The sequence below is a fragment of the Heterodontus francisci genome, chromosome 4 (genome assembly GCF_036365525.1).
Source record: "Heterodontus francisci isolate sHetFra1 chromosome 4, sHetFra1.hap1, whole genome shotgun sequence".
Lineage (NCBI taxonomy): Eukaryota > Metazoa > Chordata > Chondrichthyes > Heterodontiformes > Heterodontidae > Heterodontus > Heterodontus francisci.
The window spans coordinates 178556868-178680403 of NC_090374.1; the positions used below are offsets into that span (position 1 = coordinate 178556868).

The 123536-nt window shown below is 42.7% G+C and overlaps 1 protein-coding gene across 1 annotated transcript; it reads left to right on the forward strand.

The window, feature by feature from the left end:
* Positions 1-821: 821 nt before the first annotated feature.
* On the forward strand, positions 822-119420 carry hsdl2 (hydroxysteroid dehydrogenase like 2). Its single transcript, XM_068030662.1, has 11 exons — positions 822-929; positions 22750-22913; positions 49264-49362; positions 55910-56024; positions 93531-93634; positions 94202-94300; positions 101680-101874; positions 106375-106446; positions 114794-114940; positions 115754-115882; positions 118752-119420. Exons 1-11 carry the CDS (start codon positions 913-915, stop codon positions 118862-118864), a joined length of 1254 nt encoding a protein of 417 aa, XP_067886763.1. The 5' UTR covers positions 822-912; the 3' UTR covers positions 118865-119420.
* Positions 119421-123536: the final 4116 nt, after the last annotated feature.

Consider the following 123536-nt stretch of genomic DNA (forward strand, 5'->3'; position numbering starts at 1 on the left):
TAAGACCAAGGCCCCTGGCTGTCCTCTCGGGTAGAAGTAGAAGTGAGAGATCTCATGGCACTTCACAAACACCATGGGAGTTCGCCTGGTGACCTGGCCAGCATTAATCCCTCAACCACCACCATAAAAAAAAAACCCAGATTACCTGATCATTTAACTCATTGCTGTTTCTAGGACCTTGCTGTGTGCAAATTCACTGCTGTATTTCCCAACATTACAACAGGTTCTTCATTGGCTGTAAAATGATTTGGAATGCCCTGAAAAGCACTACATAAATTGCAGTTCTTAAATTTCTTAAAAATTCCAGGAAGGGTAGTGAATTCTCAAAATTTCCAGGAAGGGTAGTGAAGTCTTATAACTTCCAGGAAGGATAATGAAGGTGAAAATCCTGGGATCGTTTGAAGAAAGCATTGGACGTTGAAATGAGAGGAGCTTCCAAGTTCTGACTGTGGAAGAATTCAAACAAATCCCAACTGACTTTCTCGTAGAGGAGTGCTTGAGTTCTCGCGTGGTGACCTGACCATACGGAACTGTAGCGAAGCCTGTTGATTGACGTCCGATCTAACCAATCAGACGGTCCCAAAATGTAGAAACATTCGAAATGAACGTTAGCTTGGAATTTTCGCGGTGGTGCAGCAACGCCAGAAAAAAATCCTGATTTAATGCAATAAATTTATAAAATATAACAGCGACATTTATAAACTTTTCATATTTTTGACACAAAAAATCTAACGTGTTAGGTTGAGTGCTGTTGAGCAATATTTGGAAAGAAGTGGAGCAAAGGGCACAATCAAGGAGGGGGTGGGTTTCATTGATTAGTCATTGTGACTTCCTCCCCCACTAAAACCGACGGCCACCAGCTGGTAACCGGGCTCTATTTCTGAACCTTGCCACTCCGGTGCTTTCCTGAAGATGTTGCAAAACTCGGGGTAAGCAGATTCTTAAGCAAACGTATATATTTTATCTAAAAACAAGAGATAAACAAACAAGGTATAATAATTGTACCGAAGTTTGTTGATCGCTTTTTATGAAATATTTACGGTTTATGCACATTCTTGTCCTGAAAGTTAACAATCTTTCTTCTTCCCTTTCTGCTTAAAATTAAACAAAATACCCGAATGGCATGTAGCCAAGTTACAAGTAGTGATTTTTAAAGAAATGTAGTAACGCCTGGGACAAAAAAAATTACAGTTCCAAGGCGACAATGTCATTATATAGTTAGCCGTTAAAAATAATGAGACCTCTGATAGTTTATTACAAAGAGCGTTGTCTGACTAGGTGGGGTTGGTAATACCACAATTAATTTCCTTTGTAGGAATGCAAGAAAAAAAAGTATAATTGTGTATTCATGATTGGAGCGATTGCTGTATCAAGGGTCATTGGAAAGAGCTGAAATGGGAATGTGAACACATTTTTTAATGTATACCTATATTAAAGGCTTTGAAGAGTTACTTTTTGGGCCTTCCGATCTACAAAGTCCTCTCTTTTGAATGCGGTACTAATATAACGTAAGCAAACTATTTAACTTGGTCTGAATGGTCAGAAGTACAGAACCCAAGAGCAAAATGCAACATTAATAAGCTTTGAGTGCAAGTTTACACAATGTTGCTTTTGCCCCTGGTAGAGCAATCGATGTGTGTATCAGACTTACATACCAACATATGAATTTGGAGGAGTAGGCCACTCGGCCCCACACTCCTGCTCCGCAGTTCAACAAGATCATGGCTGACCTGATTGTAACTTCAATTCCACATTCCCACCTACCTCCAATAACCTTTTACTTCCATGCTTATCAAGAATCTATCTACCTCTGCCTTAAAAATATTCAGACTCTGCTACCACCACCTTTTTAAGGAAGAGAATTCCAAAGACTCACGACGCTCTGAAAGAAAAAATTTCTCCTCATCTCTGTCTTAAATGGGTGACCCTTTATTTTTAAATAGCAACCCCTCATTCTATCTTCTCCCACATGAGGAAACATCCTTTCCACTAATGGTGCACACTTCAGACAAGGGAATTAGCACTAAACTAGATTGCTCATTTCCATCTCTCATTAGCTGCTTTTAAAAAAAAGTTAAAGCTTTCAGGCTATTAAAATCAATATGATTGATGGAAGAAAATCCAGTTGTGAGAAATCTAATGCACAAGTCAAGTGATTGGGTGGGAAGCAAGTAGTGAATGATTTAAGGGAGTGAGAGACTCAGAGCCAAAAGAAACCAGTTCAATCCTTGTTGATACAACTTCCCTCACTTAAGTGTCTAACGCATAAACAAGCACCCCAATTAATCATGCATTTTTTGGTGTGGACACCAGAATATATCAACTGCATCCCTGACCATGATAATATCAGGACACCTGTTAACCAATAAAATTAAATCAGATTCAAAACTGAATAAAACCAATGCTAACATAAAATTTATAGCACAGTAACAGGCCATTTGGCCCAACTGGTCTGTGCTGGCACTTTACGCTCAACAAAAGCCTTCTCCCACTACTTCATCTCACCCTATCTACAGAGGTGTCTCAAGGTTCCTACACAGAAATAGATAGTCAACAGTGATGTTTTATCAATGTTCTCCATTAGGGATATCCTGATTAAACTAAGTCACAGATGAGCATTGCATTGGTAATGATATCCAGTACTTGGTGACTGCCCAGATATATGCGTGTTAATCCACAGCATTGCCCTTATTTTGTGTATGTATTACACATATAATTTACGCAAAGTAATTAGAAATATACATGCTAAACTGGAAAGTTAGCAACATTTCCATCACGTCTTCCATTTTTAAATTACTTGGAGAGGCTACAGCACTGCTCAGTACTCCAAAACGACTTATGTTGTGGTGCGATTATCAATAGGTTGAAATCTAGGAGACGTCCAGACCAGAAATAATCATCATAAAATTGGTTCAGGTGAAGTAAGACCTTTAGCCATTTAATCTCATACTTTCCAGGACACAGGGAGGATCTCCCTGCTCTTGAAAAAGTGCCACTCGGTTCAACATCCTAAAGGTCATTATTCACCAAGGAGAAGGACTTGGTGGATGATGAGCCGAGGGAAGGGAGTGTAGATAGTCTCAGTCATCTCATTATCAAAAAGGAGGAGGTGTTGGGTGTCTTGCAAAGCATTAAGGTAGATAAGTCCCCGGGGCCTGATGGGATCTACCCCAGAATACTGAGGGAGGCAAGGGAAGAAATTGCTGGGGCCTTGACAGAAATCTTTGTATCCTCATTGGCTACAGGTGAGGTCCCAGAGAACTGGAGAATAGCCAATGTTGTTCCTTTGTTTAAGAAGGGTAGCAAGGATAATCCAGGAAATTATAGGCCGGTGAGCCTTACATCAGTGGTAGGGAAATTATTAGAGGATTCTTCGGGACAGGATTTACTCCCATTTGGAAAAAACGGACTTATTAGTGAGAGGCAGCATGGTTTTGTGAACAGGAGGTCGTGTCTCACTAATTTGATTGAGTTTTTTGAGGAAGTGACAAAGATGATTGATGAAGGAAGGGCAGTGGATGTTATCTATATGGACTTCAGTAAAGCCTTTGACAAGGTCCCTCATGGCAGACTGGTACAAAAGGTGAAGTCACATGGGATCAGAGGGGAGCTGGCAAGATGGATACAGAACTGGCTCGGTCATAGACAGAGGGTAGCAGTGGAAGGGTGCTTTTCTGAATGGAGGGATGTGATTAGTGGTGTTCCGCAGGGATCAGTGCTGGGACCTCTGCTGTTTGTAGTATATATAAATGATTTGGAGGAAAATGTAGCTGGTCTGATTAGTAAGTTTGTGGACGACACAAAGGTTGGTGGAGTTGCAGACAGTGATGAGGATTGTCAGAGGATGCAGCAGGATATAGATCGGTTGGAGACTTGGGCGGAGAAATGGCAGATGGCGTTTAATCCGGACAAATGTGAGGTAATGCATTTTTAAAGGTCTAATGCAGGTGGGAAGTATACAGTAAATGGCAGAACCCTTAGGAGTATTGACAGGCAGAGAGATCTGGGCGTACCGGTCCACAGGTCACTGAAAGTGGCAACGCAGGTGGATAAGGTAGTCAAGAAGGCATACGGCATGCTTGCCTTCATCGGTCGGGGCATAGAATATAAAAATAGGCAAGTCATGCTGCAGCTGTAAAGAACTTTAGGTAGGCCACACTTAGAATATTGCATGCAATTCTGGTCGCCACACTACCAGAAGGACGTGGAGGCTTTGGAGAGGGTACAGAAGAGGTTTACCAGGATGTTGCCTGGTCTGGAGGGCATTAGCTATGAGGAGAGGTTGGATAAACTGGGATTGTTTTCACTGGAATGACGGAGGTGGAGGGGCCACATGATAGAGGTTTACAAAGTTATAAGCGGCATGGACAGAGTGGATAGTCAGAAGCTTTTTCCCAGGGTGGAAGAGTCAGTTACTAGGGGACATAGGTTTAAGGTGAGAGGGGCAAAGTTTAGAGGGGATGTGCGCGGCAAATTCTTTACACAGAGGGTGGTGAGTGCCTGGAACTTGTTGCCGGGGGAGGTGGTGGAAGCAGGTACCATAGAGATGTTTAAGAGGCATCTTGACAAATACATGAATAGGATGGGAATAGAGGGATACGGACCCCGGAAGTGCAGAACGTTTTAGTTTAGGCAGGCATCAAGATCGGCGCAGGCTTGGAGGGCCGAATGGCCTGTTCCTGTGCTGTACTGTTCTTCGTTCTTTGTTCTTTGACAGCACCCCCGACAGCACAATGCTACCTCAATACTGCACAGAGGTGGCAAGCTCGATTATGTGCTCAAGTCTCTGGAGTGAGACTTGATTTTAAGTTTCTGACTGCCAAGGCTGACACCTAAAAGTTCCCTCTTCATTCTCTCTTTGCAATCCCTTTCCTAACAAGCTGTTTATCACAATATTTTGTGGATGATTTTTTCCTTCCTCCTTTTCAAGCCTATACGTATCTCTCTCGCTGCCTTCAAAAGTCTTTCATTCTACCTTTAGGTGACCTTATTTCCTGTTCAATGTCCACTTGATGACCTTGAAAAGCATTTGGACATGTTCCACAATGAGATACATACACAAAATCAAATACTGAGAGCCAACAGCAAGGGACGGGACGGGGGGGTGGTGAAGAGAAACAGCAGGATGGCAGGAAATCACAGCCGAGCCCAATCCTGTATTCACTTGGCATCCACACATTTCCAGCAAGGATCAATGGCTCTAAGCAAAGTCGAGGGGGCAAATGGAGCACCAATCTATCTGAGATCAGTTAAATCACCAAACATCCCCCTCTCTGCCCCAAGATAAAACCTGGGGCCTACATTGTTTGTATAGCTCAACTACTCAATGCTGTAACCAGCTAAGATTTCAGGGTTTTTTTTTCCTGAGAGCTTATCAGCATAGAATTAGCTACTTGTAATGCAAATTATAGTGTAACAAGATAGGATTATTTAATGACCTCATAGTGAAGGTGCCCTTAGGCAGCAGCGATCATAATATGACTGAATTTTACATTCAGTTTGAGGGAGAGAATAGTGGGTCTGACTAGTATTTTAAACTTAAGTAAGGGCAGTTATGAGGGCATGAAAGCAGAGTGAGCAAAAGTGAATTGGCATAGTAGGTTAAAGGGATAGGTCAACAGAGATGCAGTGGCAGACATTTAAGGGGATATTTCAGAATACACAAGATCCATTCCAACAAGAAAGAAAAATTCCAAGGGGAGGACCCATTTAGTGGTTCACTAAAAAAGTTAAAGATAGTATCAAACTTAAAGAAAAAGCATATAATTGCACAAAGATGGGTGGCAGGTCAGAAGATTGGACAGAATATAAAAAGCTGCAAAGAACGAATAAAAGATTAATAAGGAGGAAAAACTTGAGTACGAGAGAAAGCTGGAGAGGAAAATAAAAACAGATAGTCAGTTTCTATCGATATTTTAAAAAGTGAAGTGTTAACAAAGTGGGCGTTGGTTCTATAGAAAGTGAGCCAAGACAGGAGATGACCCCACTCACTTTTGGATTGTCACCATGACAAAAGTTATGGGTTCTCTTGGAAAGATTGATGAGGGTAAAATTAGAGTACGAAAGAAAGCTAGTTAGAAATATAAAAACAGTAAGCGCTTCTATAGATATTTAAAAAGGAAAAGTTAACAAAGTGAGCATTGGTCCTATAGAAAGTGAGTCTGGGGAATTAATAAGGGAAAATAAGGAGATGGTAGATGAATTGAACAGGTATTTTGCATCAGCCTTCACCATAAAGGATACAAATAATATTCCAGAAATAGCAGTAAATCAGGAAACAGAAGGGAGGGAGGAACTCAAAATTACAATCACCAGGAAAGTGGTACTGAGCAAGTTGTTAGATCTATGGGCTGACAAATCCCTGGGTCCTGATGGACTTCATCCTAGGGTGTTAACAGAAGTGGCTAGTAAGATAGTTAATGCGTTGGTTTTAATTTTCCAAATTTCCCTAGATTCGGGGAAGGTTCTATTAAATTGGAAAATAGCGAATATAACTCCTTTATCCAAAAAGGAAGGGAGACAGAAAGCAGGAAACTACAGGCCAGTTAGCTTAACATCTGTCATAGGGAAAATGTTGGAAACAAAGGCATTATAGCAGGGCGCTTAGAAAAATGAAAGATAATCAGGCAGAGTCAACATGGAAATCTTTGAAGAAGTAACATGTGCTGTGGATAAAGGGGAACCAGTGGATGTATTGTATTTAGATTTCCAGAAGGCATCAGATAAGGTGCCACAGCAAAGATTATTGCAGAAAATAAAAGCTTATGGTATAGGGGTAACATTTTGGCATTGATAGAAGATTGGCTGGCTAACAGGAAACGGAGAGTAGGCAAAATGGGTCATTTTCTGGTTGGCAAGATGTAATGAGGTGTGCCGCAGAGATCAGTGCTGGGGCCTGAACTTTTTACAATTTATGTAAATGACTTTGGATGAAGGGACCAAAGGTGTGGTTGCTAGTTTTGCTGATGGCGCAAAGAAAAGTAGGATAGTAACTTCTGAAGAGGACATAAGGAGGATACAAAGGGATATAGATAGGTTAAGTGAGTGGGAAAAGATCTGGAAAATGGTAAATTGTCCATTTTGGCAGGAAGAATAAAAAAGCATATTATCTCAATGGTGAGAGATTGCAGAACTTTGAGATGCAGAGGGATCTGGTGTCCTAGTGCATGAATTGTAAAAGATTAGTGTGTAGGTACAAGTAATTAAGAAAGCTAATAGAATGTTATCATTTATTGCGAGGGGAATTGAGTACAAAAGTAGGGAGGTTATGCTTCAGTTATACAGGTCATGGGTGAGACCACATCTGGAGTACTGTGTACAGCATTGGTCTCCTTATTTAAAAAAGGATATAAATGCATTGGAAGCAGTTCAGAGAAGGTTTACTAGACTAATACCTGGAATAGGCAGGTTGCCTTATGAGGAAAGATTGGACAGACTAAGCTTGTATCTGCTGGAATTTAGAAAAGAAGAGGCGACTTGATTAAAGCATATGAGATCGTGAGGGGTCTTGTGCTATGGCCCATAACTTCAGTTGTACCAAGTCACAATTTTATTGTTGATCTCCTCTTGGCTGCAAAAAGAATAGTGCATTTTGTTTTCGCATTAACAAGTGTGTGAGGATTGATTAAATTCATACAGTATGTCTAAGAGCTACGAAGCATCGTCTGCAACCATTTACAATACTGACGTTCCAGATTTGAACAGTACTGGAGATCACAGTGAAGACAGTTATATTCAGTGTGATATGGCAACTTTTTTTATTTAAGGCTTACGAGTCAGTATGGTGGTTATTTAAATCATGCTGTTGACATTGTTCAAAATGGAAAGGAATAAGCAATGGTAAGTGAAAGAATTGGGAAATAGTTTTTTTTTCAGAATTAAAGTGCTTGTTGTGACATATTTTCTTTGGAACAGATTCTCAGCATTAGCATGATGACAAGGCAAATGTCTGGGTAATGGGGGTTTTGTATGCCACCATTTTCTGATAGGTCTGCTGATACTTCTGGGAGGCATGTTTCCAAATAAAGCTGTGTGTAAAAAAAAAAAAAGATTTTCAAAAGAACACATTAATAGATCTCCCATAGCATTGCTGAGGATGAGTTAGAGGTTTAGCCTATTGGAAAGGGTTCTGGGCTATGACAAAGGGAAAGATGCTAGGGTTGGGCAGAGATGCGCACAGAAAATGCAATGATTTGATTCTTGGGAAGTACCTAGTGTTCCTTACTGCAGGTTGATAAAGAAATACATCTGTTCCCCTCGTGTACCACAGTTACATAATGATCCCTGTACATTTAGTTGCATGACTAGACAATCCTTTAAATATTGTTACTGTGTTCAAATTTAGCTTGAGTTCACACTTTATCTTGTTTTGACTTGATGCAAATTTACAGTCATTTTAATAATGCTTTCCTGGCTCCTGGTGCTGTCATTCGTCAGGTATTTTCCATCCCTTAAGAACGGTGAAAAGTGCAGAGCTTATACATGGCAAGACCTGGCATGCTCTGTGAAACATAGAAAATAGGAGCAAGAGTAGGCCATTCGGCCCGTCGGGCCTGCTCTGCCATTCAAAAAAGATCATGGCTGATCACCTAATTCAGTACCCTGTTCCTGCTTTCTCTCCATATCCCTTGATACCTTTGGCATGAAGAAATATATCTATCTCCTTAAATATATTTAATGACTTGGCCTCCACTGCCTTCTGTAGTAGAGAAGTCCACAGGTTCACCACCCTCTGAGTTAAGAAATTTTTCCTCATCTCGGTTCTGAATGACATACCCTGTATCCTCAGACTGTGACCCCTGGTTCTGGACTCCCCAGCTATCAGGAACAGCCTCGCTGCATCTAGCCTGTCTAGTCCTGTTAGAATTTTCTAGGTTTCTATGAGATCCCCTCTCATTCATCTAAACTCTAGTGAATATAGGCCTAGTCGACCCAATCTCTCCTCATACGCCAATCATGCCATCGCAGGAATCAGCCTAGTAAATCTTCTTTGCCCTCCCTCCGAGGCAAGAATATCCTTCCTCAGATAAGGAGACCAAAATTGCACACAATACTCCAGATGTGGTCTCAGCAAGGCCCTGTATAACTGCAGTAAGACATCCTTGCTCCTGTACTCAAATCTTCTTGCAATGAAGGCCAACATACCATTCGCCTTCCTAACTGCTTGTTGCACCTGAATGCTTGCTTTCAGCGACTGTTGTATAAGGACACTCAGGTCTCGTTGCACCTCCCCCTTTCCCAATCTGTCACCATTCACATAATCTGCCCTTCTGTTTTTACAACCAAAGTGGATAACCTCACATTTATCCACGTTATACTGCATCTGCATGCCCATGATTGGCATTGATCATTTTTACAATGGCAAAAAAAAGACCTGCTCATAGCTGATCCTCTCTCTGCAGAATGTAGTGATGATCATGCAACACCAAAGGGGAGGTAACTGTAAACTACATTGTGTGAGCTGTAGTGCTCAATTGTTTACAGTGACTGACTTGTGTATTCTGGAGTTGCAGCCTGCTATCCAGTTGAGGCTTTTTACTCAACTGATGGAATGATTGAGCCGTTTTATAAAGATTGCAGCATTATACCATATGATGAATGGTATGTTGTTCTGCTTCGTTGAAGGCCTCAAAAATCTAATTGCTTTTAAGTAAACACTGGATGGAGTCATTCAGAGTTCATTTATATTTGGTCATTTGGTGGGGTTGGGAGAACACCCAGTCCCCATTATAACAATAATTAAATTTATACAGATTAATATTTAATCTGAAAGATAATGTATAAATTAGCAGAAGACTTTATCAACACTTGGAAAAGGTTTCTCATTTTTTGAATGGCATAGTTTTCATGTCAGCAGTGGTAAGGTGAGGACAAGTTTGAGATAAAAAGCTATTGGGGATCTGTTGAATGTGCATATATGGCTGGATGTCCCCATAACTCTGTCAGAGAGTGACTTCCAGCATAGAAAGAGGCCATCCGGCCCATGAAGTCCATGCTGGCTGTCTGTAATCCAGTCAGTCCCATTCCACTGCTCTATCCCCGTACCCCTTCAAGTTTATTTTTCTCAAATGCTGTTCCAATTTCCTTTTGAAATCATTGATCAACTCCACTTCCACCACCCTCGCAGGCAGTGAGCTCCAGGTCATTACCAGTTGCTGTGTTTAAAAAAAAAAAACAAGTTCTTCCTCACATTCCCCTCCATATCTTTTGCCCAAAACCTTCAGTCTCTTTCCCTTAATCCTTGTACCATCAGCTGAGGGGAACAGTTTTTCTTAGTCTGCCTTAGAACCTGTCATAGTTCATGAATAAATCACAGGAATTTGTTTAAAAACAATTAAGATTTCCATTGAACCAGAGTCAGGTTATTTATGGGAAAACAGACTGGATTAACTTTGTAATTGTGCAGTTAAGGTGACTTATAAAAACATTGCTAGCCTGAATATCGAGCACCAACTTGACCACTATTTGACCATTGTTTTTCGGTTCCCACTCCAAACTCTGTTCCCTAGCTACAGACTCCATTCTTCTCCCGGGCAGCAGTCTGAGATTAAGCCAGTCTGTTCGCAACCTTGGTGTCACATTTGACCCCAAGATGAGCTTCTAACCTCATATTCGTGCCATCATTCGTGCCTATTTCTTCTTGCGTATCATTGCTCAACTTTGCCCCTGTCTCTGCTCATCTGTTGCTGAAACCCTCATTTGTGCCGCCTTTACCTCTGGACTTGACTATTCCAATGCACTGCTGGCTGGTCTCCCACATTCTACCCTCCATAAACTTTAGGTTACACAGAACTCTGCTGCCTTTGTCTTAACTCGCACAAAGTCCTGTTTCCCCTATCACCCCTGTGGTCGCTGACATACATTGGCTCCTGGTCAAGCAACGCCTTGGATTTTAAAATTCTTATCCTTGTTTTCAAATCTCTTTGTGGCCTTTCCCTTCCCTATCTCTAATTTCCTCCAGCCCCACAATCCTCCGAAATAGCTGCGGTCCTCTAATTCTGGGCTCTTGTGCATCCCTGATTTTAATTGCTTTATCTTTGGTGGCCTCGCTTTCAGTTGCCTAGGCCTCAAACTCTGAAATACCCTCTCTACATCCCTCTGCCTCTCCACTTCACTTTCTTCCTTTAAGACAGTCCTTAAAACCTACCTGTTTGACCAAGCTTTTGGTTGTTGAACCTAATATCTACTTTTGTGGCTTGGTGTCGTACTTTGTTTTATATTGCTCCTGTGAAGCACCTTGGGATGTTTTATTACATTACAGGTACTATATAAATATAAGTTGTTGTTGAAGGAGAACAGGGGAGTTTCTCCTGGTGTCCTAGCCCACATTGACCCCTCCACCAGCACCACTAAAACCATGTAATTGGTCATCTACCTACAAATGAGCTGCAGCTTTTCTCGGCATCACAAATTCAAGAGTACGTCATTGGCTGCAGTGTGCTTTGGGCCATCCTCAGACTGTGAAGGGTGCTACATAAATGTAAATTCTTTCTTTCCATCTTTATTTTTGCAGTATGGTATGGATGATATCACCTAGCCTGGTGTTGTCTTAGGGGATGTATATTTTAGGAAGTCATTCTGCAGTTTGATGCGATGGTGCACTGAGGAGGAATGCATTGGTACATTCAGATGGATAAATGACTAATTTAAAAAAAAATATCAACCAGCCTTCCTCTTCGGATTGTTGGAATGTTCTCTTTTCTTTTCATTCCCATTTCCTGAGAGACTAAGCACCTTGGCCCCAGGGCTCTGCACATGTCCATCTGTGGCCAAGTCAAGATGCAAGAGACTGCGTGGGGGTTCTGTGTCCTTGATTCATCCTAAAAACTAGTGTGTGTATGTGGGAATTCGACAAGATTTCTCTGCTTGCACTCTAACGTATTGTAATTTTAAGTTGAGGTCTTGAGCAATGTCACTGGGATTTTTTCTGTGTGTATCATCCAAGTCAGGATCTGTCCCTGTTCACAATCAGAAATTCTCTTGAGATTGCTTTTTGAGCTGTGAAAGTGTTAGGTATAACTTTTACTGGTGTAGTGTTGGAAATGCCAGTGTAAGTAAAATGAAATGTTCCAGTCATACGTGAGAGAATTTCTGCCATGATTGGTACTGATAAAAGTAATTTCATTTTGAGGTCAAAATATTGTTTTTTGGTCTGTCCTTTTCCCCCTCCACCTCTCTTGAAGGGATCGACAACTTCTTGGAGTATGCTTCCACAGGTACCCACATTAAAATGTTGTTATTCACATGTGTGAGCTTTCTGCTTGACCAAAGAACCTGATTCTGTCCTCTCCTGATGACCCCCAGTTATTCTTGCAGTAGGGGACGATGCATAGTGATTAGGCATTCAAGTCCTGCCTAAACCAGAAGTAGAAACCCCAACACTGAGATCAGCCAGAAAGAACAACTTGTATTTCTACAGCACCTTTCACAACCTCAGGATCTCCCAAAGGGCTTTTCAGCCAATGAAGTTCTTCTGAAGTGCAGTCACTGTTGTAAGGAGATGCAGAAGCCAATTTGTGCACGGCAAGCTCCCACAAACAGCAGTGTGATATTGAGCAGATAATCTGTTTCTAGTGATATTGATTTAGGGCTAAATGTTGGTCAGGACGCAAGGAGAACTCCCCTGGCCATCATCGAAAAAGTGCTAGGAGATCTTTTACATCCACCTGAGAGGGCAGATGGGGGCTTCAGTTTAACGTTTCATCCGACGAACCGCATCTCCAACAGTGCAGCACTCCTTCAGTGCTACACTGGAGTGTCAGCCTGGATTCTTGTGCTCAAGCCTCTCATGGCACTTCTGATTGCAAGGCGAATGAGCTACTGAATGAACCGCAGCTAACACGTCTCTTTCTGTATTTTATAGCCAGCACGATACAGACCGGGGATGCATCTGTTCCGCTACTTCGAATCGCAGAATGGTTTCAGCACAGAAGGAGGCCATTTTGCCCATTGTGTCTGTGCCGGCTCTCTGCAGGAGCAACTTTCCTAGTCCCAGTCCTGTGCCTTTTCCTTGTAGCCCTGCAATCATTTTCTCTTCAGATAATTATTCGGTTCTATTTTGAAGGCCTTGATAGAATCAGCCTCCACTACACTCCCAGGCAGTGCATTCCAGATCCTAACCACTCGCTGTGTTTATAAAAAAAAAAAAAGTTTTTCCTTGCGTCGCTGTTGCTTCTGCCAATCATCTTATATTGGTATCCTCTGGTTCTGGATCTTTTGGCCAGTGGGAACAATTTCTCCCTACTTACTCTGCCAAACCCCTCATGATTTTGAACACCTCTATCAAATCTCCTCTTAATCTGCTCTTCTCTAAGGAGAACAGACCCAGCTCTTTCAATCTATCCACGTAACTAAAGTTCCTCATCCCTGGAACCATTCTCGTGAATCTTTTCTCCATGCTGTTGAATGCCTTCTCCTCCTTCCTAAAGTGTCCAGAACTGGACTCATAACTCCAGTTTTTGGATAAATTCACTGGGTCATTGGGGGCTGCTCAAATAAGATTTGCTTGAGATATAAGTTAATTATTTAGTTATTAATTATTAAGTCTGACAATTTAACATTTCAAATATTTTCAGCACTTAGTTGATTTTCATTCTATATGTTATGATCTGAATGTGAATTTTTGCTGTTTTTTTTTTAAAAAAGGGCATCATATTGAAGTTTCAATCAAGTGATGGTTAGTAATTGTGAGAAGCCTTGGCATGCGATAATGTAGAATTTTGTCTGCTGTGCTTGCGGTGTTCTATGGAATATCACTATTTCATCAACAATAACTTGCATTTATATAGCACCTTTAACGTAGTAAAATGCCCAAAGGCTCTTGTTACGGCCACGTGGTATATGTGGGTTGTTTCCAATGTTCAACTCCCCACCTGACAGCAGCGAGTGTGTTTTGTTTGAGTTTAACCCCTTGGTGTTTTATTTTTCAAATAAATGGACAGTGACATGTTTTCTTGTCGTTTTCAAAACAGAAAATCAAAAATGTATTGATCAATATGCCTTATCCTGAAATTGTCACAACAGCAGCCATTTGCATTTGCTCTCACAAACACACAAGAAGAGAACAGATAGAGAAGGAAAAAGAGGAAAGTGATTTTTAGTGGGGGAGGTCACAATAAACCTATTGAAGTCTCTTGGAAATCGAGTTCGTGTTGAGTGCAGGCCTGAGATGATTGTAGATTTCTCTCTCAATTGAAAGTTCAGTTGAAGATGTTGGATCACTTCTAGTTCACTGCTGTCTAATGTAGATGTAGGATTCTATAACAGGGCATGTGCCTCCTGGCTTGCTGGAAAACAAGCTGCTAGATGTTGCTTCTCTTCTCTCTTTTCTCAGGGATCTCTATCTAGGCTGTCTTTTTTTTTAAAGGTAAAGCAGTGTTACTTCTCCCCTCCTGGTAGGAGATGCTCTAGTCTCTTTGCCATGGTGATCACACAATGGCCCAGGACGTGGCCACTTCATACTGTCTTTGTTTCAGAAGAAGACATACAATTCTGGATTGTTTTAGAATGGGTACGATTGACACCTCTTAGCTTTGAAAATGTTTCCTGTGTCCCTGTCAGATAGTTTGAATCCACAAAGGCCAATTTGGACCATTGTTCACCTTTTAAAATAAAGGTTTTTTAAAAAATAACCCTTCAAATTTAGGCCATAATTTGTATCATTGCACTGCTTGTGTGTGTAGCACTCTTCCACAGCGTTACATTTGTCACCAAATCACAAAAGCAGGTGGCCAAAAGCTGGATCAATGAGGTAGGCTTTAAGGAGCATCTTAAAGGAGGAGAAGAGGTCAAGAGGTTCAGGGAAGGAATTCCAGAACTAATTGGGGATGTGCAAGAGTCCAGATTTGGAGCAGCACAGCAATCTCGAAGGGTTGTTGAGCTGGAGGAGGTTACAGAGGTGACATGAATCCGAAATATTGCATTGAAAAAAACTCCAATGGTAGCAATTGACCACCAGCAACAGTGGGTCCATTCCTCTTGGAGCACTTTTATTAACATATCTGGATAAAGCACACGTCATGACGAATGACATTACTCGCAGATAAAATAATACTGATTCTGAATATTGCTGTGTTAGTGATTCAACCTAAATTACTTAGGAGTACATTGGTTTTTAACTGAGATTTCTGTGTTAAACTGCAGAGTTGTAAATGAGCTGTACAGTACCAATACTAAATATATTTCCACAACTAAGATTATTGGTACGGGATTCAAAACAGAGACTGCCAAGACAGGAGATGACCCCACTCACTTTTGGATTGTCACCATGACGAACGTTATGGGTTCTCTTGGAAAGATTGATGAGGGTAAAATTAGAGTACGAAAGAAAGCTAGTTAGAAATATAAAAACAGTAAGCGCTTCTATAGATATTTAAAAAGGAAAAGTTAACAAAGTGAGCGTTGGTCCTATAGAAAGTGAGTCTGGGGAATTAATAAGGGAAACTAAGGAGATGGCAGATGAATTGAATAAATATTTTGCATCGGTTTTCACTCAAGAGGATGCAAGTAACATTCCAGAAATAGCTGTAAATCAGGAAATGGAAGGGAGGGAGGAACTCAAGAAAATTGCAATCACTAGGGAAGTGGTATTGAAAACATTGTTGGAGCTGCGGGCTGACAAGTCCCCAGGTCCTGATGGACTTGATCCTAGGGTCCTAAAAAAAGTGGCTCGTGAGATAGTATATGCGTTGGTTTCAATTTTCCAAAATTCCCTAGATTCGGGAAATGTTCCTTTAAATTGGAAAATAGCCAGTGTAACTCCTTTATTCAAAAAGGGAGGGAGACAGAAAGCAGGAAACTACAGGCCAGTTAGATTTTTTTGATTAAGATTTAGAGATACAGCACTGAAACAGGCCCTTCGGCCCACCGAGTCTGTGCCGACCATTAACCACCCATTTATACTAATCCTACACTAATCCCATATTCCTACCATATTCTCACCTGTCCCTATAATTCCCCTACCACCTACCTATACTAGGGGCAATTTATAATGTCCAATTTACCTATCAACCTGCAAGTCTTTTGGCTGTGGGAGGAAACCGGAGCACCCGGAGGAAACCCACGCAGACACAGGGAGAACTTGCAAACTCCACACAGGCAGTACCCAGAATTGAACCCGGGTCGCTGGAGCTGTGAGGCTGCGGTGCTAACCACTGTGCCGCCCTTAACATCTGTCTTAGGGAAAATTTTAGAAGCTATTATTCAAGACATTAGAGCAGGGTACTTAAAAAAAAAAAAAAAATTCAAAGTAATTAGGCAGAGGCAACATGGTTTTGTGAAAGGGAAATCATGTTTGACCAATTTATTGGAGTTCTTTGAAGAAGTAACACGTGCTGTGGATAAAGGAGAACTGGTGGATCTACTGGACTTAGATTTCCAGAAGATATTTGATAAGGTGCCACATCAAAGGCTATTGCTGAAAATAAAAGCTCATGGTGTAGGGGATAACATATTGGCATGGATAGAAGATTGGCTAGCTAACAGGAAACAGTGTAGATATAAATTGGTCATTTTCTGGTTGGCAAGATGGAACGAGGGATGTGCCACAGGGATCAGTGCTGGGCCTCAACTTGTTACAATTTATGTAAATGACTTTGGATGAAGGGAACAAAGGTGTGGTTGCTAAATTTGCTGTTGAGACAAAGATAGGTAGGAAAGTGACTTGTGAAGAGGACATGAGGCTACAAGGATATAGATAGGTCAAGTGAGTGGGCAAAGATCAAGCAAATGGAATATAATGTGGGAAAATGTGAAATTGTCCATTTTAGCAGGAAGAATAAAAAAGAAACATATTATCTAAATGGTGAGAGATTGCAGAGCTCTGAGTTGCAGAGGGATCTGGGTGTCCTCGTGCATGAAAGGTTAGTATGCAGGTTCAGCAAGTAATTAGGAAAGCAAATAGAATGTTATCATTTCTTGCTAGGGGAATTGAATACAAAAGTAGGGAGGATATGCTTCAGTTATTCAGGGCATTGGTGAGACCACATCTGGAGTACTGTGTACAGTATTGGTCTCCTTATTTAAAAAAGGATATAAATGCATTAGAAGCAGTTCAGAGAAGGTTGACTAGACTAATACCTGGAATAGGTGGGTTGTCTTATGAGCAAAGGTTAGGCTTATATCCGCTGAAATTTAAAAGAGAAAGCGACTTGATTGAAACGTATAAGATCCTGAGGGTCTGGACAGGGGGATGTGGAAAAGATGTTTCCTCATGTGGGAGAAGATAAAACAAGGGGTCACTATTTAAAGATAAGGGGTCGCCCATTTAAGACCAAGATGAGGAGAAACTTTTTCTTGAGGGTTATGTGTCTTTGGAACGCTCTTCTCCAAAAGGCGGTGGAAGCAGAGCCTTTAAATATTTTTAAGGCAGAGATAGATTCTTGATAAACAAAGGGGTGAAAGGTTATCGGGGATAGGTGGGAATGTGGAGTCGAGGTTACAATCAAATCAGCCATGATCTTGTTGAATGGCGGAATGGCGGAGTGGGCTCGAGGGGCCGAGTGACCTGCTCCTGCTCCTAATTCGTATGTTGGTATGAAACATTTCTCTTTTTATTATGTAATATAAAACACAGACAGGGCGACAGCACAGAACACACAAATGTATACATAGAGGGTTGGTTGAAGTTACAACAGCTTGCCTTTATATAGCACCTCTAATGTAATAGAACATCCCAAGGTGCTTCACAAGGGCAACTATAAAACAAAATATAGTACTGAGCAGCATAAGGAAATATTGGGGCAGATGCGCAAAATCATGGTCAAAGAGGTAGGTTTTAAGGACCATTTTAAAGGAGGAAAGCGAGGTGGAAAGGTGTAGGGAGGGAATTCTAGAGCTTAGGGCCGAGGCAGCAGAAGGCATGGCTACCAATGGTGGAGTGATTAAAATTACACGCAAAGAGCTGCTGTAGAGACTTTACAGTGTGTGGGAGTGCAATGGGAATATGTTGATGTTGGAATGTGTTCACTAATCAAGGGTCAGGTTTGGGTAATTTGATAGGGCAATGACCTCTGAGTCAGAAGCTCATGGTTCCAAGCACCAACCCAGAGATCTGAGCACATTATCTCGGCTGACACTCCAGTGCAAAGAGGATGCTTTATTCTCTGACGAGACTTAAACCTAGTATGCTGTTTCAGATGCATGTAAAAGATTCCACATAACTATTAGAAGAGCACGGGAGTTCTCCCGTTGTCTTGATCAACACTATCCTTCAACCAACATCACTTTTTAAAAAAATCAGTCATTCTGCTAATTGTGTGTGGGACCTTGCTGTATGTTAATTATCTGCCAAGTTTCCCAAGTTAAATGACTGCACTTCAAAAATAGCTCAGTGGTTATGAGGCACTTCGGGACATCCTGAGGTCTTGAAAGGTGCTCTGAAAAAGCAAGTTCTGTTTTTAGTTCTTCAAATCAGCCATGCTGCTTGTTGGTCAATGGCCAATTGCACAGTCTTGGTCTAGAGTGAAGTATCAGTGTTCTTTGCCTTGATCTAGGGCAGTGATGGTTGGAAAATAATGCAGATTTTATCTTCACTGATTTATTATTTCAAGGCCACCTCCATTTCATTCACTAATTCCTCCTTTGTAGCTACGCAGCAGTAACACATCAGCGATCTGACAGTAGCGGTGTTAGATCTTGAACGTTGGCAGCAGGTGCTGATCTATATTGCAAACCAAACTAGCATGGCCCCTTGCATTGTCACTGACAGTCATAAATGTACTACAGCTTGCAAAATGAGGTAGAGCTGTGTAGTTATTTGGCGAGACTTGCGAGATACTTAATTTTATGCTTGTTTGCTGTGCAGTGGGTCGCAAGCATGTGAAGTTTAACGCTCTGGTATCTGGAGCTGGTAAAGCTGACGTAACTTCTGCTGGCGTCGCCTTAACCTACCTGGATAGCTGGTTTACTAGCTAATTGCAAATCCGTGGAGCAAAAACTGTAGCCATGATTTGTTTGTTGCCTATCATAGCCCTCCATACAACTGTATTTCAATTCTAACTTATTTCCTTTCTGTATGTTTGCAACCTTGAAAGACAATTGCAGACAAGGCAGTTCATTTCATACTACACCTGAAGTATTTAAAATGTTAAATTTTGAAAGCTCACCTCCAAGGTTGGTGAGGATTTGAATTGAGAACTTTTTCAGACTATTGTATTACATTTGCACCCTAACAGCACTCTTCATTGGTTTTCTTGGTGTCATATTTAATATTGCACTCTTTATTTATCTACTCCGCTTGCAATGCCAGTGCAGTGCTGGCAGGTGAGTACAGTACAAAGTACAATCCTTGCTTCTGTACTAAGCATGGAGGCCATGTAGAGTCATAGAGTTTTACAGCACAGAAACAGGCCCTTCGGCCCATCATGTCTGTGCCAGCCATCAAGCACCTATCTATTCTAATCCCATTTTCCAGCTCTTGGCCTGTAGCCTTGTATGCTATGGCATTTCAATTGAACATCTAAATACTTCTTAAATGTTGTGAGGGTTCCTGCCTCCACCACTCCTTCAGGTAGTGTGTTCCAGATTCAAGATCGAGACTAAATTAAAATCTAGCATGCCGCATGTAAATTTTAGTTGAAGGAAAGACATAATTTTTAACTGTGAGTTAAAACCCAGAGTTTTAACCCTGTCTCCCAACTTTGAGACAGCCCTGACTTTCATATGTTGCCTTAGACTTTGGTCTAATTTGGCATTCCTGATTCTTGAAGGCAGTGTTCTCATGATTTGTTGGGCTCTAGTCTGCACACAGCTGTTTAATCCATTATCATGTGTTAACACTTTTGCATATCAGTGTTAAGCTTTGCAAAGGGTCAACCTTTTTGCTTGGTTAGGAGTTAAAATTTTGAAGCTCCAGATAAACTGTATGCATTATCAGACTGCTGGAGCTTGGCCCTCAATCTTGTCATGGCGCACTTCAACTACAGTGCTTATGGAAAGACAGACTTGCATTCATTTAGCGCAGTCACAGCAGTGCCTCACAAACTGCTATGAGATAATGACCAGATAGTGATATTGATTGAAGGATAAGTATTGACCAAGACCCTGGGGTGAATTCCTTTTGCTCTTCTTCAAATAGTCTTATGAGTTCTTATACATCCATTTTAGAGACAGATGGGAATTCAGTTTGACATCTGAAAGACGACAACTTGGACAGTGCAGCAGTCCCTCAGTACCACAGTGGGAGTGTCAGCCTCGATTTTCCAAAATCCTAAAGTGGGACTTAGACACAACCTTCTGACTCAGAGGCAAGAGTGCTACACACTGAGCCACGCTTGGCAGTTGTGTGGGCCTGCCCCACTTGAATGTCAAACTAGCCTATCCATGGCTGTTCTGAAAACAAATCTAATTTTTACAATTTGCATGATGTAGTGACCTTTTTCTATATTTTAAGCTGACATTATTGCTGTAGGAATAGCCAATATTGTGATACCACCACCAAAAACAGCCAATTTTTCTTACTCAATTTAAAATATTGCTGTTGCATGTGGCTTTATAAGGGGATTTTAATGTGTTAAGGTTAAAATTTCTATTATTGTTGGATCATTGTCATCACTTAACAATATATATTGCATACACTACCGTTCCGCTGTTAGATATCCTCTGTACCAGAGGATGAAGGGCAACTATCTTCCGAAACCAACAGCTCAGAGACAGGCGTGTAGCTACAAACCATTTCTCAAATTTACCACTGTTTAAAATTCTCATCTTTTTGTTTTTAAGTCTCTTCATGGCCTCACCCATCCCTATTTCTGAATGCCCGACAAACCTCCGAAATCTTTGTGATCCTGCAATTCTTGCCTTTTGGACATCCCCGATTTTCATCACTGCACCATGCCTTCAGCTGCCAAGGCCCAAAGCTCTAGAATTCCCTCCCTAAACCTCTCCGCCACTCTGCCTCTCTCTCCTCTTTTAATCCCTCCTTAAAATGTACGTCTTTGGCCAAGTTTTTGGTCACCTTATGTGGCTTGGTGTCAGGTTTTGTCTGATAACATTCCTGAGCAGCCCCTTGGGGCATGTTACTACATTCAAGGCTCTATATAAATGCAAGTTGTTAAAGGTGGTACATAAATGAAATTGTTAATTATACACTGGTCCGTGAAATATCAAGAAAAAGAGAGAAAATATGTTTTTGAAATCTTAAAATAACAATCCCTCCATGTCCTTGTAGGATTTCAATCCCATTGGTCTGGTCTGTGCGTGCAGTCTCTCCAGTCCAGCTTGGATCCTGGTGCAGAGACTCAATTCTTCAATATAATTGCACGATGTTTCGTTCGAGGCTTTATGTTTATCGTTTGAAAGTTAGTTTTCCCCCCCCCCCCCCCACCGTCCCCCTCCTTTATTTTGGAGGCTAAAATGTTCAAGCTCTGAATGCACTGCTCCTCTAATCAAGCTGCTGGAGCATGACTCCCAACTCCTGTTAATGTCTGTCATTGAACCAGATTGAAATGTGGTATTGAGCTTTTTTGCAGCTGTAAAGATGCAAATTTTGAATTTTGCCAAATTCTGTGAATGCCACAGAGATATGACCAGCTCGTTTCACAAATATGTAAAATGTAATGTTTTCAGTGGAAACTTCACTTGTAACTTATTCTCTTCTCTCATCCAATTAAGAAAAGAAAATCCCATTTTAGTCTTAAGAGCTGAGGAGAGTAAGTGCCCTCTCTTATAAAGGATACCCAACAGGGTGACTATAGTGTATCAAAAGTGCATTGCTGACTGTTGGCTAACATTACCACCATGATAGAACTTTGGGTAAACCATGCTGATGCCATGCGGCGGACAGTCGGAAGAATTCCACGGAAACTCACCCCTCTCTGTTGGAAATAGTAACCCTGTGGTGAGCAGAGAGCTAGTTAACCCAGAGTATGGTCGCTGTCCTCTGATAGCTAAGCTGTGAAGAAAGATTATGGAAAAGTGGGCTTTTTCTCTTTAGAAAAGGGGAGACTTTTGAAAAGAGCTATTTAAAACTCTAAGATGCTGTTATGTGGGCACTTGGTAGAGGAAGAGTTTTGAACGTTGTGCGTTCACCTCTGGGACATGGATTTGAATGCGACCCAGGATGGCGGGATGAATGTGCATTTAAGGGGAAGCTAGATAAACACACGAGGGAGAAAAGAATATAAGGAGATTCTGATAGGGTGAGATGAAGTAGGGTGGGAAGAAGCTCGTATGGAGCATAAATACTGGCATAGACCAGTTGGACCAACTGGCCTGTTCCTGATTTGTAAATTCTATCATTTTTTTTGACAGACTTTTGGTTCAAAAAAACAAGCCAATATATTGTGGAAGTAACTTGGAATTCAGACAGAACCATTTCATGCGAAGGATGACAGATACAAAATAAACTGACAGGAAAGATCATTGAAGAAAATGTCCTAAATGGGTTTAAATGTGTTTCTGAAAACCAGAATGGCAGAAGAGGTGATCTAGAAGTTAAATAAAAAGTTTGGGCCAGATGGCACATTATTCTCCCGAGCTCGCTAAGTTCCCAGGTTCATTTCTGAGGCTGCGCCAGGTTACCTGATCTCAGCTGCACAGTAATAGAAGGTGACATATTTGCCTTTATTGTCTCATGGCTCGTGTCTGAAAGATGGGCACTTAGGCAAGGCATTGGAGGGTGTGCTGTGCCCATCAATTTTACTGTAGCAAGGAGGAGGTGGTTTCAAAAAAAAGTATGCAGTCTCTTTAGTTTTATTTCAAAAGTTGAACAAAACAAGTTCTAATGGATTTCTTTCCTTGTATCCCCTTTAGGAAACTAGCAGGGCGTACTCTCTTCATTACAGGTGCCAGTCGTGGCATTGGCAAAGCGATCGCCTTGAAGGCCGCCAAGGATGGTGCTAATATTGTCATTGCTGCTAAAACTGCACAGGCACACCCTAAGTTACCAGGCACAATATACACTGCAGCAGAGGAGAGTAAGTAAATTGGTTACTTGGATTTATTGAAATAGAATATAGACGCAAGGAGATCATGCAATTTCAAAGCCTGAGAAAGGGCACTGAGGAAGTTTACCAGGATGTTGTCATAGATGAGGGACTTGAGTTATAAGGAGAGGTTGGAAAAGTTGGAGTAGTTCTCTCTGGAAGATAGAAAATCAATAGTGACCTAATAGATATTTTCAAGTTGAGGGGTTTTGATAAGGTAGATAGAGAAAAATTATTCTTTTGGGCGAATGGCTCAATACCCAGAGGTCTTAAATTCAAAATTATTGGGAAAAATTCTGGAGGGGCGATGAGAATTTCTTTTCGCTGTTGGGATATGGAACTTTCGACCTGAAAAGGTGGTGGTTGCTAATTCCATAAACAATTTTAAAGGGAGTTGGGCACGTGCTTCAGGATGAAGAACTTACAGGGTTATGGACAAAAAGCAGGATGTTGGACGAAGCAAAACAGCTCTTTGAAAGAGTCAGCAGAGGCATAGTGGGCCAAATAGTCTCCTACTGTAAGTTTCCCTGATCCTATAAGATGCCGTTAAATTGCCAGCTGGTTGGTTGGTTGTATATCCAGCATCATTTCAGTGTGGGAGTACGTTGGTGCTGAGGTTAAATGGCCTTGCACCCAAAATACGTAGGAATGGGCCCAGGTTTGAGCACCATTCTGCTTCGTCCTAAAATGTGGCTGTGCTGAATGGAGGCTACTGCATCTTCTGCTAAAAGGGAAGGGTCATGCTGGTGCACTCCATTGCAGATCAATTAAAGCAGTTGTTGAAGCGAAATTTCTTGATGATAAAAAGGTGTCAAAATAAACCTGCACGGCAGATTTGCTATGCAATGATTGTGGGATATTCAACAACAGCAACTTGCATTTATATAGTGCTTTGAACTAAAAAAGGTCCCATGATGTTTCACAGGAGTGTCATCAAACACAATTTGACACTGAGCCGCATGTAGGCCAAGCAACAGAAGCTTGGTCAAAAAGGTAGGTTTTAAGGAGCATCATAAAGGAGGAGAGAGAGAGATCGAGAGGCGGAGAGAATTGGTGTGGGGATTCCAGAGCCTATACCTGAAAACGCAGCTGCCAGTGATGCAATGATTAAAATCTGGGATAAGGAAGATGCCAGAATTGATGGAGTGCCAAGAATTCGAAGGGTTAAAAGAAGCACTTGATTTTTAGTGCCTTTCACGACCACCAGATGTCCCAAAGCACTTTACGCTCAATGAAGTACTTTTGAAGTGTAGTCACTGTTGTAATGTGTGAAACGCAGCACCAATTTGCACACAGCAAGCTCCCTCAAACATCAGTAAATGACCAGATAATCTGTTTTTGTGATGTTGATTGATGGATTGGCCAAGGCACCAGGGAGAGCTCCCCTGCTCTTTTTCAAATTAGTGCCATGAGATCTTTTGTGTCTGCTTCAGAGAGCAGACGGGGCCTTGGTTTAATGTTTCATCCAAAAGATGGTATCTTCAACAGAGCAGCACTCCCTCAGTACTATCAGCCTTGATTTTTCTGCTCAAGTCCTGGAATGGGACTTGAACCCACAACCTTCTGCCTCAGAGGCGAGAATGCTACCCATTGAGCCACGGCTGACCCTAAATTGTAGGGCTGGTGGAGGTTACGTAGATAAGGAGTTGTAAGTCCATGGAGGAATTTGAAAACCAGAATGAGAATTTAAAAATAAAGTGTTTGCCAGGCGAGGCAGAGTTTTGGCTGAGCTCCAATTTACAGAGGCCTGCCTGGAGACCATTAGAATAGCTGAGTCTGGAGGTAGCAAAGGCATGGATTAGGGTTTTAGCGGCAGGTAAACTGAGACAGGGGCCTGTATGGAACTGTGATCTGAACACTGCATTTTATAATACCTGCCGGACAAAGTTACAACAGGATTTCTTCCAGACCAGGAGTGTTTTGTCAGGAGATTGTGAAACACTCTCTTCAGTGGCTGACGTTTTGCAAAGGGTCAGTTTCTCTGATTGCAAGCACTGGTGAAGACAAAACAGCTACACTGAGAGCTCAAGTATCTTGGCGTATGCTTGATTCAGCAATGCTGTGTTTTCGCAACTCTATGCCTTTTCCATGGATTTCTATTCTGCAGAGTGATTGAAGGTGAAAAATCCTTTGTGATTATTTTAGGAGGTGAGCCCTGATAATACCTGGGTTGTGTGTGAAGGTGAGCTAGCATTCTTGGAAGCACGGATAGCGAATTGGTAGCCACTTACCACATGCTATTGTCAAGTCTCTTTTTTTCCCACTTACCTTCGTATGGGCAGTTTAGAGCACATCACTGTGGTCTGTGAATAAGCTAGTTTCCCACCCCTTTGACTGAATTACCCCATGTGCTGGTTGGGCACATTGAATGAAAAAATGTTTGTCTGTTGTTGCAGTTAATTGCTGAGAATAGTGCATCATAATTTAACCTCGGAGTCACACAGTGAAATAAAACCCAATTGTTCATATGCTTGAATAATTTGAAAACTAAATCCTGCCATCTGTCAATGTCCTACACATGTGCTGCAGGCAAAATAAAACTTCCTGAACACTGCATAGGCATGAATTGTGTCTAACACAGGTCCAAGTTTTTTGTCTTTGTGGGTCTCTTGGGCATATTTCAAGAAATCAGAAAGAAAATTGAAATACATGTTTCCCCTTAATTTATGTTCCTCTCAGCCCATGGAGAAGCATCCAATCTCTCGTGTGCCCTCCCCTCACACTTCTTGCATGATGTACTGAGGTCCAGACCTCTGCATGGAGCCATGTCTCAACACTCTAGGACTTTGCATTGGTGCTCTAAAAGACAGTGTGGAGACTTTAAAAGAGATGTTTTTGATATTCCATAAATGCATTTCAGGGAAGATAGATAAGTTCATGTAGGAGAACGGAAGAGAAGGATATTACAGGGTGAGAGGAGGCATCCATAAACAGCAAAGATCGGTTGGGCTGAACAGCCAGTTTCTGGGCCTTTTATTCTAATAATAATTAGCAAATTTTAAAAATAGCTTTCTCAGGATGTGTTGCTTGCAAGACCAGCATTTTATTCTCCTTCCCTAAGCATCTTTGAGGAGACTTCGATGTGGTGAGTCACCTTCTTGAACCACTGCAGTCCATGTTGTCAAGGTACTCCCATGGTGCTGTTAGATAGGGAGTCCAGGATTTTGACCCACTCACAATGAAGACATGATGAAGTGATATTGGGAGAGAGATTTGGAGGCAAACTTGGAATTGATGATCCTGTACACATGCTGCTTTTGTCCTTCTAGGCAGTAGAGGTCATGGGTTTAATGCCATTCGTGGTGCAGTATGGCACACATTAGCTTCTGCACTAATTTCTTCATTCTTTTCACAGTTGTAGAAAATATAGAGAGACTTCTTCCACAGGCATCTTTTTCTGATAGTTATCCGCTCTCGAAATGCCACTGAGTCTTTCAGCTAAAACAGTTAGATTAAAAAATGAAGTGCAGAGTCTTTGTTTAGGATTCACATTTCTTCAGTAAAGCTTGTGTGTTGCAATGTGTGGTGATTATCCATGTTATTTTTTTACTGAAAAGTACGAAGGCTGCTGCATTGATTGGTAGAAACACGTTTGCTGTTTGCTCCCCATTGTTTTTCGCAAGACAGTTTACCATTTCCAGGTAGAGATTGGTTATTACAATCCAATCTTAAGCACCTTGTGATAACAAGTCATAAAGTGGCAATAAGAGAGACCTTGTGTTCTGGGGTGCAGTGATTTGGGAGGGGCAGATTTGGCTCTAAATGTTTGGGTTCCTCCAATGGCTGCGACAGTAAATGATGTGGTATGTGGCCATAGACATCATGCAGGTTTATTCCCTGGTCTGTGCTTGGTTTCTCATCATAGTTGATGCAGGGGCGCTAAAATTAGCCTCAGTATCTTCTGATTAAGGGGAAAATTGCTGAGGACTCTTCACTCCTCATTACTGTCCATTGGCTTCTGTTTGGAAAGAGTGGAAGTGTGGGTGAGAATGCCTTTTGATTTTACACTCCCGCCTTACCCCACCCCAATTGAATAACATGCCGGACTCACCATCTAGGGTTGCAAATGAAGGACGGACGCTTGGGTGAGGAACTGGAGGACGGTTGTCCCTTACTTAATTATTATTTCATCATGACTCGGAGTCCTCGGGAAAGGAAGGGAGTATTTTGCAGGCGGGGTTGTGGAGGCTGAGAGGAGAGATTTAGTAGTTTGGAAGTGCAAAACAACAATTGCGTGGGTGTCTTTGTGCAAAGGTTTGGGGTTTAACAATGTTTCTGTAACAGCCTTTTTGCGACAAAACGATTTGGGTGAAAGGTTTATTAATTTTGGTGTAAACTGGAGGATAAAGGAATGCCGTCAACTGCAATGTTTCTCACACAATTGCAAATTGCTCTCTCAAAGTGGTTCTGTAAAACTGGTTCACTGTACGACCTTGGCATTCTGATTCTGTTACTGTTTTGTGAAGGAGGCTAGTCAGCAGCTGTGTGATCTCTGAGTGAAGGACTGTTTTTGTATTTGTTTGGAGGGTAATGTGCATTCCACTCATTTTCCTGCATATTTTTATGGGGGAGAGAGGGGGAAAGGAAGAAATGAAGTAATGAGTTAAAGCAGCTAAAAAACATTTTACTAGATCACATCGAGACATTTATTACAACACTGATTTGTAAGGAATATGAGCTAAACAGACGCATGAGCAACATCGTGATAAACATGAACTCATCCTGACCAATGTTGGTTATACGATATCTGTAAACTAGTGTTTCTCCTTGATCCCATTCCTTAATATTTGAATTTAGAAAAGAATGAATCTAGAAATACGGTTATATCCATTGATGTTTTTTTTTCTGCGAAATTTCCTTTCCTTTTTTTGCTGCTGCTCCTCTCTTGAAAGTCTTCACTTCTGCGAGGACATGATTCCATGGCCGCTGGGTGCCTCACTCAAGTGTTTGAGATCAGATATGGAGTCTTGACAATTGTGGGGATGCATCAAACCAAATCAATTCCCAGATTCAACCACCTCTTTAAGCAGATTCAGTCCTATTGCAGGGTCAATAAATCACTCACAACAAGGGAATTCTGACTTCTCCACTGTCCGAGACAGATCCAGGAACAGTGAGATAATCCAAAGCCCCAAAAAGGGTTCATTAACATAAGACAGTCACTAATTAATGCAAAAAGGAATTCAGAGCAAACCTCTTTACTTAGAAAGTGGTGAGAATGTAGAGCCTGCTACTGAGGTAAATAGCATTTAAGAGAAAGCTAGATAAGCACATGAGGGAGAAAGGAATACAAGGATATTCTGAGAGTGTTAGATGAAGTAGGGTGGGATGAGACTCGTGTGGAGCATAAACCTATTTAGTCAAATGCCCTGTTTCCGTGCTGTAAATTCTTTGTAATTCCAATCTTACCTGATGTATCTGATAAATATGTGTCGCTGTGTCTTTGGTCAGTCTTGCCTATTCTTGCTGGACTTGGGTAAATGGGGCCCAAGGAGAGAGTGTGCACTCCATATCTGGCAGATAAGATCAGGATAGCCCAGTAGTTTTGCCTTGGAGCCTTTATACAAACGAGTTTCTTTGTTTAGCAGATATCTGGTTGATGTGTGAAGCACAAGATTATATTTAGTAGTGTTAATGTAGTATAAAAAAAAGTTGACACCTAAACATCAAGCTGCCTGAGAATTCAATCAACCTTTTATTCTTGCCCTTTCATCGGCAACAGAGTATCTTCATTGCACTCCAATAAGCAGCTGCTGTGTTACTTGGAATGAATTGCTTGGCAGTAAGTTTTAAGGCAGCCATTCTACCATTTAGTTCCATTGACGTCTGTACATCATTCGATCCTTAATTGACAGACGTAATATCCTCAGACTGTATGACATGGCCTTTATCATTTTTACCTCCTTTTGAAAATCATTCCTGTGTTGTGCCTTTTTAATTTTTTGTTTTTCCTCCTTGGATGTAAATCAAAGTGAAGGATGACAGCAATGGAAAATTGCTCACTTAATGTTCCCACTGGCAGGCTGAAGTGTTCCCTGTGTTCCTGTATCCTGATCAGAATCTTCCAGCCGATCCCAATTTCTTTTTTCTTTCTGTCCCTTAGTTTCCTTTTTTATTTTTGTCTTCATAAAGTATTCATTTTAAGTCTTAACATTACATTAGTCAAAACCCCATATTCTGGTTGAGTTGGCGAGGTTTCTTTTTTTCAAAACTCATTCTGCTTTTCTGGCTCTGGAGTGGGGATTCCAGAATGTGGCCTCAGCATGATGTAGAATTGGGACGGTATTGTGTGTCAGCATAGCGTGGATAAATAGAACAGATGGATGATGACTGCAGCAACAATTTATATAGTGCCTCGAATATCCCAAAAAACATTCCAAGGTGCTTCACACAGGTGTAACCAGGCAAAAATGGATGCTGAGATAAAGCAGGTGATATTAGAAGGGGATGACTGAAGGCTTGGTCAAAGAGGTGGGTTTTAAGGAGGTTCGTAGAAGAGGTGGAAGAGTTGGGGAGAGAATTCTTGAATATGGGGCCTAGACTTGCATTTATATAGCACCTTTCACAAGATAGGGTAGATAGGATGTAACTAGGTGTGTAGATGAGGGTAAAGCAGTTGATGTGGTCTTCATGGGCTTCAGTAAGGCTTTTGATAAGGTCCTGCTTGGGAGATTGGTCAAGAAGGTAAGAGCCCATGGGATCCAGGGCAATTTGGCAAATTGGATACAAAATTGGCTTAGTGGCAGGAGGCTGAGGGTTGTTTTTGCGATTGGAAGCCTATGACCAGTGGTGTACTGCAGGAATCGGTGCTGGGACCCTTGCTGTTTGTAGTGTACATTAATGACTTAGACGTGAAAATAGGAGGTACGATCAGTAAGTTTGCAGATGACACGGAAATTGGTGGTGTTGTAAATAATGAGGAGGAAAGCCTTAGATTACAGGACGATAGAGATGGGCTGGTAGACTGTGGCAGATGGAATTTAATCCTGAGAAGTGTGAGGTGATGCATTCTGGGAGGACTAACAAGGCAAGGGAATATACAATGGCTGGTAGGACCCTAGGAAGTACTGGGAGTTTGAGGGACCTTGGTTTACTTGTACATAGATCACTGAAGGCAGCAGGGCAGATAGGTAAGGTGGTTAGGAAGGAATATGGGATACTTGCCTTTATTAGCCGAGGCATAGAATATAAGAGTAGGGAGGTTATGATGTAGCTGTATAAAACGCTGGTTAGACCACAGCTGGAGTACTGTGTACAGTTCTGATCACGACACTAATAGGAAGGATGTAATTGCACTGGAGAGGGTGCAGAGGAGATTCACCAGGATGTTGCTGGAGCATTTCAGCTATGAAGAGAGACTGGATAGGCTAGGATTGTTTTCCTTAGAGCAGAGAAGTCTGAGGGGGACCTGATTGAGGTATGCAAAATTATGAGGGGCATAGATAGGGTGTAGAGGAAGAAACTTTTTCCTTTAGCAGAGGTGTCAATAACCAGGGGGCATAGATTTAAGGTAGGAGGTTTAGAGGGGAGTTGAGGAAAAAAATTTTCACCCAGAAGGGGTTGGAATCTGGAACACAAAGCCTGAAGGGGTGGTAGAGGCAGGAACCCTCACAATATTTAATAAGTATTTAGATGAGCACTTGAAATGCCATATCATACAAGGCTAAGGGCCAAGTGCTGGAAAATGGGATTAGAATAGATAGGTGCTTGATGGCCGGCACGGACACGATGGGCCGAAAGGCCTTTTTCTGTACTGTATAACTCTGACTTTGTGACAGCCACCGGATGCCTCAAAGTGTTTTACAGCCAGTGGAGGACTTTTGAAGTGTAGCCACTGTTGTAATGTAGGAAATGCGACTGTCAATTTGCACACAGCAAGCTCCCACAGACAGCAGTGTATTAAACTGCATTTATGATGTCGATTGAGGGACAAATATTGGCTAGGACACCGGGGAGAACTCCTCTGCTCTTTTGAAATAGTGCTATGGGATCTTTTACATCGCCTTAGGAAGCAGACAGGGTCTTGGTTTAACATTTAATTTGAAAGATGGTACCTCTGACAGTGCAGCACTCCCTCAGTACTACACTGGAGTTTTAGCCTAGATTTTGTGCTCAAGTCTCTGGAATGGAATTTGAGCCCACAAACCTGTGATTCAGAGGCGAATCATATAGAAATCTTTAAGAATTATCTTAGTATCAGTTAGATAGTTAAACATTTTTACATGCTGGTTAAATCCTCCACCCGTAAATGGCAAGTTGCAGAAGTATTTGTTTCAGGCTAATCTGTGCAATCTAAATTAATGTCTTCATGTTTGTTTATTGAAGATTATGAATGTCTCACCTCGGAGGCAACATGAAATATTTATTGATATGGTCGGCACAGACTTGGTGGGCCGAAGGGCCTGTTCCAGTGCTGTATCTCTAAACTAAACTAAACTTCAGTTTTTGCTTTCTTTTTGGCCGATTTTGACAAGTTAAGACATGATGCTCTGTTTCTTTGCTGCTGAACTTGAAAATGTCTTTTTTTTTTAGTTGGGATGGGATGTCAGTCTTACTCCCAGTCTACGAGTTCCTGAAGTTTAGGGAATGCAAATGGTCTTGTGTACTATTTGAAGAAGAGCTGGGTGTTCTTATGTTCAGTCAGCATTTCTCCCTCACTTAATGCAACCAAAACTGATGTGCTTGCCATTCACCTCATTGCTATTTGTGGGATCTTGCTTTGTACAGAATGGTTGCTACATGCACCGACATAACAGTTACTCCATTTTGTAAGTAATTTATTGTATCTGAAGCATTGTGGGGCATTTCTGAAATGATTGAAGTGCTTTATAAATGCTAGTCCCTTTTTCTTTCTTGTGCATAACTTATGTGTTGGACTCTGAGTTCATGGTCCAAGAGTAGCTTCCTATTCACCAAATGCTTTGCAAAACTCATGAACTGGGATATTCCAGTCTGTCAGTTAAAAGTACATCTCCTGTAAAACAGCTTGTTACATGTAGAAAACAAGGATGACACTACTTGCGTCACTGGCTCTGATCATCATCTTGCAACCATTTTATATGCACTTTTTTTCCATCTAATACAACCAGTGTGTTGTCTCCTTGTGTGTTTAATGCAGCTTAAACAGCATTGTTTGATGCAGTGTCAAGAATTCAAAGCATTGATGTGTACAGCTGTATTGAAGTTACATACACATGTTTCAAGCTAACTATGAAACCACATGTAAAGTACCTCCCAAACCCACGACCTCCACCACCTAGAAGGACAAGGGCAGCAGGGCGTGGGAACACAATTGTCTGAGTTCCCCACCAAGCTGTATGCCATTCTGACTTGGAAATGTAACACTGTTCCTTCATCGTTGCTGGATCAAAGTCCTGTAACTCCCTTCCTCACAGCACTGAGAGAATACCATCACCACATGGACTGCAGTGGTTCAAGAAGAAGGGCCACCACCAAATTTTTGAGGGCAGCTTAGGCTGGGCAATAAATGCTGGCCTTACCAGCGTCGCCCATTTCCCAAGAAGGAATCTTTAAATAGAAATGTATGAAGATGTTCTCACATCAAAAGAGCAAGTCTACCAGATTGAAATTTGTATGGAGTAAAATGCTTTTCCAGTTTTCGATTGGGATATGCTTATCAATGAATGGATAATTATTAACGTTGTCTGTTCAGACAGCCGTTTGCATCCTTAAGGCGCACAGTTTTGCCACTAGAGTTTATTTGAGCATACATACCTGCAAATCTTTCTACCTGCAATGTGCACTTGGCTGCTAATTAATGTAGTTAGGATTGCCTGGCAAATGATTTGCTGAAGTATCCTTGCCTCAGTACCATGGCTTGGGCATCAACTGTTGGGTCAGTGACCTCATCAAATTCAGCAGTTAAATTATTTGAGTAATTCGAAAGTAAGAAATTGCATTTATAGAGAACCTTATAGGATGTCCCAAAGCTGATTACAGCTAATCAGTACTTCTGAAGTGTAGGCACTGTTGTAACGTTGGAAATGCGGCAGCCAATTTGCACACAGCAAGCTCTCACGCACAGTAATGTGATCATGACAGATCTGTTTGAGACATTGGTTGAGGGATAAATATTGGCCAGAACACAAGCTTCTGGCAAATAATTGCCAAGTGCTATCATTGCTATCTTCTGCTCACAGAAGACTTGAAATCATACCATTGAACCTATTGTTTTGGTGATAATATTGATGGGGTGTTTGGTCAGGGTGGTGAATAGCTTGACAACATTGTTGAATCCTTCTACATTCTGATATTGCTGAGGAAAATCTTCCTCGCCTCCAACAAGCTGTTCACAAAGCACGTGTGTTCCTTCGGATGCCAAGCACCAATGAAGTACAGCACCAGGTGTGAGGTTGCTGTTAAATGCTTCAATAATACTGCATCTTTCTGCATATCTCTCTTCCACCAAAAATGTCAAATGCACAATTGCATGGATTTCTGAGGACTAAATTTTATACCCCATCAAAAAATGCATCAGCAACAAGGCACAGAACCTGTAATTCATCATTAATATCCTCCCCAAAACAATTTGAAAATCTTTATAATTGACTTTTTATCCTTGGGTGTTTCATTTTTTGGCTTGTCTTTCCTGTTTTTCTGATGATTTTTTAAAATTTATTGTCTTTCTGTCCTTTTTGTTACATTTGGTATAAATATTTGCTACATTGCTGTAAGTTCAAGATACTCATGCCTCCCTCTCTCTGGTCAGTTCTTTCACCTTCCCCCTCCCCAGGAAGAGACTTTGTGTGTTGGAAGGGAAACTGGGCAAGCTAACCTTCAACGCTGATATAACTCTTTCACATGAGGAAGTGGAGAGAGAGAGAAAGAGACTGCAAAAAAAAACTTTAACAAACACTGGAAACACACATGTTTGGCAAGTCATTCTGCTGAAAACGCATGTCAGCGATGTTGTTTTATTTTACTTAGCCTCCTGCTGTGAACTGAGTGAGGAATTAGAGAAGCAGTCAGAAGACTGAGATGCCAGGAATTCTTTTTCGATAACTGTCAGGAGTCTGGTAAAATTGGCTGGATTTTTAAAATTCTCGTCCTTCTATTCAAGTCCTTCCATGGCCTAGCCACTCCCCATGTCTGTAACCCCCACAGCCCTCTTGAGATATCTGTGCTGCTCCAATCCTGACCACCTACACATCTGATAGTCATCTCTGCACCATTGGCAGCCATGCTTTCCGCTGCCTAGACCCTAAGCTCCAGAATTTCCTCCCTAAATCTCTCCACCTCTCAACTCCTCTCTCCCTCCTTGAAATATGTTTTTTAAAAGCTCCTTCTTTGACCAAGCTTCCTGTTCTCATATGTGGTTCAGTGTTAAATTTTGTTTAATAATTGCTCCTGTGAAGCACCTTTACTACTGTTTTACTACTTCAATGGCACTATATAAATACAAGTTGTTATTGACTCCTCCAACCCCGACAACCCTCCAAGATATCTCCACTGCTCGATTTCTGGCCTCTTGTATATCTCTCATATTAATTGCTCCACTATTAGTACCTTCAGCTACCTGGGCCCTAACTCTGGAATTCACTCCCTAAACCTTTCCACCCCTCTTCATCTTTCTCCTTCTTTAAGACAGTCCTTAAATCCTTCCTCTTTGACCGAGCTTTTGGTCATCTGCCCTAATATCTCCTATGTGGCTCCTTATCATATTTTACTCTGTAACACTCCTGTGAAGCGCCTTGGAATGTTTTTTTATTACATTAAAGGTGTTATTTACATGCAAGTTGTTATTGGAAGTCCCCATGGAGCTGGAAAGATTGGGTTTGGAATCAAAATTAAATGATGGAAAATCAGATTGGGACAGTTGCTGTGGAAATGGGAAAAATTCATAATGGTCTAGATTGGGGAACTCATTCAGGCCTTGGGAAATGGAAGGAAGATTTCTGTTATCACTGATCTCAAAGTGGTATGTTTCCAGTTCCATGGGGTGCAGGAGCAGAGGGATCTGGGGTTTTATGTGTATAAATCATTGAAGGTGGCAGGGCAGGTTGAGAAAAAGGTTAATGAACCATACAGGATCCTGGGCTGTATAAGTAAGGGCATAACAGTACTAAAGAAAGGAAGTTATGAAAAACTTGTATAAAATACTGGTTCTACCTCAATTGCAGTCTTGTGTCCAGTTCTGGGCACCACACTTTAGGAAGGATGTAAAAGCATTAGAGAGGGTGCAGAAAAGATTTATGAGAATGGCTCCAGAGATGAGGGACTGCAGTTATATGGATGGACTGGAGAAGCTGGGTGTCTTCTCCTTGGAGAAGATAAGATTAAAAGAATATTTGATAGAGGTTTTCAAAATCATGCAGGGTCTGGACAGAGTAGATAGGGAGAAACAGTTCCCATTGGCGGAAGGATCGAGAATCAGAGGACACCGATTTTTTAAGGTGCTTAACAAAAGGAGCAACAACAACATGAGGAAACTTTTTTTATGCAGTGAGTGATTAGGATCTGGAATGCACTGTCTGAGTGTGTGGTGGAGGCAGATTCAATTGTGGTTTTCAAAAGGAAATGGCTAAGCACCTGAAGAGAGAGAATTTGTAGGGCTATGAGGGAAAGGTGGGGAGTGAGACCAGGTGTGTTGCTCTTGCAGAGAGCCAGCATGGACATGACAGGCCAAATGGCCTCTTTCTGTGCTGTCACCTTGCTATAATTATATAATTTGGGCGCATTTACTGCCCATTTTTGTGGGTTTTTTTCCTCACTGAATGCTGTGTTGATGCTGCTTGGATTCATTTAACTTGGGATGTTTGAAGGTACGAGAGAGAGGATACCTTCATCCATGGAATGGATTGGATCTTGACTCACTGAGCCACCAGGCTCTCCCCCTGCTACTGAATATTAGGATTGCAATAATTCTGAACTAATGTACTCTGCATGCCAAACAACAGCTTGTGGCCCTTCTTCCCCTTCATACCCACCACCAAGGAAACCATTATCCAGATATTCTGGTGAAACCATTATATTCCAAGACCTCAATAATTGAATGTTTTGTGTGACTGAACAGAGGTTAAAAGATGAAAAGAAATGTTATGTAATAAAATAACGTTTGGAATTGGGACAAAAATCTCTCATCCCTTCAACTCCTCTACTGCCACAATCCATGCCTAACCAGCTGAATCATGCAATCTCCCTTCTCCCTTTCCTAAGATTCTGTGTTCTCTCCCAGTTCTCCATATGAACAGCTTGATGAACATTTTTATTAATTTCTTGTCATATGTTTACAGTGCAATTTTTAAAGTAATCAATTGACACTGAAGTACCTGCCTTTTCTATTTTCCATAACTATCCTTCAGGCACACAAGCATTGAATATCCAATCTTTCTCAAGGGTTTGTAATTCTGACCTTGAGTACAGCGCTCATTGTTCAAGCTAACTTGCTGATCTGCACTATAATCTGTCATTCTAAGGACCTATCCTGTTTCCTCTTGGTCTTTTTTCCAGATAAAGTGAGTTGTCACTTCAGTCTACAGCTTAGTTCTATAAAGCCTGGAATTAACATTGCAACTCTTAGTCACACTGTTAAGATTGAGGCGGGAGAAGTGCACAGTTTTTTCTGGTTCGACTTCTGCCAAATCCTTTAGTTTAACCTTGGTTAAGTTTCTCAAATCACTCAGGAACACATCCTCCTTCCCCAGAAAGATCGTAGCAACTAACGAAGACATTCTAGAGTGTAAACTTTAATGCACGAGAAACCTGGTTAGTTTTTACTTTTCCTCTTGTAATTATTTCCACTTAGAATTGCATGTCGTCGGCGTTGGGTTATCCCGCAAAGAGTCCCCAATTATATGTTACGATCGAGGTGGGAGGAGTACACTTTTTATTCTAGTTCCACTTCTCCACAGGTCACAACCTATATTTAAATGTTCACCCAGTTACCGATATGGTCTACTCTTCATCCCAGAATAAAATACACCAACCAGGTTTCTTTAACAAGAAAATTATTTATTAAATGACAAGACGTAACCAGCAACGAAGCAAAGCATTCGCGCAGATTGAAATATGAAAGTTCCCTTTTTACCTGAGCCCCGCCCACACGTGTGCCCCTGCACACACGCGCACACGCACACACACACACGCACAGGTTAACTGGAAAACAGCGATTTTCTTTTTAGAGCTCTGTTACAAAAAAAACAAAAAAAAGAGTACTTTGGCCAAATACTTGCTAATTCTTGAAGAAAAAAAAAGATGTTGAAAGATGTCAGATGTCATTTTTTTGGTTTGATGTCCCAAATACACGTAGACAGCTGTCACTGGGATCTTTCTCTGGAGCAATTTGGTCAGTTGGCGTCGAGGATTTATCCGGCAGGGTTTTCCAATGTCTCAGGAGAAATGTGGCAACTGGGGTTTCAGGCAGTCCTTTCAGGAGGAATGCACTATCAGTTTCTCTATTTCTTCCACTTGCTTCTAAGAGCTTTTCAAAGACATGGTAAAACTGCAGGCTTTTCAAAGAAATGGGAAAGGCTGATTTGGGGTTTTGTCCTTCAGGTTGATTTTTAAAACTCCAACTGACTGTCCAAAGCGAAACTGGACAATCTCAAGAGTCAAACCTCCTGACCCCTATAAATCTTAACCAGTCACTTCTCTGGAAACATCTTCTCCAAGGCAAAAAAGCCCCTGCTGTGTATTTATTTGAAGACAGGGGACTTCCAGTACTTACTGAGTTCAAACAAGTCCAAAAGACCTTACGATGATCTTTATTTTAAAAACACATTCCGGCATCTATGAGTTTTAAAAAACAAGTCCTCAAAATTTAACCAAAAATAGAAGCACTCGTAACAACACTTTCCATGATACATGCCTTGAGAAAGGGGGTAGAATTTTACCGGCCTCTGGGTGGCGGATTGGGGAGCCAGTGAAATCGTGGGGAGACGTGTCAGGGCAGCTCCCCGATGTAGTCCCGCTGCCAGGGCATTCAAGGAAGCAGGCAGCCAATTTGCATTCTTAAAGGCCCTATTAAGAATCATTTTACAGAGTCATTGGCATTTTGCTGACAGTGGGGCGGCCCCCCCCCCCCCCCACCCGCCACGTGGGGAGTCTGCCAGCTTAATGAAGGCGGCTTCCATGCAGCAGCCCGGAGCCCGGGGGGAGTGGCTGTCGGAGGCAGAGGTCCATTGCCCAAAGAGGGGAACACGGGCAAGGAAGGCAGCCCCCTGTGGCCACTATCATCTCTCCACAGGGGTTTCCCCTACGGCCCTCGGCCCCCTGAATTTTGTTTGAACTTACTGGTTGGAGGCTTGAGGCTCTGCCTGGCTCAGCAGCGACCACTTCTGGTGGGACTGCTGAGACTTCAGAACTGTTGGCCCTCTGGGCTGGCAGCATCAGCAGCCCTCCAGGCATCCTTAATTGGATGGTGGGTCTGCAGGCAGCCGAATGTGAGGCCACCTGCAGTAAAATCACCAAGTCAGTCCCACTGCCGACAAGTGCAGGCTTGGGACCCACTTTTCGCCCTGGCATCGGGGTCCTGAACCCCACAGTAAAATTCAGCCCAGGATGTCTGAAACTATGCAATAGTTCAGAATTGGCTTCAACGATGTCCTTTGAATTTGTTCTCAATTGTGCATTGGTGCCTGGGTCCTAAGCTCTGAATTCCCTCTCGTAAACCTTTCCAGCTGTCTCCTTTTCACGACAATCCTTAAAATCTACCCCTTTGACCCTAATATCTCCTCAAATAGCTTGAAGTTAAATATTAATGACACTCATGAAGTACCTTGGGATGTTTTGCTACTTCTAAAGGCACTATATAATTGCTAATCATTGTGGTTGCTGTGCAGTCCCATCTAGATACACCTCACTACCTAATTGGCCTTAGTCACAATGGCTTCATGTAGGCTAAATACTTTTCTGTATGGTCAAAAGGCATGTTCAAAGCCATTTCTTAATTCCAATTCTGCTAGTGGCGACAAAATGGCAGCTTTTCATGTTCAGCTGGCATTGCAGTTTTTATTGCAAAGTAACTCATTTTAGCTTAGGTTCAAGTCACTGCTGGAATGACAGATGAAAATTCTTAAGTGACTATTAAAGTATTCAAAGGTGAGTGAGTTTGCTAATTATGGTGGAAACAAGGATTTAATTTACTTTTCAAGTTAGAACACATCTGCTAGATCCTTCCCTTCAAATTGTAGTAAAGCCAGGTCTTGGGGAACTTGAAAATGCAAGCCATGGTTCTGTTTTTTTTAAAGTACTTGTTTGATTATGGATGTGGTTGACATTGACATGGCTGCTTTTATTGCCCCAGGGAGATGTGGTGGCCCTTGTTCACCGATTGCAGCTTTTATGTTGATGTTGGTGCCACAGTGGTGTTGGATAGGGGATTCCAGGACCTTGACCCAGCAACTGAAACAGTGGATTGGGTGTCACTTGAAGTCGAACTTGAACATGAGGGTGTTTGCCTGATCTTGCTGCTTTTGACATTCTTGATGGTTGAGGTCACGAGGCTGGGAGCTGTTTTTGAAGTAAATTTCATGAGCTTCTTCAATGGATCCTGTAGATTGGTCATAGACAGGTGTTAATAATTATTCCAGTGGCAGGGGAGCCATTCTGTCTTGAATGGTACTGAGCTTTATGAATGTGGTGACATTGCAGGCTTTCAAACGAGTGATGATTTATACTCCTGACTTGAAACTTGTAGTTGGTGGAGAGGTTTTAAGGGGTTGGGAAGTGAACCAATTGGCCAAGTACCCAGCCATGCTTTACTGTTGGAACATAACATAACATAAGAAATAGGAGCAGGAGCAGGCCATTTGGCTTATCTGATTGTGACCTTAACACCACTTTCCTGCCTACCCCCATAACTCTGGACTCCCTTATAGATCAAAAATCTGTCTAACTCATCCTGGAATATATTGAATGGCCCAGTCTCCTTTGGGGAAAAGAATTCTGAAGATTAACGACCCTCTGAGAGAAGAAATTCCTCCTCATCTCCATCTTATTTTGAAATTGTGCCCCCAGTTCTACATTTCCTTACGTGGGGAAACATCATCTCAGCATCTACCTTGTCAAGCCCCCTCAAAATCTTATTTTTCAAAAAGATCATATCTCATTCTTCTAAACCGCAATGAGTATAGACCCATCCTGCTCAACCTTTCCTCATAAGACAACCCCTTCATCCCAGGAATCAGCCTCGTGAACCTTCTCTGAACTGCTTCCAATGCAAGTATATGCCTGAAGTAAGGAGACCAAAAGTGTGCACAGTACTCTAGGTGTGGTCTCATCACTGCCCTGTACAATTGTAGCAAGATGTTCCTACTTTATACTCCATCCCCCTTGCAATAAAGGCCAACATTCCATTTGCCTTCCTAATTACTTGCTGTACCTACATGCCAACATTTTATGATTCATGTATGAGTATACCCAGATCCCTCTGTACTGCAGCATGTTTTAGTCTCTCTCCACTTAAATAATCTGCTTTTCTGTTCTTCCCGTCAAAGTGGACAACCTCACATTTCCCTACATTATACTCCATCTGCCAGATTTTTGCCTACTCACTTAACCAATCACAACTTGCTTTCTGACCTATCTTTTGCAGACAAATTTGCTGATGATACAATACACTCTTTTCTTTTATCCAAGTCATTAATGTAGATTGTAAATAGTTGAGGCCCTAACATTAATTCCCGTATCACCCCACTGGTTAGAGTTTTCCTACCTGAAAGTTTATCCTGACTCTCTGTTTCCTGTTAGTTAGCTGAGTCTCTATCCATGCTAATATATTATCCTCAAAACCATGAGCTCTTATCTTGTGCAGTAACCTTTTTATGTGGCACCTTATCGAATGCCTTTTGGAAATCCAAATATACCACATCTACTCGTTCCCTTTATTCACCCTGTTTGTTATATCCTGAAAGATCTCTAATAAATTTGTCAACCACTTTTCCTTTCACAAAACCATGTTGACTTTGATTAATTGTATTATGATTTCCTAAATATCCTGCTGTTACTTCCTTAATAATGGATTCCAGCGTTTTCTCATTGATAAATGTTAGGCTAACTGGCCTTTAGTTTCTTGCTTTCTGTCTCCCTCCTTTTTTGTATAGAGGTGTTAAATTTGTGGGTTTTTCAATCAGCTGGAACTTTTCCAGAATCTATGGAATTTGGGAAGATTACAACCATTCCATCCACTATCTCTGCAGCCACTTCTTTTAAGACCCTAGAATGTAGACCATCAGGTTCAGGGGACTTGTCAGCTTTTAGTCCCATTAGTTTTGCTAGTACTTTTTCTCCAGTGATAGTGATTGTTCCTGCCTCCCTTTTGCCCCTTGATTTTCTGCTATTCTTGGGATTTTTTTGTCATCTTCCGTAAAGACAGATACAAAATACTTGTTCAAAGTCTCTGCCATTTCCTTGTTTCTCATTATTAATTCCCCAGTCTCATCCTCTAAGGGATCAAGGTTTACTTTAGCTGCTCTCTTACTTTTTGGAGCTAGGGAGCTGATATGGGTTGGCCCAGTTAATCCTGTGGGCAGTGGTGACCCCTCCAGGATGTTGATGGTGGGGAACTTGGTCATGTTGGTGCCGTTGAAGGCAGGGGAAAGTATTTGAGCCTTTCCTTCATGCAGATGGTTATTGACTGATACTTGTGTATTTCAGGGCCCATTTTGAGTCGTCTTCGTGAACCAGACATAGAATTGACTTGAAGAACGCAAGTTAAAAATTAAAGGCATTTGATCAAGTACCACATATTAGGTTTGTTAACAAAATTGAAGCCCACGGGATAAAAGGGGCATTAGCGCATGGATACGAAATTGGGTAAAGGCTAGAAAGCAGAGAGTTGTAGGGAATGTCTGTTTTACAGACTGGTGTGAGGTATACAGTGGTGTTCCCCAATATTTAGCAGTAGGACCATTGCTGTTTTTGATTTTGACTCTGACTTGGTGGGGGACTGGGAGGGCGCACGTGTGTGTGGATGTTGTGTACCGGGCACAATTTTGACTTTTGCAGATGATAGGAAACCTAGAAGTGTAATAAATTAGGAAAATAGTAATAGACTTCACAAGGACATAGATAGGCTAGTGGAATGGGTGGATGCATGGCACATGAAATTCAATGCAGAAGAGGGTGAAATGATGCATTTTGGTCGGAAGAATGAGGAGAAATAATACAACTTAATGGTACAGTTTTAAAGGGAGTACAAAAGCTGAGACACCTGGGGATATTCATGTACAAATTTTTGAAGTTGGCAGGTCAGGTTAACAAAGTTAATAAAGTATATGGAATCCTGGGCTTTTAAAAAAGAGCCATAGAGTACAAAAGCCTTGAAGTTATACAAACCTATATAAAACACGAGCTGGAGTATTGTGCCCAATTCAGGGCACCACACTTCGGAAAGGACGAGAAAGATTTAGAGAGTACAGAGAAGATTTGCTAGAGTGGTTCTAGGGATTACAGTTACATGTATAGACTGGAGAAGGAGGTTGTCTTCTCAGAGCAGAGAAGGCTAAGAGGAGATTTAATTGTGGTGTTTAAAATATTGAAGGGTTTAAAGAAACAGTTTCCAATGGCTGACAGGTCAATGACCTGAGGGCACAGATTTAGGGCGACTGGTAAACTAACCAGAGGCAACATGAGGAAAAACTTTTGATGGAATGAATGGTTAGGATTTGGAATGCACTGCCTGGTAGGATGGTGGATACAGATTCAATTATAGCTTTCAAAAGGGAATTGGATAACTACTTGAAGGAGAAAAAATTGCAGTTATGGGGCAAGAGCAGGGTGTGGGACTAATAGGATTTCTCTTCAAAAGAGCTGTACTATTTTATGATTCCATCAAGATTGTCATTTCCATGAAGTGAAATATATTTCTTGTCTAATCTAAATTTGTGTATATTCTGTTTTAAGTCCTGACCTATTATCTGCATATACACTGATCAGGGTTTTATCTTTTGATGATGGAAAACAGTCTGAGGCATGTAGTGATCTTGCAGTCGGCCTTCAGCAGGTGTCCCTTGTATTGCATGAGGTACCATTCATGGCTGCACCTGTTGTTACCAGTGAAGCTGTTCAGCTCGGAGCGTGGCCGTGTAATCAAAGTAATAGGTGGAAATTCCAGGCGATTTGTCTTGTTTTCAAGTGAGCTTGATTGGGTCAGGTAGTTCGTGCTTGCTGCTTGGATCAGCATGAAAGCTGAGATGTATTTTTAGCTTGTTACTAGGATACTGTTGACTCCATGATGTATGTCAGCCCATTGGCTGCTGAAACACATGTTTAACCAGGAAAAAAGAACAGTTCCTGTTTCAATATTTGAATTCGGGACCTAATTAAGCTTTGGAAAGGTTGCACTGGTGTGCTTGCCTCTGATTTCAGTGAATTCAGATTACTGATTGCCAGTTGTCTCAATCATTCAGCTCTCATCAGCCCACTATTTCTGCTCACAAACATGTTATTTAAACACCGTTTCTTCGGGAACATAAATGATAATCCAGAGTAAGTATTTCTCAAGTTATTATGTAGCCTCCCCATGAGATTGGCAGAGTTTTAGCCAGTGACTGCCTTCAGTTCTGGAGTCTCACGTTTGCTGCTTGATCAGTGTTGAGTTTCCAGCTCTCAGCAGTCAAAGGTCTGCAGTTCGGCTCTTTGTGATCCTGGGGTTACAAAGGGAAATATGGGTCGGGAATCCTCCCCTTGGTGTTGACTTCTATCCAGAGAGACCTGCTGGAAAAGCATCCGACGACTGAACTGGGCTCTCCTGTGCTGCTTTCCATAATCAAACAACGAACTGATACTCTCCACTGAGATTTATTCATTGGTAACCTTTTGGGTGCTGAATGTCATTTGGAACTTGCACATTTGCTAACTGCTAAAAATGATATTTTTTCGGTGGCAAGGTACTGGAGGGTTACTGGTACCTGTAAAAAGCTGTACCTAGCCATTGGCCTGGAGTTTGCTGTTAATCATGAACAAATGGCACCATCCATTCATTGCACTTAGACTCGCCCAAAGACTTTCTATGGACTTTTGCACTAAAACTTTTCGATGATTCGTAAAGCGTTTTGTGCGGCACTCTCTACAGGGGATCTCGGGCCTATGTGAACAGGACAAGCAACAGTGTGTTTCCTTCACCCAGTGGTCGGCAACTTGTAGCTCTTTAACATCTCCTTTGCAGCTCCCAACCTTTTCCAGTTGGATCACATTAACATGAAAAAGCCCCAAGAAAAGTAAGAGCTGTGTTTTCATTCTGTGGATAAAAGGCTAATCATTATGCTGCACTTCGTTTTCAAATGATATTTTAACAATAAACATTGTCGTACACTAAATAAACCTATTTGAGTGGTATAACTACATCTTGGTTATAGATAATGCCTTTGATTCGGGGAACAGTTTTTCTGGTTGCAGCCATTATTGCTTCCAGTATAGCTGAGAAAAATTATTCTGAATATGCCATCAGAAGGTTTTTTTTAAGCACAAGAATCAGCCAACAAGTTCTTAATTCTAAGCATCTTCGGTTAAAGTTTGTTTTTAAAGATGACTTTACTGACAATTACAGTTCAAGTCAAAAAAGTGATAATTCAGTTAGATCTATTTTAATTGATTTTTTTGTTGATAAATTCAACATGTAATATATATGCAAATTATGATTTTAACATCGACACTTGGCAGTTTTCCATGCATTTAGTTTAGAAATAACAAATTTTTGTCTTGCGCTCCCAATAGTTTTTATGTTGGGCATTTTTTTTTAAAAAGGCGCCTCGGGTAAAAAAAAAAATTGTTGAAATCTGCCTTAACAAATCAGATTGATAAATCATTATTGAGATGTGCAGAGTCTGAACCAGGAAGTGTAAATTGGAAGATTTAATTCAATGCCAAATCTCTCACACAAACTAAAATGGAGAGGAGAAAGAAAGATGGGATTAAGGGGAAGGGAGAGAGAGAGAGAGAGAGAGAGAGATAAAACAGAATGCAAACTTTTTTTAAATTAAAAAAAAAACACCAATGATAATTAAAATCTGAAGGATGAGACTCCACACTTGTAAAAGTTAATTTTCAGGGCCAGCGAGTTTGTTTGGCAGTAATTAAGACTTATCACACCATTGAAAATGGACAAGGCCTAACCACCTCTGGTATGTTTAATGTCTTTCACATCAGTATCACAACTTCACATCTTTCTATGTGTTTTAATGTCAAGTCTCTTGACAAGATACCGCTGTAGTGGAGCTTCTGGAGAAGCAGGCCAACTTGGACAGCCTGCATTTAATTCCGCATGTGCAGTCGCTGGAAGTTGCTGTCCAATCTAGTCCATAACAGTGAACACTGATAGCCTCCCATTATTTCTATCATAAAATCCGGGCCAATGTCTTCAGCATAGAAGGGGAGGGAAGGAAATGGATGGAGAATTGGGAAATTAACAAGCTTTATTATTCTGATTCATTTGGAGGATGCAAGCCCCAGAATAACCGTTACTGCCATTTTATTTTGGATTTGCTGCTTTTATATACACATCCTGGCTGCAAGGTTTGACGTCCAGGATTGTAAATGGCTGCTATACCCCAAGATTCTCCACCTGACATTATCATTGGATCCTGGGACTCCCGTCCCATTGCTCCCAGAGCCTACAATGTTCCTGTCTATGTACACGCCATGCTGTCTGCCCTAATACTGATAAAACCTATTACTGTCACTTTGCTCCCAGAACCATCTTCCAATGCTGTCCCCTCGACCTCATAACGCCACAGCTCTCCACTTCATAGTACTGCTAAAGCCCCACATAACTGGTTCCAATCTGGAACGTGTTGCCCAATTCCAGCAGTGTTTTAGGGATTTATTATTAAAACAAATGTTGAGATGAAAAGTTAATTTGTTGGTGTCGGAACATGAAGTCTGCTGATTTCGAATTTAATCCCCAAAACACTACTGATCGTTCAATTTAGTTTAGTTTAGTTTAGAGATACAGCACTGGCAGATCTGCTTGCATTTGAACTTTTTAAAAAAAACGCACAGTGATATGTTGATAAGCTACTTAATCTTGAACCTCCTGTTCAACACAGAGAAAGATAAGGAGGGAGGGAGGGAGAGATGGATACCAGTAGTAGCATTGCTGTTAGCCTTCTCCTGCTCTACAATCCTTCGAGATCTCTGCAATCTTCCAATCCTGGCCTCTTACGCACCCCAGATTTTCAGTGCTCCACTGTTGGCAGATGTGCCTTCAGTTGCCTTGGCCTTGAGCTCCGAAATTCCCTCCCTAAACCCCTCCGCCTCTCCTCCTTTAAGATGCTCCTTAAAGCCTACCTCTTTCCTCTTTGACCAAACTTTTCATCACCTATCCTAATACCTTCATATCTGGCGTGGTGCCAGATTTTCCTGTGGAGTGCCTTGGGCTATTTTGCCATTCAAAGGCACTACATGAATGCAAGTTAATGTTTTTGATGAGAAATTCCAAAGAGAAATATCTATTTGTAACGAGCAGACCAGCGCACGATAAAACATCGTGGGAGCCAAAACTTTTTAATCTCATTCTGTCTAGCTTGGGGGCACCGCTTTATATGATGCAGATAGAAAAATCCATTTTACAAGTCTTTCAGCAGTGACGGAGTTCAATTCATTTTTTTTCCTCCTCTCTTTCTCTGCTAATGGAGTTTAACGGTTCTGAATTTTCATTTGGTTTTATAAATAAGTCATTGTCTTTCAAATTGTGAAATAATTTGACCACAACTTCCTTTAGTCTAATGATCTGTTGCTACTTATAGAAAATTCTATTAATAAATTATAGGCAAAGGGATTTAAAATTCCTAGCTTTGAATGTATTATACAAACATAAAACAGCCAGAAGGCTGTTGCAAAGCAACAGTTCCATGTTGGGTTTTGGGTTTGTTGGCAAATGATGTGACTCTCCTGCTGTTGGTTTGAGATTATTTGACCCCCTAGATGTGATTATTTGCTTGTTATGGGGTAGCTGGTATCATCTACATATTCTTTGCTTGTTATATTTCATGAATCTCACATGCATGGTTCCCCTGCTGTTGGTCCTTGGATTTCAATCCAACTGCCCTTTACTCCTCTTTTGGTGTACAGGATCCACTGATCATAAGATTGTAAGAAATAGGGGCAGGAGTAGGTCATTCAGCCCCTCAGACCTGCTCCGCTATTCAATAAGATTGCTGACCTAATTGTGACCTTATCTCCACTTTCCTGCCTGCCCCCAATAATCCTTGACCACCTAGTAGATCAAAAATCTGTAACAAATGCTCAGTGCCAATAACCCAAGATCATTCTGCTGGACCTCTGGTTCTACCTCTGCAGGCTCATGGTTGACTCTTCATCCCTCCATGGCCTTCTGCTTACTGGAGACCCCTCCAGCATCTCCCACACCAATATTTTGCCCCTGGATAGCTCCTAAATCCATGCCCTCTGCAAGTGTCTCCAAATCTGAATCGTGGGTTTGTGTGAATGCTTGCGCTGTCTTTAAGTCAATGTTGTCCCACCACAAGGACTTGGACTTGAGTTTTGGACTCCTTCACACAGTCTATTCCTTGACGTTGGTGTGTGACCAGGACATGCCTCTTCTAATCTTTACCATGTTAATTCCAAAGTGTCAAGATTGCAAACTGTTCACAATGCAGAAGTAGGCCATTCAGCCCAACAGCCCAAACACATGTTTATGCTTCATATGAGGCCTCCTCCCACCCTTCTCTATCTAACCCCATCACCATGTGCTGCTATTCCTTTCTCCCTCTTGTAACGTGAATTCCCTCTGTGTCCATCTGTGTTCACATTTTGATTTCCATTTCCAACCAAAGTGTCTACTTACTACTTTTGTGCTTCTCTGCTCACCTTCCTGCCACCCAACCCTTCCACATTTCATTTCTCACCTCTTAAGTACTTCATGCACCAATGTGCCCCCCACTTCCCCGCCACACTCAGCCAATACTAATGCTTTTATCTCTTCTTTGTTGTGATCAGCTCACTCAACACAGACTGGACATCAAACCCAGGGTGTTCCTGATTAGGATGGGTCATCATTAGGGTGGCATTAATGGAACTAGATTCCCTGCTACCCGCACCGCCGCGCCCCCCCCCCCCCCCCCCCCACCCCCAACCTAATCCTTCCTGTGGGCAAGTATCTGGCCTCAACTCGCCAACTGCCTAGGGAGGCGCTTTGGAAGTCAGGATCTCGCCATGTGAGAAGCTGAGGGTACAGATCCATGCCATGCTGACATACGTATCAGCCTTGGCTCAGTGGGTGACACCCTCGACCCTGTGTCAGAAGGTTGTGGGTTCAATTCTCACTCACAAATCTAGGCTGCTGCTGTTTTGCAGTATTACTGAGGGAGTGCTGCACTGATGGAGGTGCAGATAAGCTGTTGAACCAAGGTGCGGTCTGCCCTATCAGGTGGATATAAAGGATCTCATGGTATTATTTCAAAAAAGAGCAAGGGAGTGTTCTCCCAGGTATCCTGGCCAATATGTATCCATCAACCAACATCTGGGAGCTTGCTTGTGTGGAAATTGGCACCTTTTCCTATATTACAACAGTGACGACACCTTAAGTACTTAATTGGCTCTAAGTGTCATTGGGATGTCCTGAGATTGTGAAGGTCGCTTATATAAATAGAAGTCTTTTTTTCTTGATTTAATGGAGTGATCCTCTGAGCAAGGAACTGTTTGGGATTGTTCCCTCTAATAAAGTTAATGAAAGTCACTGCTCTTTGTTAGCTGTCAGATATAAAATGCGTTCTTTTTCAGACTTGACTGGCTACTATGGTAAGACTCAGACAAATGACAGAAATACCACTGTTCAATATTGAAATCCACATTTTGGTGATTCTCTTAACTAAGCTAAATAGGCAGGTTATTTGTAACACAGCTCTTAATTTGGCATTGAATGTATATTCTCATTGTACATTGCAGTCAGTGACATTAACCAGTGTTATAAGCTTCACCATACCAATGTCTGGCTGCAAAATCAGTAAAATTATACTTTCCAATACCTTACAAATGACAGTATTTGTCCTCCAGGATTGGCCGAACCCTCCATTGAAGATCCCATTGTAATTCCAAACATACAGGAGGGCCTTTTCATTCTCTATTGTCATTTGACTATTTGAATAAGAAATTGCTGCCAGTGACGTTAGTGTGAATTGCTCAATACAGTTGGTTGATGTATGTTGATGGGTCCATAATGGCTCAATCATCACCAACACCAAGCTACTTCAGCTTTAGAAATCATACTAATATGTTTTGTGTTTCTGTTTTGTGTGGATGAAGAATAGCCTTTGTGATGCGCATGGCTATCAGTTGATCCCCTTGGGTAAATAAAGCAGCTACTACGTATTTTTCTTTTGTCCACAGGCATTGTTAATTTTTCTTTTGCTCCGCTTTTCAGTTGAAGCTGTTGGAGGCAAGGCTTTGCCCTGTATTGTTGATGTGCGAAATGAGCAGCAAATCAGTGAGGCAGTGGAGAACGCAGTGAAGACTTTTGGAGGTACAGTGAGACCATTGACTATCCATGGCAAGTTAGTGGAATGATGGCTTCCGTCTGCCAGGAACAGATGAGCTGATTAAATGGGTTGTGTGGTGATTTAAGTACCTGTGTAACACACTGAGGTGGCTGATCAAAGGACATGATCTATTTTTAGCCAGGGCCGATTTGATGCACGCATTATGTTTCAGCAAGCATCATCCCAGTAAACCATAGTTTCCAAGGCAGTCCTATATGTGTGCTAAAATCTGTCTGTGATTCAGTATTCCAAGTAGACATATTTAAGGTCAAACGAGAGGATAAAGGAGAGCTGTTCACCCAGCTTGTGATTTAAATATTTCTTTTTTCTTATTTTTTATTTGTTTTATTTTAGTTTGTTTCATCATTCTTTTTTTACCATGTGCCTACCCACTTTTTTTTCTATGTTTGTTCTTTGGACCAGGGCTGTTCATTTTTCTGTCAATTAACACCCTCTCTGCACTAACACTTTGTCTTTTACCACACCATTAACATAGCGTTTGTCTTTGCTCCATGACCTTCTGGTCAGTTATTCTCTGTGACCCTATCCTATCAACACCTTCCCTTTGTTATCTCTTGCCCCACCCCTGCTTTATTTGCTTAAAACCTTTTACATTTCTGACATTTGCCAGTTCTGATGAAGGGTCACTGGCCTGAAACGTTAACTCTGTTTCTCTCTCCACAGATGCTGCCAGACCTGCTGAGTTTTTCCAGCATTTCTTCTTTTTATTTCAGATTTCCAGCATCTGCAGTATTTTGCTTTTATCTTATTGAATGTTGTGTTAATTATACATTCATTGTATTTAATTGTAAGCAGATGGTGGGCATTAACTGGGGTTTCACTTGAGCACATATAAAGAGACACGTATAGAAAATGTGGGGTGGTTGAGTTAGGAGGTGTGTGCTTATAATGTTTCACTCCGTAAATAAATGTAAGCTTTGGCTCCGGTCCTATACGTCCCCAACTGGCTTTCCAGAATACAATATGCCGTAACAGACTCGAGGGACAGCATGGGCTACTCGGCCAACTCCTGCTTTTGTTTGTTAATGTCTCCAGTCCTCATCTTTAAGATGGGAGTTTAATGGCCGTCAGTTTGAACAGAATGGTAACAAATGACTCGTATAACTGGAGCATAGAAGGGTTGAGATTTTTTTTTTAACGTGAGTTGAAATGTCATGTTTGCCATGGTTGCAGATGTTAACAGCTATACCATAAGCAGTAGTATGGATATTTATTCATGAAAATTCCTAAGTTGTGGCATTCAGAAGAATCCAAGCTGATACGTGTACTTACAATAAATCCTGAAGTGTGGGCCTTCCTATCGTTCCTTTGATTATCCAGCAGGTTGGTTGTACTTTTATTTTGAACACTCCAGGACTTGCACAGGATGATCATCTCAGGTTGAAGACTTTATCCTGGAGTTGCAAAGAAGTGGTGTGATGTGTGTGGGTGTTCTGTCTTCTATGCTAAATAGATTAGGGTAAACATACACCACTTGGGCCAAATGGCCTGTTACTCTTCTGTAAATTCTATGTATTTCCATCCTTACCTGACGTACATTGTATACACCTTTACTTTCGGGCTCCTAAACCTTGAATCTTGCTTGCTTATGTAATGTGGGAGACCAGTTGATGAGACCAGTATGTTGGAAAAACCAGAGGCCTGGTTTGTTATACAAACACTGACTTAACCTAACCTTGATTACATTGGCTTACAGGTCATGCAAAGTACAGAAATAGTGTAATAAAAGCAAAATACTGCGGATGCTGGAAATCTGAAATAAAAACAAGAAATGCTGGAACCACTCAGCAGGTCTGGCAGCATCTGTGGAAAGAGAAGCAGAGTTAACGTTTCGGGTCAGTGACCCTTCATCGGAACAGAAATAGTGTATTAATTTAGATATGTTATAGTATAAAGATCCTAATAGTCTTTCACCAACAGTTCTATTTTTAATACTTTTGTGCCATAAATTTTTCAGTACCAGTATGAATAATGTACTTGTTCGTATGTCCATCTCTTTTTCAACTTTTTTCACCTTCCGCTTCCTTCTCTCACTTCAAAAAAAAACAGAGGACAACAAACCGAGACAACAACAACTTGCATCTATATAGCACTGTTAATATAGTAAGATGTCCCAAGGAGCTTCACAGAGGGGTTAACAGGAGTACGTATGATTTGAATATGTTTGAACTAATACAGTACGTTGAAGTGCAGAATGAGTGAGCAAATCAAATGCAAGACTCGATATCAGTCAGATTAATAGGCCAAAATCTAGCGTGTCTACCTGGAGCCCCCACAGTGTGCAGTTATGTCTCACAACACGCCAATTGTAGTAGTTTTCATGTTGGAATTCATAGTGGAACATCAGAAACATGAATGCTACTTTCACAACAACTTCTCTTCACATCTGCCCCCTTCCCCATTCCCTGTTTTGTCCATTTTGCTTGCCAGTTTTTGATTACAGACAGTTTAGCTTTTTGTTCTCAGCAATGTAGAAAGTGCAAGGTTTGTGGATGCTAGGCCAGAAAATGACTTGTTTTAAAACAGGTTGTGTTCAAAAGTGGGAAGCTGTCTGAGATTTGTTGATGCCAAACAAGAATGACATGCTGGCTGTCCCTTAGCATCAATACACACAGTTGATGCTCAGTTCACTGTCATTGTTTTGGGCATCTCAATGTTGTCGGGTTGGTGATTGTGATAACATCGGTTTCCCAACAAGTGCCTCTGTGAGACCCCTCAAGTGGGCAACTTTACTCTGGAACTTGGTGATCAATGGTTTGGGCAGCGCAAGTGATACAAATCCTTCAGGATGCTATCCCCTCACACCTTTTGCTCCAGGAACTCCAGATTTTTGTATAGTAGTCTTCCTGCCCATCACTGGTGACAGTACAATAAAATAAAAGCAAAATACTGGAGATGCTGGAAGTGTGAAATAACAACAAAGTGCTGGAAATACTCAGCAGGTCTGGCTGCATCTGTAGAATGAGTAAATAAAAACAAGAAATGCTGGAAATACTCAGCAGGTCTGGCAGCATCTGTGGAGAGAGAAGCAGAGTTAACGTTTCAGGCCAGTGACCCTTCATCAGAACTGCTTTTCATATAAAGCAGGGGTGGGGCAAGAGATAACCAAAGAGAAGGTGTTGATTGGACAAAGTCACAGAAAATAACTGACCAGAAGGTCATGGAGCAAAGGCAAACGGTATGTTAATGGTGTGCAGAGAGGGTGTTAATTGACAGAAAAATGAACAGCCCTGGCCCAAAGCACAAACATGACAAAAGAAAAGCAGTGGGTAGGCACATGGTTTAAAAAAAAGAGGAAACAAAATGAAATAAAATAAACAAATAAAGAACAAATAGCTGAAAATAAAAAAGGGGGTCAGTCATGCTCTGAAATTATTGAACTCAATGTTCAGTCTGGCAGGCTGTAGCATGCCTAATGGGTAAATGAGATGCTGTTCCTCAAGCTTGCGTTGATGTTTACAGGAACACTGCAGCAATCCCAGGATAGAGATGTGGGCATGAGAGTAGTGGGGAGTGTTGAAATGGCCAGCAACCGGAAGCTCAGAGTCATGCTTTTGGACTGAGCGGACGTGTTGCGCAAAGCGGTCACCCAATCTGCGTTTGGTCTCCCCAGTGTAGAGGAGACCACATTGTGAGCAGCGAATAGAGTATACTACATTGAAAGAAGTACAAGTAAATCGCTGCTTCACCAGAAAGGAGTGTTTGGGGCCTTGGATAGTGAGGACAGAGGAGGTAAATGGGCAGGTATTGCACCTCCTGCGATTGCATGGGAAGGTGCCGTGAGAAGGGGACAAGGTGGTGGGGGTGATGGAGGAGTGGACCAAGGTGTTGCGAAGGGAACGATCCCTTCGGAATGCTGACAGGGAAGGGAGGGGAAGATGCGTTTGGTAGTGGCATCACGCTGGAGGTGGTGGAAATGGCGGAGGATGATCATTTGGATGTTAAGGCTGGTGGGGTGGAAAGTGAGGACAAGGGGAACCCTGTTGCATTTCTGGGAGGGAGGGGAATGGGTGAGGGTAAAGGTGTGGGAAATGGGCCGGACACGGTTGCGGGCCCTGTCAACCACAGTGGGGGTGGGAATCCTCGGTTGAGGAAAAAGGAAGACATATCAGAAGCGCTGTCATGGAAGGTAGCATCATCAGAGCAGATGTGTTAGAGACGGAGAAACTGGGAGAATGGAATGGAGTCCTTACAGGAGACAGGGTGCGAAGAAGTGCACTCGAGGTAGCTGTGGGAGTCGGTGGGCTTATAATGGATATTAGGAGATAGCCTATCTCCACAGATGGAGACAGAGAAGTCAAGGAAGGGAAGGGAAGTATCGGAGATGGACCATGTAAAGGTGAAAGAAGGTTGGAAATTATAAGCAAAGTTAATAAAGTTTTCCAATTCGGGGTGGGAGCAGGAAACCGATACAGTCATCAATGTACTGGAAAAAGAGTTGGGGGAGGGGGCCTGAGTAGGACTGGAACAAGGAATGTTCAACATATTCCACAAAAAGACAGGTTCTGATGAAGGGTCAGTGACCTGAAACGTTAACTCTGCTTCTCTCTCCACAGGGGCTGCCAGACCTGCTGAGTTGGTCCAGCATTTCTTTATTTTATTTCAGATTTCCAGCATCTGCAGTAGTTTGCTTTTATATTATTGTGGAGTGAGTATCCTGGGGGGCAGGGGAGGGGGGTTCCTGGTGACAGAACCTTCATTTGTCTCAGACTTGCTCTCTTAAGCTCCTTTCCTGAACACCTTGACCTTTCCACTGCCAGCCTTGGCTCAGTTCATAGCACTCTCACCTCTAGAAGGTTGTGGGTTCAGTCCCGCTCCAGAGACTTGAGCACATAATCTAGATTGGCATTCCCAATGCAGTACTGAGGGAGTGCTGCACTGTCGGAGGTGCTATCTTTCAGTTACGATGTTAAACCGAGGCCCCTTCTGCGCACTCGGGTGAATGTAGAAGAGCCCACAGCACGATTTTGAACAAGAACAAAGAAGTTCTCTTTGTGTCCTGACTCACTTTTATCCCTCAATCAACAATTAAAACATTTGTCTGGTCATTACCTCATTGCTTTCTTGTGGGAGCTTGTAGTGTGCTATTTGGCTGCCACTTTCCTACATTACAACAGCTGTTCAAAAAAAAACACTTTGCTGGCTGTAGAGTGCTTTGAGGCGTCCTGTGGCAGTGAGAACTTCAATATCAATGCAAGTGTTTTTTCTTTTCTTTAGACTTTTGAACACATCTTTTCAACCATTCATTTGACTGCTGTTAATCTCTCATTTCTTTTCTTCCCCCTTCCACCTTTCCAAAAAATACTTTGGAGATGTTGAAGATGCTACGTAAGATGCAAATAGCTGCAATAAAACTCTTGAAATTTTTTTTTACATAATTTGTGAAAGACAGGATGATTTCTTGAGGTATATTGAAAGGTTACCATTTAGCTTCTGCATTCTATATCATCCATTACCTGGATATTGGGGTTCTGGCCTTTAGGGTCCTTTTATACAGTTGCATCAGTCATTCCACACTATGATTGGGATTGCAGGATTTTTTTTTTCAGCAGATTCTGAATATTTGATGCGTTCAGCTTGATCTAAGCATTCTTTTCTAAAGCAATTAACTTGAATTTGGAAACAAAATAGGAATTCCAATAAGGCCACAAAGTCATGCAGACCAGGAGAAGGTCCGTGGTTAGAATTTGTTTTGTGTCAAGCTAGCTAATCTTGTCTGAATTGGTAATTGGGGTACAATGACTAGCGTGAGATTGCGACGGTTGGCTTGAGGATGCAGTGAGTGGCTTTAGTGCCTTCCACTGGGGAAAGGATTCCTACTACTGAGCCACCTTCATCTGGAAAGTGTGTGTGCATTTTGTGAGCCTATTTGGACTTGGATGAGGTGCTTGCACAACCTTTCTTTTTTTAAAAAAAGAAAAGAGGAAACAGGTATTTGTATAATGCCATCCATGCTCTCGGGACATCTCAAAGCATGTCTTTGCACATCAAAAACACTTCATTTGCTGTTGGTGTTGTTTTCCAGGCAAATGCAGCAACCACTTTGCATGCAAACAGTTTAACTTATTTTGGTGGTGGTGGCTGAAGGATAAATATTCACCAAAATGCCAGCAGAACTCCTGACTCTTTGAGTAGCCCCATGGGATATATTGCATTGCCCTGAGCAGTTCATCCAAATGATGGCATCTATGATAATATGATGTCCTCTTGGTACTGCATTGTAATGTTCCGCCTTCGATTATCTTCTGATGACCAACAGTGGGGGCATGAACCCACGACCTTTTGACTCGGGCAGAAGTGCTACTACTGGGCCAAGCTGTCACAAGCGTCTCAGTGCTCCCAATCTGGGCCTACACGTGAAGAAGGAATTGGGGGAGTATTGCTAATGTCAGTGGGCCACCAAGAATCTGTACCTCCAGGAGAGGTGGGCAGACATTAGGGAGAAAAGTTTTGACCTCTGCCTAAATAGGCAATTTTGGTAACTGACGCTTTTTTTATTTATTTCAACAGGCATAGATATTTTGATAAATAATGCCAGTGCCATTAATCTAACTGGTACCCTGGACACATCAGTGAAGAAAGTGGACCTCATGATGGATATCAACACCAGGGGTACTTACCTAACGTAAGTACTGTAAATATTACACTCTCAGGTCTGTGCTTGCAGTGGGTGATCCGATATATTCTTGGAAAGTGCAACATGGTAAGGAAAAGATCGCATGTGTACTATGATTACAAAAGAGTAATTTATTGTGAAGTTTACAACTTGCATCTATATAGCACCTTTAATATAGTAAAATGCCACAAGAGACTTCACAGGAGCGTTATTGATCAAAATTTGACACTGAGCCACATGAGATCTATTAGGACAGATGACCAAAACGAGAAATTTTTAAGGAGCATCCAAAAGGAGGCAAGAGGGGTGGTGAGGTACAGGGAGGGAAATTCAGAGCTTCGGGTCTAGCTAGTTGAAGGCACAGCCATCAATGTTGGAGCAATGAAAATCATTGATGCACAAGAGACCTGAATTGGAGGAGCACAGGGATCTCAGATGGTTGTGGGGCTGCAAGAGGTTACAGAGATAGGGAGGGATGAGGCCGTGAAGGGATTTGAAAACAAGGAGAACTTTAAAATTCATTCTCAATTTTAATTAATTGAGGACAACAATATAATTTCTGTGCAAAAACAACATCGAAAAAGGGTTTATTTAAAATAGTACTGAAGAGTTCAAACTAAGTTATATCATCTTTAAAAGAATGGCAAGGAATCCCTTTCTTCTCCACATTCCTTTAATGGGCTTGGATGAACCTACCACTAGTGATGCTCTAAGCCAGGCAGCAGGATGCGCATGTGTGCATGAAGACAGTTTGAATTTACAAAAACTCCCTCAGATACCCACCACAGGCTTCTTGGCTTGTTTCACTGCCTGACGCGTTACTGAATAGTTTCATAACTTGTTTGGGGAACAGAATTGGGAGACCTTAACCACTCAAACTGTGGGGGGAGAGGGATGTGGGGCCAGGGCCGGGGGGAAATGAATCTTCAATGACTTATTTCCATACACCTTGAGAAAACAGTCTCTTAAACTGTTTCATGAGAGACACCAGGGGTTAGTGATATTCGCTTATGTTTGACTTTCTTCAAACAATTGTCATTGTGCAGCCCTATTTCAAATTTTGTCCTGATGGCAGTCGTACTCATATTCACACTATATGCCTGACTGTGCTACAGTTTTTAAATGATCGATGCTGCGCTCAAGTGAACCATAATCTGTCTTTGATTGCTCATTCTGAGCAGGACAGTACCATTTTCTTGGTTTCAGCTTTAGACTCATGTCTTCTAATTTCCTGATTTTAATCACTCCACTATTGGTGGCTGTGCCTTCAGTTGGTTCGGCCCCAAGCTTTGGAATACCCTCCTTGCACTTCTGCACCTCATTTTCTGTCTTTAAGACACACCTTAAAACCTACCTTTTTGGTCACCTGACCCAATATCACCTTTTGTGGCTCGATGTCATACTTTGCTTTATAGTGCTCCTGTGAAGTGCCTTGGGATGTTTTATTATATTAAAGGTGCTATATAAATATAAGTTGTCTTAAAAAGCTGATAATCAGGGCACAGTGTGTCAGGGGTTTATTTATTTTTTATTCGTTAATGAGATGTGGACGTTGCTGGCAAGACCAACATTTACCCTTGAGAAGGTGGTGGTGGTGAGCCGCCGCCTTGAACTGCTGCAATTCTTGTGGTGTAGTGTACGTTCACAGTGCTGTTAGGGAGGGAGTTCCAGGATTTTGACCCAGCGACAGTGAAGGAGTAGCGACATAGTTCCAAGTCAGGATGGTTTATGGCTCAGCTGCAGTGTGGAGGTTGTTTATATTCGTTGTTAGGGTAGATCCACCAGATCGAGTGAGAAAGCATGATGCTCAAATCTGGACAAAATATTTTCACTGCAGCCTAACCAATGATTTACATCTTTGCTTTTGTACTCTTGTGTGCCTCCTTTATAAGACTTTGGATCCCATATGCCTTTTTTTTTTGTCAAAACAAAAGCTCAGTCTCTCACTTTGAGATTTGTATATCTGAAACCTGGAGTGTCTCTTCTCTAATCCTTTTAAAGTTTTAGCATTGTAATTTTCCAGTCCATATGGTTGGTCACAAAATGTAAAGCATGCAAAATAAACTTTTTTTTCCTCCGAAACTCTCATCAGTTAGTGCTCTTCTGTAGGAAAATTACTTTTTCTTATCCTCTGAAAGGAAAACTTGCACTTCTCTAGCACCAAAGCGCTTTACAGCTAATGGAGTGCTTTTGAAGTGTAGTCAATGTTGTAATGTAGGAAATGCAGCAGTTAATATGCACGCAAGAATCTCCGACCAACAGCACTGTGATAATGACCAAATTTGCTGTTAGTGTGATGTTGGTTGAGGTGTTAGTATTGGCCAGTACACCAGGGAGAACTCCCCAGCTCTTATTTGAAATAATGCCATGGGATATTTTACATCCACCTGAGAAACAAAGGCATTGCCCTAATGTCTCACCCAAAAGGTGACATTTCCTGCAGTGCAGGATTCCTTCCATACTGCACTGACATGTTAGCCTGATATGGTAGATTTTTGTGTTCAAGGCTCACTCCAGGAGCCTTGAACCCACAACCTTTTGGCCTGGAGGCAAGAATGCTACCAACTGAGCCACTGTTGACAATGAAGTAGTTGCGTGTCTTGCTATCATCACTACCTTTCTTTTTCTCCTTGGCACATTCCATTTGAGTCAGTTGCTGATGTGTTTGGTGTTGATATAACGTGAATATTGAAGTGTCACTTGGCTTTATAGTTGAGCTGAAGCTTATTTAAGTGATAGACCCACATCTGCAATCAATTGTTCATGTTTATTGTGATTTGCCATGTTCGTTGAATGTCATCCAAAGTGCATAAATTTCTAGGGAGCTCCATTGGCCATTGAGGATCTTCGATATGTAAGGTGCAGCGGAATCTAGATAATCATGTGAGGGAGAAAGGAGTAGAAGGATATGCTGATGGGGTTAGATGAAGAGGGGTGAGAGGAGGCTCATGTGGAGCATAAACACTGGCATGAACTAGTTGAGCTGAATGGCCTTTTCTGTGGTGTAAATTATGTGTTTTATACATCTCCTGTCATGGGTTTCTCCTTGACTTTGTTCGTACAAAGGAAACCAAGGAAGTCTCTAGTAAAAGTCAAGATCTTCGACTTGTGGAGAATAAATAGTTGAGGTTGAATGCGCTGGAACTAAAACTTTGCTTCCAGAGCACTCTTCATTAATGTGGCTGTGTATGCAAGACCAAAACCCAAGTATTTGTGCGTCAGGTACACTGAATGCAATTTAGCCACCAGTAAAGGAAAGGCCAGTGTCGAATTTTGATGGATAAGACACCTGTGAAGTGCATTGGGATGTTTTGCTATGTTAAAAATGCTATATAAATGCAAGTTGTTATACTTTGCTAACTCCATGAGTAACACCAAACCACTCTGACGGTTGAGTTAACCACAGGCTTCTCTTGTAACAAAAAATGAAGTGGGGAGCTTGACAAGTGTTGAAAGATGTGGTTGTGTAACTCCATTAACTCCATTAGTAACACTAAAATGTGGATCAGCATCTGTATCATAACCACCATGAAGCCTTTAGGCATTCTTCCTCTTCACGATGAACCCAGAATAACTCAAGAGTTGGGGAGAGGATGGTGAAATATATGTGACAGTTAATTGCTCACTTTCTCCACCCTCAAAGCCACCATGAAGACCAGGTTACTTCAGTCAAAATTTCATTGGCTTTTTTGTTGAGCAGTGATTGAAGTGGCATTTGGTAAGGCTTCAACATGTCAGCCTTAATAATAGATCCTCTAATCCATTTGCAGCTGATTAGAAGTATATTTACATCAATTTGCTAACTTCGGAATAAAGGCTGAAGCCTATTTTTTTGCAGAATGTTGTCACACGAGCTTTGTTTTTTTATTGAAAGTGAAGAATTGTGTGTGCTTTTGAAAAACTGAGGAAAATAATTTTTCTGTGTTTGAACTGAGTGCAGACTGCAAGGCAGCTGTTTCCAAGCAGCTAAACAGGGAACTGACAGGAAGATTCATGACTGTCACATGACTGGATTGTGGGTTTTAGTTGCAGTTTTGCAGTCTGAAAAAGACCAGGGAGCTGGAAGCAGCTAGCATTGAGCTGGCTGGGACCTGTGTTTGCAGACCAGAGAAAAGACCTACTCTCTGAAAAGAATATTTGCCTCTCTTGGAAAGAGCTCTTACATTTGAGCTAGTGGGCTGTGGTCTGTCTGGAGAATGAAAACACCCAGGAAAAGAGGAGTTGCTGCACTCTGTGGAGGAACACTGCTTTGCAGAGAGGAAGCTCTGCAATTTTAAAGGTAGCAGATTCCTATTGCCTCCAGTCTCTGAAAAATCCCTACCTCAAGAGTGATTCCTGTTGCCAAATGTGTTTTGCGAGATCCTGAAAAAAATCAGAGAGATCCTGATCAAGAAAGCTTCTATTGCTAGACTGATATTTCAAAATCCAAGTAGACCTGTTGCTACAGCCTTTGTTAAAAGATCTGTGTGATGCCTGCTGCAGTTGAAGTGCCGTGAATGCCTACCCGTCACAGACTGATCATCAACCTCGCTTGGAGAGACTGAGTGGCATCAAACTATTCGACTCTGGGACACCTTATTGACCTGGAAATATCCTACCAGAACATGACAACCTAATTATTTTATTATTCTTAAGAAACGGTTGTAATCCAAAACATCTTTTTCTCCCAGTTAACTGGTTTCTTTTTTTGAATGTGTGTGTGTGTGTGTGTGTGTGTGCATGAGGTTTAGGAAGAATAAGTTATAAAATCTTTTCATGTATGGATTTATATCATTATTGTTTAAAACTTAATTGATTAATCAATAGTTAATTTTGTTGTTGTTTAAAGAAACCTAGTTTGGTGTGCTTTATTCTGGGGGACAAATAGAGTGTTTAGAACATTAGAACATTACAGCACAGTACAGGCCCTTCGGCCCTCGATGTTGCGCCGACCTGTGAAACCATCTGACCTACACTATTCCATTTTCATCCATATGTCTATCCAATGACCACTTAAATGCCCTTAAAGTTGGCGAGTCTACTACTGTTGCAGGCAGGGCGTTCCACGCCCCTACTACTCTCCGAGTAAAGAAACTACCTCTGACATCTGTCCTATATCTATCACCCCTCAACTTGAAGCTATGTCCCCTCGTGTTTGCCATCACCATCCGAGGAAAAAGACTCTCACTATCCACCCTATCTAACCCTCTGATTATCTTATATGTCTCTATTAAGTCACCTCTCCTCCTCCTTCTCTCCAACGAAAACAACCTCAAGTCCCTCAGCCTTTTCTGGTATTTAATTTGGCTATTCTCCAGTAGGTGGGAAACTTTACTAATATGCTACGACCTGTGGAGTAGTGGGACTGAATTAACAGTGCATTACTCACTCCTTGTTCGTAACAATGTACAAGAGGGCTCACTTCCCAGCAGTGAGCTTTATTCCTGCAAAGGTTAACTGTGACTACAGTGCAGTCAGGGTTAATTGTGGATTCTGCAGTAAGCACAGCAAGGCGACTTAACAACTATAGAGATCTTGGAGAAAGGTATCCATGGTGTTCATAAATGCCTATCCTCCCAAATCAGTTTCCTTAGTGATTCTGGAACTGATAGCTTTCTTTGTTGTAATGCATCCTGTCCATTTTTAAAAAAAAAAACCTGCCATAACTTTCCATTCCTCCGCCCTTAACATTTCCATGATTCTTTTATGCATCACTAACACAAAACCACTCACTTCTTTCTGTGTACAGTGAGGGTTGGAAAACAGGCCAGCAACTTGGAGTTGTGTCTGCAGCAGCTGTTATAGCTGAGGTATTTATTTTATTCCTGATTCAGCCATGATATCGGAAAGAATTCTTTTGGATTCTGGATGGAATTTGAACCATTGTTGAGACATGTACCAACAAGGTTGCTCTAGCTGTAATACAGCATTTGCAGCATCCTGAAAAACATTCCAGTGCTTGGATCTTATGACACTTAGAATAATGGAGGGGTGAGAAAGCATTGCTCTCTCTGGCACTGCAGTGCTTTTGTTTGTTGCAAGACCTCAATGCATAGAAAGTAGCACTTGAAATGACCTCTACCCTCTGTGGAGACCTCTGACCTTGTGAAGAGAAACCTCTCTGAGGGTTGACTTAACCACAGGCTACTATTAAAAAAAAAAGCAGGGGAGGTTGATAAGTTTTGAAAGAAGTGCTTGTGTGAAGCTGGGGCAGCACTTACTCCTCTTCCTTGAGGCACACAGCTGTGACCTGGTTTGATTTCAGCAAGAACACGTACTCAAGCAATTTAAGAATCTTCGAGCAATTTAAGAACTTAAGCTTTGAGCTGTTTATGGTATTTCTTGATGAAAGAAGGACTTGCATTTATATATCACCTTTTCATGACCTCAGGATGTTGCAAAAACTTTAAAACCACTTTTGAAGTGTGGTGACAGTTGCAATGTAGGAATTGTGGCAGCCAGTTTGTGCATAGCAAGCTCCCACAAAGAGCACTGTGAAGATGACTGGATAATCTGATTGGTCATGTTGGTTGAGAGATGATTATTAGCCTATGACACTGGGGAGATGTCCCCTGCTCTTCGAAATAGTGCCATGGGATTTCTCTGTCCACGAGAGAAGACAGACGGGGTTTCAGTTTAACTGCCATCCACAAGACAAAGACCTTGATCAAGTTTGAGTTGGCTCTGAGTATAGCCTTTTTTTTTTAACTGAATTTGAAAATAAAATCTTGATAAAAATTGATTAAAACCCTAATTAACTATTTAATAAGTAGAGTAACTAAACCAGAGGGAGGAGGTTACTGTATTTAGTTAGCATTTAATATTTATAGTAGGAATCTAGCACTAGGGACCATATAGTTATAACAATTTAGTAAGGATTTAATAAGTATTTATTTATCTTAAGTTAATTTATTAATTAGTGCTAGAAATGTCAGAGGGGTGAAGTGCTTCACCTGTGAGATGTGGGAGGTCCGTGATGCTTCCAGCGTTCCGGACGACTACATCTGCAGGAAGTGTACCAGTTGCAGCTCCTCACAGACCGCATGGATCGGTTGGAGCGGCAACTGGATGCACTTAGGAGCATGCAGGTCGCAGAGAGCATCATAGACAGGAGTTTTAGAGAAGTGGTTACACCCAAGGTGCAGGCAGATAGATGGGTGACCGCTAGAAGGGGCAGGCAGTCAGTGCAGGAAGCGCCTGTGGCTATCCCCCTCTCTAACAAGTATACCGTTTTGGATACTGTTGGGGGGGATGGCCTATCAGGGGAAAACAGCAGCAGCCAGAGCAGTGGCACCATGGAAGGCACTGTTGTTCAGCAGGGAGGGACAAAGCGCAGAAGAGAAATAGTTATAGGGGACTCTATAGTCAGGGGCACGGATAGGCGCTTCTGTGGACATGCAAGAGACTCCAGGATGGTATGTTGCCTCCCTGGTGCCAGGGTCAAGGATGTCTCTGAACGGACAGGGGGCATTCTGAAGGGGGAGGGTGAACAGCCAGACGTTGTGGTACACATCGGTACCAACGACATAGGCAGGAAGAGTGACGAGGTCCTGCAGGGGGAGTTTAGGGAGTTAGGTAGCAAGTTAAAAGACAGGACCTCGAGGGTTGTAATCTCTGGATTACTCCCTGTGCCACATGCCAGTGAGGCTAGAAATAGGAAGATAGTGCAGCTAAACACGTGGCTGAACAGCTGGTGTAGCAGGGAGGGTTTCAGATATCTGGACCATTGCGATCTCTTCAGGGACAGATGGGGTCTGTACAAGACGGGTTGCATCTAAACTGGAGGGGCACAAATATTCTGGCTGCGAGGTTTGCTAGCGTCATTCGGGAGGGTTTAAACTAGTGTGGCAGGGGGGTGGGAACCAGAGCAGTGGGACAGCAAGTGAAATAAATGAGGGGGAGCTAGTAAATAAGGCCAGTAAGACTAAGACGAAGAGCAGGCAGGGAGATGTTGCAGAGCACAGTGGGACTGGTGGTCTGAAGTGCATTTGTTTCAATGCGAGAAGTATAACAGGTATGGCAGATGAATTTAGAGCTTGGATTAGTACTTGGAAATATGATGTTGCTATTACAGAGACTTGGTTGAGGGAAGGGCAGGATTGGCAGCTAAATGTTCCAGGATTTAGAAGCTTCAGGCAGGATGGAGGGGGATGTAAAAGGGGTGGGGGGGAGTGGCATTACTTCTTAAGGAGAATATCACAGCTGTACTGCGGGAGGACACCTCGGAGGGGTCGTGCAACGAGGAATATGGGTGGAGCTCAGGAATAGGAAGGGTGCAGTCACAATGTTCGGGGTTTTCTACAGGCCTCCCAACAGCCAGCGGGAGGTAGAGGAACAGATATGTAGACAGATTTTGGAAAGATGTAAAGGTAACAGGGTAGTAGTGGTGGGTGATTTTAACTTCCTCTATATTGACTGGGACTCACTTAGTGCTAGGGGCTTAGATGGGGCAGAATTTGTAAGGAGCATCCAGGAGTGCTTCTTGAAACAATATGTAGATAGTCCAACTAGGGAAGGGGCCGTACTGGACCTGGTATTGGGGAATGAGCCCGGCCAGGTGGTCCAAGTTTCAGTAGGGGAGCATTTCGGGAACAGTGACCATAATTCCGTAAGTTTTAAGGTACTTGTGGATAAGGATAAGAGTAGTCCTCGGGTGAAGGTGCTAAATTGGGGGAAGGCTAATTATAACAATATTAGGCAGGAACTGAAGAATTTAGATTGGGGGCAGCTGTTTGAGGGTAAATCAACATCTGACATGTGGGAGTCTTTCAAACATCAGTTGATTAGAATCCAGGACTAGCATGATCCTGTGAGGAAGAAGGATAAATTTGGCAAGTTTCGGGAACCTTGGATAACGCGGGATATTGTGGGCCTAGTCAAAAAGAAAAAGGAAGCATTCGAAAGGGCTGGAAGGCTGGGAACAGACGAATCCCTTGAGGAATATAAAGACAGTAGAAAGGAACTTCAGCAAGGAGTCAGGAGGGCTAAAAGGGGTCATGAAAAGTCATTGACAAACAGGATTAAGGATAATCCCAAGGCTTTTTATACATATATCAAGAGAAAGAGGGTAACTAGGGAAAGGGTTGGCCCGCTCAAGGACAGAGAAGGGAATCTATGTGTGGAGCCAGAGGAAATGGGCGAGGCATTAAATGAGTATTTTGCATCAGTATTCACCAAGGAGAAGGACTTGGTGGATGATGAGCCTAGGGAAGGGAGTGTAGATAGTCTCAGTCATCTCATTATCAAAAGGGAGGAGGTGTTGGGTGTATTGCAAAGCATTAAGGTAGATAAGTCCCCAGGGCCTGATGGGATCTACCCCAGAATACTAAGGGAGGCAAGGGAAGAAATTGTTGGGGCCTTGACAGAAATCTTTGCATCCTCATTGGCTACAGGTGAGGTCCCACAGGGCTGGAGAATAGCCAATGTTGTTCCTTTGTTTAAGAAGGGTAGCAAGGATAATCCAGGATTTTTATAGGCCGGTGAACCTTACATCAGTGGTAGGGATATTATTAGAGAGGATTCTTCGGGACAGGATTTACTTCCATTTGGAAACAAACAAACTTATTAGCGAGAGGCAGCATGGTTTTGTGAAGGGGAGGTCGTGTCTCACTAATTTGATTGAGTTTTTTGAGGAAGTGACAAAGATGATTGATGAAGGAAGGGCAGTGGATGTTATCTATATGGACTTCAGTAAAGCCTTTGACAAGGTCCTTCATGGCAGACTGGTACAAAAGGTGAAGTCACATGGGATCAGAGGTGAGCTGGCAAGATGGATACAGAACTGGCTCTGTCATAGAAGACAGAAGGTAGCAGTGGAAGGGTGCTTTTCTGAATGGAGGGATGTGACTAGTGGTGTTCCGCAGGGATCAGTGCTGGGACCTCTGCTGTTTGTAGTATATATAAATGATTTGGAGGAAAATGTAGCTGGTCTGATTAGTAAGTTTGCAGACGACACAAAGGTTGGTGGAGTTGCGGATAGTGATGAGGATTGTCAGAGGATGCAGCAGGATATAGATTGGTTGGAGAAATGGCAGATGGAGTTTAATCCAAACAAATGTGAGGTAATGCATTTTGGAAGGTCTAATGCAGGTGGGAAGTATACAGTAAATGGCTGAACCCTTAGGAGTATTGACAGGCAGAGAGATCTGGGCGTACAGGTCCACAGGTCACTGAAAGTGGCAACGCAGGTGGATAAGGTAGTCAAGAAGGCATACGGCATGCTTGCCTTCATCGGTCGGGGCATAGAGTATAATAATTGGCAAGTCATGCTGCAGCTGTACAGAACTTTAGTTTGGCCACACTTCGAATATTGCGTGCAATTCTGGTCGCCACACTACCAGAAGGACGTGGAGGCTTTGGAGTGGGTACAGAAGAGGTTTACCAGGATGTTGCCTGGTTTGGAAGGCATTAGCTATGAGGAGAGGTTGGATAAACTCGGATTGTTTTCACTGGAATGACGGAGGTGGAGGGGCGACATGATAAAAGGTTTACAAAGTTATGAGCGGCATGGACAGAGTGGATAGTCAGAAGCTTTTTCCCAGGGTGGAAGAGTCAGGTACTAGGGGACATAGGTTTAAGGTGAGAGGGGCAAAGTTTAGAGGGGATTTGCGAGGCAAGTTCTTTACACAGAGGGTGGTGAGTGCCCGGAACTTGTTGCCGGGGGAGATGGTGGAAGCAGGTACGATAATGACGTTTAAGAGGCATCTTGACAAATACATGAGTAGGATGGGAATAGAGGGATATGGACCCCGGAAGTGCAGAAGGTGTTAGTTTAGGCAGGCATCAAGATCGGCGCAGGCTTGGAGGGCTGAATGGCCTGTTCCAGTGCTGTGCTGTTCTTTGTTCTAACCATGCATTCATTGTCACTTTCTTCATCTAGTACAAAAACCGAGTTCAAGAAAAGCAATTTCATAGACACTTAGAGTACAGAAGGAGGCCATTCGTCCTCTCACGCCTGTACTGGATTGGGTTTAAATTTATACATTTTTGTGGGAGAATCTTTACTTCAGTGAAGATAATAGTTACTGTTGTACACACTGGTGTCTGAGCATTAATGTTTTGCCTTAATGAGAGTTGGTTTAAATGAAATGCAGTCTAATGGCACAGCAGGCGAGGGTACACAAAACCTAAGCACAGCATTTCAAATTGCAGCCAGGAGTTCTTGCAGGTAAACTGTTGAAGTCAACTGGAGGTGTTGGTCGAAATGGCAAATGGGTTTGCATTTGCTCATCTGCACCCCCTAGTGTCTGGTTATTAAGCCTGTGTTTTCTGAAATAATTTACTGTGTGAGATCACATTTTGTGTCAGGGAAATCTACTCTTGCATCTTCATTGCCAGTGAAGTTCCTGCCAGGTTTAATAATGTGGCCTGGATTTGAAGTCTAGCACTATTGAATTCTTTAAGTTATAATGCATGTAGATGTGGAAGGGGCTCAGGCTCTGACTGCCTATAAATCTCTTTCCTCCATTTAGTTTGGTACAGTTGCATCATTTAGCATATCTCTGGCAGAAGGGAACAGCCTGTAAAATAAAAATGATGGTCATGGTTTATTAAAAACAATAAAGTTAACAAACTTGAAATTGGAACAGGATGTGGGGGAGCCTTAAAGAACAAAATTTGACATCAAGGAGATATTAGGTCAGATGACCAAAGCTTGGTCAAGGTGATGGGTTTCAAGCAGCGACTTAAAAGGATGAGAAATAGAGAGCTTTAGGGAGTAAATTCCAGAGCTTCGGGCCGAGGCAAATGAAGGCATGGCTTCCAATGGTGAAGCAGTAAAAAAATAAGATGCCCACAAGGCCAGAACTGGAAGAGGATGGAGGGCTGGAGGTTACAGCACTGCATGTCTGACAAACTGTGCGACAAATCAGACAGTGGAGGGGTCTGGAGAGGTGGTGGTGAGGTAAAGCTGGGTGTTGTCAGGGTACATGTGGCACCTGATGTGTTTTTGGACGATGTTGCAGAGGAGCAGTATGTAGGTGAGAAGTAGGAGGGAACCAAGGATAGGTCCTTGGGGGACACCAGAGATATCTGTACAGGAGCAGGAAGAGAAGCCATTGCAGGAGATTCTCTGACTACAGCTGGATAGATGCGAATGGAACCTGGCGAGAGCAGGTTCGCCCAGCTGGACAGTGGAGGGGAGGCGTTGGAGAAAGATCATGTGGTCAGCCAAGTCAAAAGCTGCAGACCAATCTGAGAAGGGTAAGAAAGGATAGTTCATGAAAATCACATTGTCCTTTGCAACTTTGCTCAGAGTTGTTTCAGTGCTATGGCAGCGGTGGAAACCTGATTGTGGAGGGGTGGGGGTGGGTGTAATTCAAACATAGAGTTGGCAAAAGATTTGATTGGGGGCCAGAGGTAGGTATTGGAGTCCTGCATGACTTGATGGGGCTGTGCAGGCTGTTGAAGGGCTGGAAAACAAAGCCTTGAGGTGAGGGTGATCAGGTTATGACCAGAGATGACGAGAAGCTAGTTTAAAAAGTAGGTGTCTTTACGGTGGCTGAAAGGTTCCTTCATTTGCATTCATGTGATTTGGAAAGTAAGGAATTTTAAAGACTTCTCTTGGGTCACCCCATAGCTTCATTTTTTGGAGAAAAGAGCCCCTACTCGTATAGGGGGCAAAATCAGAGAATAGAATACAATCATAGAGCACACAGAAGGAGCCCATTTGGCCAATCGTGCCTGTGCCAGCTCTCTGAAAGAGCCATCAATTCAGAAGATCCTCCGAAAGGCCTGATGAGAACATTGGTTTGAAATAAAATTGCTTCTCCCACACTTTAAAAAAAAAACTTTGTAGGTTAATATTTACCTTTCTGCTGAATTATCATTTGAGTTAGCAATGCGACCATTAGCACTACAGTGCTTGTGCTCGTGCAACTAGTTGTCTGATCAAGATACCGATGTAAGTGAATGTTATTGTTGTCCTGCAGGCCCCCAACCTGCCAAGAATGAGGCACATTGATTTCACCACATGGACATTAAATTTCAAATTGTTGCTGAGAAGAAGAGAAGGCCTGTGACGAGGGGTTGCCAGGCCCCTGGCTGGAAAGACATTTTTTCATATTAACAGACAGTGTTTGGAACAAAGGAGCTATTCCCAGCTCCAATACAATCCACAAACAGACGTGGTCAAACCAGTTAGTCACATGATTAACCTGTTTGGCTGTCTTTTTTTCTGAATTGTACAGTTTGAACTGAGAGTCTGCAGAAAGCAGAATGCTCCTGGACTGAAGTAGACCTCCTCTCTTATCTGTCTGCTCCTGTCTCTTTCTCACGGAACTCCAAAACCCACTGAAGACACCTGAATTCGAGAGAAACGTCTCCTACAATCAACATGGTTGAAGAAGAATACTGGGCCCCAATGAAAAGCAAGACCATATCTACAATCAAGAACTCGACAGTGAGCTCAAAGCACAGTAACAAAAAACCATCTTCAGAGATTGCCTCAAACTTTTCCATTTTATTTTTCTTCTCTTTCTGTCTGTATCTGTATGTGTGTATTGAGTATGCTAGCGTGGGCGCATCGTGTATCCGTAGGTGTTAACGGAATTAGAGTTTAAGTTCAATAAATTTCACTTTTCTTCTTTAAACCTTAAAAAACCTGTTGTGCTCGTTTCTTTGCCTTCTAATTGGAAAGCAGTGAAGAAGGATTCACCAAGGGGGAGCTAAAAACACAGTATGTTTAAAAATAAAACCCTGTTATGGTAAGACCAGGTGAAGGCTGAAAGGGAACCCTAGACCTCTTTCTCACCTTGTCGGAACATTGTACAAAACTTGTTGAGTCTTCTGTTTTTATAATGGCAAAACAAGTTTGATCCAAAATAACCTGGGAGTCAGGAGAGGCACCTGAGCTGTGCTGTGTCAGGGACATGTGGAGCCAGCCAAATTGTCTGTCTCCAGTTGAATTCCTTTGTTGACTTCTCATTGTGCTATCCTTGGAGAATGCTTTTTCTTGTGCCTGCCTATGTCAGTGCCTCTCCTCCAACTGAGGAACTGAAGGATCCTCATTTTAAATCTGGCTATGTCCCAGAAACCTTTCAAACATTTTGTCAGCAACTTCACCAATTTGTTTTTAAATGGGTGGTCCGGTTCTGGCCTCCTGCACATGCCCAATTTTCATCACTCTGCCATTGGCGGCCATGCCTTCAGCTGCTTTAGTTCCAAGTTCTGGAATTCCCTCCCTAAAGCCCTCAACCCCTCTCTCCTTTTAAGTTGCTCCTTAAAACCTATCTGTTTGACTGAGCTTTTGATTAATTGTCCTCATATTAGCCAGTTCGATCTCAAATTTTGTCTGATACAGTTGTCAAATGCTTTGGGACGTTTGGCAAGTTTCACTATGTCAAAGGCACTATGTAAAATGCAAACTGTTGTTGAGGTAGCCTTGCACCTTGGAACCTTGAGTTCCAAAATATTCCCGTGAAAAGGAGGGAGGGAAAACTGGAAGCATTTTTAAAAATGCTGAAGTGTAACAGTCAAATCACTGAAATATTTTTTACATCGAGGCATATGGCTTTTTAAATGTAAGTGTTTTTCAGATTATGAAATAAAATTACCTCAATCTGAGATAGTAGCCTGGAAATGTTCCAACTATTTTGCCTATCAACATGGATCATGACTACCCCACCCATGATTCAAAGCCCTGGAGCTATTGACTGCAGTTGCCCAAACTCTGCCCAACTTATTTCCTCCCGCTGCTGCTTCTCGCTTTTCTCTGTTTCCTGAGGAATACGTGACTATTTCACAAAATTTGAATTTCTGAATGGGAAATAAAAAGGGAGGAGAAAATGCAGTTCCTTCCAATCTCCTTTTTGAGGCTTAATTCCTTCTCATGTTCAACTTCATTTTTAAAAAAATCAATTGGGGAAATTATGTCCAGTAGAAGTATTTTCAAGTTCAAAGATTGCAAGATTAAGTCAAGGCAAAGCTAGCCAGGCACCCAGCAAGTTCCTCCAGTAACTCTGATCTCTGTATGTAATTGGTTCTGAAATGACTTCAGGCTGGTTATTTTTATTTTATGCTTGGAATATGAGGATGCTGTCAAATCTGGATTTATTGTCCATCCCTGGTCACTTCTGTTTTGGGGACTTGTGCTGGAACAGCTGTGCTCTTCTGTGGTGATTCTGTTCTCCCAATGTTTGGTAGTGAATTTCAGGATTTTTGAGCCAGCAATGGAGGAATGGCAGTACTGTAAATTCTGGTTATCTAGGGGACAGATAACAGCTGTCCTTTTATTGCAGCTCTTCAAATTTTCAAACTGCACATTGTACTATATGTAGTTTTAGCCAGGTTGTACATAGATGTTCCTTAATGAATGAGTTTTACTTGGTAAATAACATATATTAAATACTGCCTGTGCCCCACGGTTATACATTTCCTGAGCTGTTTTGGAAACCTAGTAAAATAGGAGCAGGGGTAGGACATTCAGCCGTTCGAGCCTGCTCCGCCATTCAATACGATCATGGCTGATCATCCAAACTCAGTAACCTGTTCCCGCTTTCTCCCCGTATCCCTTGATCTAATTAGCCTTAAGAACTGTATCTAACTCTTGAATATATTAATGATTTGGCCTCAACTGCTTTCCGTGGTAGAGAACTTTACAGGTTCACCGATCTTTGGGTGAAGAAATTTCTTCTTATCTCAGTCCTAAATGGCTTACCCCTTATCCTTAGACTGTGACCCCTGGTCCTGGACTCCCCCACCATCGGGAACATCCTTCCTGCATCTAGTCTGTCCAGTCCTGTTAGAATTTTGTAGGTTTCTGTGAGATCTCCACTCATTCTTCTAAACTCTAGCGAATACAAGCCTAATCAACCCAATCTCTCTTCATGTCAGTCCTGCCATCCCAGGAATCAGTCTGGTGAACCTTTGCTGCACTCCCTCCATAGCAAGAACATCCTTCCTCAGATAAGGACCTGAGTTGTTGCGGTGCATTCTGGGTGGTGTCGCTCCACAGGAAGGGTGAAAACCAATTCTTGTGATCCAGATTTATCGTCCCCTCTGTCCCCGCCCCTGCCCCCTATCTCTTGCCCCCTCCCTCCGACCCCAGTTCTCTCAGATCCCTGCCCCTCCTCTCACTTTCTCTTTCACTCACTCTATTTCCCCTCGACCCCTCCCCCACCCGTCTCCATCGCCCTCAACCGACCCGCTCTCGCCTTCCCCCTCGACCTGCCCGCGTCTCTCTCGCTCGCTTGCTCTCTCTCACCCTCATCGCTCCCTCCCGCTCTCTCTTTGGCGCATCTGTCTCTGCTCCTCTTGTCTCTTTCCCCTATAATTCTCAGCCTCAGTTGACTAATCCAAATCTGGGAACAGTTCAAAACTCTGGCCCAGAGAGACTGAGTGAAGCTTGTGGGGTGCTAAATTTCTAGGCTATTTCTTTCCTCCTGAATTATATTACTATTAATCTATGTATTATCCTAAAAAATCTAATCTTTAGACAGATGATCTACAGTGTATGTCAAAACTATACAGATACTACGAAGAGTAAAGAAAAGTTCTTGAGTAAGTTTGGAGGTGATCACCGTTTGCTCACTTTTTCACCCTGTCAGGTGACTGATTTGCACTTAATCATTGAGTGTTTCAGCCATCAGCATGGCTAACGGAATATTCAGTGATTACCTGACTAATCATGGTTTTTTTGTCCTACTTTTGTAGTGTGACTTTTTTTTACATAGAATATCCATCACTGAGCCAAACCATTCTGCTCCATGATGGTTATGGTCCACATGACCCTCTTCCCACCCTACTTCATCTCATTCTATCAGCAGAACCTTCTATTGCTTTCTCCCTCCTGTGTTTACCTAGTTTCTCCTTAATACACCTACACATTTGAAAGATGTACACATGCAATAGTTTTACTTATAGAACATTGTGAGCTGCATGGGCTTCTCTGCAACTCCACTGAGATCATTTATAAGTGCAGGTCCTTTCCCCTTCTTGTGGATTTATGGGAGAGGGATGAAAACTAGAGCTAAATACAGAACTGCCTACAGGAGCTACAAGTGTCAGGCCATCCCCCAGACAGCTATTGCCAAACTCCAGCTTTCAGTCCAGTTAGCCAATTTGCCACAAATCCCACCTGACTTAGTTTAGTTTAGAGACACAGCACTGAAACAGGCCCTTCGGCCCACTGAGACTGTGCCGACCATCAACCACCCATTTATACTAATCCTACACTAATCCCATATTCCTACCACATCCCCACCTGTCCCTATATTTCCCTACCACCTACCTATACTAGCGGCAATTTATAATGGCCAATTTACCTACCAACAAGTCCTTTGGCTGTGGGAGGAAACCGGAGCACCCGCAGAAAACCCACGCAAACACAGGGAGAACTTGCAAACTCCACACAGGCAGTACCCAGAATTGAACCCGGGTCGCTGGAGCTGTGAGGCTGCAGTGTTAACCACTGCGCGACTGTGCCGCCCCTTAATCTTCCTTTAAAAGTCTTACATATGTAATTTTATCAAATGCTGCTGAAAATCCAAATCAAACAAGGAGAAAGCATTCCTGTCGATCAGATGTCTGATCTTTTACTTTTAAATCTGTGCTGTTCCGTTATAGACTTCTGTACTCTGAAAATAGCATTGTGTAAAATGCTCTTGAGCATCTTCCTGATCTGCAGATGTTGAGCTAACTGTCTCGACACCTTGTCTTTCCCCTATGTGTAGAGGTGTCTTAAACTGCTGCTCACTGATACTCCAGAAAGTCTCTGTTTTACACCTTTAATTGAATTGAATCTCTCGGCCTGTGCTGATAATCTCACAGGTTCAGTTTGATTGTCGGCCTGTTGCAACTCAGCTGTCTCCTGTTGGGTTAGGGAAGGGAGGGAGGGAATGAAGTGACGAAGATGAACTGCAAGCATTTTGCTTCATTTCTAGTGACATTTCCACGTGCAGATTTTGTATTTCCATTATGTTTGACAATTTATTCTTTAAAAAATTGTTCCCAAAAGCCACATCTTCCTGTTAATCAGTGATGGTGCTTCAGATGCCAGTACCTAAAACAGTGATTAAAAGTATATGGGGTTATGTTGAAGTATGCTTCATAATAAAGTCACATGCCAGACAAAATAATTGCTTCCCCGATTTTTCGCACACAAAAAACTGCTTTCATATCGAGGACCAGGCAAAAATAAGCAGACTGCAACACTCAAGCCTCCAACTTGAACTATTTCTTTATGCGTTCCTCCAGTCATTGCCCGTAAATCTTTGGGTCGTAAAACGCAGCAGAGACTGATATCAAGCGGTCCGCTTCTCTTCCACCAGCTTTGCAGCCACTTTTTGTCAATACTAGGCACTAAAAATAACTGACTGCAAAAGACCCTCTCGTGCATCCAGCCTTTTCCACACAATTTTGATACCTAGTGTATCACAATATGTACACACTCCACCCCTTCCCAAAATGAGGTGATCTCCTGGGAGAGGTGAAAAGCCAGATAAAAAACCAGAGTAATTGGTGGAGAAAATCTGGGAACTCTCTCTACAAGCTCCCCACCCCACCTTCCCCCAAAACCTCAGCTAATAATCAACAGTCCAGGGGCTCACTTCGGCCCTGAATTCCATGTAGTACCTATGCTTTGTAAGGGGGGATACCTGCCTCAGCCAGAAACAGCTCCAGCTCTGATTTGAAGAGATTTAGTGAGCTGGCATCCACAACACGAGTCGAGAGCCTGTTCCAGAGGTCCATAATTCTCTGGGAAAAGAACCACCTCTTGATACCTAACCTAAATCTGGCTTTATACAGCTTAAAATTGTGACCCCTAGTCTTCCCTAACCAAGGTAATTGGAACAAACTATCACCTCGAACACAGTCCATTCCCTTCATTGTCTTCTAAACCTTGATTAGATCATCCCAAAGTCTATGCTGTCCAAATTGTAGCATCTGAGCTCTTTTAGCCTGTTTTGATAAGTGAGCTGCTTCAAACTTGGAATTAGTCAAGTGACTCTCCTCTGCACCTTTTCCAAAGCCTCACCATTGTCCACCATGTGAGGAGACTAAAAGTGGACTTAGTATTCAAACTGAGTCCTGACCAGGGTCTTGTACAAGGACAAAATAGTATGCTTGGGTACCTGGAGAGCAGTGTCGACTGACCTGCTCCCCACATTTTCCCTGAATCCGGCTGTGTTATTCCGATGGCACTGGAGTGTTTCCTTCGTGCACATATCTGCCACTGGGAGAAGGGAACTGGGGTTAGTAGTAGGAGCCCCCAGAAACCAGTTCACAGATGATGGTCTCTCAGAATCTGACCTAAACAAGTGGCACAACACTTGCATCTTATCGACATAATGCATAAAAAGGTTTACTGTCAACACCTGTCTTCTGGATACGAGGAAAAATGTCAAGATCTTTGAGTGTTAATGGGACAATAAGCTAAACCAGACCAAATTCATACATTACTGCATCAAAGGCTAAACAGGCTGGGGTCTTTTCTCTAGAAAAGAGAAGGCTGAGAGGTGCCCTGATAGAGAACTTTAAAATTGCAAAGGGTTCGATAGGGTAGATGTAGATAAGATGTGGGGAGTCCAAAACTATGGGCCATAAGTATAAAATAAATCCCAAAGGGAATTCAGGAGAAGCTTCTTCACCTCACAGAGTAGTGAGAAAGTGGAACTTGCTACCACAGTGAGTGGTTGAGGCAAATAGTGTAGATGCATTTAAGGGAAGGCTAGGTAAGTCCATGAGGGAGGAAGGAAGAGAAGGTTATGCTGATAGGGTTGGAGGAGGTGGGGTGGGATAGGGCTTGTGTGGAGCATAAGCAGTACAGACTATTTGGGCCAAGTGACCGTTTCTGAAGAAGGGTCATGGAACTGAAACGTTAACTCTGCTTCTCTCTCCACAGATGCTGCCAGACCTGCTGAGTATTTCCAGCATTTCTTGTTTTTATTTCAGATTTCCAGCATCTGCAGTATTTTACTTTTATTATATGACCTGTTTCTGTACTGTAAGAGAGCAGATTACCAACTGGCTCTATGACGAATGTCATCGTATATTTTTACAACTTAAGTAATTGTTGCCGATGGAAATCTGAACTGGAAAAACAAGTATTCCCATTTGTGGTGATAAAAGGAGGTCTGCTGGTATTTTGCAGTTAAAATTGAAACCCCCTCCCCCCATGAGTCCCCAAGTTTACTCAATGAGTAGATGAGCAGTACAGGCGAAGAAAATCCCAGCTTTGATCTACAGTCTGTACAAACTTGGAAAGCTCACCTGAGTTGGTGACAGACGAACAGAAACTAGCTGCAGCGCTCCCTGAGTTAGGGAGACAAATCAACCAGGATTCCTGCGTATGCTCACAGTCCGGTGACCCATGCTAGCAATGTGGGCGCACAGATTCAACTTAGTTGTGATGACTCTATAGTGAAATCCGGGTGCTCCGGTTTCCTCCCACAGCCAAAAGACTTGCAGGTTGATAGGTAAATTGGTCATTATAAATTGCCCCTAGTATAGGTAGGTGGTAGGGGAATTGAGGGAAGGTGGGGATGGGGTAGCAATATGGGATTAGTGTAGGATTAGTATAATATGGGTGGTTAATGGTCGGCACAGACTCGGGCCGAAGGGCCTGTTTCAGTGCTGTATCTCTAAATCTAAAAATAACATGCTAATGCTCACTACTGAGTTTGAAAGGATTCTGAATAGTTTTGATGAATGGACGCCTATGGGTTGGCTCTCCCTACTTGTCCTCATTGACATGCAGCCAATTAGCGACATTACCTGAAGCTATGGGGTCAGCTTCCACATTTATGCTGACGCCACCCAGTTCTACTTCTGCGTTACCACATCAAGACATTGCACTGCCTTGTCTGACATCTAATGTTGGGTCAACTGTTATTTCCTTCAGTTAAACATTGGGAAAACTGAAACCATTCTCTTCGACCATTGCCACCGATTGTATTTCAACCAGACCGTTTGCAACCTCAGCATCTAATTCATCCCCAAGCTGAGCTCGTGTCTTCTCCATCACAAAGACGGCCAACTTTCAAATCCATAATTTCACCCAGCTCTGCCCCTGTGATGATCCATCAGCTGCTGTCCCATCCACGCCTTTGTTACTGCCAGACTTGATGATTCCCTTGCTCTCCTGGTCAGCCTCCACATTCTGTAAACTTCAACAGATCTTACAAAATCATGAATGAAATTGCCTGTACAGCAATGTGCACGGCATCCGAAACAAAGGGGAATTGGAGGCATTAATTTGTAGCGAGGAGTCAGATGTAGCAAGGGTTAAAGTAAACGTAGTTGCATGCAGAACAGGGCTGGCAGTTATTGTAGATTATAACCCATGTGGAAAGTCGAGAGAAGATAGAAGTGGAAGGTGATGGGGTAGCTGAACTAATTGGAGATAACGTAAGTGTCGGTCGGGGTTCTTAGTTTGTGTCTAGTAAGTTGTTAGGCAAGCCATTCTCCCCATAAATCCACACTGACTTCCTTTTACCATACTACACCTATCTCTCTTCTCTATTTCAGCAATTTATCTCCAGCTGATTATTTATTAACTAGTCACATTAAAATCAAGATTTCTATTACATCACTTGTCTTTGGGATGTAAATGAGGTATTGCAGTCACTGGCTTCAAACGGTCGTGCTTCACTTTGTTCTGTACTCCATTCTTTGATGTGCTAGCGTCCATGAATAGAGCATGAATAATCTGTTCAGTGTGTTGTAGATTCTGTGCAGACTGATAGAAGTGCATGTGTGTTGTATTACATGGGAATAGGAGGAATTATCATTTGAGGCCACAGGTGTTAAAAGGTTTATATTGGTTCTCAGCAGGGTAGACAGGGAGACAGCTGTAGTTAGCATGAGCCAGCCTAGGCTGGGCAGAAAGGAAAAATCAGCCTGAGTTACTGCTCTGTCGTCTCCTTCAGCCCAAAAAGCCCTCATCTCAGTCCTCCTCCAACTCTGGCCTCTTGCACATCCCTGGTTTCCATCACTGCACCATTGCCGGCCCTGCTTTCAGCTGTCTAAGCCTTAAGAAATGCAGTTCCCTCTGAAACCTTGCCAACACACTCTCCTCCTTTAAGAGGCTACTTAAAACCTACCTCTTTGACCAAGCTTTTGGTCATCTGACCTATAGGGCTGGATTTTACGTCTGGCAGACAGGAGATGGCCACCGACGTAAAAGTTGGTGGCGAATCCGCTTCCACCTAGCCCGGGGATCCGTCCCGCATTTTACTGGTCCTCAAGCTTTAATTGTTCCGAGGCGGGACTTCCACCCGCTTGACGGAGGAGGTCCCACTTCTCTCAGCTGCCGGCTCATCATTGAGCTGGCAGCTCTTCGTCCCAGCAGCGCTACCGGGAGCAGTGGCCACTGGTGGGACTGCAGCGCAGCCGAGGGCATGGAGCCAGGACTGCAGATAAGTTTGGGTTGCCTCGCCGGGTAATCGGTTGGGTCCCAACCAGGCAAGGGTGGTCATTTGGGGGGAAGGGGGGCGTCTTGGGTCCAGAAGGTAGTTGGGGAAGTGCAGGTGGCCTGATTGTCAGCTCCCCTCCCCGGGACGCGGAGAGGCTGACAAGTCTCACCGGGCAGCCTTTCCCGGCTCCAGGACGCCTGCTCGCCACAATTAAAATCCCTGTGGAGGCCGGCGAAGGCCGTTAAGTGGCCACTTAAGGGTTTTGATTGCCCTGAGGTGGGCGGCGTGATTTTCGCCCCCCCTCGCCCTCGGTAAAGTGGGGTGGGTGGGGAAGGCCTACCGGAGTCACCCATTCAATATTACGCCATCCAGCTCACTGGGGTGGGTAAAAATTACGGCCACAATCTCCTTATGTGCCTCAGTGTCAAATTTTGTTACTTTTTGAAGTGCGTTGGTAATGTTTTACCATATAAAGGCGCTATGAAAATGATAGTTGTTGCTCTGTGATTCATCTGCTAAGTAAAAGTGTCAAGTCATTGTTTGATGGCTTGCTTTTGATGCATGGGCGGCACAGTGGCGCAGTGGTTAGCACCATGGCCTCACAGCTCCAGGGACCTGGCTTCGATTCTGGGTACTGCCTGTGTGGAGTTTGCAAGTTCTCCCTGTGTCTGCGTGGGTTTTCGCCACGTGCTCCGGTTTCCTCCCACAAGCCAAACGACTTGCAGGTAATAGGTAAATTGGCTGTTGTAAATTGCCCCTAGTGTAGGGAGGTGATAGGGAATATGGGATTACTGTAGGGTTAGAATAAATGGGTCGTTGTTGGTCGGCACAGACTTGGTGGGCCGAAGGGCCTGTTTCAGTGCTGTATCTCTAAAAATAAAAAAAATGTACAGCTGAGGGGAAAATATGTGATTTATAGCTAGATAAGGGAAGAGGTGAAGAAGGAGCTGCGGGACCCGAGAGAAGTCCTGAGAAAAGGTGCCCCGAACACCCAAAAAATCCACGAACGGCCCCCCCCGGCCGCAACTTCAAAGCGCCCGCGGGAGATGGCTCGGAGAGCATCTGCAGCGCACTGTCGGCAATGCTGCATGCCTTTATTTAAACCACTGCAAAAAAAAAAACCCTTAGCAAATGTAATCACCTCTAAGTCTGCCAAATGATGCTTCACCTCCCGAAGGACGTGGATGAGCTTTCCGGACGTCGATGGTGGGCACTGAGGAAATGGCTTATTAACTGCACCAGCTTCCCCCCCCTTTACCCCCCTTCCACCCCCCCCCCCCCCCCACCCCCGTCCCCTTCCCTGCTCCACCCTCTCAGCTCACCCCCTCACAACCCCATCCCAGCCCGCCCCCCCTTGCACCATCTTCACCCCGCACCCCCTTCCCCTGCACCACCCCCCCCCCACCCCCTCCCTCTACCCCTCCCCCTTGCATCCCCTCCTCCGACCGGCACCATCCGACACCTGTGTAGGGGCCCCAACAACCCCACTGTCTTGTGGGCGTCTCGGGAGAGACCAAGGCTAAGGGAGTAAACCCTAACAGAAAATCCGGAGCGGAACCCCGTAGGCGGTCATGTGTCACCTTTGGCATGTTTCCGGCAGTTCCTGCAGCCATACTGGTGCCAAACGTCGTGTCCTGCACTCCTTTGGACCCCACCAGAAAGGCCGAGAGGGGGGTTTTGACGACTGGGCAACTCTCAACCTCCATAAATTTGCCCAGGCATGCGCCATGGAGAGGTCACTCCATAGTTGCCTCACAGCGACTAAAACAACACGGAAGGCAGCAGTTACGGGTTATAAGTCCAGATAAATTGGCGTAGAAACTGGGCGCCACGGGTTGCCTTTGTCGGTGGGAGAGGTCATTGCACCTCACTGGACAGCTACCGCCCGCCTCAAACCGGGCAGCCCCCGGTCAATAAGGTTCTGTCCCGCCACAGTCTGCCTGCTTCAATGGGTGCTTGGAGCTCAGGGGCATTGCCCGAAAGGTGGACTGATACACCGCACCAAACAACATGAAAAAAGGAAAGAAGGTACCAGCCCTTCGCTTTGCAAGCTGGAACGTCAGAACTATGTGTCCTGGCCTGTCGGAAGACCTTACACAAATCAACGATTCTCGGAAGACCGCCATCATTAACAACGAGCTCAGTAGATTCAATGTGGACATTGCAGCACTTCAGGAGACTCGCCTCCCCGCGAGTGGCTCTCTAGCAGAGCAAGACTACACCTTCTTCTGGCAGGGCAGGGATCCTGAAGAACCAAGACAGCATGGAGTGGGCTTCGCCATCAGAAACTCCTTGCTCAGCATGATAGAGCCTCCCTCAAATGGCTCGGAACGCATACTGTCCATCCGACTGCTCACCACCTCTGGTCCAGTACACCTACTCAGCATCTATGCTCCAACACTCTGCTCCCCACCTGAAGCTAAAGACCAGTTCTATGAACAACTCCATAACATCATTAGCAGCATCCCCAACACCGAACACCTATTCCTGCTGGGGGACTTTAATGCCAGGGTTGGGGCCGACCATGACTCATGGCCCTCCTGCCTTGGGCGCTATGGCGTTGGAAGGATGAATGAGAACGGGCAGAGACTGCTTGAGTTGTGTACCTATCATAACCTCTGCATCACCAACTCGTTCTTTCACACTAAACCCTGTCACCAGGTTTCATGGAGGCACCCAAGATCACGTCGTTGGCACCAGCTAGACCTCATTGTCACAAGGCGAGCCGCCTTAAACAGTGTTCAAATCACACGCAGCTTCCACAGTGCGGACTGCGACATCGACCACTCCCTGGTGTGCAGCAAGGTTAGACTCAGACCAAAGAAGTTGCATCATTCCAAGCAGAAGGGCCACCCGCGCATCAACACGAGCAGAATTTCTCACCCACAGCTGTTACAAAAATTTCTAAATTCACTTGTAACAGCCCTTCAAAACACTCCCACAGGGGATGCTGAGAGCAAGTGGGCCCACATCAGAGACGCCATCTATGAGTCAGCTTTGACCACCTACGGCAAAAATGCGAAGAGAAATGCAGACTGGTTTCAATCTCATAATGAAGAGCTGGAACCTGTCATAGCCGCTAAGCGCATTGCACTGTTGAACTACAAGAAAGCCCCCAGCGATTTAACATCCGCAGCACTTAAAGCAGCCAGAAGTACTGCACAAAGAACAGCTAGGCGTTGCGCAAACGACTACTGGCAACACCTATGCAGTCATATTCAGCTGGCCTCAGACACCGGAAACATCAGAGGAATGTATGATGGCATGAAGAGAGCTCTTGGGCCAACCATCAAGAAGATCGCCCCCCTCAAATCTAAATCGGGGGACATAATCACTGACCAACGCAAACATGGACCGCTGGGTTGAGCACTACCTAGAACTGTACTCCAGGGAGAATGCTGTCACTGAGACTGCCCTCAATGCAGCCCAGCCTCTACCAGTCATGGATGAGCTGGACATACAGCCAACCAAATCGGAACTCAGTGATGCCATTGATTCCCTAGCCAGCGGAAAAGCCCCTGGGAAGGACAGCATTACCCCTGAAATAATCAAGAGTGCCAAGCCTGCTATACTCTCAGCACTACATGAACTGCTATGCCTGTGCTGGGACGAGGGAGCAGTACCCCAGGACATGCGCGATGCCAACATCATCACCCTCTATAAAAACAAAGGTGACCGCGGTGACTGCAACAACTACCGTGGAATCTCCCTGCTCAGCATAGTGGGGAAAGTCTTTGCTCGAGTCGCTCTGAACAGGCTCCAGAAGCTGGCCGAGCGCGTCTACCCTGAGGCACAGTGTGGCTTTCGTGCAGAGAGATCGACCATTGACATGCTGTTCTCCTTTCGTCAGATACAGGAGAAATGCCGTGAACAACAGATGCCCCTCTACATTGCTTTCATTGATCTCACCAAAGCCTTTGACCTCGTCAGCAGACGTGGTCTCTTCAGACTACTAGAGAAGATCGGATGTCCACCAAAGCTACTAAGTATCATCACCTCATTCCATGACAATATGAAAGGCACAATTCAACATGGTGGCTCCTCATCAGAGCCCTTTCCTATCCTGAGTGGTGTGAAACAGGGCTGTGTTCTCGCACCCACACTTTTTGGGATTTTCTTCTCCCTGCTGCTTTCACATGCGTTCAAATCCTCTGAAGAAGGAATTTTCCTCCACACAAGATCAGGGGGCAGGTTGTTCAACCTTGCCCGTCTAAGAGCGAAGTCCAAAGTACGGAAAGTCATCATCAGAGAACTCCTCTTTGCTGACGATGCTGCTTTAACATCTCACACTGAAGAGTGCCTGCAGAGTCTCATCGACAGGTTTGCGTCTGCCTGCAATGAATTTGGCCTAACCATCAGCCTCAAGAAAACGAACATCATGGGGCAGGATGTCAGAAATGCTCCATCCATCAATATTGGCGACCACGCTCTGGAAGTGGTTCAAGAGTTCACCTACCTAGGCTCAACTATCACCAGTAACCTGTCTCTAGATGCAGAAATCAACAAGCGCATGGGTAAGGCTTCCACTGCTATGTCCAGACTGGCCAAGAGAGTGTGGGAAAATGGCGCACTGATACGGAACACAAAAGTCCGAGTGTATCAGGCCTGTGTCCTCAGTACCTTGCTCTGCGGCAGCGAGGCCTGGACAACGTATGCCAGCCAAGAGCGACGTCTCAATTCATTCCATCTTCGCTGCCTTCGGAGAATACTTGGCATCAGGTGGCAGGACTATATCTCCAACACAGAAGTCCTTGAAGCGGCCAACACCCCCAGCTTATACACACTACTGAGTCAGCGGCGCTTGAGATGGCTTGGCCATGTGAGCCGCATGGAAGATGGCAGGATCCCCAAAGACACATTGTACAGCGAGCTCGCCACTGGTATCAGACCCACCGGCCGTCCATGTCTCCGCTATAAAGACGTCTGCAAACGCGACATGAAATCGTGTGACATTGATCACAAGTCGTGGGAGTCAGTTGCCAGAGATTGCCAGAGCTGGCGGGCAGCCATAAAGACAGGGCTAAATTGTGGCGAGTCGAAGAGACTTAGTAGTTGGCAGGAAAAAAGACAGAGGCGCAAGGGGAGAGCCAACTGTGCAACAGCCCCGACAAACAAATTTCTCTGCAGCACCTGTGGAAGAGCCTGTCACTCCAGAATTGGCCTTTATCGCCACTCCAGGCGCTGCTTCACAAACCACTGACCACCTCCAGGCGCGTATCCATTGTCTCTCGAGATAAGGAGGCCCAAAAGAAAGGGAAGAGAAGCTAAAATGCATGCATGAAGTAGATTTGCTGATGAAAATAGTTGCCGTTTTGTGGCCTAGTATATGACTTAACTACAAGAGCAACAACTGGCATTTATGTAGGAAACACAGCAGCCAATTTGCACACAGCAAGATCCCACAAGTAGCAATGTGATAACGACCAGATCATCTGCTGTAGCGATGATGTTTGAGGGATAATTATTGGCCAAGACGTTGGGGATATTTTACACCCACCTGCGAGGACAGACAGGGCCTCAAGTTTAACTTCTCATCCAAAAGACGGCACTTCTGACGGGCAGCTCTCCCTCAGGACAGACTGCTGTTTTTCCCTACGTTGAACCAGTTACAACACTCCAGAAGTGTTTCACTGTCTGTAAAGTGTTTTGGAATGACATGAGGTGATAGAACCTGCTATATAAGTGCAAGTTCTTTGTTGATGTGCTAACTTTAGCATAGTTGCAGTGGCGAAATTGCTTACAGTGAGTGTGACAATGCACTCTTAACCTGTTCCAAACATAAGACATATTATGAAAACATTTTTTTTGAGTCCTCATTAACTAATTTATTTGAGCGCGCTGTATTTCACATCTGTCTGATACAGAGGCAATAACAGAAGGTCAGCAGCAGATATACTGGAAGAGACTGGACAGATCTGTGTCATGGTCCTGTGCTTTTTTTTCCCTCTTTCCTCAGGAAATATTGCAGTGCGCCTTTAAGGCTGTAAAAGATTAGTACATCTTTAACGCAGCAAGCTCCGGACTCTGTGAGCCTAAGTGCATTCTCGTTGCCAGGCAACAACCATACAGAGAGAGAGCACACAGAGATTCAATGTATCAGTTTTGACTTTTGAAAACAGACTGGCAAAAAACTGGTTTGGAAAGTTGACAGGCTGTTCAAGCATGTGAAGGAAGGAGAGCTCTCAAAGTCAATTTAAACCCTTTGTAGTTTCTCTCTCAAAATTTTAAAAAGCTTCAAGCCACATTAATTCCTTAAAGAAATAAGAAAAAATGGTTTTATTCTTTCACAACAAATTATTGATCTGCTGTGTTCATCGCTGGAAAAAAGAGTTTAATACTACAATTGCCGAACTGAACTGGTGAACCTTTATCTCTGAAAGCCTTTTTCTCATCGAACCTTAGAAGACTGCAAGTGAACTTTGACTGTATTCTATTTGAACACCGTTCATCAGGAGTGTAATCTGCAAAGACTTTATTTTTTTCTATTTTTTCAGGCAGCTAATTAAAAATTACACTACTGTTAGTTTCAGTGTATGTATGAGAATGCGGGAGTTAGATTTTTAAAATAAGTTATAAGATCTTTAGATATTGGTTTATCTTAGTGTTTAAGATTTTAATTTTTTTAAATAATAGTTAATTTGTTATCTTAAGATTTGGTTCGCTTCATTTGGGGGTTACTAGATTGTTTCAATTAGGCTGCTGCTTTCTTCGATTTGGAAAGCTTAGAAGAAATATGATGCGACCTGTAGAGCGACGGGACTGAATTGACAGTGCGTTGCTCCCACCGCAATCAGAATCATATATTTTGAGTGGGGGATTTGTCCTGAGCGGTTGTAACATCAGCAATCCTAAATTCAAGCTCGCTTTCTTTTCTATGGCATGCTTGATGGATGGATTTAACTTTTCCTCTTGTGCTCACACATTAAACAACAATCTGTGGTTTATTGATGAGCAGTAAAGGAAATGTAGGTGTTTTTCCAGTTGGTCCTGATGCAGGCACTGCGATAAGCAGACTGTGCAATAGCCTTATATTACACTGCTCTTGTCCATTTTGACAGCTGCAGCTGGTGATAATACAAAGCCAGAGACTGAGATTCCTGTAGCCCTTTGTTTGAGCATGTCAAACAAAACGTTTTTATAAATTTCCTCCATGTACCCTGTCAGAGGGAAATAAAACGCGTTGTTCAGCTGACACTTCACAATGCGCAATATTCCTGGCCTCATTGTTTTCACACTATTGCTAAAAGCAACTTTAACTAGTTCAGAAAACATAATTTTGTGCTTTGAAACCCTCTGCTAGATTCCGTTTGTATGTTTACATTTTTTTAAAAATTAAACATTTCATTCAAAATGTTGGAGGAGCTAAAACTGACAATGAGTCTTCGGGAAGTCACTTAAGATGCATGTTGAGGATAAGATTGCTATCGTATTGCTTCTGTCAGTAAAAAGGAAGGGCAACTTTCTTTTCTATAGAGCCTTTCATGACCTCAGGCTCTCCCATAGCAATTTACAGCCAATGAATTACTTCTGAAGTGTTACACTGTTAGAAACAGGAAACGTGGCAGCCAATTTGTGCACAGTAAGCTCCCATAAACACTCGTGCGATAAATGGCCAGATAATCTGTTTTGGTGATGTTGGTTGAGGGATAGATATTGGTGAGGACACCAGGGATAACTCTCCTGCTTTTCTTCCAAATAATGGTCATGGGATCTGTTTTGTCCACCTGAGATGGTATACAGGGCCTCTGTTTAATATCTCATCCAAAAGATGGCACCTCCAACACTGGCGCACCCTCAGTACTGCACTGGAGTGTCAGCTGGATTTTCTGCTCAAATCTCTGGAGTGGAACTTGAACCCACAACCTTCTGGCTCAGAAGAGAGTGCAACCAACTGAGCCACGGCTGCCTGGAAACGATTTTTCCCTCGGTGAAGTTGTCCGCACTCTCAAAAATAGTTAATAAAAGATGTGTTCAGTCTTTCATACTAAATCAGTTTTATACCAGCTGCAACACTGACTCTTCAATATATTTTACATAATTAGTTGAGGGCGAAATGGGAAAATGCAAGAAACCAAAACTTTATATTTCTGTGATTACTGTATCCTATTGTATGCATGGAATAAGGTGGAGCTTAGCAACGTGATTCACTCATTTAAAACACACACACCCCTCGGGACATTTTTTGGTTGCTGTAGTTACAGTGCTATTAATATCATGATCCAAGAGTGCAGTGCTGCAGATGTTTGCATAAATTTTTCACCTGCGCAGAAACATATCACAAAGCAATTTGCACTATTTACTACTTTGTGAAATGAAATTTGCTCATACAGATTTGCATAAGATCAGCACAGCATGATTAAAATGGAGGATGATTTGGTTCTTGGACATCAGATTTAAAGCATTAAGTATTGCTCTGAACTCAGAGACAACCGCTTGGTTGAGCACTAAGGTTTTGCACGCCATTTCTCAGCACTCCACACAACCACGTCTTGCGCACTCTCTATCGTACACTCTTGCTTTCCCTCACGCCCTTGAGGGCTCTCCCTCGCCCCCTTACCTATGAGCGCCTTCCTGCGCGTCCATGCCCTCTTGCCCCCCCCGCCCCCGCTTTCTTTCCCTCCTGTCCAGCCGCTGCGCTCCCTCTCTGTGCACCCCTCACACCCTTTCCCATGTGTGCCCGCAAGCTCAATTCCTTATTTTGGCAATGTTGTTGATAGCAAAACATTTGAGTGGAGTTTAGATTAGTTTTGAGCAGCTTGGGCATTGCTTTGGCAGCAAGTTCTACTCCCAGCATAACAGATGGTGCATGGCACAAGGACAAAACAGCTTGCAAGAATGATTAAGTGTGGGGGACAAGGGACATTACAGAGAATTAGTATTTCAAGTGATTGTGGCAACATCTGTTGAAGAACGTGGACCAGGATGTGCATTTTAAGAAAGTTGTGCAACTTGGAAAGAATTGTAAGTCATGACTATCTGTTCCCCCAAAGGATCTAGGACAGGATGCCTACAAGACATAGAATTTTCAGCACAGAATTAGGCCATTGGGCCCAACTGGTCTATGCCAATGTTTATACTCCATGTATGCCGTCTCTCACCATGTGTTTATCTAGCTTCCTCTTAAATGCGTCTCTACTGTTTGCCTCAACCACAACCACTCCATGTGGTAGTGAGTTCCACATTCTGATCATTCAATAGCAATGGGAGTTGTACACTAATACAAATAAGATCAATCTTATCAAAGTAGCCTACAAAAGGACAAGTTATAAATGGCTAATTACATGGCGTTATCTGTGTCCCAGTACGCAGCATTGAGGCCCATTCCCATGCTTGGTGTTGGTAATGTGACCTCAACCACTTGAGTCAGAATCCTGCAGCTGTAAGTGGTGGCAGTCTGGTAAGAATGAAGCATGGGTAGTTGATTTTGATGTCTACATCGCTGCAATGAGCCAAAATTGGTTCTCGGGTCACTGGGATGATGCTGGGCACCTCCCAGTAACCAGCTGAAGAGCAACCATAAGGTTGCATAAGGTTGGACAACCTATTGTGCACGTGTCTCTGCCATGGTTGGTGCTTGATGTGAGAGAGAGATGGGGGTAAATTGTAGCAAAAACAATACAAAGACCCATTGTATTACAAGATGGACAGTGCCATCATCCTGATCAAATAGGTTAAATTGGTCATGTATCTCAGTGTTAGTTGGACTTCATGCAAATTAGATCCAGTATTGACCTACAAAGCAACAATGAATACACTGCTTCATAAAAAATATGCTTAATTGGCTGTGCATTGCATTGCAACATAATGATCAATAACTTGCATATGTATAGTACCTTTTACATTATAAAACATCCCAAGGTGCTTCACAAGTGTTATTCAAGAAAATTTGACACCTAGCCACCTCAGATATTTGGACATGAGAGGTAGTTTTTAAGAAGCCTTTTATAGGAAGAGAGAGAGGCAAAGAGATTGAAGGAGAGAATTTGAGTTTAAGGCCCTATCAGTTGAAGGCACGACGCATGGGAATAAGGATGTGAAAGTTCATCTCAGAGATATCTCTAATCTAATTTAACCTCAGCTAATTTGCAGTTGAACCCATTTCAAGTGTCCGGTTCAATGGTTTTCCCTGGTAATGTTCCAACTTCCACGCCACTTCCTTCTGTACTGCTAACTTCCGCATATTTAACTTTTGCTGTTTTGAGCAATTTGCCTGGATAAATTTAAATGAGATAAAAGTCAGACCAACTGACAATGAAAACATGGGTTTTTAAAATTCACTCTCGGGATACCAATGTCACAAACATGACCAGCATTGTTGTCTATCCGTAATTGCACTCAAGAAGGTGGTGGTGAGCCACTTTATTAAACCGTTGCAGTCCATGTGCTGAAGGTACGACCACAGTGCTGTAAGGTGGGGAGTTCCTGGATTTTAAACCAGCAATCACGAAGGAACAACCAATATATTTCCATGTCAGGATGGTGTGTGACTTGGAGGGGATCTTGCAGGCGGTGGTGTTCTCATGTGCTTGCTGCCCTCTCCCTTCTAGGTTGTAGAGGTTGCGGGTTTGGGTACATAAGAATTAGGATCAGGTATTACTCCTCGTTCCTCACCATAGAACACCACTTGACCATGTGAAGTGAGGGTGAAGTGGTAACTGAAGGAACACACCTTTAGGAAATGCTGTTCGTAACATTGGACATAGGAGATTTGTCACATTAATGTCTAGAAATCCCTTCTGTGACCTCATTGCATTATCTGGGGTCCTCTCGCTTGAGGATTCTGCTTTTTGTGCACCCCAAAAAAAAGCCCATCTAGTCCCTTTCCAGTAATTGTTTTTGTTATTGTTTTCTACTTTGTAAGCTGTTAAAAGTGTTCTTTAAATGAAATCTGCCACAAAATCCTGGCTTAAGAGGAGGTTGACTGCATAATTAAGCTCTAATTTTAAAAAAAAATCTTTGAAAGCAGAAAGGTGCCTGCAAGACCAGCTTTTAGTGACTGAATGTAGGAATGTATGAACAGGTACAGGCCATTTCGCCCCCTTGAGTGAGCCAGTTCCACCATTCATGGTTGATCTGCAATCTAACTCCATACTTTGGTCCCATATCCCTTAACACCTTGCGTTAATAAAAATCTATCAATCTCAGATTTAAAAATAACTATTGATCTAGCTTCTCTTGCCATTTGTGGAAGAGAGTTCCAATCTTCTACCTCCCTTTGTATGTTTCCTAACTTCACTCCTGAAAGCGCTGACTCTAATTTTCAGACTGTGTCCCTTAGTCCTAGATTCCCCAACAGAGGAAATAGTTTCTGTGTACCCTATCTGTTGCTCGTAATATCTTCAAAACTTTGATCAAATCACTCCTGAACCTTCTAACGTCCAATGAATAAAACAGTAGTTTGTGTAATCACTTCTCGTACTGTAACCCTTGGAGTCCAGCTGTCATTTTGATAAATCTCCACTGCACTCCATCCAAGACCAGAATATCCTTCCTAAGGTGTGGTGCTGAGAACTGAACAATATAGATTGTTAATGCATCTCAAGGGTTGCACCCGAGATTATTCTAATTGTGTCTGCACACAAATATAATGTGCAGTATAGGTCCAGTGCTCCATCTGGTGGCCTGGTTGAGATCTCTGAATAATGGAAAGAACCACAAGTTTTCAAGTTGTTATTGCACCATTTTTTAATTTATACAGCAGCTTTAGTAGAGTAAAATATTCAAAGACACTTCACAGGTGACTTAAACAAAATTTGACATTGAACCACATAAGGTGACTAAAAACTATGAAGGAACCTTTCAAGCAGGAGAGGGAGGTGGCTGAGGTTTAGAGAGGGAAATCCAAAGACTAGGGTCTAGGCAGCTGAAGGCATGGCTGCTGATGGTGGAGTGATCAAAATCGGGGCAGCAGAAAAGGCCAGAATTGGAGGAGCGCAGAGATCCTGAAGCATTGTAGGGTTGGATGAGGTTACAGAGATACAGAGGGGAGGGATTTAAAAAGAAGGATGAGGTTACTGTTCTGGAAATACACCATTACGTCTTCTTCATATTTTTGTTCCAAACCTTTGGCCACTTGTGTCGTCTAATATTGTTTCTGACTTCCTTAAAGGGGCAATTTCTGTTTGTTCGTCACTGAAGCCACAACCAAAATCCTTGGTATTATAATTAGTCTGTGAAGGCGGGACTTTCACAAAATGTCTTCTGTTCACAAAATGGCAGTCATGGACAAAATAAACAAGTGTGATGTTGGTAGATCAGGACTTCAGACACGTAATAGAACAAAAAAAGGGCAATTTTGAAACTTGAAACTGCTGCACTTGGCTCATGAATATGTCTAAGGGTGAGCATTTAGCGTGCAGTGGTTTCACTTTGCACCAGTGTTGCAATTATCATGTGAATTCAGTTTGAAACTAGAGTCAGAGCCCGATGTTACACTGAAGTGAAACACCGTGGAGGAGGAGGTCTCATTGCTTGCTTTGCTTTTGATTTACCAGCTTAGTTGTTCATCTTAGGTCATGCAGAGAAACTTGAGAGAAGATTTGAGAGAAAAAATTCATGAAGGGTTTTGATAGATTATAGGGGAGAAAGTATTTCCAGCAGCAGGAGGCTTGGTGATTAGAGGGCACAGATTTAAGGTAATTGGCAAAAGCAGCAGAGGCCAGTTGAGGAAATGTTTTTTTAAAATATATAATTATGATCTGGAATGCACTGCCTGACAAGGTGATTAAGCAGATTCAGAATAACTTTCAAAAAGGAATTGGATAAATACTTGAAGGAGGAAACTTGGCAGGGCTATGGGGAGTCAGACTAATTGAATGTGTCTACCAAAGAGCCAGTACAGACACCATGGGCTGAATGGCCTGCCATTCTATGATTAGTGGGATGTAAAGCCAAGAACTGAATGTTGAATGTGAATGGTGAAGTCACCCTTGAATGTAAAGCTTGAAGAAGCTGCTGCTTTTAATGTCTTTGAAGGTGTCGGCCGTGGCTTAGTTGCCTCTAAGACACATGGTTCCAGATTCAGATTCCACTCCAGGACTTTAGTTTAAAAAATCAAGGCTGACAATCCAATGCAGGATTGAAGGAGTGCTCCACTATGCAGATGCCATCTTTTGGATGAGACATTAAACCAAGGCCCCGTCTGCCCTCTCAGTTGGGCAAAACAGATCCCATGACCACTATTTCAAAGAAGAACAGGGGGGGTTATCTCCAGTGTCCTGGCCAATATGTATCCCTCAAATTAACATCATAAAAACAGTTTTTCTGGTCATTAGCACATTGCTGTTTGTGGGAGCTTGCTATGCACAAATTGGCTGCTGCATTTCCTGCATTACAACAGTGACTCCACTTCTAAAGTACTTTATTGGCTATAAAGCACTTTGAGATGTCCAGTGTTCATGAAAGGTGCTATAGAAATATCTTTTTAATAGTCTTTTTGATATCTACTTTTTTTTCCATTAGAGTGGTTAGGAATCACTTCCACAAGGAGTAGTAGAGGTGAATGGTCTAGATGCATTTCAGGGAAAGCTAGGTAAACACATGAGGAAGAAAGGAATGGGAAATGCTGATAGTGTTGAGATGAAATAAGTTGGGAGGAGGCTCATGTGGCGAATAAACACTGACATAGACCAACTGGGTCTAAATGGCTTGTTTCTGTGCTGTTTGTTCCACATAATTCTACGTACATTCACAAGTTTTATTGATGAGGAGCAACATTAGAGTAGAGGAATGATGCTGTAGAATGACTGAGCACATGTTCCACCAAAACGTTTCTGCAAAGTTCCTCCAAAATTCTGTTTCCCAGCTTGCTGTGTTGGATTTCACAGCTATTGTATTTCATTATCTGCCAAGTGCCTTGGAACATCACAAGGATGTGAAGGGTGCTGTATAAATGCACTTTTCTCTTTCCTTCTTCACTTGTCATTGACTTTTGACGTTTTTGCTGCTGCTTGTCAAGGTCCAAGGTGATTGGGTACAAAAAAATATTTCGTACTCTGGTCAGCTTCATCCTTGGATCTTTACAGGTTTGAAACAACATCCAATTACAAGCATGACAGGAAGTAACCCTCATGAGGCAATAACACCCGTGAACATCCCCTGTGCTAGTTAACTGCTGCCACCACAGATGAAGCCGTTTACTCTAATCATGTGCCGATTATTGCTGAGGGTGCTTGGAAATTTACAAAGTCACACCCAACTTGTTAAAACATTTTATTGAATGCAGTATTCCGAAAACACTTCAACACTTACTGATGTGTGACATTTTGTTTATCGTTGGCGAGCAGGAGAAAGGAACCATTTCTCACGACTCTTTAAATATTTGAACCTTCAGGAAGAAATAATTAAATGTATGCATACTGATTATTCCTTGAAGTACAATAGAAGAGGACCGTATTTTTTTAGCAGTTGAGAGTCACCTTGATAGTGGAATTGACTGACCTTCCATGGAAACCATGTAATTTTAGAACACCATTTCTTGCAGAAAGTAGTTTCCAGAATATAAAGATTTTCACTACTTTGTAAGTGAAAGCAGGTTCAGTTTAAAACTTGGATCTCTGATGCTGGAGAAATCTTTGTCCCTTGTTGCTAAATCTTGCCCAGTGTCTCAATGTCCTTCTGAAGGCTGGATGATAGGCAGTGTATTTCCTAATGCAAATTATAGATCCAGTAATCCTTAAACACTTGTTCTGATGAATCCCACCCAAGCCTTTTTCCTTATCTATACGTTAACGAAGATCCATTTGGTATTGTATCATAGAATGATGCAGTACAGAAGGAGGCCATTTGACTCATCGTACCTATGCCATCTCTTTGAAAGAGCTATCCACTTCTATTTGGAAGTTCCTATTGAATCTGCTTCCACGAACTGTTCAGGCAATTTATTACCGAATGAGTTCACGTTCATATTATCCTGTTCCACTGTACACTTCAAAAGCACTGAATTGACTCTAATGAGCTTTGGGATGTCTTGAGGTTGTGAAAGGTGCTACAGAAACGCAAACAAAAATGCATAGGCAGGAAGCCCTGATTGGCCCATATTATTTGTTAAAAATAATTTATTTTTAAAAAAAAAAGCTGAGCTTTTGCATCTGTTCATCTTTTGAAAGAGCAGTATGTTCATTTAAATTTGATGATTTGTTTGATTTTGCTATGCCTGTCACCTCATTTCTCTCTCTTTCCCTAGGTCAAAGTTATGTATTCCTTACTTGAAAAAGAGTAAAAATGGCCACATTCTGAACCTGAGTCCTCCGCTGAACATGAACCCGATCTGGTTCAAGAACCACTGTGGTGAGAATGGGGAATATTTCTGTGCTATCACTGTATTCTTCGTGGAGAGAATAGAGAAATTGGGGTTGTTCTAATCAGAGCTGAGGTGTCAAAGGGGAGATTTGGTTGAGGTGTTCAAAATTGCGAAGAATTTTCACAGATAAAATAATGAGAAACTGTTCCCAGTGACAGAGGACACAGATTTATGATAATTGGTTTAAAAAAAAAAAGCCGGAGATGAGATGAGAATTTCTTTTTATGCAGAGAGTTGTTAGAGGCTACAATGTGCTGCCTGAAAGGTGGAAGCGGATTCAGTGGTAACTTTCAAAAGAGAATTGGATAAATATTTGAAAAGGAAAAAAAACTGCAGGGCTATGGTCGAAGAGCATGGGGAGTGGGATTAATTGGATAGCTCTTTCAAAGAACTGGCGCAGATACGATGGGCCGAATGGCCACCTCCTGTGCTGTATGATACTGTGGTTCTTTAGTTGTCTGAACAATGCTAAAGACAGATTTCTTACCTTCTGCCCCAGGTATAAAAGGGGCTGATTAAAGTGCTAATGATCTAAACTGTTCTCTCTCTCTCAGCATACACCATGGCTAAATACGGGATGTCGATGTGTGTTCTGGGTATGGCTGAGGAATTCAAAGGCGAAATTGCAGTTAATGCTTTATGGCCAAAAACTGGTAAGAGCAATTTGATTTTCATTTTTTTTCCAGATAATACAATGTACATTTTTGTGCCTGTTGGAGCTATAGTGAGATAATTAGGTGCCGTCTTTTCAGCTATTTGCATCTTTTCCCCTCCTGAAGATGTTGACTACTTTCTGGGGTAGGGTTCTGTGGCTATCAGGCCCAGTACCTCTCCTCAGTCCCCCATTCTTCTTGTACAAGCTTTGGAATATTGGCCAGCTGTTCAATTACAGGGGTCATCACAGTTGACCCTAATCTGCTGTCCACTTCTTAGGGCGTTAGTGGATTGTCAGTTGGCAGTGGAAATTTTGGACAGTTTTCTCCCTCTGTTCCTGGACGCTGTTGTAATCTTATTTGCAACCCATGTTCACCTTGAGCCCAGAATTGCAGAAACATCTCGCATCAGCTTGGGTGCTGCAAAGGCTATGTTTGATTTCCTAACACAGACGTGATCGTGGACCTGGTTGTTGAAAGGACTGACTGACAACTGAACATAAAGCAAATTGAGCCAAGCATTAAAACGAATGGGTAGACCGCACTGAAGAGTACTCTGCACCGTTCTGGTCTCTAAATATTTTAAGAAAAAGGTTATAGAGATACTGGAGAGGATGCATAAAAGATTTACATAGATAATAGCAGAATTGAGAGTTTATAATTATCTTGAAAAACTGAACAGGCTGGGGCTTTTATCACTACAAAATAGAAAGCTGAGGGATGACTTAGTAGAGATCTTTAAAATATTGACCCAGATTTTGCTGTATTAAGTACAGTGAAATTGTCAGCCTTTGCTGGCATTACTTCTCTGAAACTGACGACAACTTCTGGAGTCTGCACATGTGCAGAATAACGCGGCAATCCATAAGTTGCTGTTGGCGATTCTCCCCTTCTTCAGAATGTGTGCTGTTGAGGATCCCCCAGAATGCAATCAATTAGAATTCATTGAACTGACAAGAACTTCCACTGTTATGCTATTAGCCTTGCTGTAAAAACTCCTGAAAAAAGTTGCACCTTGTTGAATGAACTGTAATTGGATTTTTAAAGGTGTACTAAGTTCATAATTACTGTGAAACAGTCTCACTGGCCCTGAAAGAGTAATTTTATATTTGTTGAACGCCAAATTTCTCCATATATATTTTTGAAATAATTTTTTTGGGTGTTTGTGATATTTTAGCTTCTACCTTAATCCCATGTGTATGTCTTATTTATTTTGTTGTCTGTAAAATTTAAAACTAAAAGTGGTTTTTACTTCCTGGTTTTCTGCCTATGAGAATACTTAATGCTGATAGGCTGCTTACCCTGCATGATGACATCAATGTTGCTGGATGCCTGGAGACCCCTTTTACTTGGCGCTAGATTCAATCTGCCATCAGGAAAGGGGAGATCTGCACCATGGAGATCAGTAGATCTTCGTGGGCAACTTTTTTTTTAGTTCTATCCAAATAAAGGAATTTGATAGGGTAGACATAGAGATGTTTCCGTTTGTGGGGGAATCCAAAACTAGGGTCATAAATGTCAGTCACTAATAAATCCAATGATTCAGGAGAAACTTCTTTTTGGTGAGAATGCAGAACTCTGTCACATGGAGGGGTTGAAGCGAATAACATAGATGCATTTAAGGGGAAGCTAGAAAAGTACATAAGGGAGAAAGGAATTAAAAGATGTGTGGCATTAGATGAAATGGAGTGGGAGGAGGCTCGTATGGAGCATAAACATTGTCAAAGATCAGTTTGGCAGAATGGCCTTTTTGTGCTGGAAATTCTGTGTAATCTAGGTACCTGGATTCAGAAATCATCCAAGATCCATCCTTTTGGGAACAGAAACCCATAAAGTACAACTCTTCCCAATGTTGCACAACTTTCTTAAAATGCATAGCCTGCCCCGACATCTTCAGCAACTTGCCACAACTGCTTAAACCGCTAAAAAGTGATTTGGGTGAATGGAATTGCTCAGGATTCCACACATTAGCGTGGCGTCCCAAGTCCAGCTCCATCTGAGGCGCTGGCTGGATGTATTATGTGTTTTGCCAACTACTGCTGAAGCACATTACTAAATTAACTGCAGCCATGGTGTTTACATAGTGCCATTCTTCCTCATAAAAAATCCCAACAAATGTCTTCTGAAGATAACCTCCTCCACTGTGTTGGGATTAGCCTCCCTCAAAGCAACAATAGTTATCGTGGTGTAGCCAAATCCTTAGTTACTCTCGTCTCAGAAATAAATATTCTTGGCATTTCTCCTTCCTCTCTGTATCCCCAGATGTCAGTATTAGAATCAAAGACCAATTATTGAGCAGACATTCCACTCCCACTTCAAGAAGTTTTAAGCAAAGTGGCAGAGTTGAAAGACTGCTGTCACGAGTCACATGGTGGAATTCAAACCATCCAACACCTGACCTCTGCATCAGTAGGAGGTGGGCTCTTCACTATAGGACTTATATTGGCTTTGGTTGAAGCATTTTTGATTTACACCAAGGTGCATCGTAAGTGTGCTCAGCACTCACCTGAGTGGATGCAACTGTGACAACACTCTGGAAGTTCCACACCACGTAGGCGAAGCAGATTGCTTGAACTCAATGAGCCGCCTCCACTAAACTCAACATCCAACTTGTCTGCCACTGGTGCACAGTGGCTACAATTGTGTACCATCGACAAAATGCGCTGAAGCAACTTTACCAAGGCTGCTTCACCAGCGCCCCCCAAGCCTGTGACTTCTACCATTGAGAAAGACCAGAACAGTAACAACATAGGAACACTGTCACCTCCAGGTTCTTCTCCAAGCCTCACAGTATCCTGACATGGACATATGTCACTGCTTTTTCATTGCTGCTAGCTCAGAATTTTGGAATTTCCCATCTAATTTTTCATTTTATTTTGAACCCTTCAGTTTATTAGTTAGAAAAAGATTGGAGTTGGGGGGAAAAATGGCTGTTTGACTGTGTGGGGCTGGTTGGCCATGTGATGAAACTTCCAGCAATGTGGCTAACTGGACTTGGCAACCCTAATGGAGACCTGCTTGGAATCTCTCAGCTGACCGACCAACACGGAGATTTTTGTTGCTCTTTCCTGTTACACAGAAAATTGGGATTTGGTTCTAGATCCTCTCTTCTGTCCTGGGTTGACCAGAAGATCTGCCAATCAAGTCTACTATATTGCTCACTCCCCTGGGGTTGTGAATCCCTGGAAACCATCTATTGCTATTCTCAAATGAATTAGACCCTCTTTTTGCAGTGAGCCTGGGATGAGTGTCTGTTCAAAGTCCTGTATGAGTAGCAGCATTTCACACACTGGCTTTAATACACATTACTACCACCTCCCCATCCAACCCACTGACTCTCTGGTAATTTTAATCCATTGAGAGTTGGGTTGAACATAATGTAAAACAAACCAAGATCCTTTCTACGAAAAAATGGTCAAAAATTACTAAACATTGAGTCATCTGCAGACAAAGTAGTTTTGACAGAAGAGAGGTCTTGCTAGATGATTGAAAGAAAACCTCGCCACATGTTTCCTTAGTAGTTGGAGTGCAAAAGGATTCAAATACTTGCCCATTTCTATCGTGTCCAGAAGAATTCTACCATGCAGTGGTCAAGTTTCTTAAGTTGATCCAAACTGTTATTTTGAATGTGAAAGCACATGACCTGCACCGGATGAATAAGTGCCATTAAAATTAATGCTTTACCAGTTATTATTCACAATGAGGCTGTGCATTGTGAAAATTTTCTTGATGTATGAGTATTGTGCTTTAGGAATGACAAGTCTGAGCGCTACATTTTGGGCTATGTTGGCCCATTGATGCCTCATGCCTCCAAACCATAGCTGAGATGAATGGCTCACGTGCAGGGAATCGTGTGTTGGAACCCGGGTGCTGCTACTCATAGCTCTGCACTTAGGATGCTCATAAGTTTGTTGCAACTGAACGAGCTTCCTGTCATGTGTTACAGAAATCAGCGAGATGATAAAGGTAGCAATCATTAAATGAAAGATGAAACTAGTGGAGTGCCACAAGGATCAGTCCTAGGGCCTCGATTATTTACTATCTATATTAATGACTTGGAGGAGGGGGCAGAATGTAATATATCCAAATTTGCTGCTGATACAAAAATAGATGGAAGGGCATGTTGTTATGAGGACATAAGGAATCTGCAAGGGGATATAGATAAGTTGAGTGAGTGGGCAAAAACTTGGCAGATGGAGTTGAATGTAGAAAAATGTGAGGTCATGCACTTTGGTAAGAAGAATCAAAAGGCAGACTATTAGTTAAATGGAGAGAGACTCCAAATAAGTACAGCACAAAGGGAGCTGGGTGTTCTTGTGCATGAAACACAAAAGGTTAGCATGCAGGTGCAGCAAGTAGTTAAGAAGGCAAATGGAATTTTGGCCTATATTGCTAAGGGCTTGGAGTTTAAAAATAGGGAAGACTTGTTGCAACTGCACAGGGTGTTGGTGAGGCCGCACCTGGCGTACTCTATACAGTTTTGGTCCCCGTATTTAAGAAAGGATTTACTGGCATTGAAGGCAGTTCAAGAGAGACTCACTCGGCTGATTCCTGGGATGAAGCAGTTGATTTATCAAGAATGGCTAAACAGGTTAGACCCTTATTCATTAGAGTTTAGAAGAATGAGGGGTGATTTTTTTGAAACGTACAAGATTCTGAGGAGGCTTGACTGGGTAGATGTTGAGAAGATATTTCCACCAGTGGGGGAATCACGAACCTGGGGACATAGTTACAGAATAAGGGGACACTCTTTTAAAACTGAGATGCGAAGGAATTTCTTCTCTGAGAGGGTAGTGAATGTCTGGAATTCTCTACCCCAGAGAGTTGTGGCGGCTAGATCACTGAAAGTATTTAAAGAGGAGGTAGATAGATTTTTGAAATATTGGCGAGTTGAGGTCTGGGCAGATCAGCCATGATCTTATTAAATGGCGGGGCAGGCTTGAGGGACCGAATGGCCTATTCCTGCTCCTATTTCTTATGTTCCTATGAGTCAGCCTGATATGATTGAAAAACGTGAGGGATCACTGCAGTGTCATCACTAACCAGTGAGAAAATTATTCAGAACTGAGTGAGAAAAAATCTGATATAATTACAAATTGGCTTTCGTCTAATGGCTGGAGAAAGTGACACCTGTAGATGGCTTCCTGAAATTTGGTCAGTTTTGGTTTCCTTTAGTAGCATCTCAGTCATGTGACATAATTATTCAGCCATGGAATGGACTAAAAGTGGCACCTTCAGTATTGTCCAACAGTGGCTCAACAATTAAAATTTAGGTGCAGTATCAAGTCAAAAGTATTTTTAAATATACATCAATCACATTCAGCAGAGTTTTGAATACATTGTGCTGAATCCAATTTTCTACTGAACAATACAGTCATCTGTCATATTATCAATGAATGTTTTTATTAAAAATAAATGGGAGATTAGTTGAGGGTTCCTCATTTTTCCAGGTATTCTTAATTACATGAAGTCAGACAAAATAAACAGATAATTGGTCAGGATTAAATACTGTGCAGAGTTCTAAAAGTGACTATTTTTATATAGGAAATTGATTTGCAACAGTAATATCAAGGTCATAAATATTATTGATGGGATTAGATAAGGGTGGGAGGAGGCTTGTGTGGAGCAGAAACACTGCCATTGACGTTGGACTGTAAATACTACATAATACTATGTCATTCTGTAAGTATTTATTTTGAATGATCTCTATTAAGGTGTATTTGATTTTGAAAATGTTCTTTAGTTTTCATGTCACAAAGCAGATTACCCCCTTTTTAAAAAAAAAAGTCAATATAATTGTGTGAACACATGTGCAAGTTCATGTCATTCAAGGTAATTGCCTTTGAGATCTAAATGTGGATCTGGACTGTTGTATTTTTTTGGAAATTTTATACATATAAGGTATGTACATGCATACATAAAAATTCGATTCTCTTTGAATACTTTTTATAAGGAACATTCTGCTGTATCTCCCCTAAAGACTTTCCACCATCTAAAGGCACAAATCAGGAGTGTGATGGAATACTGTCCACTTAGCTGGATGAGTGCAATTCTAATAACACTCGAGAAGCTCAACATCATCCATGATAAAGCAGCCCACTTGATTGGCACTCCAGCCATCTCCTTAAACTTTCACTCCCTCCACCATCGGCGCACCATGGCTGTAGTGTGTACTATCTACAAGATGCTGTACAGTAACTTGCCAAGGCTGCTTCAGCAGCACCTTCCAAACCCGCAAATTCCTGGAAGAAAATGGCAGGAGGTGCATGAGGCCAGCACCCCCTCCAAGTCACAAGCCAGGCCGGACTGGAAATATATTGTCGTTCCTTAATGTTTGCTGGGTCAAATCCCTAACAGCACTGCGGGAGCATCTTCATCACACAAGCTGCAGCGGTTCAAGAAAGGTGACTCAGCACCATCTTCTCGAGGGCAACTAGGAATGGGCAATAAATGTTGGCCTTGCCAGCGATGTCCATTGTCCTAGACTGAATTTTTAAAAAAAATAGATGGAGAACGCAGCTGTCTGTCTGCTTTATATATAAACATTTTACGAATGTATGTCACACTACAGGTGTCAGACTTTGCATGAAACATCACAATTCAGAACTGAAAAATCTTTGTGGAAAACTGTATATGAAAACAGGAAGAAAACTAGATATTTCCAACTGTTTTCATGACCTTGAATTAACCTGGGATGGTTTTTGCGATAACAAAGCAACCAAGCAAGTGCCAATCTAGAAGAATGTCCATCAATGATTACCTTCAAACATATTAAGAACTTTAAAAGAAAGGTAGTCTTGCATTTATATTGTGCTTTTCACATCTAGGGGCATCCCAAAGCATTATCTAAATAAATAAATACATTTTACAGCCAATGAAATACTTTTTGAAATGTAATCGGCTCTGTAACCTAGGGAAATGCATATACTTTGCACACAGCAACATCCCACACAGACAGCAATATGACTATGACCAGATAATTTGTTTTCAATCGTTTGTGAGGTAACTGTTGGCCATGACACCGGAGAGAATTCCTCTGCTCCCCTCCTATGAGGACCATCCCACAGCAATGACCACAAGAGGACAGACTAAGTCGTGTTGGCAACTAAACATCACAACTGCACTCCTGATCCCAGATTTACTGCAATAAAGATTACTGGAGACCTGTAATATGTACCCAGCACCCTGCAGTCAAATGGTATCCTGGTTGGTTGTCATTCCATTCTTTTCTTCTTTTCTGGGCATCCAGTAATTTTCTGGGACTGAGCTCCTCTCCCATTGCTAATAGCTGTTATGATCTTACTCTGCAATCGAAAGGAACAAAATTAATCAATTTTTTAAAAATTGTACTGTATGTTAACTCTCTTTACAACTTCCAGCAATTCATACAGCTGCAATGGACATGCTGGGAGGATCGGATGTGAGCAGCCAGTGCAGGAAACCTGACATTATGGCTGATGCTGCCTATGCCATTTTCTGCAAGCCAAAGTCATTTACTGGCAACTTTATAATCGATGAAGAATTCCTCAAAGAACAAGGAATCAAGGATTTTGATGTTTATGCAGTTGATCCAGGTACACACAAGGTTCTTGCAGTTTTTTAACACATTACAAGTAAACTGGCTGCAGCGTTGCCCACAGTCAAAGGGCAAACATTAAATGTTGTTTATACAGGAATAGGCTAAGGGGAGATTGAATAGTTCTTAACATTGAGCAGTTTCGATAGGAGGGAGTGGTTTTGATAAAAGTAGACTATTTCCTCCTGTTTAGGAACTTAATGACATGGAGTTATCAACTTAACATTATCACTGAGCTTGAGGTTATTGGAATTTTTTTGTTTAGAAAGGATTGTTGGGAGTTTGGAATGCTTTGCCATGAGACCAATCCACCCTTTAGAGGAAAGTTGGGTCAATATTTGAAGCGGAGTGAGGGTTATATGTGGAGAATGCAGGAGCAGGTGGCTCAGTTTCAGATTGTTGTTGCTAACAGCTGACCCTTACACAGTGGGATGAATGACCTCCTCCTGTGCTGTAAACCTTTGGTGCTGTGGTTGTAACATGGTGCTGGAGTTGGTGGTGACTTTGGCAACTTGCTCCACAGCACCACTGACTGACCAGAACCTGCAACTGCATCATTACCAGTAACTGTTGACATATGGATTTCCATTTTAAATGCTTAAGTATGCAGTTTCAGTTTAAACATTGGTGCAAAAGTATGACAAGAATTTGTCTTGGAAGTGTGTTCAGTCACAGGATAAATAAAACCAGGCAGGTGCTCCACGTAGATTTAGAAAAGCAGCTCTACAGCTTGATGAGATAACTTTGAATTAAGTTGATAGCAAAGCTTCAAAACATTTATCTTTTCCCAATTTGAGAAAAATTTGTTACATTTTCTTCCTTCCCTCATGCAGCAACCCTTACCTTGAGACCCCAGCTTGGAGGGGGTTCAGGTGAGCTCTTCCCAGACCCCAGCATATGTGTAACTAGACATGATTTCTTCCTGCTTCTTCCCCATCTGTGATAGCTAATACAGGACAGTCTGGGGATTGAACCTTGAACCAAGCTGATCTGCACCTCACCATGGAGTGCACTAACCTAGATAGTCTTCAGGAGGCCAAAGATGGGCGAGCTTACTTTGTGGGGAAGCCAGGGTGTAAATTAATGGCACCAATTTAGGCTGCTTGATTTTATATTCAAGACTATAATTCGTAATTTGTAGATCACCAAGTAATGTGCAAATCCTCACTACAACAATAGCTTGCATTTATATAGTACCTTTAACATAATAAGACATCCCAAGGTGATTTACAGGAGTGTTATCAAACAAACTTGAACATCAAACCACATGAAATATTAGTACAGGTGTCCAAAAGCTTGATTGAAGAGTTAAGTTTCAAGGAATGTCTTAAAGGAGGAAAGAGAGGTTTAGGGAGGAATTCCAGAGCTTGGGACCCAGATATTTGAATGCATGACTGCCAGTGATGGAGTGATTAAAATCGGGGAATGCTTAAGAGGCAAGAATTGGACAAATGCAGATCTTGGAGGATTGTAGCGCTGAGGGAGGTTACAGAGGTTGGGAGAGGTGAGACCATGGAGGGAGTTGAAAACAAGGATGTAAATTTTAAATTTGAAGCATTTCTGAACAGGGAACCAGTGTAGGTCAGTGAGTACAGGGTGATGGGTAAATGGGACTTGGTGCCTGTTAGGACCTGGGCAGTGGAGTTTTGGGTGGGTTCAAGTTTACAGTGAAGTGGGCGTAAAGATACTAAAAGGAACACACTTCACCGTCTTGAAGTTGTCAACAGTGAGTAATCAATGCAGACATCTGGTTTGTAAACTCTTGCTCGACTCGTAAGTGATTTGTGGATACTCCCCTCTCTGTACTTCCAACTGTGGAAGTAGTTGTGAAGCGCAGCAGAAACAAAGGGAACCACTTAAATAGGCCCGTAAGTTATTTTGATAAACCTTAAATCCTTAAACAAAAACAAAATACTGCAGATGCTGGAAATCTGAAATAAAATCAAAAAATGCTGGAAATATTCAGATTTGACAGCATTTGTGGAGAGAGAAACACAGCTAACGTTTCAGGTCGTTGACCTTTCATCAGAACTGAAACATTGGCTGGAATTTAACGTTCAGGCGGTGGCCCCACTCAAAAGTCAGGGACAAGCTCACCTCCACTGGGCTTGGAAGCCACTCTGCTATTTTGCAAGGCCAAGGCCCTTAATTGGCCTTGATAGAGACTCTGCCCCTCTGAGGCAGGAAGTCCAGCCCCCAAGAGCTGCGGCCATCCAGAAGCAGTGGCCACTGTAGTGACTGCACCCAGTGAGTGGAGCCACGATGCAGGTAAGTAGGGATCGGACCTTGCTGGGAACAATCAGCTAGACCCCGGCGAGGCGGGGGTTAGTGGGGTTAGTTTTAGTAGGGACAGTCCATGCTGCTGGGGGTGACCCTCTGTGGGACACAGGGTGCCCAATCAGGACAGCCCCCCCCCAGCCTGCAAGGAGGCCGTCAGGGTGGGCCTCCTTGCTGAAGTGTCCATCCGCCACTGGGAGACTCTTCAGTGGCAATTAATTGGCCGCTTAGGGGGCCTCAATTGGCCTGGGGTGGGTGGACCATTTGTCACCTCCCCTGCCGCTGGTAATATAGCAGCGAGGGCGGGTTGGCAATGGGCATAGCACCCCCGTCTCCCACAGGATTTTACGCCCGTGCTGCCAGGGCTGGGGGGAGTGTAAAATTCCAGCCATTAACTCCATTCCTCTCTCCTGACCTGCTGAATATTATCAGCATTTTCTGTTTTTGTTTCACCTTTAATACTTGTCTCAGCCTTCACAAAGGAGAGGGTTGTTGCAGACATTGTAGTTAAAGAGGAGGAGTGTGAAATATTAGATGTGATGAGCATAATGAGAGAGCAAGTGCTTGAGGGTCTGACATCCATGAAAGTGGATAAATTGCCAGGACTGGATGGATTGCATCCCAGATTGTTGAAGGAAGCCAGGGAGGAAATAGTAGATGCGCTGTGCATCATCTTCAAATCCTCACTAGATACAGGCAAGGTACCAGATGATTGGAGATCTGCGGATGTTGTACCATTGTTTAAAAAGAGTGAGAAGGATAAGCCAGGTAATTATAGGCCAGTCAGTCTGACCTCGGTGGTGGGTAAATTGTTGGAATCTATTCTGAGGGATAGGATAAACTGTCACTTAGAAAGGCACGGATTAATCAGGGATAGTCAGCATGGATTTGTTAGGGGAAGGTCATGTCTTACTAACTTAATTGAGTTTTTTGAGGAAGTAACAAGGAGGATTGATGAGGGTAGTGCAGTGGATGTGGTTTACTGGTCAGTAAAATGCAAGCCCATGGGATACAGGGGAATGTGACAGGTTGGATCCAGAATTGGCTCAGTGACAGGAAACAAAGTGTAGTAGTCGACGGATGTTTTTGTGAATGGAAAGTGGTTTCCAGTGGTGTTCCACAAGGCTCGGTGTTGGGTCCCTTGCTATTTGTGGTATATGTTAATGATTTGGACTTAAATGTGGGAGGCATGATTTGGAAATTTGCTGATGACACAAAAAGCAGCCGTGTAGTTAATAGTGAGGAGGAAAGCTGCGGACTCCAAAATGGTATCAACATTTTGTTTGAGTGGGCAGAAAAGTGGCAAATGGAATTCAATTCAAACAATTGTGAGCTATTGCATTTGGTGGGGGGGGTGGGGGGTGTGCAAATAAAGCGAGGGGATACACAATAAACGGGAGGATATTGAGAGGGGTAGAAGAAGTGAGAGACCTTGGAGTGCATGTCCACAGGTCCCTGAAGGTGGTAGGACAGGTGGATAGAGTGGTGAAGAAGGCATATCGATTGTTTTCCTTTATTGGCCACAGTATAGAATAGAAAAGCAGGGATGTGATGCTGGAACTGTATAGAACGCTGGTTAGGCCGCAGCTGGAGTATAGCGTGCAGTTCTGGTCATCACATTACAGGAAGGACATAATTGCTCAGGAGAGAGAACAGAGAAGATTTACAAGAATGTTGTCAGGGCTTGAAGGTTGCAGCTACGAGGAAAGATTGGATCGGCTCGGGTTGTTTTCCCTGGAACTGAGGAGGCTGAGGGGTGACTTGATTGAGGTGTACAAAATTATGAGGGGCCTAGATACAGTGGACAAGAAGGACTGGTTTCCCCTAGCGGAGAGGTCAATTACCAGGGGACACAGATTTAAGGTGATTGTTAGAAGGATTAGAGGGGACATGAAGGGAAACTTTTTCACCCGGACGGTAGTGGGTGTCTGGAACTCACTGCCGGGAATGGTGGTGGAGGCAGAAACCCTCAATTCTTTTAAAAGGTACCTGGACATGTACCTGAAGTGCGGTAACCTGCAGGGATATGGACCAGGTGCTGGAAGATGGGATTAGTTTGGGCGGCTAGTTTGTTGGGCCAGCGCGGACACAATGGGCTGAATGCCCTCCTTCTGTGCTGTACTTTTTCTATGGGTTCTATGATTCTACTCTTGGAAGAATTTATGAGCCTGACTTAATTATGATGCTATGCATTTGAGTAACCCATGCTGTTTGGTTACAGGACACCCGCTACTTCCAGATTTCTTTTTAGACGAGGAACCAGAGGCCCTTGCCAAGAAGATGCAGGATTATGGTGAGTGTTCCCGAAATTACAACATACAGCATCAACTGCAGTAGATGAACTTATATCCAATAGAATTAAATCCATTGTTACAGTTTGTACTCATCCAGGGCAATTTTGGTTCAAGTAGAAGTCAACAATTCTAACTTTGAAAACTAGTCAGTAAATAAGGACCTAAATTCCTTTTCTTCTATATGCAGATGTTCTTTGCAGTTTAAATACATGCATTGAACTTTGTGTATATTTTATATTGTCAATGATCTGCACTGCAAATCAGAACAGACCGGAATTTGCCAAAGTGGGGCATCTTGCACTGTTGATTCAGTCCCACTTCTCCACAGGTCACAGTTTATCAATGAGTTTTCCCACTTACCAAAACAGTTAATTAAATACTCTAATTGTCCCCAGAATAAAGCACACGGAGCAGCTTTCTTTAATCATCAACAAAATTAACTGTTTATTATAAAACCAAGTCTTAACCAATAATGAAGTAAATTTATATGTGAATTGAGATATTAAAGGTCCTTATTTTTCCCTCGTCCTCATGCAAAGAACAAAGAAAATTACAGCACAGGAACAGGCCCTTCGGCCCTCCAAGCCTGCGCCAATCCAGATCCTCTATCTAAACATGACGCCTATTTTCTAAGGGTCTGTATCTCTTTACTTCCTGCCCATTCATGTATCTGTCTAGATACATCTTAAAAGACGCTATCGTGCCCGCGTCTACCACTCCGCTGGCAACGCGTTCCAGGCACCCACCACCCTCTGCGTAAAGAACTTTTCACGCATATCCCCCCTAAACTTTTCCCCCCTCACTTTGAACTCGTGAGCTCTAGTAATTGAATCCCCCACTCTGGGGAAAAAGCTTCTTGCTATCCACCCTGTCTATACCTCTCATGATTTTGTACACCTCAATCAGGTCCCCCCTCAACCTCCGTCTTTCTAATGAAAATAATCCTAATCTACTCAACCTCTCTTCATAGCTAGCGCCCTCCATACCAGGCAACATCCTGGTGAACCTCCTCTGCACCCTCTCCAAAGCATGTACATCCTTTTGGTAATGTGGCGACCAGAACTGCACGCAGTATTCCAAATGTGGCCGAACCAAAGTCTTATACAACTGTAACATGACCTGCCAACCCTTGTACTCGATACCCCGTCCGATGAAGGAAAGCATGACGTATGCCTTCTTGACCACTCTATTGACCTGCGTTGCCACCTTCAGGGAACAATGGACCTGAACACCCAAATCTCTCTGTACATCAATTTTCCCCAGGACTTTTCCATTTACTGTATAGTTCACTCTTGAATTGGATCTTCCAAAATGCATCACCTCGCATTTGCCCTGATTGAACTCCATCTGCCATTTCTCTGCCCAACTCTCCAATCTATCTATATTCTGCTGTATTCTCTGACAGTCCCCTTCACTATCTGCTACTCCACCAATCTTAGTGTCGTCTGCAAACTTGCTAATCAGACCACCTATACTTTCCTCCAAATCATTTATGTATATCACAAACAACAGTGGTCCCAGCACGGATCCCTGTGGAACACCACTGGTCACACGTCTCCATTTTGAGAAACACCCTTCCACTGCTACTCTCTGTCTCCTGTTGCCCAGCCAGTTCTTTATCCATCTAGCTAGTACACCCTGGACCCCATGCGCCTTCACTTTCTCCATCAGCCTACCATGGGGAACCTTATCAAACGCCTTACTGAACCCCTCCCTCCTGCACCATCTCTCAAGCCACGCATTCATCCTGACTATTCTTTCATTTCTACTCTGACTATCACGTGGCACTGGTAGCAATCCAGAGATTACTACCTCTGAGGTCCTACTTTTTAACTTGGCTCCTAACTCCCTAAATTCTGCTTGTAGGACCTCATCCCGTTTTTTTACCTATATCATTGGTGCCTATGTGCACAACGACAACTGGCTGTTCACCCTCCCCTTTCAGAATGTTCTGCAGCCGATCTGAGACATCCCTGACCCGTGCACCTGGGAGGCAACATACTATTCGGGAGTCTCGTTTTCGACCACAGAACTACCTATCTACTCCCCTTACAATCGAATCCCCTATGACTATAGCCCTTCCACTCTTTTTCCCGCCCTTCCGAACAGCAGAGCCAGCCACGGTGCCATGAACCTGGCTATTGCTGCCTTCCCCTGGTGAGCCATCTCCCTCAACAGTATCCAAAACGGTATACCTGTTTTGGAGGGAGATGACCACAGGGGACACCTGCGCTGCCTTCCTGCTCTTTCTCTGCCTTTTGGTCACCCATTCCCTTTCTCCCTCAGCAATCCTAATCTGCGGTGTGACCAATTCGCTAAACGTGCTATCCACGACCTCCTCAGCATCGTGGATGCTCCAAAGTGAGTCCATCCGCAGCTCCAGAGCCGTCATGCGGTCTAACAAGAGCTGTAGCTGGACACACTTCCAGCACGTGAAGGAGTCAGGGACATCAGCCGTGTCCCTGAGCTCCCACATTGAGCAAGAGGAGCATAACACGGGTCTGAGATCTCCTGCCATTTTTAATCTTAAGCTTAACTTAGTCTTAACTTAGATAAATGAAAAAGGAACGAAAAGTTTTTACCAACCACACGAAAAAAAAATAAATAGAAAAAGCCTTATCTTATCTGCACACCACCGAGTCCTTTTTTTTTGGTTAGTGGAGGAGGGCGGGTGGGAGACACTACAGGTGTAGTGTCTCGGGTTCAGCCGCTGCCCAAATATATAGGACTTACTTACTCAGCTGCCACCTCGCTCTCCCTGTCGCCGCTGCAAAAAGAAACTGCCGAAACAAAAAGGTAAGTTTATATAAGTTGTAAACTCACTTACCCAGCTGCCACCTCGCACACGCACATACGTCCAAAAACTGGTTAACCAGGAAAAAAAAAACAGATTTTTGTTTAGAGCTGTTTCATAGGAATGAAAGGACTATCATAATCAGGAAGGTTTGGCGAGGTGTCCCAAAGTCGAATAGTTGGCTGCCACTTGAAGTCTTTCCAGGTGAGGTTAATGAACAGTCTGTGATGGGTGGGTGTTCGAAGAAGTTCAACGGTAGAAGGCTTCACATAAGGTCTTCCATCAGGGGTTTAGCAATGAGGATGATCTTGGGTCTTAGAGCAACAGCATAGCAGTAAAAGGTTTCTTCAAATATTCAGGATTTCTTAAAACACAGGAGGCAACAAGAACCACACTTCACACAGGGATTCTTTACAGAAGTAATGCTTATTCTGGGTCGTCTTCTGATCTCCAGGTAGGTCAAAATCAAATTTCAAATGCCTGTTTTTGTCCAAATCCACCGCCTTTTTAAAGGTCCAGAGTGAAACCAAAACCTTCCTATGCAGGTCACGTGTCCAGACATCGAGTCTCTCTTATCAAAGAGTAGCTTTGAGGAGGTCAAACCCCTTGCTGGTTTCCTTGAAATGACAGGCTTTCCTGTCCTTGTTTACAAATTCAGCTTTTTGGAGGTGTCTCAATGTCCACTGAAAATCCTTTTTCAGTTTTTAAAAACACAGAATTCTAAGTTTTTAATACAAAACAAAGCCTTGTAACAATTACCAGCCCTAACTTTCTGAGGTAAGTTTAATAGGTAATTATTGGACAAATCCAGCAAGTTCATAAAAATAACAGGGTGGTAGAGGGCGAGATACTATTGGTGTGAAGCAATTAGCAGAAGTGTAAATTGTCAAGCAAGTTCTGGATTTACACAAGTCGCAGCACATATCTTCAACCCTTGAACTCGCTGGCTGTTTTTGTGCTATAATGACAGCATGAGCCGTTAATTTGCTGTTATTTTTCTCATAAGGTTTGGCCCCAAATTTTTGATGGTTACTTTATTATAGTAACATTCGTTTTTCAAGTTTCTTTATTTTATTAATACCCAGAATTTGGTTAATTAATTGTAAGCCATTGCAACTCTCAGCCACAAAGGCCAGGTGTCTCTTTCTTCTTATTGTTGCTGCATGTGGATTGATGGGCAATGGACAGGGTTAATTATGTTCTCCTGATTATGGAGTGGTTCACCCCAATGAGACCCAGTCATAGAATCATAGGAGGTTTAAGGCACAGAAAGAGGCCACTTGGCTCATTGTGTCTGTGCCGGCCAAAAAATGATCCACCCATTCTAATCCCACCTTCCAGCATTTGGTCCATAGCCCTGCAGATTACGGCACTTGAAGTGCATATCCAGACTCCTTTTGAATGAGTTGAAGGTTTCTGCCTCAATTCCCTTTTCAGGCAGTAAGTTCCAGATCCCCACCACCCTCTGGGTGAAAATGTTTTTCCTCATCTCCCCTCTAATTTTTCTACCAATCACTTAAAATCTATGCCCCCTCATCCCTGACCTCTCTGCTAAGGTGAATAGGCCCTTCACCTCCACTGTATCCAGGCGCCTCACCATTTTATACATCTCAATCAAATCTCCCCTCAGCCTTCTCTGTTCCAAGGAGAACAACCACAGCTGATGCATTCTTTCCTCATAGCTGCATTTTTCCAGTCCTGGCAACATCCTTGTAAATCTCCTGTGTACCCTGTCGAATGCAATTACATCCTTTCTGTAATGAGGTGACCAGAACTGCACACAGTACTCAAGTTGTGGCCTAACCAATGATTTATACAGTTCCAACATAACCTCCCTGCTCTTATATTCTATACCTCGGCTAATAAAGGAAAAGATTCCATATGCTTCTTAACTACCTTATCAACCTGTCCTGCAACCTTCAGGGATCTGTGGACATTCACTCCATGGTCGCTCACTTGCTCTACACTTCAGTATTTTCCCATTTATTGTGTATTCCTTGGCCTTGTTTGACCTCCCCAAATGCATCACCTCACACTTCTCTGGGTTGAATTCCATTTGCCACTTTTCTGCCCTTCTGACCAGACCATCAATATCTTCCTGCAGTCTCCAGCTATCCTCCTCACTATCTACCACACGGCCAATATTTGTGTTGTCTGCAAACTTCTTGATCATGCCCCCTACATTTACGTCCAAATCGTTAATATATACCACAAAAAGGAGGGGACCCAGTACTGAGCCTTGCAGAACGCCACTGGAAACAGCCCTCCAGTCGCTAAAACAGCCCTCCACTAGCTGGAACAGCCGTTAACAATTACCCTTTGTTTCCTGCCACTGAGCCAATTTTGTATCCACCTTGCTGCATTTCCTGGATCCCATGGGATTTTTTAAACCAGTCTGCCATGTGGGACCTTGTCAAAAGTCTTGCTAAAATCCATGTGGACCACATCAACTGCACTACCCTCATCTATCTTCCTTGTTATATCTTCAAAAAATTCTATCAAGTTGGTCAAACAAGATCTTCCTTTAACAAATCCATGCTGACTATCTTTGATTAACCTGTGCCTGCCTTTCTAAGTGACAGTTTATCCTGTCTCCCAGAATAGATTCCAATAATTTGCCCACTACTGAGGTTAGACTGACTGGCCTGTAATTATTCGGTCTATCCTTCGCTCCCTTTTTAAACAGAGGTACAACGTCTGCAGTTCTCCAATCCTCCACCACACCTGTATCCAGTGAGGACTGGAAAATGATGGTCAGACTCTCTGCTATTTCCTCTCTTGCTTCTTTTAACAGCCTTGGGTATATTTCATCTGGCCTGGTAATGTATCAACTTTTGAGGATGTTAAACCCATTAATACTTCCTCTCTCCCTATGTTTATCACATCCAATACTTCACACTCCTCCTCCTTAACTACAATATCTGCATCATCTCCCTCTTTTGTGAAGACAGACACAAAGTGTTCATTAAGAACAATACCAACATCTTCCACCCCTACACATAGGTTATCTTTTTGGTCTTTTATGGGCCCTACTCTCTCCTTAGTTATCCTCTGACTCTTAATGTATTGATAAAACATCTTTGGGTTCACCTTGATTTTGCTTGCCAAAATTCTTTCATGCCCTCTCTTTGCTTTCCTAATTTCCTTTTTGATTTCACCTCTCCACTTTCCATTCTCCTCTCGGCTTTCTGTACTGTTGAGTTCTCGGTCTCGGACATAAGCTTTCCTTTTCTGCCTTATCGCACCCTGGAAGCTCCTTGACGTCCATGGAGCTCTAGATTTGGCCGCCCCACCCTTTTTCTTTGTGGGAACATGTTTACTCTGAATCCCTTGAATCTCCCCTTTGAATGCCTCCCACTGTTCTGACACTGATTTACCTTCAAGTAGCTGTTTCCAGTCCACATTCGCTAAATCACTCCTCAGTTTAGTAAAATTGGCCTTTCCGCAATTGATAACGCTAACTCCTGTTCTATCTCTGTCCTTTTCCATAACTACGTTAAAACTGACTGAATTATGATCACTACCACCAAAATGCTCTCCCACTGCCACTCCTTCCACCTGCCCATTTCCTAAAATTCCATCTAAAACTCCGCCCTCTCTTGTTGGACTTGCTACATACTGGGCAAATAAGTTGTCCTGAATGCACCTCAAGAATTCTGCTCCCTCTATTCCTTTCACACTAAAACATCCCAGTTAATATTGGGGTAGTTAAAATCCCCTATTATTACTGCCCTATTGTTCCTGCACTTCTCAGAGATTTGCCTACATATCTGCTCTTCTGTCTCCCTCTTCCTGTTTGGGGGTCTGTAGTACACTCCCAGCAGTGTGATTGCCCCTTTTTTGTTCCTTAACTCAATCCATATGGCCACATTTGATGAACATTTTAACATATCATCCCTCCTCACAGCTGTAATAGTTTCCTTGACCAAAATTGCCACTCCCTCTCCTTTCTTATCCCCCTATCTAACATGTCTGAAAACCCTGTAATCAGGAATGTTGAGCTGCCATTCCTGTCGCTCCTTAAGCCATATTTCTGTAATAGCTATAATATCGTACTGCCACATGTCTATCTGTGCCCTCAGCTCATCTGCTTTATTTGCTATACTCCTTGCATTGAAATAGATACCCTTGAGCACTGCCAAACTCTTTTTTTTTATTTTCTAACCTTTGTTTCCTCTGGCTTCCAGACTCATCCATTAACTTTCTGCCTTCCATTTTCATTTCTGATTTTGTCCCAACTGAATCTACCCTCAGATCCCTATCTCACTGCCAAACTAGTTTAAACCCTCCCCAACTGCACTAGCAAAACGTCCCGCAAGGAACTCAGTCACGGATCTGTTCAGTTGCAACCTGTACAGCCCCATCTCCCCCAGAGCCGGTCCCAAAGTCCAAGGAATCTAAAGCCCTCCCTCCTGCACCATCTTTCCAGCCGTGCATTCATCATTCAATCCTAGGGGTAGAGTCAACATGTGCACGTGAGATTACTTGATGAGCTTGAGCCTGGAGCCTAACAGAAGAGCTCCCCACACTTGTATTAGAGCTGCTGGATCTTACCATCTCCTCCTGATGTCAGTCATTTTCTGTAAAACTGGTTGTATATAGGGTGAACCACCATATATGAACATGAGATTCACAGTGTCTCGACAGCTCTTGAGACGTTCAGATGGTAGGTAATATTGTTCATCTACCACAGATCTTGATTTTGTTATTTGAGTGTACTTATTGCTGGTACTAGTCTTATTTTCTCAGTAGAGCTTGATGATACAAACTGTTTAGTAATCAGTCTACAGCTCCATGATTATTATTGAATCATACAGCAGAGAAGAAAGCCATTCAGACCATTATGCCTGTGCCAGCTCTTTGAAAGAGCTATTCAAATATTCCCACTCCACTGCTCTTTCCCCATAGCCCTTCAAGTATATATCCAATTTCCTTTTGCAAATCCCTATTGAATCTGTTTCCATCACTCTTTCAGGCAGTGCATTCTAGATCATCATAACTTTCTGTGTAAAAAGAAATTCTCATCTCCCTTCAAGTTCTTTTGCCACTTACCTTAAATCTGTGTCCTCTGGTTACCGAACATTTGGACACTGGAAATGGTTTCTCCTTATTTGTTCTATGAAAATCCTTGATAATTTTGAACACCTCTGTTGAATCTCCCCTTAACTTTCTCTGCTCTAAGAAGAACAATCCCACCTTCTCTTGTCTCTCCACATAACTTCAATCTCTCATCCCTGGTACCATTCCACTAAATCTCCTGGGCACCCTCTCCAAGGCCTTACCATATTTCGTAAAGTGTGATACCCAGAGTTGGACACAATATTCCAGCTGGGGCCAAACCAGTGTTTTTTAAATGTTTTGCATAACTTCCTTGCTTTTGTACTCTATGCCTCTATTTAAAAAGCCAAGGATCCTGTATGCCATTTTTTAAGAACCTTATCAACTCATCCTGCCACCTTCAAAGATTTGTGTGTTAATATATCAATGGTGTGACTCCATTAGCTGCATTAACGGAGCAGAATTCTAGACATTAACTACATATTTTGTTGCAGGTGCAACTCCTAAGTTTCAATCAGGAAAGCAACAGGTTTCAGGAGCAGCTGAGGGACCTGTTGCTGAGACTTTCAAAGCTATCGAGGGATCACTCACTACTGACGTGGTGAAATCCACCGGAGGCGTCTATCAGTTTGAATTGTCCGGTAAAGTTACTTCTGTAAATTTAACGTATTTACACGGAGTGTTGGAAGAAAATTTAATTCTCTGTTCCAGTTACCTTTGGTTCAAAAAATCAAATAGAATATTTTAACTCCCTTGTGCGTGGACACCAGGCTCACCTTCCCCAAGCCCCATTCTGATTCCCTCCTGAATCAATCCTGCTTGCATTTAGTTATTGAAGTGTTTTAGCTGACCCCACAGTTAGTCTCGATTAATCCCAGACACCTCTGCTCCTTCCCCATAGCCCTGCAAACTTTTTCTTTTATTCATCCAGTTTCCTTTGAATCATACTATTGAATCTGCTTCCACCATCCTTTCGCGTAGTGCGTTCCAGATCATCATAACTCGTCACATTAAAAAAAAATTCTTCCCTGATTTTCTTGACAATCACCTGAAATCTGTCATCTCTGGAAATAGCTGGGAGATTCTGCAGAATTTAATGCTCTCATGCAAAATGGTGATAAATTGGGTGGCCTCACTTCAAATCTCTTAAGGTTTTCATTGTTGCTCTTCCCTTTCACGACCGAACTCTCGTTAATACACTGGGGCCCCGCTATAACGCGGTCCGTTACAGGTTGGAACTGGAACAGGAAATAGCTTTCACTTTAGCACCATACCTACTTATTTGATCCACAGTTACATGAATCCGTGAGGCTATAAAGACGCACTCCTGGAATCGCTGAATCATTTTTCTTCAGCTTTAACCTGCTTGGAAGGTTTTTACTGACAGTGTACAGTTCATATTGAAATGCTCTCATTTGCTCTTTTAATTGCATCTTTATGATTTGCGTAAGCAGGTGATCACCCAGGAACCTGGTACATCGATCTAAAGAATGAAAATGGCAGCATTGGGCATGGAAACTTCCCTGGGAAGGCAGATGTACTGATGAGCATGAGTAGTGAGGACTTTGTGAAAATGTTTGCAGGTGAATCATTATAGGAATAAGCCATTCAGTCCCTTGAGCTGGTTCCACCATTTACTGAGATCATGGCTGATCTATATCTCAATTCTCATCTTAACTGCCTTCATTCTGTAACCCCGGATACCCTTGCCTGACAACAACAGCGGCTTGCATTTATGCAACGCCTTTAATGTTGTAAGACATCCCAAGGCGCTTTGCAGGAGCGTTGTCGGACAAAATTTGGCACCAAACCACATAAGGGCAGGTGACACCTTGATACACCTTAATAAGGTGTATGGGAGGTTTTCTTGTTCAAACTGAAATTCATTTAAGTGAATAATTGATGAGGTGATCCTTGTATCATTGTATTTGTGCAATTATTAGCACAGGAGGCTATTCAGCCCATCGCTCCTGTGTCAGCTCTTTTGTGAATCTATCCAATTAATCCCACTCAGTTGTCATTTCCCCAGAACCCAGCAAATGTTTTCCCTTCAAGTACTTATCCAATTCCTTTTGAAAGTTACTATTGAATCTGTTTCCACCACTTTTTTAGCTCGTGCCTTTCAGAGCATCATAACTCGTTGAGTAAAAAAAAAGTTTTTGAATGTCACCTCTGGTTCTTTTGCCAATCAATCAAGCCAAGTCCAAGCTTCTCTAAAGAAAACAAACGGAGCTTTTTAAGAGAGACTAAATTTGTTTAAGATGGGCATCATTTTTGTGGGCCTCCTCTGAATCTTTTCCAAAGCCTCATTTATCACCCACCATCTGAGGCGACTAAAGCTGGGCACAGTATTCTAAATGTGGACTTGTACAAGGGCACTAGCATGGACTGGTTGGACCGAATGGCCTGTTTCTGTTCCATGTAAAATGATGTGTTTTCTTTTGTACTGAATGGTCTTGTTAATATAACCTAATGGCCCACGTGCTGTGGATTGGTCATAACCTTTCCGGAATTATGAACGATAATATCAAGATCCTCTTCTTTCAACTGATTTCAGTCCTGTTTGGGTCGCCAACTCTGGCCATATTCCATGACATGCTGCCTCCAGCTGCTCCATCTGGTCAAACAGTCTTGAGTCCTATCCCTAATTCGTTTAAAACTAATCAACCAAAGGAAATACACTTTTTTTCATACACATATGATTCTTTTCTCTCTGTGTTGTTTGGGAATCAATCTTTAATCCCTGGACACTTCAGGGCAATCCTGGAGGGTTGGCAACCCCAATTCTCTTCCATGTAAACCACTGAACTCTGAAGCTCAGCAATCTTCCTGTGGGGAAGAAATGAATAAAAGCTTACTGATATTCCCAAGAAGAGGATGGGAAAATTAATGGAGTGGTTGGGATGGGGAGAAAGTCATCCCAATGGTGCTTTCACTTATCTCTTATGGGCCTGGCTGTGTCAGAGACATGGAAGCAGATGTTGCTGTTGAAGCATGGTCTGGTCTGGGAAAAGTAAGAGAATTGAGAGAAAAACAGAGGCAGGTTCACTCTCAAAAAGTTAAACCGCAGCAGAGCTGAGTGTTCGCTCCTGCACACAACATTCTACAACAACAGCTTGTATTTATATAGCACCTTTAACACATTCAAGTTTCCCAGGGTGCTTCACAGGAATATTATCAAATGAAATGTGACACTGAGCCACATGGAGATACCACACTCCATAAACTTGAGCTCATCCAAAACCCCACTCGCGCCAAGTCCCTTTCACCCATCACGCCTGTGCTTGCTGACCTGCGTTGGCTCCTGGTTCAGCAGTGCCTTGATTATAAAATTATCATTCTCATGTTCAAATCCCTCCATGGCCTGGCCACTCCCCATCTCTAATCTCCTCAAGGAGAGGCAGAGAGGCCTTGTGAGCGAATTTCAGAACTTAGGATCTTGGCAGCTGGAGGCACAGCTGCCTAAGGTGCATTGATTAAAATCAGGGATGGGCAAGAGGCCAGAATTAAGAGCTTGGAGATCACAGTGGGGCTTGAGGAGTGTGGAAGATGGGAGACTAGCCAGGAATGCATGAGAATAGTCAATTCTAGAGGTAGCAAAGGCGTGGCTGAGGTTTTCAGCAGCAGATGAACTGAGGCAGAGGTGGAGTCAGGCGATGTTACGGAGGTGGAAATAGGTGGTCTTCGGTATGGCGCAGATATGTGGTTAGATGTTCATCTCCGTGTCAAATCCAACACCAGGGTTGCCAACAGTCTGGTTCAGCCTCAAACAGTTGCCAGAGAGAGTGATGGAGTCGGTGGTAGGGAATGCAGTTTGCCCAATATTTAATTGATATTGAATGAAAATTCTCGAGGAATAGAATTGAAAAGCATTAAAGTTATGCTAAATTTGTATAGAACCTTGATTAGACCACACGTGGTGCACTTCCCTGAGGAAGGTGCAAAAAAGATTCACAAAGATGATACCAGAACCGAGGGGTTACAATTAACAGGGAAGATTGAACCGGCTGGGGCACTTTTCTGTAGAAATGAAAAGGCTAAAAGGTAGCTTAAAATTATGAAGTGTTTGATCGTGTAGAGGTGGAGTTGATGTTTCTGTTTGTGGTAGGTCTTAAATATATGTTAGTCACTAATAAATCCAATAGGAAATTCAGGAGAAACCTTTTTACGCAGAAAGTGGTGAGAATGTGGAACTTGGTGCCACAGGGAGTAGTTGAGACAAATCGTGTAGAAGCATTTAAGGGAAAGCTAAATGATTCCACTTGGGAAAACGTAATGGCAGGTCGTGCTGATAGAGTAGCATGAAGTAAAGGGGGGAGGGTGGAAGAGGCTCAAGTGGAGCATAAACACTGGCATTGAGCAGTTGGACCTGTTTCTGTGTTATACATTCTGTGTAATGATTCAAGTTCATTTTTGTTCATTTGTAAAGCATCATCTCTCGCTTTGTTCCAGGTAAAATGAAACCAACCTTGGCGTTCATGTCTGGAAAGCTGAAGATAAAAGGAGACATGTCGCTAGCCATCAAATTGGATAAGCTGATGACACAGCTCAAGCCCAAACTTTAACTCTGACCAGCACGACAATCAGTTTCTTATGCGACCAATGCAGAATAGAATAAACCTTTCAAATACTGATCGATTTTATAACTTGCTGCAGGAATATCACTACTTACCATTTTATTCCTGTCCATTTAATTTATTTTTCCAAATATTTGACACTAAAAATTCAGCCTGAAGAATGCAGTTCTGCAGTGGGGTGGGTAAAATTGGAATTTCAAAATGAAACATTTAATGTTAATTACTAAGAGAATCCCAGTAGAGAGTTTGAATTAACTGTGCTTCACTCATCCTTGTATCTGACTTTCAAAGAGGATGGTGAAGGAATGTTTGGAGATTACATGAAGTGATTAAGATTGTTTATGGTGGGTGCCTGCCTTCGTTAAGCATGCCTTTGTTAAACCAGTCAACAGGTCTGAGTTCATTGCTATTTTGGCAGTTTGAAGGGGCCGACAGTGTAACTGTGTGTTTTAACAAGCACATTTTCCTTTTTCATTTTATGAATTGTCATACATAATAGTCATGAATTCAACATAAATATCGATAAAACATTAATTTTAATTAATGTCACAAGAATAATTGGTATTTATTTTCACTTGATAATGTAGTTTGATTTATTTTTACAAAGTGACTCCTGACAACACAGTCCATCATCAGAGCGCTCCCAGTTTCGCACATGCGCAGAGACTCTTGCTGCCAGTATGGTGCTGCGCATGCGCAGCCTTCGTCAGCACCCGGCTTGCCGCGTGAACACGACGAATTTGCGTATGCGCGCACACCAGGCATTCGTCGATCGTCACTCCCAGTCTCGCCACTTCGCCTCACTCAGCTCCCTGCCGCTTATGGTCCCCGCTCCGTCCCGCGATCGCAGCCATTTTTCCCCATACGGGAGAAGCATGGAAGAGAGAGAGTGACAAGATAGGCGCGGGAGGGAGCAGCCGAGGGGGGGGGGGGGGGGGAAGAAGGGGCAAGGCCATGGATTCTGTTGTAATGCACACACATTCCTGTACATGCAGCTATCCTGGAGCTGAAGACTAAACACAAAGTTCACTGAAGTGATGTTGGATCAAGTTGTTGATTTGGCTCTTATTACAGCACAGAAGCCAGTGTTCATGCTGAACATGCGCTTCCAGGATTTATGTGTTCCAACTTCCAAAATGTTAGAAATCTCTTTTTAAAATGCTCACTGGTTTCAAATTCGGGTTTGTGTCCCGAAATAATAGTCAATAAAATTCATGAAACAACCCGTTGTGAAGAGTGGGGACCAGAAGGCCATTTTGGTTTCATTTGTTTTCGTTTTTGTGATATATTGAGCAGTGCCATCGTTGCTCCTGGCAGCTGCCAAAAACTTCACAGACAGTGACGTTTCAGTGCATGAGGCTACATTTGTGCATGTGCAAGTACTGCGCCACCTAGTGGTTACATTGTCAGCAAACACAGCCTTATTTTTCACCACTCTCTTCCTCACTTCGAGGTTCCAGCTCGTGATCTTGTCTGTGACTGCATCTGATTTTGTGTGTTAGTAAGAACACAGAAAGTAAGAGCAGGAACAGGCCATATGGTCTCTTGAACCTACTCCACCAACAACTATTATCAAGTGGATCTTGGGCCTGCCATTTTTCTCTTTTAGAGTACAGTATTGTGTTGCTGAACCTTAACCCTCATTGACAATGAATGGCAGACATCTCTGTGACCCACACTTGCAACCTCTGATACTACTATTCTGGACTGCAAGTAAATCCCCACTATTTTCATGAAGGGCATTGTCAATGTAAGCTTCTAAGTGTAAGTGATGAGCTGGTCAATGAATGCACCAAATATTTCCCTCCACTTCTCTTCCCTTTCTAATCTGAAACCATAAACATGGTTGCTGTGGTAAAATTCCATGGATCTGTTATCATTGTCCAAGTGACTAGAATCATGGAATGTTACAGCACAGGAAGCTATTCGGCCCGTCGTGCCTGTGCTGGCTGTTTGAAAGAGCTATCCCATTAGTCCCACTCTTATTGTTCCCTATCAAATATTCATCCAAATTCCCTTTTGAAAGTTATTACTGAATCTGATTTCAACACCCTTTTAGACAGTGCATTCTATAACATGGCACCTCTCGTTCTTTTCCCAATTACCATAAATCTGTGTCCTCTGGTTACTGACCTTTCTGCCACTGGAAACTATTTCTCCTTATTTACTATTATCAAAACCTTTAATCATTTTGACCACTATTAAATCGCCTCTTAAATTTCTGTGGTCTAGGGAGAACAATCCCAGCTTCTCTAGTCTATCCATTCAACTGAAGTCCTTCATCCCTGGAACAATTCTGGTAAATCTCTTCTACAGCCTTTCTAAGGCCTTGACATTCTTCCTAAAGTGTGGTGTCTGGTATTAGCCACAATGGCTGCTCTTCATGTGTGGGCTTAAACAGTGTGAGCTGTCAGGTTAGTGATTGGGGGTGGGGCAACATAGCTCAGCCTGAACCATATCTCACCCAATATTCACACATGTTCATATGCACACACTTCCAACAGGGGTGATCTCTGGATACTGATCAGGAGCAGCATTCCAGGGTTACTGATGTGACGGAAATCACACCTCCCAAATGGAAACACATTAATTTTGTCACATGGGACACAGCTTGAAACTTTTTTTTTACTGGACATAGCAAATAACTTGTTTAAAAAGGCAGAGCTGAGTGGCTGAATACATGGTTGTATATTTGTACTCTGAGAGGACGGGCTTGCTGAGAGACCTGAATGGAGAGACAAAGGGGGTGCTCCTTGATTCAATTCGCAGGATTGGTTTGGGGAATAGTGGTGATCAACATCCTTTGACTTTGTAAGAGTCAGAACTTGACCCCCTGCCAAGTGTGTCTGGAAAGCCAACAAACCTCCAAGAAGCTGCTGTTTCGAAAAAAAAAAAGATGGTCACATGACCTACCTGCTGGCCAGTCTGGGGCTTTTTGAATTGTGCCTCACAGAAAGGAAACAGACTGCACATTGAACACCAAGGAGAAGACTGCTCTCTCTGTCTCTCCAGCAAAGTCCCAGGGAACCCACAGTAGCAGCTTGAACGTCAAGACTACAGACAAAGCCCCTCTTTGGCCTTCTGGTGCCAGAGAAACAAGTCTGGAATTGTGCACCGAGCCCCAGTGAGGACTCCAAGACCTTCACTCAATCAATTACACTACCGCAAGGACACTAAGAACTGTATCTATATTCCATTTATCACAAACTCTACTTCACTGTGGGTGGCGCAGTGGTTAGTACCGCAGCCTCACAGCTCCAGCGACCCGGGTTCAATTCTGGGTACTGCCTGTGTGGAGTTTGCAAGTTCTCCCTGTGTCTGCGTGGGTTTCCTCCGAATGCTCCGGTTTCCTCCCACATGCCAAAGACTTGCAGGTTGATAGGTAAATTGGCCATTATAAATTGCCCCTAGTATAGGTAGGTGGTAGGGAAATATAGGGACAGGTGGGGATGTGGTAGGAATATGGAATTAGTGTAGGATTGGTATAAATGGGTGGTTGATGGTCAGCACAGACTCGGTGGGCCGAAGGGCCTGTTTCAGTGCTGTATCTCTAAACTAAACTAAACCCCCCCTCCCGCCCCAACTCTTTTTTCCCCTCTGTATCTATTTGTGTGTGTATGCCTCTCATATGCATGCGAGTGTGGTTGCGCGCGTATTTTAGTAATGATAACTGGGTTAGAGTGATAAGGCTAATAAACTTACATCTTTCTTGTTTAAACCCAAGGAAACCTGTGTGGTTCATTTGTAATTGTAATAAGAGTGCAGTGAGCAAGGGTGCACTGAGGTGGAAAGCTAAAATCACTGTGTTTTAAAAGGTAAACCCTGTTACAGCCAAACCAGAAAAGGGGCAGGAGCAGAGCCTGAGACCCCTTCCTCACCTGGTCGTAGCACTGATGACAGTTACACTGCTGCTACCATCAGTCCATCTTGTATCAATTAACTCCGTGGAGACCAGAGATCGAATGTGGGATCTTACTAGCCAAATGATCTGCTATTCAACAGAAAAACTTCTTGAATTCTTTGAGAGTTTCATTTCTCCTTTTATTCTATTTCACTGGTGCACTTTGATGCCAGGTGAAAAAATGGGCCACTTTTGATGATCTGGATCTTACAAGCAAACAGGTAACTATATTTCTTTAAAAAGCTCAGGAGTGCTGACTTTGCGGGACCCACCAGTCGCTGTTGGTAACTGTGCATTGCATTCTGCATACACTGGTGCCCAAGCCATATCTCTATGAATGGATGTTATTGCATTGACCACCTGTTAGGATTGAATATCAATCAGAGCGTCTATTATGTAATTATACAGCACAGAAGGGGCTATTCAGCCCATCATGCTTGTGCTGTCCCTCTGAAAAAAGCTACCAATTAGTTCCACTCACTAGCTCTTTCCTCCATCGCCTTTTTTAAACAGAGATCGAATTCCCTTTTTGAAAGTTAGTGTTGAATCTGCTTGAACTTGATGGAAGTGAACATTGGACAGGAAGTAGGCCGGGCAGCTGAGTTGTTACCAGCCGCTTTGTGTTGCACCCAAGACGAATATCTACTCGCGATTTGAGTATCTGGTTTTATATTTGTATAGGACAGCAACCCTGTTCATTGCTATGCATTTCCCCATAGTTTCTACTGTTCTGAGATCGATGAGTTAATTAACCCTGTT

What these genes read in the sequence shown, in the direction of transcription:
- hsdl2 (XM_068030662.1), top strand. An exon ending in ATACACTGCAGCAGAGGAGA is followed by an intron (nt 22,914 to 49,263) that starts GTAAGTAAATTG and finishes TCCGCTTTTCAG; the next exon opens with TTGAAGCTGTTGGAGGCAAG. An exon ending in ACCAGGGGTACTTACCTAAC is followed by an intron (nt 56,025 to 93,530) that starts GTAAGTACTGTA and finishes CTCTTTCCCTAG; the next exon opens with GTCAAAGTTATGTATTCCTT.